Genomic DNA, 106,473 nt, shown 5'->3' on the forward strand with positions numbered 1-106,473 from the left:
ATACTAACAAACTCACTTGAAATAAAGTGAAGGATCCCTGCTGCTTCTGCTGTTTAAATGCAGCCAGACTCCGCCCCCCCAGCGAGCCCTATTGGCTGGCTGAGGGGTATGACGAGGCGGCGAGGGGGGTCTGATGCAGGGGGCCGAACTCGCCCCCCTGCAGACGCGGGAAATGGGCCCTGCCCGCAAACCCTCCCCTCTGGGAGGAAAGGTCTCGTCTCACACTCTCTTGACTCAGCTCGTTAGCTATCAATAAGACTGGCTCCACAGACAAGAGATTTGGACAAAATTTGTTTGGACTAAATTAGTAGTACAATGATGCCTCCTGTTACCAAAAACTTGGATAAAGACAATGCTTGGCAGGCCCTTTAAAATGAAATGTCCCATAATTCTTGTGCTACAACAGAAAGCGATCTCATCTCATCTTACAGAAAGACTGCACTTGGAACACGCCCTACTTCTTGATCTTCAAGTTCATGAGGGTTCAAGTGTGCGCAGTCCCATGTTGCTTTGGTTCTATAGTTCGCTTCTGCAAGGTCACCTAAAATTTCTGTAGTAACCCTGGATCTGAGGGTCACTTCCCAAGGGTGGGAAGAGACCAACAACAACTCCTATATGCCAAAAGGCTGAGGAGGAGGAGACAGATCTGGCTTCCAAGGTGCATGCAGCAGTGGCAGTGGCAGTAGCAGCGGGCAATGAAGCCTGAATTTGTTGCCCCTGTGGATCTTGCCATCTAAAGTGGTCCCCTCAACTTGCCTCATGGGTGGGCCGGCCCTGAACCCTACACAAAACAGAAGATATGATAACATGTCTAGGCATGAGCGTCAAATTTTCAGACACCCTGGATTTTCCCAGTAATTCTCCTGGCTCCATGGAAATCAATGTGGTGCACCTATCTCAGGTATCGTATTGCACAGAATGGAAAAAGCTAATTAACTTTTGCCTTCAAAATCTTTACTGCATTATGTTTACGGTTACCAAAAAGTCAGACAAGGAGAAAGGTACAGTATATATCCCTTGCTATGCAAAACTACGAGCCCACTCATCTATTCCTACCCTATGTCTTCTCAGCAAATGCATGCTATCTCAGGAAATGCATGTTTACTGCAGGGCTCAAATCTCCATTTACTAATGTTTTTCACTGGGTGACCTTGGGCCAGTCACCATATCTCAGCCTACTCTACTCCATGGAGTTGTTGTGATGATAAAATGGAGAGGGGGTGAACCATGTACGCCAACTTAAGCTACTTGGAAGAAAAGTGGGGTATAAATGTAATAATAGAAATCATTCTTTATTATTATATTCATATCCCACCTTTTCTCCAAGGAGCTCAAGGTGCCATACATAGGTCTCCCCCTGAGTCTGTTATTGGTTCTACAGGTATTTGTCTTCACACACCCACACAGGCAGTCTAAGGTTCCAGCAAAAACCCACTCACTTTTCCCAACTACAATCCAGAGGTGCACTGATTCACAATAGATTCACACACTCTGAATCATGCTTTTAGAGTCTGCACTGAATTAGTAGCACTGCCAACGCCATGTTAGACCCACACCACACTGAGTATACCATTGAACTGGCAGGAGCCATTTATGATCATGATGATAAAGCCTTCATCCTTCACTCTTGTTCTTAGTTAGTGACATGCAAAAATAGGTATGTACCACCAGATTAAAAACCACTAAGAACTTGATACTTTGGGCAAAGGATGTAGGACATAATATTATGTTGGAAGATTGGGAAAGGTTGTGGAGACAGAATATGAAATTTACTGCGTATAATCTTTTAAGAGAAAATTTAATGAAGATGATGTATAGATGGTATCTTACACCAGTAAAATTACCTAAGATTTATCATAATCATGATAATAAATGTTGGAAATGTAAGAAAGATGAAGGATCTTTTTATCATATGTGGTGGACTTGCCCACTAGTAAGGGATTTCTGGGAGAAGATTTATAACGAGTTAAAGAGTGTGTTGAAAAACACATTTATTAAGAAACCAGAATCCTTTCTACTGGGTATAGTTGGAAAAGAGATTCCCAAGAAAGATGTAACTTTCTTTTTGTATGTTACGACGGCGGCAAGAGTTTTTCTAGCTAAGAACTGGAAGACTCAAGAAGTACCAACAGTGGAAGACTGGCAAATGAAAATGGAGTACATGGAACTGGCTGAGATGACCGGGACCCTGCGTGACCGGGGAGAAGAAGTGATAGAAGAAGATTGGAAAGATTTTAAAGTTTATTTTTAAAAATATGGTAAAATTGTATATTGAGATTAGATTTAGAAGTCTATAGAAACTGCGGGTATGAGAATTATGTTAAATAATTTGGAGAAATAAGAGATTTGAAATAGAAGTTTTAAATAATGAATTGGAAATTGCTGAAGATGAATGAGAAATGAACCGCAGATGGGGGGAATTCGAGGAAGTCCCCTTTTACAATGTTAATGGAAAAGGATTCATGGTATTTTGATGTATGGTATTTTTTCTGTTTGTTTTCCTTATTTGTATTTGTTATTGTTGTTTCTTTTGTTTTTTCTTTTCTGTATGTGTATGTTATGTTTTATAATTGTAAAATGAATAAAAATTATTTCAAAAAAACAACAACAAACCACTAAGAACTGTTGTGCTTGCATTGCTCACATAAACACTCTTAGGGTAGAAATGCACCTTAGAAGCCAGTACTTTCTCAGAAAATGTGCTGAATTATCCTGCTCCCACTCTGTAAACAAAGTCCTGTTCCTGACAGAGTTATCTTGAGCACTTCCTGCATCTGCCAGTGACTTTCATTTGTGTGAAGTGAGACTGCGGAAATGGAGAGGGTAATGATGTCTGGACAGAAATTATACTACATCATAGAATCATAGAACTGTAGACTTGGAAGGGATCTGGAAAGTCATCTCGTCCAACCCCCCCTGCAATGCAGGAATCCCAACTAAAGCATCAATGACAGATGGCTATCCAACTTCTGCTTACAAACCTACAATGAATGTCCATCACCTTCCGAGGGAGTCCATTCCACTGTTGAACAGCTTTTACAATCAAAAAGTTCTTCCTGATGTTTAGTCGGAATCTCCTTTCTTTTAACTTGAAGCCATTGGTTTGGATCCTAGCCTCTGGAGCAGGAGAAAACAAGCTTGCTTCTGTCAGTGTTTGAAAAAGCAAAGGTTCTGACTTCCTTTGTCTCCTCAGCCTGGTCCTCAGACCCTTGTCAGCATGAAAGAAGAGTGTACACCAACTGTACACACATCAACACTACCAGCTTTCTCCAACCAACCAGTATACCTGAAGGAGCGTCTCCACCTCCATCATTCTGCCCGGACACTGAGGTCCAGCACCGAGGGCCTTCTGGCGGTTCCCTCGTTGCGAGAAGCCAAGTTGCAGGGATCTAGGAAGAGGGCCTTCTCAGTGGTGGCGCCTGCCCTGTGGAACGCCCTCCCAAAAGATGTCAAAGAGGAAAACAACTACCAGACTTTTAGAAGACATCTGAAGGCAGCCTTGTTCAGGGAGGCTTTTAATGTTTAATAGATTACTGTGTTTTATTTTTCTGTTGGAAGCCAACCAGAGTGGCTGGGGAAACCCAGCCAGATAGGCGGGGTATAAATAATAATAATAATAATAATAATAATATATTATTATTATTATTATTATTATTATTATTATTATTATTACCACCCACCACACAGTACACAATCAATGATCACTCTATATATACAGGCATATGTAGGTAAAAGCTTGCATGAGTCATGCAGGCTGTGCCGATTCATTGTAGGGACAGTGACTCGTGCTGACTCAGTTCCTTTTGTATTAAAGAAACAGCAGCTAATTTTAAGCCATGACAGCTTCATCTTCCATGTGACAACCCTTCAAATATTTGAAAATGGCTATCACATCTCCACAGTACATGGCTGTCATGAGCCAGTCAGGAGTAGATCAGCAATAAAAAACCACTGGTGTCAGTGAAGTTAACTCTTTATTGAAAGACACTAAAACAGTGCAGGCCTAGTGATCACAGCAACTCTTCCCAGTAGGTCTTACTAAGGTTCCTCCCCTGGTTCCTTCCCCAGCAGCCTAAGGCTCTGGCATCTTGCCTCTCTTTGCTCCACCCTCTTCATTTCTCTCTGTGTTCTGGGAGACGGGGTGGGGTGAGGGTGGGGAGCTGGTCATAGCAGGAAGGGGAGACTCCGGCTTATACAGCAGCCTGCCTACACTCAGCCTATTGACCCCTCTTTGCTTCTACCTCAGAAATCACAACTGCACTCTGCCAGAGCCTGTTCCTGCTCACTAAACCTTGTTACCTCTTCAGCTTCTGACACTCCTCATCCCAATCTTCTCCACTCATCGTTGTCCAACCACCAATCCCCTGGCTCTGAGCTTTCTTCACCTGGAGGTTCCCTTGGGGGTTCTCCAGCTAGTGCCTCCCACTACTTCTCTGCATCTAGCCAGCTCATTACAATGTCCAACTGCACTCAGCTTCCCCCTGCCCTTGTATAATGAAACCCAGGAGCACATGATCACTTCCTCCCAAGGTTCCTAGTACTTCCACTTTATCAATCAGTTCTCCCCTGTTGGCGAGAACCAGGTCCAAGATAGATTATTCCCTTGTCGCTTCTTCCACCTTTTGAGAAATGAAACTGTCAGTGAGGCAATGGAGGAATTTGTTGGACCTTACATTCTTGGCATAGTTTGTGTTCCAACAGATATGGGGTAGTTGAAGTCTCCCAAACTACTGTATCTCTCCTTTTTGAATGTTAGGTAATCTGCTCCAGGAAGGCATCTTCTAAGTCTCCAGTCTGGCTTGGAGGTTTATAGCAGACACCCACAGTAAGGCTAGTGTTGTTTCCTTCTCCTACAAATGTTACCCATACACCCACAATCTGCCTTCCATGCTCCAAGTCGTGGATCTCTTCACAAGTGTACACATCCTTTACATATAATGCTGATACTACTCCCTTCCTGTTTAGTCTGTTTGTTCTGATATACTGTATACCTTACCATTTCTACATTCTAGTAATGCCTACTAGGTCATATTTGCCATACTGTATTGAGAGCTCAAATTTGTCCTGCTTGTTTCCCATACTCTGTGCATGGGTATAGAGACAACTGAAACCATGAGTCATTCCCTCCAGCTGTTTCCTTCTTGTAGTTTCTTGCCATTTATCAGGTTTCTGTAGCACTGCCTCAGTTTCCTGTGCATCAATGAAGCTATTATCTCCAGTATCAGGTGATTCCCTGTCATCTGTAATATTGTCTCCATCCCTCTCAGGATTTAGTTTAAAGCTCTGAAGGGAATGGGAGAACTCAGTTGCTCTTTGGAAAGTAGTAATTTTTCTGCTCTGAAGCAGTTGTAACAACTACGCCTGAGTTGTAGGAATGAACACAACACATAGAACTGCATAGGTTGCATCAAGGTTATGTCTTGGACCAAAAATGGTAATACAAATGTTTTTATATCAGTTAATATTAACAGCCAATCCACATGTTCCTTTGATGCACTATGGGTGCAATCCTATACTTGTTACACTAAATGAGAGGTAATGTGATATATTGGAAGCCTCACTATGCCTACACAACACTAGATGACAGATACAGCTGCACAGAGCCTCAGATATAATGGTGGGGCACTCTGTCTGTCAATACAGATGTAGCATTGATGAATGTTGTTAAAAATGGAATAACTAAAATAGGCTAGAATCATGCTTAGAATAGTGGTGGCACAGGGAAGGAACTATTTGGAAATGGTTTGCATAAAACATTTTGCCTCCGGAAAATCTGAGGAAATTGCTAACATATCTCACCTTGGGATGAGACACAAATATCAAACAACAAACTTGGCTTCACCTTCACTTTTTTCTATTATCTTGCATATTCCATTTTCTTAACTATTCCATTCACAATATCCATTCAATCTAGCTGCTCATTTAGGTATACTGAAATGCCCAGTTATGAAAGTACTATGTTGCTGCATGCATATTTTACTCAGACTAGAAAACAGTTTCCTGAACTTTTATCTATTTCATGCGCCAAAACATCTGGGCTCCAAATGTGTCATTGAAATCCTGTTTCCGTTGTTTCCTGTGACTGAACATTGACACTGTTGTCTCTGGGATTGCTTTCAGTGACCTAATCCAAAATTATTTGTTGTAAGATAAAGTAAAATGTATTTTTGAATTTTATCATATTACAGTTTACATTTTAAAATTAAAAAAACAATGAGTAAACACAGCAGATTTTAAAGCAATGCAGCAAATTAAAAACAATTTCAGCTAACAATTTAAAAAGCTTTTTCAGTGGTGATGCCAAAATAGTGGAAAGCCTTCATAAAGACTTACTAGCTCCGTTTCATTTTCTGTTTAGATCTTTTCTTAATACCTTTTTATTTTCATAAAAGTTCCCCATGTTAAATAATTTGCTGCTTTTAAACAGGATGGGGAGCAAAACAGGGCCAAACATAAACAATTTAAACTTGGATGACATGGTACTACATTCAACTACTTTAAATAATACAGTATACAAATATTTTCACTTGCCTTTCCTTGGACAGCTGCTGCCAAATTAGGCAGTACTTGGCTAGTAGAACAATGGCATGGCTCAGTCTAATTTATAAGGAAGTTTCTCACACCCTAATTGTGGGATTAGTCAGCAAATGTGACAGTGTCCACGTGGTAGAAAGATGATGCAACATGGTATCTTTAAAAGAAAAGAAAGTTGGGTCCTGCTTCACATACAGTACTTACAACTGAATGCTAAATGTGCATAAAAAGATTCAGAGTTACACTTGCCCTTTTATTTCCCTGAAGCAGATGTAAATGCTTCTCTTCTACAAACATTTTTAGTTGGAGCATTGCATGTTGCTTTGTCAAAGGCAACATACTTTAATTTCTTACCCACAGCATGCCCTGCTTCAAACACTCCCTTCTAATGGAATAGTCAGTTTAGAATAATCCCATTTCTCCCAGTACCATTCATTCATTTATTTAGCATTATTTGTTTGGTTTGTTTGATTATTTATATTAGTTGTTAATGTATTGTTTATTTATACACACATCAATACTGAAGGCATAATGCATATATAACATTACCCATATGCATACAGGCAACACCTGTTTAATTTTATTTCTCTCTTTCCCCCCCCCCCCCCGCCCCACAACCCCAATTTCTAAAGGAATCCTTGCTAAAGGAAAGTAGCTACTCACTTATCACCTTCATGTGTTTTTGGTACCATTACATCTCATTTATATCCATCCCCTTTGATTTACCTCAGATAGGCCTATGCCCAACTGAGGAAATTTTTTATCAGTGTTGCATGCATGCCCCTCTGCTGAAGAGAAAGAGCTGCTATCTCTGCGCAGGATAATCCCTTAGAGATTAATCTTCCCCAACCTGGTTCCCTGCAGATGTGGCTGGATCAGATGAGTTTCTAGTCCAAATTATCTTGAGGGTGCGAAGGTTAAGGAAGGTTGCCTTAGATATTTATTTATTTATTTTAAAAAACCTTTCCCTCAGTTTTTACTTTGGATCTGCCTGGCCTATATTTTATTTTGTCCTTACTGTGTTTTTTTTAAAGCAATAAAAACAACACCACATGAGCCACCTTGTTTAAACATAACAAATAATAAGAAAACGTTTCACATTCACATCCCCCCCCAGCTCTTAATTTACCTCAGACTCCCCACATTGGGGCAATTTGATTTTTTTTTGGGGGGGGGCAATTCGAGAATGAGTTATTAACAGTGAATGGCCTTTTAAGCTTCCTCCACTGAATAGGCGTTCACTTTTTGAATCATAACAATTATGTGTCGGGGGGGGGGAATCAGGATTTTAGAGATGCTTAGGTGGGGCATGGCCAAAAAAGGCTTGGAACCTTTTTTGGAACTTATTTATTTACGACAGCTCTTAATTTACCTTGGACCAAATTGCCTTCCCCCCCTTCTTTTTTTTTTTTAAAAAAAACTGCACTCTCTTGCTAAACTATTCTTTCTCAGCAGCCCCGAATCCCCCTTCCTCTCTCCTCCGCTTTATGACTAGGTGAAGAAAGCGAACCCCTCCCTGCCGCCGCCGCGCACTCCCCTAAGTGTTTCGGGTACCATTTTGCGTCTATTGTGCCTCCTTCCCTCCTTCATCTCCGCCCGCCCTAAGCCCGCCTCTTTCTCCCTTTCGCGGCCTGTCCCTGTTGCGAGGGCGGGCCGAGCGGGGCCGGCAGAAGGGAGGCGGGGCCCGAGCAGAGCCGAACAGAAGAGAGCCTTTCTCTGCGAGGGAAGGAGGCGGCTCTTGTTTTCTTTCGCGGCAGACTTCGCTCAGCTGGGCTGAGGTGACCGGCTGGCCGCCTTGCCCCGCCGGGTGCCATGAGTGGGTCGGGGCTGCCCGGAGGCGGCGGTGGCGGCGGCGGGTCTGGGTTGCCTCCCCTGCCGAAGAGCCTGAGCGGCTTGTTGAATTCTTCTTCGAGCGGGGTCGGCCCGGGCGGAGCAGGCGGGCGCTGGCGGGACCTGGAGCGGCTCTACGCGCAGAAGTCCCGCATCCAGGACGAGCTGAGCCGCAGCGGAGGCGGCGGAGGGGGAAGAGGATCCCCGCGGCCGCCCAAGCCTCCCAACCTGGACGCCGCTTTGGCCTTGCTGCGGAAAGAGATGGTGAGAGCACCCGCGAGTTTTTGCTTCTCTTTTTGCGTGTTTGTGCTTGGTGCGAGTATTCCGCCCCACCCACCCCCTTTCTAAAACTGCTCCATATTTGAGTCCCGGGACCTGGCTCGAGAACATCGCCTCTGAGCGCGTGCAGAGTTCAATTCCGGCGCGTTTGCAGGCGCCGGGCGGCTGTTGGCGATTTCTGCTCCCCTTGCGTGCATGCCGGTACGATGCACACGGTGGAAAGAAAACCTTTTGTCTGTGGCAGGCAGGATTCGAGTTTTCATCCCAGCTCCATGCGCAAAAAAGGCAAATGCTCTTCTCCCCTACTGTAATAGCAAGAGGTGGCACCCCAGTTGCTGGATCTGCTTCCCAAAGGAAGTGAGATTGGCCTCGTTTAGTTGGGCAGCCGAGGGGGCAAGTCCTAAGTCCCCTTGCCTGTGAGTAAGCACATGGGTGTGGCCAGTGCTTTTTTTCCTGGGGGTACGCATACCCCCTGAACATTTTGTGAATCTAAGTTTGGCCTCATTGAGGGGCAGTATTTCAATAGGAAAATGAGAGTACCCCTAAACATTTTTTAAAGAAAAAAACACTGGGTGTGGCTGGGAGGGCAGCTGCTCCCATTCAACAACAACAACAACAAAAATAACTGAGGTTCTGCCCCCCCCCCCCAAGCCTGCCCTCCCAAAGCCTGGCTATGTCCATCAGTAAGCACCATTCAATTCTGGGGAGATACGGTTAGGATTGTGCAGTAAAACACTTTTCCACCAAACCCTTATGTTTACCTGTTGCAGACTCGTTTTTTTTGCTTTCTTCTTCTTTCTTTATTACTGTTTTTAGTTGTAGAGTTTTTAATTCTTGTAAATTCCATTTGGGGCTCCCTCTTAGGTCTGAAAGGCTGTATATACACATTTTTAAGGGATAAAGATATAAAATCTATTTTTAGATTTAAAAGCGATAAAGGTGGAAACTGGAAGCTGTTTTGCTTATTAATCACTATGGCTACCTTAGCTGTGCTGAAGACCTTGGGCGGACCATGTGGAATTTTTATATTTATTTATTTACCTTTTGAACAGTTGCGAAACTGAGGAGTTCAAATGGAGAATTGCCAGGAGGTAAAGGGGGGTAGGATGGGGGCTGCCATTCTAGAATGACAAACCAAAAGGATGCATAGAGCTAGTTGTGCATTCTTTGGGCCTCAGCCTGTGATGGTTACCCAAGTTGCAGTTAATGGATGCAAGACCTATCTAGGGATTGTGACTGAAACATTCCTCACGTGAGAGAAAGAAAAAGAAACTCAAATGAAAAGATTGGCAAACCCAAAACCAAAACCTCGATAGCATCTGAAGTATGTCACTATTATCTTCCCTTTTAAAACACTTTTCTCATTCTGTCCTTCTCTTTATTTCCTTCTAAAATAAAGTACTTAAAAGCTATTTCCTCTAAAAATGATGTTTTTCATTCTGCGCTCCTCTAGTCATAGTTGCATATTGTACAAGCACACACCTGTTCTTTATATTCACTATTTGGATAAGAAGTATTTTGTTCTGTTTCAGAACGTGGAATGTGACTTCTAGTAGGCAGGCTGCTTCTTTCCCACCTTTAACTTGTCTTCTTAAATGTAGGTTAATTGTCTTAATGGGCTTTTACTTTGCACAGGATTGGTACTTGGGCTGTGCACCAGATTGCTTACAGCAGCAGATTCACATTGGTTTTTAAATGCAACTAAAAACTGAAGTGCTTCAAATATTGTTACACTAGTAGATCATGTAAGCAAACAAAGTATGGGCTAGTTTCATTTTGAATATCAAGCATGGCTTTTTGTCTTATAAACCTATAAATCAAGTTAAGAATGAAGCCTTTCATTGTCCCAGAAAAGCTTTTGCAAAACCCACAATTTAAAAGGTTTTCCCATTTTAAGTGGTACACATATGCCTTTAATGAGACAAAAGCTTCAGGTTAAACAAGCAACATTTCCCTTAGTGAAACATGACCGAATTATTAGGTATACAATCTATATGATTGTAAATTATGGTTTTGTATGTCGTGCCTTTTTTCCTTTCCTTTTTTCTTCTTTCTTGTTCTAATTTTCTTTTTTCCCTTTTTCTTTCTTAATCTTATGTATGTATGCATATATATTTGTATTTTAACCCAATAAAGATGATATTTTTTATATAAATCAGAATTATTAGGTATGCAAAACCTTTCCTTTGAATCCGTAACATGAAACTTCCAAAGGCAGCAGAGATCTGTGCCTATCTGGCACACCCCTGATTAAGTAATCTGGAGCTATCTTTTTTCCTGCTGGAGGAAGGAAGCTGCAATGGTTGACAAGTTTTTGTAAAATTAGGATGTCAGCTCACAAATACGCACAGCATGTGATCACCCTAAATCTGGCTATTTTAAGATGTGATTAAAAGGTATTTTCTCTTTGCAGTATTTGTAGGATAGTGGTGCTGTCAATCTGCACATGGTCCTTGGAAAGAGAACATGAAAGCATCATAACATTGTCTAGCTGGGGCCACATGTGGTGTACGTATAGTGCACTGTAAGTTAGGATCCCGAAAACTCCCTTCAGAAAACAGTAAACTATCACTTTAAAATACATAGTATTAGAGTCAGACACCTTCTCTTACACATGTCCTCCTTACATTCATGACAGTGCCCACCAATCACAATGTGGCATGCTAATGACACTCTCAGCTTAGCTGCACAAGGAAGAAATCATGTGTGGTGATGGTGAAACATCAACATCACCTTGCCCAACGACAGATAAGATGCAGTGAGGCAAACACATACTAGAGTGCCCTTATCACTGTGAACCACTCTGGTGCGTCCTGTCCAAATCCCATAACTCGGATCCCTGCAGGTGCCCTTGCACCATGCACATGTGTTGGAAATCAGCCTTAGGACTGGAAAACATACAGGAAGGATGGGCATTCCCTGGCATATCACCCAGCCTCACTTTTGCATGGTGAACCTTTGGCTTCCCCTTGGCAACCGTTCAGCCCCTGATGGGGAAAGAGTGCCTTTGTGAGAAAGAAAAGAGATATTTTGCATGGTAGGCGGAATGGAGATACCAGGTGGTGGCTATGTAAACAGAGTAAGAAGAGCTGGGGCAGTGGATTTTAGCTCTCCATTAGCTTCAGTAGGAATGTTTTTAATTTACAAACAGCCAAGCTTGGGAAAGATTCGAAAACCTGTTGTTCCTCCTCCTGGCGCGCTGCCCATTTTTTATCACTGTGCTGGTGGAATTGCACCTCGTAAGCCTGGTGCCATGCCAGTGTCAATCCCCATCACCACTGTTTATCATCAGCTAATACAAAGAGACTGACTGGTATTTTGACACCCCTCTGATCTGCAGTACATGGTGCATAGCTTATTACCGTAAGTTTGGCTACTACAATTTGAAACTCTAGATATTCCTGACTAATGCCTTCCTAGTAAGAAGGTGTATTTATGGAATCTAGAGCCTGGCTGTGTGGTTTCTATTTAATGTTGAGATTATATGTCAAAGTTAAAAAACAAACAAACCCTAATTTGATGGTATCACACCCTCCAACATAAATCTTACTTGTATCTTTTGGATAGAAAATGAAATTGTATGTTCTGGTAAGAGATATAAACCCAATTGTTCAGATTGCTTTTCTGATGGTAACTAGCCTGCATATTTGTCTTGCTCATCCTTCGCCCACTTTTACTTATTATTCTTAATCTTGCCAACCCCACAAATACCTGCAGTTGTTGTTTACCTGTGATTCATTTCTTTTTTCCTTATGAATAACTAGTTGAAATGTAACACAGCTAGCCTTGCAAGTTAGTTTTGCCCATTAGTGGGATGTGAGTGTTTTGCTTTGAATGGCAAATGAGAAGTCACCACTAGATCCACCTTAAGGGAAGAAAAGCAAGCTTAATTTCTGGTAGTAATATCATTTTTTTAAAGACAGAATAAAATAATGTGCTATGATCTTGGACACTGCAATGCCTATGCTACTTTTCTTTCTCTACTTCCGGGGGATTGGGGGAGCCTGGCATCAGTTGTGTGAAAGGCAATAATGAATGTGGTGAGGTGTTTGATTATATTCATATTATTTTCCTAAATGTCCTTGTGAAAAGCTGCCCGTATAAGATGAAGGTAGTTGCATATGGCTAAAAAACAGAAGTCCTATGGACCAAAAAGTTAAATACATTAAAAAGAACATTCATGGCATAGTGTAGATAATACAAAGTACTCTTGTCTTCCACATTAATTCAATTCTCCATTACTGTGTACCGGTAGGAAGGAAGGAGGCAGGTAATATATGATGAAGCAAGCCCTGAAAGAAGTTCTGTAAAATGCTCAAAGACTCTTGTTATACCTTGGGCAGTTCCTGTATTTAATTCAAGAATTTAAGCATTCAGAACAACCTGGCTTTGTACTTAATTCCTGTCCTTTAAGCTACCCAGATTCTGATGGAGCAGAATGCTCTCTTTTAAAATGCTTGTGTGAAAAGCTGGGAGTAAATAGGATGGAATTGTTGTAGTAGTTGGGTGCCCTCCACAAGTGTTATAGCAAGCAAGCATCAAACTGAGTGTTCTGTTCTTCGAGGGGCAGACACGCCCATCCAGGATTTTCTGGGCCCATGTGGATTATGTATTTTGCCTTACTTGCAAAAGGGGGCATACATTTGCATATGCTTTGTGTCATACACAAATTTGTTTTTTTCTTTTGTGGGGTGGAGGACCATAAGATAAATCGGGGGCCATACAGGAATAACATGTCTGTCCAACAGAATGGGTGGTATCCAGCTGACTGCTTCCATTAATGCAAATATTTCTCCCTTTCTTTCTCCCCTCCCCCAATTTGCTTGAGGAACCCCCAGAACAGATATGGTGTATGGGGGGTGTAGGGAAAGGAGATGGGGAAGTTCTGGATTTCTATATAAGGAAATGCATAACCTGTTAAATAACTGCTTGCCATATAGCTGTTAAAGGCACAAAAGCTCAGTTCTCCCTCAATGCTAACCCTAAACCATGCAAAGAACTCATGTTCCATGATTTGTAAACCACTTATGTTACTGTATATCTGTCATCAATTAATCTTAGGCTAGCAATACCTCATTCAGTACAAGACCAGACATGGTGTTTCAGCTGGCTGGTGGTGGGGTCACAAGAGATTTTAAGTTTACAGTACAGTTATTTTGGTTCAGATGCCTATTCTTGGGTAAAGATTACATTGTTTCAAAGGAGGAGTGTCTTTTAAGAGCATATGTTACAGCTATTTATTTGTACCTAGTAAGCACAACAGTATTACCACCCAAGGTGAAACAGCCATCTTTTCTTCTTTTTAAGCAAAAAGGAGTAGTTGATCCTTTGACATGAATATATACTGTACACTTAAAGTGCAGCACCTTGCTCTCAAGAATCCCCCCCAGTTTCTTTCCCCCATGAGTAGAAAAGCAATCATCTTCCATGTTGCTGCTACACCTCCCCAGCTTCATTTCTGTAAAAACAGAAGAGATTAGAAAACACTGAACTACACTGCAGGGTTGTTATACTGTATTAACTTCTGCCTCCCCGCTGTCCAAGCAATAAAAAGTCAGCAACATGACTTTTTTTGCAAGGATGCTATAACCCACACTTTCCCAACCTTACCACACCCTCTCCCTGAAGCAATATGGATAATGATGGGTTGTATTTATATTTGCATTGGTAGGATTTTTTAAAGTTTGCATACTGGATGGAAAAAATAAACGAGTTCAAAAGAGAATGGGCTCCCTTCTTTGCTGGTACTTTTTGCTTTGGGGTAGACATGTTGTTGCCCAATCACAGCTATGCTAAAATCCTGGATTTCTCAGTTATTTTCTTTGTGCAACAACCACTTATTTACCAAGGAAGATGAACAGGCACCCTCAGAATGAACCAGACAGTCCCTGGGGAACAGTTGAGTCATACAAGTACTAGAGAAGAAAGACCCCAACACAGCTTCAAAATGAATGTGGAAGTCTTTCCCCATCGACCCTCAATTTCTCAAGAGCACTTGTCAGTCAGAGCTCTGTTTCATGCATTGGGTAAAAAAAAAACACACCACTGAAAGGCAGGAATAGTATCATATCTCACAAAGCGATTGTTTTGAATGGTACCTACACACTTTGCTTCATCGTTTTCATTCTACAAGGGCTAGAGACAACCCTCCCCCCAACCAATCAAATGGAAGTGTGGAGCATGGGCCTGATGCAGCAATAATCCCTGCACCAGTTTGTCAGAATTAGGTTCTGTTGATTTCATATGAAGTAGAATTCAAAGCATATCCGGGAGGGGGGGCGGCAGGAACACTGAATGTTTCCTCAATTCATGCTCTCCTTCCCATGAAGTTGCTTCTCTCCGATAGGGACACACTGACTAGAACCTTCCCCCAGGAGGGAGTTTCAGTCCCCCTTCTCCCACCAGCCCAAGGTGCACCTTAAACTACATTTATTCCCCCACTTTATAAGAAATTGGCAGTGACCCACTTCTGACACAGGTCTGTGCTAATGACACCTGGTTTCTCCTTAATGCAGCATCAGCCTATGGTTACACAGATCGTATGCTATTAAAGAGGGCATGGTAACATGACTTAAGCATCAGGAATGTTTTGCCACGCTGCCTCCTGCATACTCCAGCTTCCCCCACAGCTGTTTCTTCCTTACTTTGGCAGGGTGGAATCTCCCAAGTAATTTAATTATCCTGCTCATATTGTGTAATTGTCAGGTACAACACTGATCTTCTGGGTGAAGTCATTGTGGGGAGCAAAATGTGCAACTACCAGCATTTTAGAAGTAAAATTAAGCCATAAATACTAATATGTGTGTTCTCTTCTACAAGGTTGGTCTCCGGCAGCTAGATATGTCATTATTATGTCAACTATACTCCCTTTATGAGTCAATTCAAGAATATAAAGGTGCCTGCCAAGCTGTATCAAGTGCAGACTGTGCATATGCTCTGGAAAATGGCTTTTTTGATGAAGAGGAGGAATATTTCTAAGAACACAGCCGTTCCCTGGAGTAGAGCTGAGATCATCGGCGTCTAATTGGAACTTAAAGTGCATTCCTGCCTTGTGCTGAAGAAAAGACTCTCTGCTACTTTGCAGCCCATTTATTTCTGGAATGCTGTCAACCCGAGTTACACATTGTGTGAATCCCCCTTTAAGGAAAGCCATGTGCAACAAATTTTAAGGCGTCCTCAAGCATGTTTGACAGGCCATGTCAGTATAATTTGTGAACTGGGTGTTTCTAGTTTGCACATGTTGGAAAATAACTTTCTATTAACCGTTGCTTGGGATCATGTAAGGAAGAAATGACATCTGGAGTGTTCTGACATGTAAAACATTAGTAGTTATTATATATGTATTTTGTAAACATTTGAATAGTCTTTGAACTGATTTAAACTTTTTTTAAAAAAGTCTTGTTAAAAACTCAGAGCTTTGAGGACCAACATCTACCTTCTCCAGTACTGTACTGTATTAGATACTTTTCAAAATCTCAGATACACTTCTAAAAGCCTCTTACCATATTTTTTCTATCCCAAAGTTTACAAATGTTAGGACTCTTACCCTCTTTCCCCAGTGATCCAGTTCACTCTTTCGCTCACGTAAGTTTTAGCTATTTTAATCCAATCCATTTAAAGTTTTGTAACACTTGGTATATTTTTACACAAATACAGTGAAAGCATATGGGTCTTCCTTATTGTGAGCTTATATAAGTGTAATTAGATTGCTTATTCAGTGAATAGTAATATAAAGTAAATTTGACAAAAATTGAGACCAACAGCAGTATTTTATACTCCTTAATGCTTGGAAGAGAGCTGTGAACTTTGTATCTTTTAAATCCAAAGGATGTGTACAAATTATTTGTAGGTTATTCTATGCAGCTTTGTTTTTTTATACTATTGTAACAGAAAACTCAAGCTTGACCTGTAATTTATTAAACTTTATACCAAACATGGTGTGTGTGTAAATAAGTAAAATTATCTAAGTACAGGCAAGCCTGCCTCCTTCACAAATAAAACACAAACTGCCACCTCAATCATGTTGTCAGGTTTTGCACAGAGGGTGCTTCCATGAAGGAATTTTCAGGGAACCAGTACAGTTGTACCTTGGACCTCAAACACCTTGGCTCCTGAATTAAATTGGCTCGCAAACAATCAAAACCCAGAAGTGAATATTCTGGTTTTTGAACGATTTTCGGAAGTTGAACGTCCAGTGTGGCTTCCGATTGGCTACAGGACGCTCCCGCAGCCAATCGGAAGCCGCACATTGGTTTTCGAAAGGTTCCAGGAGTTGAACGGACTCCCAGAACGCATTCTGTTTGAGAACCAAGGTAAAACCATATCAGGATGGTCACCTGTGAGACTAGATACAGAGTAAGTCTGTTTCAATGGGACTTAAGTGTAGCTATTTTAATCTGGCTGTAACTTAGAAATTCTTACTACTATACCGGTATGTGTAAAGGTGGTGGAATTTGCTTGGCTTTGGTTTTCCACCATGTACTCAAAATATATAGCAGCATGAACACTTGAATAGCTAGTTTAACTAGTGATCCTGGAATCGCTATCAAGTAGGGCCTTTGTTGGTGACAGTGCCCACATATGGATGCAACCAATGAATTTCTAATAAAGGCACAGCCCTAGTGCAGATTCTTGTATTGCAGACACCACAGTGTCCCCAATCCATCAGTAACTTGGATAGCAACACGTTCCCAGGGCTACCTGCAGACACTGGTCTGAATCTCCTTCACGCTTCACACAAGCATTGTTCTGGAGCACAATTCACACAGCAAGGAAGTGGAGCCCAAGCAGCAATGCACTTACCATACATAGTTTCCTGGGACAAAGCCTGAAGTTCTATCCAGGGAGAGAAAGACTTGTCAAGTAACCAGAGAGGTGCAATAGCAGCTGTAGACACATACTAATGGTAACAGCCTCTAGTGGCTTTGCTGCTTGTTGGGAAGCAAGAATATGCATGCTTAGTTGAGCCAATTGGGAAGATTGCTGCATAGACCAATAGCCTATTGTCTGCTGCATTTGGCCCATTCCAACCACGTCAACCCATGTGATGAATCTCCCCACTACCCTTGCTATTTTGCCTGATAGGTGAGCCTTGCTGGATAGCAGTCCACATTTCTCCATACAGTACTTCATTCCTCCCTCCCACCCACTGCAACTGCTTCCTGAAGTCTGACAGCAGCATACACCTTATTTACACATTCTGAGATAAATGCCCCTTCACAGGGAATCTGCATGTTGTTGCAAGACTGGGTTTGGACCCAATCTAGCTAAGTTTTCTGGATAGCCAAAGGACATTGTGGGATTTAATCATAGAATTGTAGAGTTGGAAGGGGTCCCCCAAGGGTCATCTAGTCCGACCCCTACAATGCAGGAATCTCAACCAAAGCATCCATGGCAGATGTTTTACATTTACTTACAGGTATATATACCCCACTCTTCAACTCTTAAAAGGCTTCCACTTGGGAAAGAATGCTCTTTCCAGAGTTGTTGATGGGGAATTTGGTATTCTGATGCACTTTACATATGTATATTCAACCAAGCTGCAGGGGGATATAATCTTTTAACAAGATAGTCTTTTTAACTAGACTATGTGCCAAGATACACACTTGTTTACTTAGGAAAGCCTTGAACTTATGCAGGCTTTTGCAATACCAAAAAAAAGCAAGGGAACTGTTCTCTTTAACAACATATCTGTAAAATGTAAATCCTGCTGTTGAGATTCCTATGAAACTACACAAAGTTCAGATTGCTCAACTTTGTTGTTTTGGTCTGTTTCCACATATATTGAGCATTCTTTGGAGATTCACAAAAACAGCAGGATCTCAGGAAAGCAACGAAATGGCTTCCTGCTGTGGGCTTCCCTCTGTTGTCCAAAAAAAGAAATCAATATATCTTGTGTCAATATTTTGAAATGTAGTTACATTTATTTGGGGCGAGCTACAGAGAATTCATTGGGATAAGCTACATTTAATGGCCTTATTAGTGTCTTCGGCAGTTAAAAGACTTATGAAGATGTTTTCAATTTAAAAAGATGTAAACTCCAGTTTTTCTTATGAAGCAAAAATACAACAGGGAAAGTGTATCATTCAATGCCAAATTAATGTTCAATATCACCCAGCAGCCTGCCCCTCCCACCCAAAATATTGCTTTTAAGACTACAATATTATACACATTTTTCTGGCAGGCAATCCCCATTAAATACAGGCCAGGCAAACACCAAGGCTTGGAGACCAGTAAACTGCTCACTGAGCTGGCTATGCTACCATTTTAATTTTGCATGGGATTCCTGGCAAAGCCAGATGCCATGCATGTCTGTCTCTTATTCTGGCCTCCCCAGGAGCCCTGTTGAGAGAAAAGAACCTGTCTGTTTTCTCCTCCATTTCTGCAGTGCACAGATGAGTTGTCATGGAATGGCTGGATGCAGAGGAGTTGTCTGGGGAACCCCCCTAGGGAACCCCCAGGGGAAGAAGGCTCCAAGCTAGGGGATTGGTGGTGGGAAGACAATGTGTGGTCAGTGGGAGGAGAAGACTGGGAGGAGGAGTCAGTGGCAAAAGAGGTGACAAGGTTTAGTGAACCCAGGGTTTAGAAGCTGTGGCAGAGAGCAGCTCAGACTGACTCTACAGTGGAGGCTGGAGGGGAGAGTGGCCAAGAGGGATAGTAGAGACAGATTGCTGATGAATCCAGGGAGTCTGCCCCTCCTGCTGTGACCTCTCCCTCCTGGTCTCCCAGAACATGCAGATGAAAAGAGCAGAGATTGATTGCACACATACACAGTATCAGATTGCTTGGGAAATAACCTGGAGAGGAGGGAACTCAGTCCTCGCAACTTCCTCACTGGGGCAAGACTTGCTGGGAAGAGTTGCCAGGATCACTAGGCTTGCTCTGTTTTGGTTTCTTTGAATTAAGCGTTACCTTGCCTGACATTGTGTTTTTTATCGCTGACCTACATCTGACTCTGGCAATGCTCTGTATAGATTTCATAGAGTGTCGATATTTGACATTGTATTGTTGTACTTGGTCATCGTGTTGCCTTGGATATTACCTACATCTGACTCCGGCTCCTGACAGTATGTGAATTTTACCTTTATAGTAGGCTAGTTTCTATACACATCCATCTCTATCTTCAATCTAAGACAGCAAGAAACATCAGAGTTCAAGGACACATCCCAGGCAGGAAAAATACTGGAGGTACAAAGCAGGGCTGTTGAGGGATGTGGCTTGGGGAGAGTCCCAAGGACCTAACAGCCCTGGAAGGCCACATTTGCTTCTGCAGGGCCACTAGATGTTAGTGGACTACAGCTCTCTTCACTGCTGACCACTGGTCATGCTGCTTGGGGCTGATAGTTCAGCAACATCAGGAGGCCCACAGGTTCCCCACTCCTGGTTTAGTATTTCATGCAAAACAGGCCAGTGTTAACTATAGTACAAATTAATGTACTAAGGCTGAATTCCTATACTTGGGAGTAAATCCTCATAAACTCAGCAGGATTATTTCTCAGCAGTCATGCATAGTATTGCACTGCACTTCCCCTTATTTGGAAGTAAGTTTCATTGCACTCAGCAAATGTTTTGGAAGGAGAAAGTGTTTTGACACTAAATGCTATCTTGCCCCTTTTTGCAAAGTCAACTTTTCAATATTTAATTCATGTTTTATTGTGTTATGACCTCTTGCTTATATATAAAATGTCTGCTCTTAAGTCTGTGAGGTTTTATTTTGGGCAGGATCCCTCCCTCCCCTCACAAAAATGTTTGTTTATCTCATCAGTCCAGTGTCCAAGCACACAGTGCTACCCCTCAAGGGTCAAAGAGACCATTCAGTGGAGTTGAGAGGACTGGCTCATGTGCAGTAATTCAAGGGTTCATTTTAGACTTCCGGAGCTAGGCTCTGTCACAAACAATAATTATGCCTGTCTGAATTGTGCCAGCTATTGCTTAAACTGTTTTGACTGGTTAAACACAAGAGCCTTTTGAATCATTTAGAATCCGGCAGAGCCAGAATGGCTGTATCAAGATTCCAAGAGAAGGAGAAATATATATTTTAAAATCCATCTATGGCTCTTTTTGTTCAAATTCATTCAGCCTAGTCACTTCTGATTTAGAATGTACTTAATGGGAATCAAGCTGAAGATTTTAAATTAATCCAGTGGAATTTTGCTAGATTGGTAATTAAAACGACATGTTAGGATATATTAAGGAATGTAAGATTAATACACTTACACTTGGAACTTCTAGTATGGTACTAAAAGCAACCCTTTCAAGAAGCTGAAATGCAGCATAATTGATACAATGCCTTTTATTGAACCAGCTAGTCTATAAACCTGGAAGAAAGGATTAGAACTCCATACTTTGAAGTAAGTTTAGGTGTCCAAAGGGGTGGTGGTACGGAATAATATACTGTTTTATGCCAACAGCAATGATCTGTCCTTGTTGGAGGAAATTAGGTCATAAGCTCACCCACAAGTTGGCAAGCTGGGGGGAAATTCAGCAAACTGATAATTAAATATGGTTTTGCTTCCTGTGCAATTTGGTTTGAGGTGCAATCCTAGGCACACATACATGAAATAAGTTCACCTGAACTTTGGATTAAACATGGGTAGGATCAGGCTGTAGGGATCCAGGTAATTTGTAATTCACTTAACATGTAGCTTTAGATCTTTGGTAGGCAGTGGTGGGAATGGCAAATGGTGGGAAATTTGATTGAAAGCGGCGCTGCTAGCAGAGGGACTCGGGAGCAGTGGCTGTTTCACCAGTGATATATCGCTGAGTGAAACCACTATCACACTCTGCCTTCATATGATGCTGTTATAAGAATTTTGAGGTCATATATATATTGTTCATAAAACATGTACATGAATGTACAGAAACATGTCTGAAGCAGCACAGGAGGACAGGCCTGACTGACACCATCTTGACTCTCTCTCTCTGACCAGGTGTTCCTCTGCAAGGAAGAAGGGGGGTGGGGGGAACCTTCTCATTGTCTCAGGAATTAAAGTGATAATCCCTGGCATCCTGATACCTGGGTGCCAGACAAAAGGGTGTGATTAACTTGGCTGGGAAACAGGGAAATGTAAATATCTCTCTTTTTTGTTGATTAGGTTTTGGGGGCAGGGGGCAGGGTCCAGACTGCTCAGATTACTGCCACCAGACCTCCCCTTTCATGATGTACCTATGATGAATCTAGGGAGGGGGGTCTTGGGCTACACCCCTTCTGTGACATATGGATGATGCTTCTGGGGGTGGGCTGAAACCAATTTCAAATTTCTTTTTAAGGGCAAGACACCTTTGTTTGGGGTTCCTTCCTTGTTCTCCTGTGTGAGGGGAAGGACCCTGTTGCAACAGTGAAAATAAAGGCTTTGCTTCTCAAACTTCTCTGGTTGGCCTCTGTTATATTCTCCAACCGATGGAGAACCCAATAAGGGAATAAAGGCAGATTTTTGCCTAAATCAATGCAGAGGGAGAAACAAGATGTATTGGCGAGGCTTGTTCCTCCCTCTGCATCTTTTAACTACTCCACTGAGGAGTGTGCAGCTGAGCAGTTAAAGGAGCCCGCAGCCCAGCGCTGGCTCCTGTGAGCTGGCGGTGGGGTGGGGGCTTTATGAAGCGGCTCAGCTGAGGGGCGTGCAGTTGGTTCTGCCCACTCGCCCGTGAGTAGGGGGAGCACCGGGGCTGTCTTAGCAGGGAAGGGGGAACCTTCCTGATCCCCAGCTGAGCTGCGCAAACAAGCTGTGTTGCCCCAGCCTGTGAGTGCCTGGGTGAAACCAGTTCCCAAGGTGAGAGCTGGGGCCTTTTCACCAGGTGCCCTGGTGCAGGCCAATGCAGCTTGCTTTTTCAGTGTCGTGGTTTGTCGACAAACCAGTGTTTGGCTGGCGATATTGTTGAAAAGCTGGTATTGCCCAGCCCTAGTGGCTAGATTATAACCTTCTTCCTGACATCTACTTAGAAGGGGTTTTTTCAATATGGGGGCTTTGAACTCCCCCTCCCACTTAAACAGCAAACCTGCCCACCTCCATATCACTGAGAAACAGCTTTTGAAACTGAACAAAGCTTCAAAAGCAGTTTGGACAGCAAATCAGGTCAGGTTAGCATATCTGAAGGTTAAAGATTATACAGGGTCATCACAAGTCCCTTGAAGGATACCAACCATTTCTTAGATCCCAGCAAAAGCTTTTACAGTTATGTGCTGAGGAGAGATAGGACTGATTGTGATCTTTTACTGTTTGATTTTATATGGCTTTGTTGTTATCACAACTTCTTTCTTTAAAAGAAGTAGTGCTGTGTACTGTTTTATATATTCTGTTTTGTTCTTTCAAAGATGTAGGCCATGGAAAGTTTCCAGCCCAGCATGGGGCTGACCGAGTTCTGTCCTCAAAGCTGCTGAGGATGGAACAACAGATGGGAGGCTGGGAAGATGCATTTTGTTGACACAGGCTAGAAGCGGCAGTTTATCATTGGTTTAAAAATATTTGTGACATTTTCAAATAGTAGTTTTTAGCTATTTTAAAGTGACCATTTCATTATTTTATTCCTTTTGTAAACCACTCTTTTTTTTTAACAATCAAGTGGAATATACGTTATGAAATAAATAATAATAATGGCATGGACACAGATTATTGCCGTATGGGCTGTGGATATCCTATCTACAGAAAAATTCCCTTAAGTTCAGTGGTAAAAAGAGGATTCCTGTGCCACTCTAGATACAGGGACCACCAGGAACATTTAGTCTTTAGCCTAGTGGTTGCCTTTAAGCATAATAGAGAACAGCTGACATTTGTGTCTACGTGAGAAGATCATAGACTCATGAAGTGTAGAGTGGGAAGTGCTGCACTTGAGAACAACACTGCAATGGGGCAAAACTTCTGTGATGAACCTGCCTCTGACCAGGTATTGGCTTTCCATTTTTTTCTTCTGCTTTCTGATTTGGTTTTAATAATTGAATTTTATTATCTTAGCTTTTATATGTAACTACTTGATACTGGTAGTTCATCATAGAAATGACAAGTGACATATAAATTCTCAAAATAAAATATTCTTTGAAATGAAAGGCAGTACAGAAATGTTACCCCAAAAAGCAAGGGTATATAAGGATATTAAACATCAACACAAATTCCTAATACATATACCTCTAGTTCTGAGTCATCGAGTTCACTGCAAAGTTTATCAAAGATATCAGAGGGCTTCCTGTTGAACACCAAAATTCACCTAGACCATCTTCATATTTGAACCTCATAATTAAATATAAATAAAACAGATGCCTCAGCTTCTATGAACACAATTCCATGGAACAGAACTGCAAAGCTATTGGGTGGGCAGCTCCAGTCATCCTACCTAACCAACGTGGTTTGGGGTAAAAAAATTAATACCATATAACTTTCCAAGTACAAGCTATTGTTTCCCAATGTGGCAGTTAATTACAATTAATTTTGGGAGACAATTATCTATTCCAGCTACCTCCTGTTACCATTGCCCTAATTAAATACGGTATGCTATCGTTCACAGAATGAAGTTTTACTGTACATTCCAAATACTGTACACTTAAATCATACATAGGCTCCACTCATATGTACCCAGGTAGAGCTTACTTTTGAGTAAACATGTGTAATAAGGCTGTCAAGTTCATTTTCAGGGAAACATAAGAACAGTACAATTCTTTATGCACTTCCAAGTTCATTTTCAGAGAAACATAAGAACAGTATGCACTTACTCAGAATTAAGTTCCATCACATTACTCTCAGGTAAGTGGGTATAGGATCACTGCTTAAACCTTTCAATAAGAACTTTAAATATGCCTCTTACATCAACATCAAAATTAAGAGATTTAGAAATGAAGCATCTTCATCATTTGAGAATGTATCACCATCAAATTAAAAATGTGATTATCCCTCAAATAAGTAGCACAGCGGCCAGCAATATCGAAGCAATGCCCTTGCAAAGGAAGCAAGTGCTCCAGGCTTATACTTGTCTACTCAGAAGTTAGCCCCACCAAATTTAATGGGGCTTACTCGAAGGTAAGTAGAGGATTTCAGCCTTAACTTTAATGCAATCTGTGTGCCATGTCATAAGCATTGCTTTGCTATTCATTCTGATGTAATAGCTTTCAAAAGGTGGTCAGACTAGGTGTCATAGGGTATCATTTTGTCTCCATTTCCACATATGCTCCCCCTGCCCTCAATAATGAAACTACTAATCAAGCTTTTTAAAAATACAAAACACTAAACAGTGTAGTAGAAAAATGGACCACAACTGGATCCATAAATATCTGGGACAGCAGTACCACCAGTCCAATACATTTTTGACAAATGAAAAATACTGAAGTATGTTATAGAACTAACTACATTCCATCAGTGCATCATTCCACTCTTCATATTACTATCTCCTCTTCAGCATGGAACGTTTTCTTTATGTTCACTGTCTCTTTACCACTGCATTAATAACAAACAGGTAGTAAACAGTGGCAAAATAAATGACTCAAAAAACATCATTTCCTTTATATCTTCAAGTAATTCAGCCTAAAACAAACTAAATCAAGATTGCTTCAAACATTCCATCCTATCCTCTGGAACAAGTTGATGATAGCATTTTCAAAAATTAATCCACTCACAATAGCCACCAGACAAAGTTTTCGGCTTGTATTCAAGGTAACTGCAAAAGAAAGGAAAAATGGGATGGGTCAAATTCCTAGTAGTTTTCCAACTGTGGTTATGAATGAATTAGTCTGGACAAAAATCACATTTCTAGTTAATGAAATGGCTATATGAATGATTATATGAATAAAATATGCAGGACTGGGAGCAGTTGTGTTAAACATTATCACAGTTGCAAACTAATCATTTAAGCAGGAGTGAGCAACCTTTGTTCCATCAAAGGCTGAATTCTTCTGGAGCTAATCTCTCAAGGCTGCATGCAGTGGGGGTCAGGACTTATCACCCCCCCAATCTGTTAATACTATCACCACCCCAAAACCTCTCTATCCCTCCCCCTCCAATCTCTCTCCCTCTCTCTGCCACTTCACTTTTGCCTCCCAAGGGACCACAACTGCACTAAGGAAAAATGACACAATTTTGGCCCAGCATTCCTTTCTAGTAATCTAGACATTTCTATGAGATCTTTTGCAACCCAGCTCCTTCCCAGTGATCCAGCCTTCACCTTACTGCCAGGAAAATGAGAAAGAGGCAAGCCAGACTGACCCCAAAGCACAGTAGAAAGAGTGTCTTTGCAAAGGAGACTGTATTACTCTACCTACCATGCTCTGCGATTTGGCCCCTGCCTCTCTTTTGTTCTTTTTTGTGGCAATTACCGGTATATGATTATGAAAGAACTGCATTATTTTGGGGGTGGGTGAAGAAGCAACACTGTCCTTGTGCCACCAGCTAGATCACTGGGAAGGAACCCACTTTCCCTAAAATACTGGATCTGTGATACAGAACACCTCTATAGTTGCTAGAACAGACAAGGGCAAACAGACTGGTTTACCCAAGTATGGGATGTCATGCATATGAACAAACTAACATGATATTTAGTACATGTTCAAGGAAAAAGGAAAAACTGTTATTTCTTTGGATCATTGTGCAACTATTGTTGTAATGTCAGTCTTGCTAGAACAAAAGATTAAGCTTTCAGTCTTTGCTATCTTTTGCACACTGTACAGATTTCACAATTATTCAAGTCTGCTGTCAGGCACTCCAATCTCTCTTTCTAGTTTCCACTCTTTGAATGAAGTTTCCTTCTTTGATGTTTTACATCTTAAGGCTGAATGCCTGCCTCATGCAGTCAAAACCAGGAAGCTGGGGGGGGGGGCACTTCTATGTCTGGACTGAACAAATGTCCCAATCCTGACTTGCTTTACAACTTAACTATACTACAAGAGTAAAATTAGGAATACCTCTAATTGCTTGCAAGTTTGATGTCAAGACGAACACTTTAATGAGCAAGAGGCACAAATAAGTATAGTCATGTTCCCAAATAACAGCTGGAATCAATAGAAGTTTTCCATAGCTGGATAGCAGCAATGCTTTCAGAAGAAAGGTGAAATCTGCCTTGGTTGTCAGAACTACAGCTCTTGCTAGCCACAAAGCAGTGAAGATGCCAATCAAAAAGGCAGTTTGTTCTGTATGAGAGAGAGAGAGAGAGAGAGGGAGACAGACAGACGTAGGGAGATTAAGGCATTTCTTAAATAGTTGGTCATTAGAAGGTATACCAGACATCTTACCACATAAATTTGCAAGGTGCCTTTAAGTAGTTTTCTGTGGAAAAGAGTACATTTTGGATTGGATTAGATGTACTGTAGCATGATGTATGTGTGACATTTGTTAGTTACCGGTACTTTACCTTGCCCAAGGCAACTCAAAGCAACTTGCAAACAAATGAACAAAAAACCCCACATAGATACATTAAAACCAGTTGCAGAGGGGAGGGGGAAACCCCAACAACTTCAGAGAACAAGCAGAGTTATGGGGAAGGAGGCAGTCCCTAGGCATCATGCTTTGTGGAAGTTTAAGATGTGATAACCAACACTTTGCACTGTGCTTAGAAATGGGGAGCCAGGCATGACTAAAATCAGAACTGGCCAGAAACATGCGCAAATGACACACCAGCTGAAGCTGAGCAAAAGTACTCCTAGTCACACAGTCACGGAATATCCAGGAGCAAAGCTGGGTCCATGAGCACTCCAAAACTATGAATCTCATATTTCAAAGGGAGTGCAGCCCCATAGCACCTCTGTCATGTCCAAACTGAGTTTCAGCTTATTTGCCTGTATGTAGCTTATCAGTAACCTCAAGAAATGGTCCAAAGCCTCCACAGCCTCCCTGTGAAACGTTAAGCTGATGAGAGAGCTGCACATCATTCACACACGAGTGACAACCAACTTCAAACCTCTGGGTAACCTCTCCTATGAGTTCTAAGGTGGATATTAAAGAGCATAAGGCACAACCATGAACCCTATTAGGCACCACCAGTCATCCCAGTGCATGTCAACCCACCACCTAGTTCTGCTCCCAATCACAATTTTGCAACTGGCTTCAAATGGTGGATCCTGGGATTCTAGTGGGAAAAAGTAGAACTGGAAGCCTGAGACCTGCCCACCTCAATGCAGGTCGCTATTGTTCCAATTTGAAAAGAGTCTGAGAAACAAGTAATTTTCACAAGGCTAATTAATAGGGGCTTTGGGCTGAAAATGGATTTGGGCTCTGTCTCCCAGACCCAACCTCAACATTCTCTGCTGTAAAATACTTGCACTCACAAGTGCCCTGCAATACTTTTTCATACATAACTACCCATTCAGATTGATGGAATACAGTCAATTCCTGATTGTTGAGCATCCTCCAAGCAGATTATGTGAAGTCAAGTGAGACATTATGGAAAAATAAACTAACAATGCAACACATCCGTTATACACTAATAATTACAATGCATTCAAACCATTAAAAATGTTTATATAAAAAGAATCTAGAAATAATATTTGCAGCAATAACAAATTATACTGGATCTTACCCAGAGACGCTATCCCAAACATTCGATAAAAATCCCATTCCTTGGCATATCTAATTAAATCATCAGGATCAGTGCTTTGGCTTGAATCCTGTAACTGCAGCCATCTGATATAAGCCTCACAAAGCAAACAGAATATGCAAAGCTTCCCATGAATCTGAAATATGAAATAGCATTAGTTTCAGAGGCCCATGGACATCATGACTTGTAACACTATTGTTTACCGTTACAAACTATGTTGTTTTTGCAAGTTTTCTTTGGTGTTAGATGCATATGTCATCATAGAAGTCAGCTCTCTTATACTATAAGACACAGAATGGAAAAAGAGATGTGATGGTGCACACATCTTTCCCATCCAGGGACTTGCAACATACATATGGAAATGCACTGACTGCAAGAATAACTAAATGTTACTTGGCTCATAATCAGACTTCTGAATTACAGAACATCTTCCAGAGCACTGCTGCTCACTGTGCTGCCCAAGGAGCTCAATTATTATTCATTCAGTTAATATGTTATATAGGCTTTAGAGTGACTTTCAAGAGTTGTAATTATTTTTTGCCGTTGTGGGGAACAGGACAAGACAAAACTTCCAGAAAAGGATGCAAGCTGAAGTTAATATTAGTACTACGGCACATGGAAAGGAAGAAGGAAAGACCAGTTTCACACCAAATATTTTCATTATGCCTCTCATAACTTTCTAACAAGAACCACATATCTTACACTAAATTAAGATAAGACGGGAAAGCCCCAGGAACTTACATTTATCTTCGTATTGAACAGTATATGTCTATAAGCCTGTGCTTTGCATAAGATAGCATTAATTAAGATGATAACAGGATCATATTCGATATACTTGTCCACTGGTTTCTGACAGGATTTCTGAAAGTAACAGAGCAAAAGCAAGTTAAAAACATCACACAGTAATATTGCAGTGATATAGATATCATTCAAGCTTGATGTATGTAGCCTCATTTTCAGTCTAATACAACAATAAAAATATTCATCTGAAAATGTTGCCTTTATAGCAAAATATTACCTTCACAATTCATCCAACCATTAAAAAAAAAACAACACCATAGTGTTGGCTATAGTGCATGTTTTTGACTCAGCACACCAAGTTGCAGTGAATTGCCATAGAAAAATAAATAGAAGCTCATAAAATATTACCACCAAGGCTGTCTATTTTTATCCACGTGAACAGGAATTTACATTTCAATATTTCATCATACACTGTTGAAAGACAGATATTTTAGGCTTAACTCTATACTACTTATTAGATCGAAATAGAGCCATGTGGTATACAAGATGATCTGCAAGGACCATAAAAACATCTGCAAGCTTCTTTGAGTCCTTGTCAAGGAAAAAGGTGGGGCATAAATTAATGATGATGATGATGATGATGATCCAGTCCTTCAATGCTTGGCACAGATGCATTCCAGAATTTCAGTAGTCATAGCCCATGGGGTGATGGTGTGTTGTCAGCAGCAGCACTAAAGACAAGCTTAATGTTAATAATTATTAGAAAGGGACTAAAAAATAAAATAGCAAATGCCAAATTAATATTATATGCTTGTAGTATATCCACATACAGTTAATCTGTTCCTGATACCATCATCTCAAAAGTATTGCTGAGCTGGAAAAGACGAGTAAAGGCAGACTGATAGAGGCTCATAAAATTATGGACGATGAAGAGAGAATGTGTAAAAACAAATTATTTTCCCTCCCAAAACAAAAGTCTGTGTTCTTCAGTGAAACTGGCTGGGGTCCACAAACACCATTACCAAGTAGCTACAGTGAAAACTATAACCAGTGACAGATTATACTGCCATGTATACACTATGACTGAAGTATCTACCGGTACATTAAAAAAAAAAAAACCACCAGCAACAAAGCATAGCAGACAGTATTTTTCCCCCAAAAATGCCAACAGAGTGCTTTGTACTGGAATTTTTTTTATTAGTGTCATGTGCTGGAGGAGAAGGGTTGTTACAAACCCCAAATGTGTATATACTGCCCAACGTTCTAAAAACTCCTTGCCAGGCAATGATAATACAGAAACATTATATTTGCCTCCTTGCATCAGGAAGCAAGGATGCCTCACCAGTCACTAGAAATAATGGTTGGCTGCTGTATTGTTGGATAAACTTATGACCATATCACAATGTACATTGATAGGAATAATTTCTCTCTGGTGGCATTGCTACTTACTAAAATTTTATTTGATGAAGATGTTAAATTGTACCCAGCAAAACAGAGAGAGAGACACTTGTTACCTGAAAATGGAAAGTATGTGCCAACAGCAAGAACAATCAGTCATATCAAAGCATTCATGTTCATGCAAAATTTATAAAATCTGTCAACTTCTTTTATGCAAGCAAATACTGGTTTTCATATACTTTCTGTTGAAGGAATTGCTTTTGTCCAGAAGACAGTTAACATGTAGCAAAGACTATAAAATAGCACCTCCATTTTAGTTTTTATGTGAGGAAAATACATTTTTCTAGTGGTTAAATGATAATAAAATGCTGCCAAAGGACAGTTTGACATTGAAAAGATGTGACAGTAGTTAAAATGTGTTTTATTACCGTCTTTCAGTGCAGCTTCTTTTATCTAGCTTTCCCATCAACTACCTTGGCTGCCAGTTATTATTAATAAAAAAGTGAGCTTTACATCATGCTGTAAGCCTTAAGGACATCCAGTTTGCAATTTATATTATGGTATGTACTGAGCAGGACCTCAGCTAGCTAGGTTCTACCCTTCCCCCCATCCAAATAAGTGCTTATTAGCCTCAACTTGGTGTCCACACTATTCCTCATTTTCAGAATGGTGGATCACTGTTGGGGTGATGCTTAAGTGGTTTTAAACTTGTGCTCTGAACTTCTGAAAATTCTTCAGTAATTAGTTAGCAATGGCTGTTCCATCATTTTGCACATTCTGGAATTTTCTGCTATCTGAATGTTGGTCATGTTCTAGGCCAAAACCTCATTCCATGCAAAAAAATCAGACCAGGACAGCACCTATGTTTCTGCCTCCTCTGTCAATGTTTCCCTTCTCAATGTAGTCAAATAAGAAAGGATATGAGGGGAAAGCCCCTCCATATAAAAACTCCTATTTTTATGACTATTTTGCAACCTATTTTTGTGTTGTCGGAGCTTGTTTCCCTGTTACTTTTTTATTCCACACCACATACTGGAACTTAGAACACTTCATAATGGTCATCATGATAAATATATTTAAATGCCATCATAACCCTAGCCATACAATATTCTTAAATACATTCTATTTAAAATTCTATTATTGCTTGATGTTTTCAGACCATAAGCTGCACTCAAGTTGATGATGAGATGAGAGTCATTTGTTAAATGTCATACAATACAGGGAAAGCAGAGTGTTAGAATGTGAGGAAGATCCAGAAATAAAGGGAAGTACAGGAAACAGCCAGGAAAGCAGGAACACAAGAAAGAGGAAATGGAGCAGAGCAGGCGAAGGTTAAATCAATGGGAGGTCACATGAAAAGAGGCAACATCAAGAGAAAGAAACTGAGACCCCATTTGCACTATACAGCTCTATTATACCACTTTAAGTAGTCATAAAAAGGTAAAGGGACCCCTGACCATTCGGTCCAGCGGTGACTGACTCTGGGGTTGCGCGCTCATCTCGCGTTATTGGCCGAGGGAGCCGGCGTACAGCTTCCAGGTCATGTGGCCAGCATGACAAAGCCGCTTCTGGCAAACCAGAGCAGCACACGGAAACGCCGTTAACTTTCCCGCTGTAGCGTACCTATTTATCTACTTGCACTTTGACGTGCTTTCGAACTGCTAGGTTGGCAGGAGCTGGGACCGAGCAATGGGAGCTCACCCCGTCCCGGGGATTCGAACCTCCGACCTTCTGATCAGCAAGCCCTAGGCTCTGTGGCTTAACCCACAGCGCCACCAGTGTCATACCTTCCCTCAAATAATCTGAGAAGTTGAAGTTTGTTAAGTGTTTGGAGAGGCAAACCCCATTTTCCTTACAGAGCTACAATTCCCAGAGTGCTTAAACAATCCAATCATCTTCCCTGGGAACTCTGGGAACTGTAGCTCTGTGAGGGGAATAGGGTGTCCCATCCACACTCTGAACACTTAAACTGCAGTTCCCAGGATTCTTTGGGGGAAGCCATGACTGTTTAAGGATGTTTGCACTACTTTTAAATGTGCTGTTCAGTTGGGGAATAAATAAGGATACATAAAGGTAGGAATTTTAATTTCTGTCATTAATTTTCTGCGCAAATGGTTCATCAGGACAATATTTTCAGACCCTGAGAGGCAGATATTTGTTTAGACAGCTCTTAACTACAACTAGGTTCATAGAGAAAATGTGCACAAGTTACACGGGTGTCTTTTTTCTTTTATTTTTTTACAACGTTTCAATAAAGAGGCTCTCTATGTTCATGGTATGTGCCTTCAAGCTCTACAGAAGAAAAAGCCAGTGTCAACTCTACCTTAGAAACTTGGTGTTCAAAGTGCACAGTGCTGACAACAAGCAACACAACAAAATTCCTAAAGTAACATGCAGAAAATGCAGGATCAGATACCATGAGAAGTACAAGAGGCAAGTGAAAGGAAAGCACAAGGCATGGGCATCCTGAAGCCCCACAAATCTAGCTAGAAAGATGTCCATAGATGAGTACAGCAAGGGACAAGAGAGGATTTGAAGATCCTTTGCTTTGCTAGACAAAATGAGCTGCAGTTTATATTAAATTTTATTTCTAAAAATGTTTGTAGTCAACACAGATAATGAAGAATGCTTGGATAAAAATTCATTGCAACACTCAGCCTTTGGGAGATAGAAACAGGAAAGAGTTAAATGAAAGCCAATTAGCCAGGCTCTTGATGAGTCTGAAACAAGTCAGAGAGATGGACTAAGGACATCTTTAATTAAATATAGCATGAACTCTATTAAGGAACAGATTATAACTATAATTAAATGAAGTCATGCTGGTTTTTCAAAACAAGAAATCAGAAAGTGTGTTCTAAGAACAACAGATTAAAAACAGGTACAGGATGCAAAACTCAAGAAGTCCTTCATCCTTATTCAGCTTCAGATCCTTTATTTGCATTGTATGTTAAATATCTGAAACTGAATAAGCAAAAATTCAAATATATTTTGACAACCAAAGTTTAGCTGTTTAGTTATCAAAAATTATCCTATGTGAACTGCCCTGAGATGATTAATTATAATTATAATTATTTATTCAGGTGCTTTCGGAATACACTGGCATAAAGCATACTTAAGTACATACACAAAGTTACATGGTTTTTCATAAGCCTTACAAGTTGAATGAGCCCCCTCTCCCCCACCCCTTTAAACACACAATAGGGCATTCTCTAAATAACAGTGCATTAAGTACATTCTACAATTTATGGAGACATATATTACAAAGGAATCCCCGTTTTGTGTGTAAAATCAACAAAACAAAATTCATGCTGTAAGCCTGTCAGAGATATATTCTGTCTTTATATATTTGATAAAGAACTGCACTCAAATAATTGTGTAACAAGTATGTCAAGATGAACCAATACCCCAATTTCTTTTTCTGAACTGCAGTCATGAACAATAAAGGTTGTTCAGCCAGTGATTTGATTACCAAGGCAAACCACATTGAAGTTTTATTACAATCAAGTGGTATATGTATCTAGTTAGTTAGTTAGTTAGTTAGTTAGTTAGTTGAATGAATGATTTTTAGAAGATACAAAAAGGATGGGGGGGAGAGAGACCAGTTGTATCTGAGCCTTCCATCAGCAGAAAGGCTCCTCAAGCTTATGGAATTAATTTTGGGGGCACACAGAGCAGGTTGCAGGGAAGTGGAACAGGAAAAAACTGCTTCTCTCCCCATTACACTGTACAAAAGAGCCATTCATCAGCACAAAGAATGTCATTGGATACAACCCATTGTAACTGCAATACAGTGCCACTGGAGCTGTACCCTCAAGTCAGCATAATGAAGGAATTGCCCATTTTGGGGGGCCTATGGACATATCTGCAAATTGGAAAAAACTGTTGTTAGTGTCATATACACTGCTATCTATATTACTGGTTACAACACAATGTTTCCTCCAAGTCTAATTTCACACAGTGGGCAGCTGGAAAAGCCTCTGTGAGTGCATGTGTGCCTGTGGGTACCAAATTCCTGGCATAATGGAAAGCAGCGGATCTAGCTCAAGGCCAGTGGATCATCTTTTATCATTTCTACAGTGTTTCTATTTATAAAAATAAAACCAAAAATACAGCCACTGTCCACAAGGTTACAAACCAGTAAGATGAAAACATAAAACAGGATATGGCAAGAAATAGGAAAGATTTTGATTGCTTTCTACACTGCCTCCATATGCAGTGATGATTTATTTCATTTGCACAGAGGTACAAAGAAAGTAGGAGATAGTGGAAGAGCTTCTGTTGTATCTTTCCTTCACCAAACCACAGTACAAGTGAGAGAGAGTCTTCTCACCAAAGGTATGGGGCACTCCTGATAAAATGATTTTTGTATTCTTAATCCAAAATATAAAAACTAGAAAACAAAGAAGAACTAGATACAATTTCTTTAAAAATAAATTAAGGCAAAAAAGAATAGAAACACATGGATCAGAAATGGCTAAAAAAATGGAAATGAGAAGTTTCAGATATCAGAACTCATCAATGCCTCATTAAGAGATTGGGGGGGGTACTTCCTATACTCCTGAAGGAGTCAGTAGTGAGACCACTGTCTGAAAAGCCTGGTCTAGATTCCTTGGCTTTGAGGAATCCATTCAGTCCCAAACCTACAATATTTGAACAAGGTATTGGAGGACACCAATATCAGTTCTATTCCAGGCCAAACTGAGACAAAACCTGCCTCAAATGACTTAAACCCACAGAGGATGATGGAGAGCCCAATTGGACTTAAAGACACAATCTTTCCTGGGAGGACAGACCCAGAAGGTAGTACTAGGGGACTTTTTTGCTTCATTCTTTGGCCACTGAAATTTCTAGTGCCTCAAGTTCTTTCTTCTCCCTCATGCTTATCAACATTTATATGCAATACATAGGCTTGGGCTGATAGGCTATCAGAGGAAGCAGGACTACCTCTCTTCCCCACCGCCTAATATGACAGTTTCAACCCTAAACAAGTGTCTTGGGTTGATAGTAGGCTGCAAGAGAGCTAACAAGATGAAGCTTCATCCACATGGAATGATATGGATTAAGAAACATGCTAATTTTGATGGAGGCTGAGATCTGTCTTTGGCCTCAGTACTATCTATTGGGGCACTGGTGGTGCTGGTTCAGCAACTATGGCCCTACCTAGAGAAAGCTGACTTTGTGGCCTAGCTGACCTAGCCACATTGACTGCATACATGTTGGATTATTATAATGCACTGTATGTTGTTCACTCCCTTGATTACTGTTCAGAAATGACAACTGGTACAGAATGCAGCAGCTAGAATGTGAAAGCTGAGTGTGCAGATCGTATAACAACAACAACAACAACAATTTATTTGTACCCTGCCCACCTGACTGTTGGCCCAGCCACTCCAGCATATATAAAAACATAGTAAAACAGTAAACCTTAAAAATATATATACAGTGGTACCTCGGTTTATGAACTTAATCCGTTCCGGAAATCCGTTTTTAAACCAAAACTGTTCTTAAACCAGGGCACGCTTTCCCTAATGAGGCTTTCCACTGCCGGTGCCCTTCCACCATTCGAATTCCGTTCTTAGACCGAGATAAAGTTCGCAAACCGGGACACTACTTTCGGTTTTATGGAGTTCGTAAACTGAATCATTCAAAAACAGGACTGTTCTTAAACCGAGGTACCACTGTAATTACTCATCTGCTTGACATCTGATGGGATGGTATTCCACAGGGTGGGCACCACCACCGAGAAGGGCCTCTGCCATGTAAACACAGCAGCAACCATCCAAATTATACTGGGGTTTGAATGACCAAGCTGTACTAAAGGTCTAGGTGAATAAGATACATTTTTACATGGCGGGCTGAACAACCCAGAGACCACCTGTGCCTTGAAAGGGAGAGAATTCCACTGTCAGGTGACAGACAGGGAAGGCTGAGTTCCATGAACCACACTATGAACTCTGCTTGCTGGTGAGACTAAAAGACTCCCTCCACCCATCTCTATCTAAGGGCTTGCCCTTTCATACTTATACAAAGTCTAAACACCTCACTTCAGTTCCACGCACGTGGACAGCCACGTGCAACCCCCCACGTGGACCGCCATAGTACCACCCACATGTCTTTTCCTACTTGCAGAATTAGCAATCCTAATACCTACCCATAAAAGGCGGGTACAAGTACGTTATTATTGTTATTATTTGAAGTGCAGCCAATCCATATTCTAGCTACTGAAGAGTTCGGGATACTATTCGCATACTTTGTAATCTATTACTATCCCCACCCCCGTCTCCCTTCCATGGGCAAGTATCTCTACCACCCCGATACATTCCTTTTGGTCAGTCAGCCCCGCCCCCGCACCCAATTTCCTTCCTCGATCGATCTCCTCGCCCGGCTCGATACTTCTCTCTCAAAACATGACTTACGCAGATAGAAATACGCAGCACGCCACGCTGGTAATCCTTGTACAGCTCAGGAGCCTTCCTACTGCACTCAATGCACCTATAAACTCCGGGTTCTTCCATCTTCCTCGGTAGCCCTGAGCCGCAAGATCCCGTTGCCACAGAAACGGCCGTCACCTCTCCTCGGCCTCGTTCACTTCCGTGTTCCGCGAGCAGAGGCGGGGAAACAGGAGCAGCCGCAGAGGATCTTGGTCTTCGTAGTTCACGAGCAGCGCGACACTCAGCGGAGACCCGGAGACTACAAACTACAATTCCCAGAAAGCAACCCGGTCCACCCATTCCTCGCCGGATCCCAGCACAAAAGAGGGAAACGTAAAAAAGTTAAGTTACTGTGCGCAGGCGCGCTGGGAAGATGGCACCTGCCGCTGCGTTCGGGGGCTGTTGGCCAAGTGTCAGTGCGCCGTCGGGGCTGCTCTCGACGCTGCTGTGGCTGCTGGCGGCGACTCGGCCGGCGCTCGCCCTGACGGAGCAGTACCCGCCGTCGTTATCGCTTCTTAGGCAGGAGCAGCGCCATCAGCAGGGCCAAGGGAGCAGAGGCTGCCCGGAGTTCCTGGCAGCTGAGTGGGGAGGGGAACAGCACGCGGCGGCCGTAGCCGGCGACTGTGGTGAGTGACGGGAGGGAGAGAGGAAAGAGCCAGCGGCGGTTGCTCGGCTTTCTGGCGGGGAGGGGGGGGGAGCCACGCCGCCGCCCTCCTCCCTCATCGGGTCCTGCCTGAGGCGGCGGAATCCCGAGGTGGCGGAGTGGGCTGTACCATTTCAGAGCGCAGGTGGGGGGGGAGGATAAGAAGCTCTCTCAGCCCAACAGGCAGAGGGGTCTCTGCTAGACCCTTCCATGCTTTGCGTTAGCTCTTATCTACCTAGAGGACCACCCCACCTCCCAGCAATTTCATATTCCGCGCCTGCATTTTAAAGTGGTACAGCCCGGCTCTCCGCCCCCTTAGGACTTGACACTTCATTCCACTGCATGTGTGGACCGAGCCTGAGGGGAGGAAGGGCAGCAGGGCGCGCCCTTCGCTTCTCTTTCCTAAGTGTGCTCCGCTCCGCTTGCTTACCCTCGAAGGGAGAGGCGGCAAGTCTCGGCTGGCTAGAAAGCGGCTGTGTTGAGTGATGAGCTGCTGCCGCCGCCGCCGCCTCTCCCAAGAGGCCGAGCTGGCTCGTGCAAATTCGCCTGTCAAGTTCTTTTGAGTAGCGGCGGAGGAGCGAAAAGCTCTTCCTGGCTCTTCTCTTCGCTGGCTGCTCTCTGTAAAGTGTCATAAACCGAAGCCAAGTCCCTGCCCTGAGGCGCTTTCAGTGGAGCGAAATCCAAGTAGGTGCACTTTAATTTGCCCTTGCCTTCCCTTTCTGATGTTTCATGATTGCGGGGACCCAGTCTACAGTTAAACAGCAGAAGAAGAAGGGGAAGGCAAGGGCAAATTAAAGTGCACCTACGTACTTGGATTTCGTTCCATTCAAGGGCAAGGAACTAAAGTTTCTTTGCACATTTTACCTCATCTAGGTGCACACCTAAACATGTAGAGTGAATGCAGCATGAGTGTTCTTTATTTACCGTATTTTTTCATGTATAACATGCCCCCGTGTATAACACGACCTCTATTTTTTGGAACTCCAAAAATATAAATCCCCCATATGCACTACCCATGTTAAACTTGAAAAAATAGGGGAGAAATATAGTCTTATACATGAAAAATACAGTACATTTAGCAGCTGTATCCCATAACACAAGGTGCAGTATTTGAACGATTAGCCTAGAAATGTTCTTTCCATATGAACTGTGGTATAATTAGCACTGCCTTCCTTAGTGTCCAAATTCTGTAGCCGTTTTAAGCTGAGCATACCAATTAACAGTGAAAATGTTTCCATTTTAGATTCTTCTTTTTTGCACTTTCATGACTCAGACTGTGAACTACAAAGGTCTCCCTCTTGTGAATCCCTGCTTTCCCTCAATACTGAAAAACTTCTGGTATGTTTGTTCACTGTGTATTGCAAGGAGACTGCTGATGAATTTTTGCTGGTGACAAATCTAGTATTATAATGATCATAATACTTAAGAAATGTATTTATCAATCCAAAGGAAAGGAAATCAAATTTATTAGATAACATACACTGTTTGAAGACTGCAGATGTTAAGATGCTAACAGCATTTTAACTATGAATATCACTGAAACTATAAATATTTTAACTTGTTTTAAAGAATGCATGTTATTTTCCAGATCCATTAGAACCAACTGTTCTTGCATTATCTGGTGTTAAATTTTGATGTGATAAGCACTTTGGACCCAATCCAGCTAAGTATTTTCAAGTCACATGATTTCCATGGTAGAATTAAGCTTTTGCTTGACACTGTTGCAGGGAAGTCATTGAGACATAATGGTTTGTTCATGTCCTCAATTTTTATTTTGGTGGTGTTAGTTTAATTTGGTAAATGTTTTGCAGAGTCAAGCAAAGTCACTTGCAGAACAAAAAAGATTTCCATTTGCCACAGATGATGACAATACCAATGAAGAATTAGGTAAGAGGTTCTGTGTGTGGTTGGTGATCAGTAGTGGCTATATATAATTGAATTATATCACTTATGAGTGCTGCAAAATGTTCTGAAAATAATAGTACTGAGATCTAATAATCCTAATTCATTTTTAAATACTTGACCATGACTGTCTACAGAATAAAATTAAGCTGCAGATCATTAGGTTGTATACAGTCCTGTCTGTGTGTGAGTGGACCGGACTATTGTTTATGCAGTGGGACTTCATGGTCCCCTCATCCCTCTTCACCCTGCCTTCCTGGCAGCCCTCCACATACCTGAAAAATCTGCTCTAGGAGGTCGGTGTGCTTGGAGGATGGTGAAATTCCTGTCACAGGTTTGGAAGGCTGCTTGTGTAACATTGGATTCTGCCCATTGACACTTATAAAATAATTCATTTTTGCATTCTGTCCTCTTAACCTGAATTCTCCAGTGTTATACTCATGCTGAGTCTTTATATAATACCGGTAATTACTGTGGGTAGATTCACACATGCAGTTGGATGTGTTAACCATTTGACTTTTATCTTGTCTTTATACTATAAAAGTGAAGCTAGAGTCACAAACACAGGCCTGCACATGTGACTCCAGCTTCACTTTTAACCTGTCCCCAATCTTGCTTGTTCCAGCTGGTTATAGCATCCATCCTGGAGTTGGTCTTCTAGTCTAGTGGCATTCCCCTGCCATTATCCTGTGAGCATTTTTATTTACACATAACACTGGACTTCTCTGCTTTCAGTGGTACTTTAGTCAATTAGTTGTAAGTATGTCTACTTGGAAGCAAGTCCACTGACTTCAGTGGGACGTATTCCCAGGTACTGTAAATGTTTATAGACTTGCCTTCTGGAGCAGATTTACAGGGCTCACAGGGGATGTACAGGCAGGGAAGGTCCACTCCACATTGGAGTGGTTTTCCAGTCTTTCTCAGGCCTATGTGGAGAAGCCAGGTTAATAGCTGTATTGAATATTTCAATGGCTTTATCCAGTTTGCCTCTTTGCACTCTTTTTTACCCCCATAGATGCCAGAGATTGAATCTGGGACCATTTACATGGGTGGGATTGGAATGTTTTTCTTTGTTACTTATTGCTGTCAAGTGGTAATTTTAAATTACCTAAAATTGTACAGTGATGCAAAATGTGGTTTCAAGCCTTGGGCTACTCTTTACAGGAAAAAAAATATCATTGAATATATTAAATGTTGATGTTTTAATGAAACTATTTCCTGATTATTATGTTGTAGTATTTTATAAGTTATGAAACAATGTATTTTCAAAACTATGTTTTCAGAAATCACACCCCTCAATTAAACTCTTTGGCAGGTACAGGTAGGTAGCCGTGTTGGTCTGAGTCGAAGCAAAATAAAAAAATTCCTTCAGTAGCACCTTAAAGACCAACTAAGTTTATATTTTGGTATGAGCTTTCGTATCTGAAGAAGTGTGCATGCACACGAAAGCTCATACCAAAATATAAACTTAGTTGGTCTTTAAGGTGCTACTGAAGGAATTTTTTTATTTTTCTTTGGCAGGTATTCAGCAATTCTTATATGCATGGCAAATGTGGAATTCATAACACTAACCCATAACACTATTTCGACAGCTATCGCTTATGTATTGATTGGCAGTGGCCTTTACGATGAAGCTGTGCGGCACTTCTCCACAATGCTCCAGGTGATTTTTCACTCCTATTACATTGTAATTTTAGACTTGGATAATGGAACTCCCCAAAGTAGAATACCTGCCTTCCTAGAGAAGAGTGACAGAAGGCAGTAACTTGTTAGCCTATATACTGTAATATAATTGAAGATGGATGGAATGGAAACTTGAATATATAAAAGGGAAATGGGCCTGAGGCAGAACTCCATGAAGGTAACAGTGGTGCATTCTTTCCCTTGGGCATAAAGATTTATGTGATGGGAAAAGCTCATACGCAGCCAGAGAAAAGTCATTTTAAGAATAAGAACAGAACTATTCTTGCAGAGAAAAGTTGCGAAATGTTTTTATATTATGCAAATGGTAATTATTTCCTTAAATAGTGAAGCACCTTATTGCAAATATTTTCTGAGCAGTTGGCCTCATTATAATAATAATAATAATAATAATTTTTATTTATACCCCGCCCTTCCCAGTCAAGACCGGGCTCAGGGCGGCTAACAGCAAATAATATCAACACAAATATAAAAGAAACATTTCAGTTAAAACAACAGAATAATACAATGTTAAAATTCAATTTTAAAATTAAAAATCTACAAATAAGATAAAACCATTATAAATAAAACCTTAGGGGAGGGTAACCGTGGGGTCAGACTGCGTCAGTCCGAAGGCCAAACGAAACAGCTCTGTCTTGCAGGCCCTACGAAAAGATGACAAATCCCGCAGGGCCCTAGTCTCCTGGGACAGAGCGTTCCACCAGGTCGGGGCCAGTACTGAGAAGGCCCTGGTCCTGGTCGAGGCCAGCCTAGCCACCTTGTGACTCGGGATCTCCAATATGTTATTATTTGTGGACCGTAATGTCCTCTGTGGGTCATACCCACAGATGTATTCTGTGATGTATTCAGGGATTTAATATACTTCTGTATAGTTGAGGCGGGTTGCTTTGGCAGGCAAGGATTTCTTCCAGACTACTGGGCAAGGGAAACTTTTATAAAAAACTGGAAGCGTTTGTTTACTTTCTTTCAGGACTATTGATGTATCAAAAATGATTTATTCAGTTGTAATTTGCTTTGGGTTGCCTTGGGCTATTTAAACTGACTAAAAAATTTAATTAATAATAATAATACTGTAACTTAGATATGCATAGTCTGACTGGCTAGTAAAAAATAATAATATGTGGGCTAGAAACCTGTGTACAGTACATGCATTCAGGTTGAGTTTACTGAACAAATAGCAATCAAATATTAGTCATTAACCTGATACCAAACTGGAACCTATTCAGTTGTTCCATGCTATCTACAGCTTTGCAACTTAATACATATATTAGTAAACCTAGCTTACATTTGAATAATATTGATTTAACAATAACCTGATTGTCTTTAATATTGTTAAATCAGTAGCTTTCAATAAAAGAGTTAAAAATGTCAGCAAAAGGATATAGGTTGATGTGAAGAGGGATATGGATGTTATTGGAAATGTTATATGGGAAAGCAACTTAGCTTAACTTGACATGTAGCTTTTCTTGGGGTCACTATGACAAGAAAATTCCACAATCTATAATTGAGCAGGCATTTCTACTCTGAATCACAGCCCAAGATGATTACACTATTGTAAAGGTTCAGGCTGGAAGGTTTTGGTAGGAGGACAGTGTTAAATTCCTTGGACCAGAACTGCTGCAAGTCCCATACTAGATATGACATGTGTCCATGTATGATTTTGAGTGGAGGAAATGGCTGGCAGAGAAAGAGCTCAATAGTACTACTATTCTTCTACTCAAATTCACAGCCACCTAAAGCTGTTTTTGGTGGCAGTGGGAAATGTCAGCAGAACTTGGCACACACATATACAGTAAGTTGAATTCCTTCAGGCCCAAACTTTATGACTTTGAAAAGCAGCTCTGCTGCCCTAATCACCAGACCACTTTTCACTTCTCCTGCTGTATTATGGGAATTTTGTGTAGCTGTAATTTATGCATTCATGTACTAGAAAGTATTATTTAATATATGAATATGAAATGAGATTTGTAACTACAGTACATTGGTACCTCGGGTTACAGACACTTCGGGTTACAGACTCCGCTAATCCAGAAATAGTACCTTGGGTTAAGAACTTTACCTCAGGATGAGAACAGAAATCGCATGCTGGGGGCACAGCGGCAGCAGGAGGCCCCATTAGCTAAAGTGGTACCTCAGGTTAAGAACAGTTTCAGGTTAAGAATGGACCTCCGGAATGAATTAAGTTCTTAACCCGAGGAACCACTGTATAGCAAAGAAGAGGCCTGAAATGAGCAATGGTCTTTAAAGTAATAAAAATGCAGAGGTTAATAAGGAGTTTACAGAGACAGTGCAAAGACTAAAGGAGCACACACACTCCACTCCTATAGCAGTTTCCCCTCTTGAGCATCTTCTGTGTAAAACTGCCCACCAAGCTGCTCTTTAATTGTGTGCATAAACCCAAAGTAACTCCTTAGAAATGCAAATGAATGTGGGTGAAATGCATGAATTTTGGCTTTGGTTATGTATGATGGAATGTAGCATTCACTATTAGGACAAGTGAAACCTTCTAAAGATTATTTTGTTTTGCTTCAAATAGGAGCAACCAGAGCTTGTTAGTGCAATTTATGGACGAGGGATAGCATATGGAAAGAAAGGGCTGCATGTGAGTATAACATTTTTAAAGCCACACAGGATAATGAATGCCATAATATACATATATGCATTAGCCAGGGCTGGCCTAAGGCATTTTGGTGCTTGAGGTGAACAAAAAAAAAGTCACCTCACCTGGTACTCAGAGGTAGACTGCTCCTGAACCTGGGGGCTCTATTTTTTTCTTACAGTAAACAGGGTTAGAATTGCAACTTTGCCTAAGACAGAAGATTTGAAATAATGAGGCAGGGGTTGGTATTAGTTGGTTGCTTCATGTTGATCTAGGCAGCCGTGTGAAGGATTCTCTTTTCCTTCAGGATTGTTGTAATCAGACACTGCTGTCTCCCTCTGCACATTTTTAATGGACAACATCAGTTGTGTGAAGTTTTCTTCTATTCCACTCCATGACTCCATACTCTCCACTTCCAGGGAAACAGTTCCCCCAGCCGAAACAAATTTTAAAAAATCCTTCCAGTAGCACCTTAGAGACCAACTAAGTTTGCCGTTGGTATGAGCTTTTGTGTGCATGCACACTTCTTCAGATACACGTGTATCTGAAGAAGTGTGCATGCACACGTAAGTTCATACCAATGACAAACTTAGCTGGTCTCTAAGGTGCTACTGGAAGTATTTTTTTGAATTTTGTTTCGACTACAGCAGACCAACACGGCTACCTACCTGTAACTAGTTCCCCCAGCAGCAGTCATGGCACTCTAGCCAATGATTTTTGCTCAAGTGGAATGTACTTATTCCAAACCCAGAAAGTTATTTGTACAGTCCCTTCACTTCCCATTGCTTCAAGGATACATATTATTTTTGCAACGACAATCATGACAAAGTATAAATGATGAAGATTTTTACTTCCCTTCTACCATCTGAGGCAGTTGCCTCATGGTGCTTCAAGGACAGACCAGCCCTGGCAATAGCAGATTCATGGTGGTCCCATAGTAACTGGAATACTTGGCCTTGTTTGTTCTGATGTTGCATCTATGTCACTCTTAGCACACATCAAAATGATGAAACCAAGAAGTTTGATTCACTGAGTGTTGTACCATTTAAAAATTGTCACCATAACCTCCCTATGACTAAGGATACATTGTTACTTACATATTTTCCCCCACCCCCATTTTTAAGGATATAAAAAATGCAGAGCTAGCTTTGTTTGAGCTGAGCAGAGTCATTAGTCTGGTCCCAGATCAAGCTGAAGTGTTTGAACAGCGAGCAGAGGTATGCCCTTCACTTTTAAAAGACTTTCTGATGTCTATACCTTATCTAGTTGTTATTTTGTTTATCCAGTTATTTTCTGTATGTTTCTATATGTTTATTGTTGAAAGTTCTTGGTCATATTCCTAATAATATATTATATGGATTAAGATTTGATGTTCATCAATATACAGCTATCAATACATTAAAACAAAAATAAAATAGAATAAAAATACCAAAGCTACTCACAAAACCTATTCAATTATGAACATGAATACACAAATTGAAAAGCACAATTGCACTAGTGTTTGTAGCTGACAGCCTTCAGAGGGTCCGTGAATATCATCAACTCTTCATTTTCTTCGTTAATGTATATAAGGATGCTTGTAATAATAAATGCAACAATTTTTTATAAGTTATACAGATGCGCTTAGAAAAAAATTAGTAGGAAGAAATATGTCATTTCAGGAGAACTCAAACCCACTTTTTCTCCTTCAGCCCCTTAATACCTGACAAAAAGAATAGGTCTTAGCCTGCTTTTTAAAGTTAAATAGATGTAATGCAATATATGCATGTGCTCCAATCAATTTTAATGTACAACTTTTTTTACATAAATAATGCACTTGTTTAATTACTCAACACAAAATTAATTTTTTGTGCATAGTTATTACATATTGCAACCTAAAATCATTTTGAAAATGAAGGATTATTTGTACAGTCTTGCTCAAAGTATTATCTTGGTTTTACAGATACTGTCACCTCTGGGTCAAATGAGTGAAGCGCTGGCTGACCTCACTAAAGCTATTCAGCTAAAACCCTCCGCACGACTTTACCGACACAGAGGTACTCTTTACTTCATATCTGAGGTTAGTTTTCAGTTGAGCACCTGCAGAGAATGAGTTGGGACAGGTGTTTAGTCCCAAGGGTCATATTTGCAATGTATTATAACTTACAAGCTAATCTATCTATCTCCTTTAAAGAGAACTGAGTTTGGGAGTGGGGGAGATCTCCCACTCTCTTGCCTGATCTCTTGCAACCAGATAGCTTTACAGAAGCTGTCTGAGGAAACAGATTCAAGTATTTTAGACTGGGAGAAACTGCTGAAACGTATTTTTGTTCAGCACCTATTTTTGCAGGAAGGGTGTACAAAAGCAATTTTCGTGATGATTTTTTAAAAAGTATTTAATTTGTTTATTTAAGGGACGTATACACTACTTCTTTAAAGAGTTCAAGGCAGAACACAAATTTAAAAAGCACATTTTTTTCATTCTTTTAGAGCACCAACTTAGTAACAAAGATTGCTACTTTAAAAGTAGAAGAAACAGCTGATGTCTGTAGAGATTGTGGCAGCAGATTATTTCTAGGGACTTTTCTTGACTTATTATCACTCCAGTTTCTTCAGTTGCGTGTTGAGACCCCGTAACCACCCCCTCAAGGAGGAATAAAAATACTAAGACACAGATTATAAGGTTAATGTTATTGGGCAAATTTAGGCCACAACTTTATTGGTTACAGAATGTGAGCGGTATTGGCTTAGGCATTGAGTAGATCAGGCTTCTTCAGTTACCATAATTTAGGTTGCTTTTCCCCTGGAACTGTTATAAAAATAGAGGGAACATATTTCTTTTGCAACCTACTGAATTCAGTGAAGCTCCCAAGTAATAGGTCTAGGATTGTAGCCCAAGACCCCCATAAACTGTTCTTCTCATTTTAAGAGTTAATAGTTTTGTGGTATGGAAGGCTTAGTATCCTGTAACTACAACATTATTTGTGTTGCCTTTGTGTTAGATCGAGCAGTTTTCTATCTGATGGAAGTTGTTTTTCTGTCACAGGACTATTCAAGTGCCCATGAAGACTTTCAGAACTCCCTTGAACTAAACAAAAACCAGCCTATAGCTATGCTTTACAAAGGTTTAACATTTTTTCACAGAGGACTTCTAAAGGTAATTATTTTGAATAATTGTGCAATTTCTACTATATGTGTGATGCATGCATATGTTTGTTTGTTTGTTATTTATTGAATTTATATACCACCCTTTGGCTGGAGGTATGTTACCATTAGCCATTAACAAAGTCTGCTTTATGAATGTACAAAGCCAGAGTGTTTAGCCTTATCTACTCCAAGTGTCTTTCCAAAGGTCCAGGCAGGGGCCTTTACACAGCTGTTAGTTGTAACCGAGTTGTTTAATGAGAATGCAACACTTTTGACACGTCAGATTCAAAATGTTTCAGCAGTAACTACCTTAATTTGTATCTAAGAGACTTCACAGTAACATAATTGTATCAAATAATTACATGTATCTAATTTATCAGTTGGCATTCCCTCTATTTGAGTATTTGGGTTGGTGCTTAAAATATCTGATAGATAAATATAAAACAATCTAGAGAGATTTTAAAGTTGTTTAGTTCCCCCACTCCTTAGTAGATTGATTGTGTGATGCTAAGAGAGACTAAGCTTTTTGGACATTTCATATTTCAGTTTCTGAGGACATTTTTGCACATGCAGTAATAAATATATTGTCCAATGTATTGCCTTGTGTTTGCCTGTACAGATCTTCCACAAAGTATTTACATAATTATTCAAAAATCCCAATAGAAATTATTAATCTTAATAGCACAATATTTTAATTAACAAGAGTAAATGGTTGTGTTTTACCCAGGAAGCTATTGAATCATTCAAAGAAGCCCTTAAGCAGAAAGCAGATTTTATTGATGCGTATAAAAGTTTGGGGCAGGCCTATCGGTAAGCAAAAAGCTTTTCCATTTCACTCTTCGATCCTCAAATGTGAATTGTGTAAGGAACATACAGAAGGGAAGTTTTAATCCAGACTGTGTTATGCTCGTTTGTTAAAATGTTTGGATATCACTTTAGTGATATAATATGAGATTGAAACTTAACTCCAATAATTTAATGGGGGGCAAGTTATTTTAAGATTACTTTGGAGTAAAAAGACTTCCTTTGCCTAAAATAATATATACTTTCAAAGTCATTTTCCTGACTGGTCTTTTTATAACTTAAACAGATTAAATTAGATAATACAGTCAGATACATATCTACTAAGGAGTAGGAACAATTGCGGTCTAATCTTCAGTACATGCATGTAGGATTGCTGCTTGAAAAAAATCACAGATTTATTGTTGAACTTGTTTTTGATATACTGATTTTTAGAGCCTATGTTGGTTAATTGCAGTAAATAGGAACCTTATTAAATAAACATTTTAATTACTGGCTTTTGCTATTTATTTATCACTTTAGAGAGCTTGGTAACTTTGAAGCTGCTACAGAAAACTTTCAAAAGGCACTGATGCTCAATCAAAATCACGTTCAAACAATACAACTTGGGGGAATGATGTTTTATCATCATGGTAGCCTGAATGAAGCTCTGAAAAACTTTAAGGTAAGCAATTGTGACGAGTTACAGCAGTTGCATCATATATACTCATTATATCTGTCTGTGCTGTATGCGGTTATTATATAAGCAAACAAACATACATAAATCAGACACCTTTAGGCTATTAAGCTCTCAAATGCACATGCAATCACAAATACTTGCATGTTCCCTGTCATATATATATATATAAGAAAAGTTACAGCTTTTGTGAGGGCTTTCCTTAGACTGAAAGACTGTCTTGATATTTCTGTCCAGTGGATAACAGTAGAAATGGGCTGAATAAAAGCCTTTTCCCTGTGGAAGGTTTCTGCTTGTTTGTTTGTTTTAAAAACTGGCACATCGCTTCTCCTTTTATAACTTCCACATAGACTCGAGGTGGCTGGGACGAATTACTTTTCTACTGTCGCGGATGTGTGGATAAAGAGTAAATAAAGACCTGTGGTTTGTTTATCTGCAGTCTCACAAATGTATTGATTATTCTCTTTTCAATTTTCCAGAGGTGTCTGCAACTAGAACCATATAATGAAGTGTGTCAGTATATGAAAGGTCTTAGCCATGTTGCTATGGGGCAATTTTATGAAGGAATAAAAGCTCAAACTAAAGTTATGCTCAATGATCCTTTGCCTGGTCAGAAAGCTAGTACAGAGTACCTGAAAGTGAAATACCTCAGAGGTAAGTTGCTGCTAATGAAATATTAATTGTTTCATACCCAGATCCAGGACTTTTTTTCAGCCTGAACTCAGTTCCGGCACCTCTCGGGTGGGTATCATTGCCATTATAAGAGAACAAGGTTCATGGTGTGTTCCAGCACCTCTTTTTCTAGAAAAATAGTACTGCTCAAACCTATGTTAACTTAAGTATCAAATTTGTGGCCATTTTTTAAAAAAAATTGCTGTACTGTATTGTGAAATTCTTTACAGCTTTCATACCTTAAAGAAGTGCCCTATATACTTGAGTATAAGCCGACCCGAATATAAGCCAAGGAACCTAATTTTACCACAATAAAACTGGGGAAACCTATTGACTCTAGTATAAGCCTAGGGTGGGAAATGCGGCTCAACTGCTGCACAATATCTTTGTCATCAACAGGACAGGGAAATGGCAATACAGCACAGGTGCTGCTAAGATCATGAGAAGACTAACTAGAATTAAATGTTTTGGTTCTTACTAAGAGAAGCAGGGGAACTCTATCCTAGACAACATGGAGTATCATTTTATGTTTTAAGGTTTGTTTTATGATTCAATTAACACAATTTCCTGATTCATGAAAAACATTAGGGTAGATGTAACCCAAAAACATTTGAATGTAAATAACTTTGGGAAAGGCAGGAATAACGTGTATGTGTCTTATGGGATAGATTCAGAGAAGAGTGTACAGTGTCTGCTCATTCAGTGGGGGTTTCCTGGCTTCACTCTAAAAAAGATTACTATTTATTATTATTTATTTAATTTCTATACCACCCTATACCCGAAGGTCCAAAGAAACATAAGGAAAAACTTTCTGACAGTATGAGCTGTTCAGCAGTGGAATGGACTTCCTTGGAGGGTAATGGACACTCCTTCCTTGGAGATTTTTAAGCACAGAATGGATGACCATCTGTCATGGATGCTTTGGTTGGGATTCCTGCATTGCAGGGGGTTGGACTAGATGACCCCCTTGACCCTTTGAAATCCTTCAGTTCTGTGATTCCTCCAATCAAGCCCAATGGCAGGCAGCAATCTGCACTGCAGTTGGGGCAAGGAAGCCATTCTAACATCCACCCAATTGGTGCTGTGTGCATTACAGGCGAGTTTGGTAACATCATGCGAGTAGCAGAGGCGGTGGTGGAGGGATGAGTGGCAAGAAAGGAGCCCTTTCTCACTGCTGGTCCCTCTGCCGCTCGCAAGAGCAGATATAGGAGCTGCGGTTGGGAGAGGAGCAGCGCAGGGAAGTACTGGGTTGTGGGGGAGGGAGGTGAAGGTATTAATTGAAATTGTTAAAGATTGGCACTGGATTTAAGAGACTTAAAATAAGGAATTAAAATAGGGAACGATGCAATAAGGAAAGAAGAAATATAAAGTAAAGGTATCGGAGAGGAGATCAGTGTAAATGAAAACATGAGACTTATGGTTTTGCTATATATTATTTTATTTTGGATTTGTCTGTTGTAAAGAATGTACATTATGTGAATAAAACAATAAAAAAACCACAAAAAAGTACTTATTTAGGCTTGTACATTAAACCTAGCTATCCATGAAATTGGCATGCCCTTTCTGTAGATTTGTTTTTAAGTGAAAATATAAAGTTATGTATATGACTACTGTACTTACGTAACTATTGGCTCAGGATATTTTTTCCTTAATAAAAACTGAATTTGTGCAGCTGTCCATATGTACCCTGATCAATTGGATATGGTTTGCCAAAGGGGAAAGTAAGTATTTCAAGGAAAGTGAGACATATTATTTTAATTATTTAGAAATTTTACCAAAAGTTAAAAAAAATATTGAAGTGGTGTACATTGAAATGGCATTGTGAAGTTGTAAGGTTTAATGGTTGCAGTGATGAAAATACCTCACTTAAAGAATCTCTGCTAATGGAAGAAATATTAGGGAAATGATCCACAAGTTTATACTACTTTAAGGAAGTACAGTGCTTTTGTATGGAAATGTCCCCAGATACAACATGTGAACAGTGAACAGTGACATGGTTGTAGTTCGTGTGTGGATTTGGGGGAGGGCCATAGATCAGTGGTAGAGCATCTGCAGGAGGTCCCAGTTCAATCCCTGGCATCTCCAGGTCGGGCTGGGGAAAATGCCTTTCTGAAACCCTAAAGAGCCACTGCCACTTAGTGTAGACAACACCAAGCTAGATGAATCCAGCTCAGTATAAAGCAACTTCATACGAGCGCCTAGCATTTCGCCTAGAGGTCATTTAAGCTGACTTACAGGAAAAGGGGCTAAATTATATTTACTTCCTTCACAGAATATTCTCGCTATCTGCATGCCCACCTTGATACCCCACTTACAGAATACAATATAGATATGGATCTTCCTGGGAAGTTTAAAGATCACTGGGCCAAAAATCTTCCTTTTCTCATAGAAGACTATGAAGAGCAGCCAGGATTACAACCACACATAAAGTAAGTAACTAAATTTACCAATTCTTGGGCTCTGCTGGAAATGTTTGTTAGTGCGCAGTTTAAGGTTTAACTTTAATCACATGGCTTCAAATACAGTCTATGGTTTTATAGTATGTGTTTGTAGCAGGTACAAGTTGAATTCTAGCCTGCACCCACTCCAAAAATGTGTTCTGCTCAAAATGGACCTATTGAAATAAATGGACTTGTTAGTCTACTCTGAGTATGACTTAGTCATAACCCTTTATGGTTTTTGTTGCATTTTAGATCTTTAGCACCAATTTCCCAATACTAGTTTGTTGCTGCTCTATACTGTACTGGTTTTGTGCTTGTGTTGGGTTTTATGTTTTACTGAGTTAGTTTATGATATTTAATATATGTTGTTTGGTTGTATTATTGATCCATAACTTTTTAACCTGCCAAGGGGACTTAGTTGGTGGACAGCACCTTCGTGGATCACTGCCTTGTTGTGGCGAAGGGGCTTGAATAACTCAGAGAAGCTATGAGCTATGCCATGCAGGGCCACCCAAGATGGGCAGGTCATAGTGGAGAGTTTTGACTAAATGTGATCCACCTGGAGCAGGAACTGGTAAGCCACTCCAGTATCTCTGCCAAGAAAACTCCATGGACAAAGACAACAAGCATATAAAAGTTATGACACTGGAAGATGAGCCCTTCAGGTTGGAAGGTGTCCAACATGCTACTGAGGAATAGCAGAGGACAAGTACAAGTAGATTCAGAGCTGATGAAGCGGCTGGGCCAAAACCGAAAGGTTGCTCAGTTGCGGATATGCCTGGAAGCGAAAGGAAAGTCCAATGCTGTAAAGAAAAATATTGCATAAGAGCCTGGAATGTAAGAACCATGAAACTTGGTAAAGCTGGATGTGGTCAAAAATGAGATGGCAAGAATAAATATTGACATCCTGGGCATCAGGGAACTAAAATGGACGGGAATGGGCAAATTTATTTCCAAGACCATCATATCTACTATTGTGGGCAAGAATTCCGTAAAAGAAATGGAGTGGCCCTCATAGTCAACAAAAGAGTGGCGAAAGCTGTACTGGGATGCAATCTCAAACATGATAGAATGAACTCAATACGAATCCAAGGCAGACCTTTTAACATCATAGTAATCCACGTTTATGCACCAACTACTGGTGCTGGAGAAACTGAAATTGACCAATTCAATGAAGACTTACAACACCTTCTAGAAGTGACACCAAAGAAGGATGTTCTTCTCATTACAGGGGATTGGAATGCTAAAGTAGGGAATCAAGAGATAAAAGGAACAACTGGCAAGTTTGGCCTTGGAGTTCAAAACGAAGCAGGGCAAAGGCTAATAGAGTTCTGTCTGGAGAACAAGCTGGTTATCACAAACACTCTTTTCCAACAACACAAGAGATGACTCTACACATGGACATCACCAGGTGGGCAGCATCAAAATCAGATTGATTATATTCTCTGCAGCCAAAGATGGAGAAGCTGTATACAGTCAGCAAAAACAAGACCTGGAGCTGACTGTGGCTCCGATCATCAGCTTCTTATAGCAAAATTCCAGCTTAATCAGAAGAAAGTAGGAAAAACCACTGGGCCAGTAAGACACAATCTAAATCAAATCCCTTATGAATACACAGTGGAAGTGAGGAACGGGTTTAAGGATTTAGATTTGGTGGGCAGAGTGCCTGAAGAACTATGGCAGGAGGCCCATAACATTATAAAAGAGGCAGCAACAAAAACCATCCCAATGAAAAGGAAATGCAAGAAAGCAAAGTGGCTGTCCAATGAGGCCTTATAAATACCAGGGGAGAGAAGGCAAGCAAATGCGAGGGAGATAGTGAAAAATGCAGGAAATTGAATGCAATGACAAACCTAGACAGCATCTTAAATAGCAGAGACATCACCTTGCCAACAAAGGTCCATATAGTTAAAGCTATGGTTTTCCCAGTAGTGATGTATGGAAGTGAGAGCTGGACCATAAAGAAGGCTGATCACCAAAGAATTGATGCTTTTGAATTATGGTGCTGGAAGAGACTCTTGAGAGTCCCATGGACTGCAAGAAGATCAAACCTATCCATTCTGAAGGAAATCAGCCCTGAGTGCTCACTGGAAGGACAGATCCTGAAGCTGAGGCTCCAATATTTTGGCCACCTCGTGAGAAGAGAAGACTCCTTGGAAAAGACCCTGATGTTGAGAAAGATTGAGGGCACTAGGAGAAGGGGACGACAGAGGACGAGATGGTTGGACAGTGTTCTCGAAGCTACTAACATGAGTCTGACCAAACTGTGGGAGGCAGTGGAAGACAGGAGTGCCTGGCGTGCTCTGGTCCATGGGGTCACGAAGAGTCGGACATGACTAAAGGACTAAACAACAACATAATAAGTAATATTAATTTATGGTCCATTTTGTTCTTGGAACTGAGGAAAACCAAATACCTCAACAATCCTAGAGGTCCAAAATAATGAAAAGCTAGTGCAGAAAATGGCTTCATTGCTCTACAGTATGCCCTTTAGTCTGTATTATAAAGAACAGTTTCTGCAAATGTTCTGCAAATTTATTTTTCTTCTTTTTCACAACAATTCAAATTTTATGGTGTCTTGTGGCTCTGGAGCTGTCATTTCACTTAAGAAAGGCAACTCTGAATTACTCATTTTTTCCCCAGTTGTATTTCCTCAGAAGCTGAGGACTCTGTATAGTATGTGACATTCCTGCAAATGAAAGAATTCTGCAAAGCAACTCGATGATATCTGAAACAGAATTTGTTAGATTATTTGTTAGAGGCTGCTTAACTATTGGTTGTTCAGAGGGCACTTGGAAGTTGTGATCTTGGCATTCTTGCTGGCAGGATAAGCAGCAGTTAAGACTCCTTTAAATGGATGTGAACAGGCAGTCCTTGACCTTACAATATTTCTGTTGGACTCCATCAGATCCCATGACTTCTATGGTTTAAATACAACAGATAACAGGGTCACTTATATTACAGAATTAATAATTCCAGTCCAACACAGGGCCTTTATGTTACCCCGACTGAACATTTCCCCCTCAGCTTTTGTCAAGGGCAGATATTCAAACATCCTCAGAAATGATAGACATTGCAAATGTTCTTTGAATGTGCTGGACACTGTCCATTGTACAACCAGCTATGTAAATGCTTGCTATCCCCCCTCCCCTTTTTTGGGTAGTCTAACATCATGGCACAATGAAAATATCAGATTCTATCGGTCTGACATTAACTCAGAAGTAACTGCCAGGGTGGCTGTATTTTTGTCAATAGTATCTCTTAGAGTGGTGAATGCCACTATTTAGCGGGAAGAAACTCCAATGAAAATCCTCATTATTACATATTTTACATGCCTCTTTATTTGTATGTATATATATTTTAAATATATATATGGATGTTTTATGATGGCCTATATTTGCAATGCCTAATAAAGGTTTGGCGAAGTAAGTAAAACTCAATCAGAAAAGAAATAGCATAGTAGTTTTCCTGTAGGACTAATTGCAGTCGTTAACAGTTGTCAACAGGTTTACCATACCCATTGGGTCAATCACGCATCTCTTACTACCCTTCTGAGAAAAACCCCACCCCACCCTCACGTCTGGTGACGTCTGTTTCAGTGCATCTGAAGAAGTGTGCATGCACACACAAGGTTATATCCAGAACAAACTTTGTTGATCTCTAAGGTGCTAGTGGACAATTTTTTATTTATTTATGCCCAAATAGAGTTATAAAAAGGAAAGCTGCAATAAACCTTCCATTATGCTGGGCAGGGGTCGGTAATCTTAAACCATATTTCTAATGCTTGTCTGTCTCACTGGCTGCTACTAATATAGAATCTATGTAAGAAATCATCCTGATATTTTATACTGGCTCTATTTGTGATTTTAAGGGATGCGTTACTTCAGAAATTTGAAAACTATAAACCCGAAATGCAAGAGATGATATGTGTTGCTGATCAGTTGGGTTCCCTAATGCAATATGAGACCCCTGGATTTCTTCCAAACAAGAGAGTACATAGAGGTACACTGGAAAAACTTTATTGGACTATGGAATTAAAAGTACAATGGCGCTTGCTATGATTAGCATTGGATATTTTAAGTCCTGCAATAAAACATCCTCTATTCAGATTGTAGTTCAGCTTATTCAAACATAAAAGAAAACTAATAATAATTATTACAGTCCATTATGTACTATAATGTGTAAATACTTAATGAGGCAGCAACCTCCAGTGATATTAAATATTAGATCCTATGCAGTCATCCACTTGCATCTCTTAGACTGCAATTCTATGCCCACTTACTTAGAGAGTAAGCCTTACTGAACATAGTAAGGGACTTGAATGCATAGAATTGCACTATTTTGATGCTTCAGCTTCTGCCTCATGTTTAGATTTCAAGTATAAATGTGAGTGGGCTTCAAAGGTAACCTACTTTTGTTTGTTGTTCAGCAATGGGTCTAGCTGTGCTAGAAGTAATGCAAGCTGTACAGAGAACGTGGGTGAACTCGAAAGTACGAATTAATGGAAAAACCAGGCTGATGCAGTGGAGAGATATGTTTGACATTGCTGTGAAATGGCGAAGGTAATAAAGGAAGAAATCTAGTTTGTGAATTATCCTCATTATCAAGAGTACTAAATTGTAGGCTAAGCAAGTATTGACTTTATAAAGGCAGAAGCAGAATGAACTGAGGAAGTATTTATAGATTTTGGTGGTTCCTACATCATTACTTCTGCTGTTGATTGCATGATTTATAGCCCTGTCTGTGTGACTACTTCACAAAATCTATTTAATTCTTCTAATAAGGGCCATCTCTGGAGACTGGAGGTCACAGGGCAAATCATAGTGTTGGAACCTTCTCTTACTGCTTGATCCAGGCATGCTGGGTTTTTCTTTTCTCTCCTTCACAAGCTTTCCTCCCCCTACTTCACCCCTTATGCAAATTCTAACTTTACCTTTCATAGTAGTATACACATTGTGTATAATATAGGGCGATGTATAACTTAAATCTTTAATCCAACTTCTTAGATCAAGAAACAAAAGGTATTTTTCCTTGCAAACTAAAGTAAATAAAGTTAAGTCCATTATTTCATTCCTCTTAACATTTCAGATTTGGTTATAGCAATAGTTAAGTTTTGGTTATAGCAAAACATCACCAAGATTAAACTTGATTTCCTGAAGAGCTAACCAGTTTTGTAAGATGTAAAGGCTCAGTGATTCTCCATTCTCTCTGTTCTTCCCATTTCCATTCTCTTCCTTGGCAGTGTTGCCAGCGGCCTTATGAATGCAGATGTGTTGCGGTCGGGCCCAAATCCTCCCCCTATGCCTGTTTTCACAACTGTAAGAGGGCTTCCAGGTCAGCATTTGGGATGCATTCCAAGGCAGTGCTGCTGGCCATGAGTGTCATTATTGTTGCTGTGTAATGGTGAGGTGCCCCACAAAGTCCAGATTGGATGCCCAGATTCCCACCGCCGCCACCCCACATCCCTTAGGAATTAGTTTGATTCTGATCTCCAAGTTAATTTGCTCTAACTCTTGGGGTTAGCACATTATTGTAGGTGGAAGAAAGCAATAAAAAGCTCTTTAAAAATAGATGAAAAAATTAAACCTGAATTAATAAAACTACCAAATCTGTAAGCAGTGTTGATGCAGTGTCTCTTCACAGGATAGCTGACCCAGACCAGCCTGTACTATGGTTAGACCAAATGCCACCTCGAAGTCTTAGCAGAGGCTTTAATAATCACATCAATCTAATCAGGTATGATGCTTTAGTGAAATCTTGTTTGCATCAGAAATTGTGCCAGAATCGCACATTTTGCACAGAGGAGTTCTCGGTGTTGGGATTGCTGAACTTGTATTCTGACGTTTTTTTCTTAAAATGAGTATGTAATGTATTGCATGTTTTATAGTCCCCTTTAGATTTTCCTTTTCCTGAGGAGCTGGAATTGTACACTTGCACTGTTTTGGAGTCAAACAAATAATTCCCATATCTTTCAGTACTGCCTTCTATTAGTTATTTTTCCTACACAGAAACTCACAACTGCTCTTAAAATCTTGACAGCCATTTCTGAAAGGTAATATATCCAGCACAACTGATTCATTATTGCATTATGCTCCATCACAAGCCCACTTCTCTTCAAAGCATAGCTTAGCAATTGTTGTATGTTCCCTCTTCTCCTATACTACAAAACAAGATACCTCGTATTAGAGCAGCCACAAAGAAGAAAAGGCAGAGAACACAACAAAAATATTGTCAATCACAGGGGTTTAGACTAAGGAGCATATATTTAAGCTGCCAAAGTTTGTAAGTTTCCTAGTAAGAACTTGTTGCATTCTTGCTTTGACCAATTACTTCTATTTCTTTGTCCAATCTTTACCAATAGCATCAACCTTTCACAGTACAAGCTGGATATTTTACACTCAGTTTGGGTCTTTCCGATTTTTATTTCCTTGACTTCATTTATATTCCTTAACTAGATTCATATCAAACTTTTCTGAAAATCTGAAGTCAAGTTCTAAAATCTGCTGACTACATAACTACAAGGCCTACCTATAGACTCACTGCATTCTTACTAGATCCATCATAGCTTATTTTGTAGTGTGAAATGTCTTGTCGTCAGCATACAAAGTGTTTGACAGGCAGCAGTGGGTTGTGCTAGAAGTGGAAAGTTTGAATAAATCATTTGGAACTATGATTTCTCTGCTCCTTTTAGAAAAAAAAATCTTCTGCTAATATGATCCTTGCTTTTTCATATACAGTACTGCATTGGTGAATCTGCCTTAAGATGCCACTTTTTTCCAGGCTTCTTTTCATCGCTATTATTATGCAGTTCTTGTTTAGTCATAGCAGGTTTAATTAAACTAATTAAGCACAATTGGCTCAGGTAAGTGAAATTAAAGACGAGTAGCCTAATTAACCCCTGTGATTGACAAGTAGCTTTGTCTCTTGGTATTTGCGGCTATAAAGCTTGCTCTATGAAATCTTGTTTTGTAGACTTGGAAACGAGAAGGGACTTCAACAAGTGCAATAATGGTATGTAGTTTTGCCTTTGGTGTATGTGTTTGTGTGGCTAGCTGCACTCTAGACATACCTTTTTACTGTTCATGAATGTTTGGACAATTACAATTACGCAAACAACATTCTAGATGGAAAACAAAAAATCGTGTTTGCAAGCATTACTCAGAATGAAAATTTAGCTGGAGAGTTTAAATAGATATAAGCAAATATAATCCAGTGGGCATAAATCTTGAAATGAATGATCAATGCATGAGCTTACATTCATTTCCTTTTAATGGCTCTGGTTTGGGGAAAAATATCGATGAATTATGGGCAGTCTGTAACCATATCCTGAGCAGGGCTAAAAAGTTGTATTAGGTGAAATATTCCCATACCTAAAATGATTACAGCTTTCCAATGCATGCATAATGTTGAGTAGCTCAATAAGTTCAAAGGGCTCAAGTTTAAGACTTCAATATTATAAATAATTTTTATAGATGTAGGACCTAATAACTATTGCTCCCAGTTTCCTTAAGCCTGTAAAGACAACCATAGTACAGAAACAAAATAAAACTCAAATTCCTTTTATATAGTTACATCCTTTTTCTTCTAAATGCTAACAATGATACTTGTTAGTTTGATATTTTTAAAGAGAATACATAACATGTCCATAATGCTTTGCAATGCACAAAAGTTCTCTGGCAGGTAGAGTCCCTTGAACAAAGTTTGAACTCCAGTGTTTTACCACATAGAAATCATATATGGTATGTACTTTCACAAATGGTATGTAAATGGTTGCTATTTGTTTAATGTCCTGTTTTTAAAATGTTCTTCTCTGCAGGGGACAAGTTATTAACATAAGATATCTGGAATATTTTGAAAAGATGCTTCATTTTATCAAAGACAGGATCCTTGTTTATCATAGGTAAATAAATTCTTCCTTTTCCTGCATTAATATGGTAAATTTTTATATAGTGTTCAAGAATTAGGTGCTGCACAGTAATATTTAAAACATCCTGCCTGCAGGCTTACAATCTAAACAAGATGAGACCATGGGGAGGGAAAGAAGAGATTAGAAACCAAAAATTTAGGAAATGGTTTAAAACATTGCATAAACAATTGAAAAGACAGAAGGGTGCAGATTTCCGGTGTCAGTGAGGTTCAGAGAAAAGAGACAGCAAGAGAGTGAGGATAGAAATGTGAAATAGAAATGACTTGGGATTTTTCAAAGAAAGCATTGGCTTAGCAAAGATAATAATGCAGTGGGAGAGAAAGAAAAAGGGTGACAGATAAGGAGGGGCCAAAAGGTAAAAGCATAGTAACGAATAAATTTCTGATAAGGAAATGAATTTCAATAACACAGGAAAAAGATGGGCAAATTGAGATACAGTACAGAATAAACCAACGGGCAACAGAGTTAAGAACAGAGAGGAGAGGGTGAAGCTAAAAAACTCCCAAACCAAAAAAGAAGCATGAGAGAATAAAAAACAACCATGATTAGTTGAAAATAGAAGCAAATGCTTTCAATCTCCTTGCAGTCACATCAGAGAAGGGGACATGGGCTCATTATATCATTAAACTATAAAGAGTGGTGTGAAACAGGGCTGTGTTCTCGCCCAACTCTCTTTGGCATATTCTTCTCCCTGTTGCTCTCATATGCATCCAGCTTGACTGAAGGCGGTGTGTTCATCCATTCAAGAAGCAATGGGGCTCTGTTCAACCTGGCATGTCCCTGCACCAAGAAAAGTGCAGTGGGTCCTTATCCGAGAGACGTTGCTTGCAGATGACACAGCCTTGACAATGCACTCTCAGGGAGTTCTACTGAGACTCATCAACCATTTTGCCCAAGCCTGCAGGGAGTTTGGCCTTACCAGGCAAAGACCAACATCCTGGGTTAGGACGTTGCAAATACCAAGATGAAGGTCTACCAGGCTTGCGTGTTGAGCATGCTGCTTTATGGAAGTATGTTGTGGGCAACTTACAACCATCAGGAGTGATGCATCAATGCCTTCCATATCCACTGCATCAGGAAGATTTTGTATATCACATAGCAGGACAGATTTTCAAACAAAGATGTGCTTTCCTAAACCCACGTTCCGAGCATGTTTAGCACTCCTGTCTCAGCAGCGTCTACGCTGACTTGGTCATGTCCACAGAATGGAAGATGGCAGGATCTCCAAGAGGTGCTTCAGGCACTAGGCCCATTGGCAGACCAACTCTGCCAACGTCTACAAAAGTGACATGAAGACAGGCGACATCAACCCTGCCATGTGGGAATCCCTTGCAGATGACAGCAGTGCCTGGAGACAGACAGATAGGTCAGTATCCATAACGATGATTGGTGGAGGAATGAGACCATTGGGAAGAGCGCAAAGAGAAGAAATCCCATGGTGCATCTGCATCAGCACAACCAGACACCTTCATCTGCCCCAGCTGCAATGAAACATGCCTCTCCTGTATCTCTACGCTCACAGCATACTCTTCCATTCTCTCCCAAGACAAACGGATGCCAACCAGGTTTAACTTCATATATGAATAGGTTATATTGTATAGGTTATTTTCTCAGTAATATAACTTAGGTATGCTAAAAAGCTATTGTGCTATGTTGTTAGAATATTTTCACATCAATATAGAAACTAGAACAAAATATTTAATTGAAATTCTATTTAAACCCTTTTGTCTAACCATTTAGTGCTAATAACCACAAAGAACTAGTAGATGTTCGAGAAGCTCTGGAGCAAGTGCAAAAAGTAGAAGACCTTCTCCCAATAATGAAGGTAGTCTTTCTCCCCACCCCACACCCCCAAATCCCTCTCCCATCCAGCAAAACAACTGTATTTTTGGTAATATTAGAACTAAGATCATGCAAATAGCAATAGTTAGTGATGATCCTTCAAATTTCATGTGAAAGTGGAAATGGACTTAAAGCTACCAATTTATACTTGGATATTCTTATTTTTCTAGTACGCCATGAGGGTTTGCTGAGGAAGGTCATTTTGCAAGGGAAAGCACACTATACTCCAAGCTAGTTCTCTGTGTATTACAGTGTCTTGTAACAAATTGTGGGTGTGGGTGTTTATTAGTGTCTCTTGGAATGATGATGGGGTTTTTAATTGCAAAATTGTCCATAGTAAAGAAAATAAGCTCAATGGATCTTACTGCTTTTTAAGTACTCATTACAACGCAGACTTAACAAATACTGCATAAATGAAAAGATACAAATAGCATGAAATGAAAGAGGTGAATAACTTTGAGCAGGAGGCCAACACTTCATTTTGTCACAGTGGGTCATGTGTTACTTATTCATAGGGTCAAACTGGAAGAAATTCACAATTTAGCAACCATTTTAGCTAAAAATAATCCCCTCTGAGATAGAATGTATAACCTTGAGAGTGCTGTTTTCTATTAGTTTAAAGCAGTTAGCTGAATTCAATAATTCTCTAAAGACTGTTGACAAAATGGTTTTCCTGTGCAGGTCCTGACTTCCATGTCAGAAGAAGAATGCCAACATGCACCTGATATTTGAACAGGAAAATATAATAAAAAAATTCCTTCAGTAGCACCTTAAAGACCAACTAAGTTTTTATTTTGGTATGAGCTTTCGTGTGCATGCACACTTCTTCAGATACTTCTTCAGGTATCTGAAGAAGTGTGCATGCACACGAAAGCTCATACCAAAATAAAAACTTAGTTGGTCTTTAAGGTGCTACTGAAGGAATTTTTTTATTTTACTTCGATCCAGACCAACACGGCTACCTACCTGTAACCAGGAAAATATAAAATAGCCCAAGTATCAACAACTAGGGGAAACTATTATCTCTTCTATGTTTTTAGCACATCTTTGTTGTGTGGTATGCCTAAAAAGAGCTCTAACATATTTGCATATGTTTAGGGAGGCCATAGTCCACAAATAGCAAACCTTTCTTACTTTTAAGAGCCCCCCTGAGTGCGATAGGTGAAATTCTTTTAGCAGTGAGAGATAAAAATGCATGTTAGATGTAAACTTTAATGGGAAAGAAACCTTGCCATTTTTTTTATTATAGCCATGCTAGTTACGGTATGTAGTATAAAGGAAAGCTGAAATTGTCTTAATTATAATAAGGAACAAACAAACAAAATCCACTCTTTGATATGTGTTTGAAAGCAGCTCCACAGTAAAACAAGAGATGGATTCACGGTCAACACCAAAGTCCCAAGCCTCAAAGATCCAGGAAAAGAGTATGATGGATTCACTATCACCATAACAGGAGATAAGTAAGCTAAGTTTCTATTTTATATCATGTAAACTACAGGCAAAAGCTTCCTAGGCTTTATTTTAATTATGTTTTAAAAAAATACATTGAAGACAGTGGTATCGCAGTCAAAGGTTAGGCAGATTTCAAATATGCTTGGTTTTCCTTCTGTCGTAAACTTTGTCAGCAAAGCTGCATTTTATGTGCTTTAATGTGGTATTAAATTAATATATTTACACCCATATAATCCATGCAAACATGTCCTAACACTTAGACAAAATATGACTTCACTAACAGCTTGTAAGTTGTATGCACTTATTATAGTTTTATCCTTATCCATATTGGAAGTTTCTCAGGTATGCAATTTGGATGGCACATGTTACCCGCCATTGTTCTTGCTGCTTATGCCCCCCAATTTATATACTAGTATAACAACTCTTCTTCTGTGAAAAAAGTGGGGGGGGGAATCAAAGCAATATTCTGTATTTTTCCTTTTCAGGGATACTCACTAAATTTTTATATGGGCAATGTGGTAGCTAAAGGGTATGTTCCACCAGGTCCTGCTTCTGCCCATTCCTAATCATCTCTCCATATTTGTGCAAGTGTGTGTTTAAAAAAAGATTTAAAATATTACCAACTAATTAACAAAAAATCTGCTTTGTCTCTTTATGTTGCCTTTTCAGTTTTGATGTTTGGTCTCTGAAGCCAAAATAACATTGCATTCATTTCTATATTCAACTGGAAACTATTGAAATACATTTTAGAGCAATTTACTTGAAATTATTGAAATACATTTTAGAGCAACTTTAGAGCAATCGTATATAATCTGTATGCATTTGTATGTGTTTGTTTATGTATGTGCTGTTGAATGTGTGTTTATTTTAAAACACGTCTCTGATGCAGACATATATTTTCAGGATTGGGAACATACTATTTTCAGTTGAAACGCAGACAACAGAAGAAAGAACACAACTGTATCATGCAGAAATAGATGCTCTTTATAAAGACTTAACCACCAAAGGAAAACTACTTGTTTCATCTGCAGAATCTGGGGTAAGATCTTCCATTATGTAATTAGTTTTTAGTATCGTGAGCCCAAAAGGTCTAAGAGCACAGGCAGGCTGATACACAGAGAGATGTTTCTTCAGATATTTGCATCCCAAGGCATTTGTGAACCACCCTGTGATCATTGGTTGAAGGGTGGTATGCAAATTGTCATCATCATCACCATTATAGGCTTGGCAGGTCAACATCAGCACCTTGAATTTTGTCTCAGAAGCATATAGGCAGCTTTTCAAAATGTTTCAACAAACTGTGCCAGTTCACATTCTGTCAGCCACATTCTACTCCAATTATAGCTTTTGTATCCCTTCAAGGGCAACATCATGTAAGAGCAGGTTATAACCAGGAAGTTATCAAACCAGTGACCATCATGGCCAAGCTATTCTGATCTGGTAACAGCTGTGCTGGTGAATCAGATAAAGTGACCCTTTTGGCCCGTTCATCAAAAGACTCATTAGCTGCTCTAGAGAGCAGTGCATGAGGAGGAAAGGTGTCATTTGAAAGGGATTGCCATATTCTTTCTGTAAAAGCAAATTTTAAGGTTCCACGTGTCAGTGTTTTTTGGACCAACATTCTTAGGGCCAAACTGGGCACAATGGGTGGGTGGGTGGGGGGTTGTTGCTGTTATTGTTGCTATTTTTTTTTGTATCTTTATTGTAGATGTTGTTTATGTGGAAATTGTTTCAATTTGGTTGTTTACTTTTTATTTTATTTTTTGTTTATGACTACTTTTGTTATGTTCATCATTATGTGTTTTTTCATGTTGTAAGCCACATTTAGCATGGTTTTAACTCTGGAAAGACGGCATGCAAATAAAATTATTTATATATGTTAGTCCAAGCACACCACTGAAGTCACCTGAGCCTCAAGTGACAGCACTGGGTCAAGCACAACCCCAGACTATGCATCTAAAGCTGTATGTCCAGCCAATTCTCAGACCTGAGAACCAACCTACCCATAGGACCTGTGTCTTGTCAGGATTCAGTCTCAGTTTATTGGCCCTCATCCAGCCCATTACTGCTTCCAGGCACCAGTCCAACACAAAGTATTAGTTAAAACGCATGCCATCACTATAAAATATTTAAGAGATTACTCCTATTTATGGTTAAATGCATAGTATTGTTTAAACATTTTAAAATTTATTTTTGTTGGGCTGGAGCCAGAGTGTTCTTTCTGTGAACTGCCTTTTTCCATTTGTGGAACACACTGAGATACAACAGAAGCTCCCTCAGAAGGAAAGAGGGGAGGCTCTTTTCTCTCATTCCCCCCAAATGCCACCACCCACCTCCCAAGAGCAGCTATTGGTTAAAATCTGATCCCCACCCTACCTTCTTCTAGCAGGAATTCTGCTCACAGGAGCTCTGGATCCAACCCATTTTTTAAATCTCTGATCTATCCTTTCTGTTCCATTACTATTCAAGGTGACTCACAATCTGACACCCCCCAAAATTAACATGGCAGATAATTTTTTTTTAGCATGGCTTGGGAGACAACCACATTAGCTACAAATCTTAGAAAGCCTTAGCAAATGAAAACATGTCTACAGTGGTACCTCGACTTACGAACGACTCGACAACTGAATTTTTCAACTTACGAATGGGGCAAATGGCCGCATGCTTACGAATTTCTCGACATCCGAATGGAAACCACGGCAGTTTTAGATAGGGTTTTCTCGACTTATGAATTTTTAGATGGGGTTGCTTCAACTTATGAATTTTTCCGTTTCCAATCCATTCCTATGGGAAATTGCGTTTCCAATGGCGCTTTTCGACTTACGAATTTTTCGACCTACGAAGGTGCCTTCGGAATGGATTAAATTCATAAGTCGAGGCACCACTGTATATGGCTCACTGTCCTATATACACCTTTTCCTGCTTGAATGCTGCTTCTTGTCATGCTACAACTACCAACTTAATAAAGAATTATACAGATAATAAAATACTGCATAATGAAAGCACTGTATTTCCATGTATTCCATCCATTGAATTTAATTTGCCTAGTGCACGCTGTTTTCTATTGCTATTTTTATTTTTCATGTTAAATACATGGTTTTATTTTTCTTAGGAGTCGGATGCTGTGTGCAGTCTAATCCTGTCTCTTGTATATTATTTCTATAACTTAATGCCTCTGTCCAGAGGGTCCAGGTTAGTATCTTTCTTCATATGTAATAACTATCCGCAAATATTACATTGTGCACAGTGATACGAGATCTTACCTTACCAGTTCTTCTTTTACCTGTCCCAAGTCCTAAACACTTTTGCATAAATGTTGTCAGTCATATTATTCTTGTGTGCACCTTTAATGATAGAACAATTTCTCCATTTTGTAGTATATAACAGTATATTTCTCATTTTGTATTTGACATTTAAAACTTGTCTGATGCTCTGCAGTTGTTTTTTTTAAAATACACTTGGAAGTAAGTCCTGTTGCACTCAATGCATCTCACTTCTATACAGGATTGCACCGTTAAGCATGATATAGCAATATTGAAATTAATACAGCCGGGTCACAAGTACATTGCATTGATTTTAAATATTTATGAAAATGGAGAGTCTCTTAACCTTTAAAAGCAGTAAAATATGTTCTTGTGTTTCCATAAAATGCTTTGTGTGTATTTTATTTCTTCTGTTTTTGTTTGTTTCTCAGTGTGGTGGCTTATTCAATAGTCATGGGAGCCCTAATGGCAAGTGGAAAAGAAGTATCAGGAAAAATTCCAAAAGGAAAGGTACACTCTGAATAAAATGCGCTGAAATTTAGAAAAGAGCAGCTTGTGACAGCCAAGTTTTTCTCTGCAGCTCACACCTGTGTCCAAAAGGTTATTTAACGTGTAATGTGAGGCAGGGTATGAGGGAAGTAATGCAGATGTTCAGGAAGCAGCTTGTGAATATCTGCAACCTTTCAAAAGATAAAGACATGTTATTTTGAAAAAGAAGCGTGAGAGAGTATTCTTGTTTCAAAGTGAGAAGTAGCCCTACGGACTGGAAACTGTTGGTGTAGCAAAATAATTAAATAAAGCAGCAATCCTAATCTCAGAGGGTGATGTCCAGTGTTGCCTAACTGCAAATGGAATGGACACCATTTGCAGAAGTTCTCCACCCTACCCTTTAACCCTGACCTGCTCTGGAGGGTTAGGGTACCATCTAGAACTAACTGGAAATCTGCATTTGGCAGTGGGGTGGGGAATAGGAAAAGAAATTCCACTGCATTATTGAACTTTCTCTCGTGCAATGTTGGATAGATCACCCAGTGGAACTTGCTTCCTAGTAAATCTATTTCCTAGATTTAACTATCATTAGGTAATGTTCCTGTTATTGTTCTTGGCAGGTGTTAGAAGTGATGGAGTATGTTGTAAATGAGATGAAAGTTTTTATGCGATTAATAGTAACTTCTCTTTATGATCAAATGACATTTTTCACATTTTTTTGCTTCAAAATAGTCTGGGACTTTGTGTCTTGCAACAGGAATCATCAATAACAACAACAACAACAACAACATCATATTATTTATACCACACTCATCTAGTCTCTTGTGTGGTGGTTTTCTTAAAATTTTAAATCTCCCCCCACCCTGAAATCATATTAGCAACTTCAGCCTTTCATTGTTGTACCACAACTGCTAAAATAGCATATTTAAAGCAAACAAATCCAAAGCATACAGTTCAGCTCTGCTTGTCTTCCAGCTTCCATTACAAATACCTTTTTGATGGTGCTAAATGTGAGAGTATGTTCTGACAGTGCACTTATTTTTGCATTTAGTTGTTTATATTTAATGTGTGTTCCAGCTGATTGATTTTGAAGCTATGACAGCAGCTGGATCAGAGGCCTTCAGTAAAGTGGCAAAAGATTGGCTGAATTTGAAAAGGTAAAATTGTTAATGTTGGCTCAAGGTTTTGCATGTCCTAAAAAAAAAAAAAAGTCCTAGCTTTCCTCAGAAAGGCAGTCTTTGTTACATTGAAAAGTTGAGTTAACAGAAGAGTGCTTTCACAAATTCAATCTTATGGCAGCTATTGCATTTCACCCTCTGCCCATATATCTATGCCTGCTGCTTGTGATAACAATGTAGTTCTTGTTAAACTTAAACCACCACATCTAAAAGGCCTGGTTCCTATTATAATTTAAGCAGTGCTGAAGTTACATGAAGCAATAGACTCAAACGAGAAACTAACTATTTGAATTTGGCACACCATAGAGGTCTGCATGTGTGGCATTTTACTCTCTAGCAGAAGGGGAAAGTAACCTAATACATTTCTTTGTGGTTTTCTGAATTAGAACCATGGTGATAATTAGCTTCCTTCATTTATAGTTATCATTGCAATCTACTTAACAGTTCTTATACAATATATGTTGTTGAATGTCTGAAATAATGAACCATACTATTGTGAATCTTGGTATTTTAATGCTAGACCATTCTGAAGACAAAATGCATAGGTAGTCACTTGCCCAAAAACTTGAGCAATAAATTTCCAGCTGAATTAAATTAGCATTTTTAGAGCTCTTAAGCAAAAATGCAAAATATCAGGTTTATTTCAAACTTAAGTCATGGACTATATTTCTATTAATATTTGCATTTTCCTTTTCCAGCATTTCGCCTTCTTACAAGAGTCTTCCACTGGTATCAGAATACTTTCCAACATTAAGAACCATGATCGAAGCTTTAAGTACAGATTCAGCTCATTGCCTGAAAAGGCTTTAGTTGCTGTGTAACGTACCTCAATAAAGAGCACTGACCACTTTATTTGTATGTTGTTGATGGTGCAACTCCTTTGTTCCTGATTATTTTTGTGGATTCTAAATAATTGAATCACTTCCTTTTAGGAACCCAAAAGAAAACAAAAGCCTTTTCTATAACTAAGAATTATTGGATATATCCAGAAGAAATACAGCTGATTTCAGCAAAGAACCAGTTGCCAGAAGGCAAAAGGGTGCTGCTCAACTAAGATTTACTCAGAGTAGACCCCAATTACTGAACATGGCTTGTTTATTTCATTTGGTCTACTCTGAGTAAAATTTAGTTGAATACCACACATACACTTCTGCCACACATTATATGCACTGAAGTGTAATTTTAGCCTGTTCCCTGCAATGGTTTAAATTTCACAAAGTCACCCAAAAGAATGATTTAATAGGTTGGCAAAAAAGCCTGTTTTATTACTTGGATGTAAGGTCTAAATATCTATAAAAGGGAGGCATGGCTTATTAGCCCTCATTCTGTCAATTACTGCATACAGGCACTGATCCACTTCCTCTCCTGTATTTGATGAAAGTGCTGAATGTCACCTGCATATTAGTGACACCTCCTCTCCCAGTGATTTCATGTAGATGTTAAATAGCATGGAGATGAAACCCTGTGTGACGAAAGTGTAATCACCACCACTCCTTTTTGGAAGTGGCCTCTACGTAAGAAAGGAGCCACTGCAAAACAGTACCTCCAACACCCAGCTTGGACATCCTATCCAGAAGGATACTATGGCTGGTATCAAAAGGTCCAAGAGCATCATCAGGATTACACTCCCTATCTTTCTCACAGCAAAGCTGACCAATAAAATGTGTGTTCCAAAACCAGGCTTCAAACCCAACTGAGATGGAGCCAGGCAATCAGATTCAGGCTGCAGAAAGATCTTTGGCAAGTAATTAGAGTTTTCCAAGTCTTCTGACACCCTTTCATCTGTCATAATATACTCAGTTTGCTTTGTTAAACCAGTTTGGTTGGTTCTCTCTACCCATTAGTCAGCAGGTCTAGTAATAAAGGTCTAGTAATAAAGAAGTCATTGTATACTGTTATACTAAGATTTATGTACTGGAACAAAATACCTGGCACTTGCTAAGAATGAGCACAAACATTTTAATGTAATTCTGGGACTAGCTCAGGAAGAAGATGCATTTTGGATTACGACCAATTCAAACCCGGAAGTGCGCGTTCCAGTTTGCGAACTTTTTTTGGATTACAACCTGTGTTTTTTTTAATTACGAACATTTTTTGTTGGTTTACGAACAATTTATTTTTAATTACGACCGGGGTTTTGGGGGGAGGCCCCATTGGCAAAAGTGCACCTTGGGTTACGACCTGTTTTGGTTTACGAACAGACCTCTGGAATGGATTATGGTTGTAAACCAAGGTACCACTGTATGAGGGAATAAACAGTACAGTGGGAAAACAAGATATAACGGAAAATGGAGCATCTTTTTCCATCATGTCGAAATCTAGAGTCCTTGGGAAGAGTTTTAGCCACAAACACCTTCAGGGATTATATCCAGTTTCTTCAAATGCATCACTGACTGATGAATCTTTTACCTGCTGCTTTCTTGTTGAGAGTGCTCATAATAATTCTACAACAACACCCTTAACAACTCCCAGGCTGTTTAAAGTGGTATGATACTGCTTTAAATGTATAGTTCAGATGGGGTCTGACGGTTGCTTGAGTGTCACAAGAGGTCTCTCCCTCACAAACAAATAATATAGGATGAATATATTAAATTACTAAATTAGTAGACTATAGGATTACTTGGTAATTTATTCATAAAGCATCTGGTTACTCATATTGCCTGACAATACAATAATTTCAAATATGCTCTACTGTACTAAAGTTTTGGTTCAAATACCAAAAACCCGCCAGAGTTAAGTCCATTCAAGCACCACAAAATTGGGAAGCCTTAACCCCCATGCCCCACGATCAGCAATGCTGCTGTACACTATCACCAATTACCCTTGCTTCCATCCTACCCTACACACACAAACCCTCTCCCTTGGTCTTTCAGGCCCAAACGCAGAAGGGAGGATGGAGTGTTTGGGACCACCAAAGGTGCCCTATGTCTTCCTGGTCCTGCCTTGCCTTGCCTTATGGAGCATCTGGACACAAGGATGAACCCTTCCCATCTGTCACAGAGCTACCCAGACAGTAAATTACACAGTTCAAAGTTGGTGTTAACTCTTTATTAGCAAAAACACTAGTCACAGACTTGGCTGTCAGGCCTAATGAGCACAGCAGCTCATTTCCAGTGTGTCTTACCATGAAAGTTGCCAAGAGTAAAGATCCTCACCTCCCTACAGCCACCTGTGTCTCCTCCTCTCCAGGGCTTTGAGAGTGAGCCTGTATGTTTGTCTTTGCTCCTCCCATTCCATACCTCTTCTGGTTCTGGGAACAGTGACGGCGGCAGGGAGACACCCCTGCTTCTTCAGCAGTCTGACTCATCTCTGCCTCTTGGCCTCCCTCATTCCACTCTCCTGACTCTGCTTCTGGACTTTTCTCTTCCAACTTCCCACACCTCCTCTTCCCAGTCTTCTCTTTCTGACTACACACCGTCCTACCTCCACTCTCCAGACTTCATCCTTTGGTGGTTCCCCAGCCATTCCTCGGCTTCCAACCAGGTGACACCATCCCTCTTGGGCGAGGTGGATCCAGGCTAAAGCCGGCAGGGTGCTAGATGCAATCCGTCCACCACAATCGCTTAGTAAGTCTGATTTGATCACCGCCCCCCCACCCCCGTATACGTTTGTTACGCGTAATTTTGTGCTGTTAATGGCAAAGCGCGCTGCTTTGGAAAGGGCTCCTGGGTCTTTACGCGGCGCAACACCCACGCGGCCCGCGTTGGGAACAGCATCGATACCTCGTCCTGAACTCGTGTGCATGTGTGTGTGTCTGTTGTGTGTTTGTTTTTAAGGGGAGGACGCCTGGGAGGCGGTCTTAAGAGCAGGGGCGGAGCCAAAGGCTTCCGGGAGGCGGAAAGCGGGGCTGTGCGCGGAGCCGAGGAGAAGGAGGGCGCGGCGGCGGGCGAACGAGTTATTTTGTGCTCCCGGCTCGGCTGCGCTCCACGCCGGCGTCCGAGCGCGCGCCAGGGCCCCGGGGGCGGCGATGGCTTCGATGGCGGCGGCGATCGCCGCTTCCCGCACGGCGGCCCTGAACGGCAACCGGCCGCTGGACGAGCGGGAGCGCAAGCGCTTCAGTTACTTCTCGTCGCTCAACCCTATGGCGCGCAAGATCATGGCGGAGAAGGAGCGCATCCGCGAGCGCTACGGGCCCGACTGGGAGCGCCTGCCGCCCCGCCAGCAGGACGAGATCATCGACCAGACCCTGGTGGAGCCCCACATCCAGGCCCGCTACGCGGCGCACCGAGGGGTCGCCCGAGGACCCCCGCCGCCGGTCTGCTACCCGAACCTGCGCCTCAACACCGGCCAGAAGGTGGTGCACTTCGGGGACGAGGTGAGATCCCGCTCCGAGCGAAAGGACTCTCTGCACATGCTCAGGAGCACGGTTTGTTGTCGGATCCGGGCCTGCGTTGCAGGGATCTGCTTGGCCTCCAAAGTTACGCCCCCTTGCGATGGTGTCGAGGGGGGTAGCCTCTGGGGAAAAGAGATTTGCAGGGGGAAAGAATATAAAAGCAGAGGAAGGGTTTTTCCCTTTTAAAAAAGCATATTTGTTTATTCAAGGCAGGGGTTTGAAGAATTCCTCTCTAGAAGTAGTTTTCAGTGCTAGTGGAACATGTGTTGCAGGGAGAGATTTCGTTTAGACATGTACAGAGTGCAGGTTCCACTCCTTACTTAGCATAGCCAGATCCCCCAAGCCTGAGATTTGCAGTGACATGGCAGAGAATCATGTATCACTTCTTGACAGACTTGCGGGTTGAGTATCTCATGTGGTCCAAGTACTAAAGGACTTCTACCTAGGGCTGCAGAGCTTTTGGCACTCCAGATGTTTCTGGAGTCTGAACTCTCAGCATTTCAAACTATTGACTCTGCTGGTTGGTGCTGACGGGAATGGAGTTTAACAACACCTGGATGACTGTGCTGTGACCTAGGCTGTGCTCGCGCTACCATTTACTCTGCATCAAGCAAACTGCCACAAACACACAGAGAGAAATGATATAAGCCACAATTCTTTATCCTGTTGTTTCTTAGGAAATACCGTGTTTTGATGCATTTCCCCCCAGACTAGCTTCGATCTGAATTGAGAAAAACCCAGTCATGTGTACACAGTGCTAGGCATGCTTACTTGGAAGTAAATACTACCGGTACGGCGTTCAGTCAGATTGACTCTGATGAAAGGGGAATTTAGGATTCCAACATAAGACATTACAGTGGTTGCTTCTTCAGTTTAACATGGTTTAAATTTCTTCTTTTACAGCAGAAATTAAACTGCATTTTCAGTAGCTGTTGAGTGGGGTAACTGAAGTGTGTTCTTTTAACCACTTAAAACTGGTGTGGCTTTTGCTGCTAGCTTTCTGTTGTTAGCTTTCTGCTGCTGTTATTTGGAATTGTGGTTTTTTCAAAAAGAATTGCGTGTGCAAATGTATATTATTATAATATTAGCTTTATGCTTCAAAATATGCTTTAAGTTACTTGGAGACCAACTCATCTAGTATTTTTGTTACTGCTGCTGATTTTTATTGTTGGTAAGTACTTAGCAATGGAACTGTTCCTTTTATTGTCGGTGATGTAGGTGATGTGCTTTTACTTGTGGCTGTAGAGCAGGGGTCACCCAACTTACCGGGCTTTGGGCCGGTGCCTGCAGCGCCTATCGCGCGGAGGGCAGGGGAGCGTGCAGGAGCGTGTGCCCATACGTGTGCGCACACGCTATTTCCGGTGCACGTCCGGGTCGCAGGAGCACCAGAAATAGTTTGTGCGCATGCACACGGGCCTCCGACCTGGAAGTGCACCGGAAATGACTATTGTGCATGTGTGTGAACTATTTCCGGTGCTCCTGTGGCCCAGAAGTGGGCAGCCACGCCGGTAAGAGCGGGCGACAGCGGCAGGGGTCGCCGCGGGCCGGATAAATGAGTCCTTCGGGCCGTATCTGGCCTCCGGGCCGTAGTTTGGGGATCCCTGCTGCAGAGTCTCTTTTCTCATGCATCACAGCTGCAGCTGTCAAAGCTAATAGTAGTAAGACCAGCACCAGCAGCTGGAAAGTCCAGGAGGCTGGGGAGAGGACTCTTGTCTTCATTGCTCTTCCCAGCATTTCCCTTTTGCTGCTTTTGGGCTCCCCTGCAGGAGAGGTGCGGGAGCCAGCTGCAAATCACCTAACCTGGTGAGAAGACCTCTTCCCCTCTGAACTGTATTGAAACTGGACTGCTGAAGAGACCAGCACCAAGAACTTCATTCATTGTTGACTTTTTCTGCTTTGAACGTACTGTATGTTTTTGGGTCTGGATTATTTTTTTCATAATAGGGAATTCATTCCATGTGTGCTGAATTGTTTATTTTTGTCCAGTTAGAATTACAGAGTCGGAACAGACCCTGAGAGTAGGGATCCTGCCCGCAGCCGTCCCCGGGTGGGCTCAAACCATCAACCTTCTTGTTAACAGCCAGATGCACTGACCCATTGCACCACAATGCTCCCCCTAACCTGTTTTGTATTTTGGTATCAAGTGGATGCTTGTTGTAAGCCGCTTAGGGCACTGCTAACTGTGGAAAGGTAGCACATAAATAAATGAAACCAGTCAATCATTTGTGCAACATGCCATTACATCACTGTAAAAAGGCAGTTCATGAGGTCATAATGAGAACATAATGAGAACATTTCTGCTTCTGCTTCATTGACTATGCAAAAGCCTTTGACTGTGTCGACCACAGCAAACTATGGCAAGTTCTTAAAGAAATGGGAGTGCCTGATCACCTCATCTGTCTCCTGAGAAATCTCTATGTGGGACAAGAAGCTACAGTTAGAACTGGATATGGAACAACTGATTGGTTCAAAATTGGGAAAGGAGTACGACAAGGTTGTATATTGTCTCCCTGCTTATTTAACTTATATGCAGAATTCATCATGCGAAAGGCTGGACTAGATGAATCCCAAGCCGGAATTAAGATTGCTGGAAGAAATATCAACAACCTCAGATATGCAGATGACACAACCTTGATGGCAGAAAGCGAGGAGGAATTAAAGAACCTTTTAATGAGGGTGAAAGAGGAGAGCGCAAAATATGGTCTGAAGCTCAACATCAAAAAAACCAAGATCATGGCCACTGGTCCCATCACCTCCTGGCAAATAGAAGGGGAAGAAATGGAGGCAGTGAGAGATTTTACTTTCTTGGGCTCCTTGATCACTGCAGATGGTGACAGCAGTCACGAAATTAAAAGACGCCTGCTTCTTGGGAGAAAAGCAATGACAAACCTAGACAGCATCTTAAAAAGCAGAGACATCACCTTGCCGACAAAGGTCCGTATAGTTAAAGCTATGGTTTTCCCAGTAGTGATGTATGGAAGTGAGAGTTGGACCATAAAGAAGGCTGATCGCCGAAGAATTGATGCTTTTGAATTATGGTGCTGGAGGAGACTCTTGAGAGTCCCATGGACTGCAAGAAGATCAAACCTATCCATTCTTAAGGAAATCAGCCCTGAGTGCTCCCTGGAAGGACGGATCGTGAAGCTGAGGCTCCAATACTTTGGCCACCTCATGAGAAGAGAAGAATCCTTGGAAAAGACCCTGATGTTGGGAAAGATTGAGGGCACTAGGAGAAGGGGACGACAGAGGACAAGATGGTTGGACAGTGTTCTCGAAGCTACGAACATGAGTTTGACCAAACTGCGGGAGGCAGTGCAAGACAGGAGTGCCTGGCGTGCTATGGTCCATGGGGTCACGAAGAGTCGGACACGACTAAACGACTAAACAACAACAATGAGAACATTGGAAGCAGTAGTGAAACAGGGTGTCATTTGTTCTTCATGGTTGCTACCTCATCCTGAACAGGCGAAGGCAAACTTGCATATGTTCAAGCATGGACATTATTTTCTCAAAGTAGCATTGTCTAAGCTGCCACTGTTTTTAACAGTAGCTTTTTTAAAAAAATGCTGATTTGGACTAATTAAATTTGGCCTGAGATTTCAGAGGCATAGGCAAGACCAATGTAAGAGACATGAACTGGGCTGAGAAGGTGGTAGGTGTATTTACCCCATGTTTAAAATTTGCCCATTGCCTGTTTGTAGAGATGGAGGGAAAAACCAAAACGTTAGGCGGCAAACCTAACTTGTGTCAGGAGAGTCAAACACAGCTCAATAGAAGTTTCAAATAAAAATATATACATGTCTGTTGGTTCTTTAATAGTAGTCACCCCATACACTTAATTCTCTGGATGGTGTACATATTTGTTTAAAAAGGCCACATAAAATCACATACTGATTTTAAAAATTCAATTCAATAAAGCAGTGCAGTACAGAAACAATGTAAGTGATAGAAAGGAAACTTAAAACTAGAATAAAATAAAATCATACCAAGCCACACATAATACAGCCAGAGGATAAAACGACGACTGTACAACACCAAATAACTTATCCATTTAAAAAGCTTGTGGGAATAAATAGCGCTTTCCCTGATGTAGAAAATATATTAAAGTAGGCACACTTTGTCAGTTTAGTACGGTAACTCAATTCCTACAGAACCCACCCTGCCAGAAAAAAAGGGGAGTCAATTACCTCCCCAGGGGTTCTGTCTTAAGTCAGGCATCCCCAAACTGCGGCCCTCCAGATGTTTTGGCCTACAACTCCCATGATCCCTAGCTAGCAGGACCAGTGGTCAGGGAAGATGGGAATTGTAGTCCAAAACATCTGGAGGGCCAAAGTTTGGGGATGCCTGGTCTAAGTGTTGGACAGCTCATACTTTCTGGAAGTTGTTCCTTATCTTTATTTGAGATCTACCTTCTAGAGCGACGTAGAATAAATGTGCCCCATGTCACAACCCTTCAAATATTTGTAGATGCCTATCGTGTTGTCTCTTGATTATCTGTCCTCCAGGCTAAGTGTGCACAGCACCTTCAACCTTTCCTCATAGGAAAACGCTTGTTGTGGTTGCTTTCGTGAAAAACAAAGGCTCTGAGGAGCCAGCCATTTCTTTCGGGTCTTTTGGAGAATTTGACCTAGTTTCAAGATGCTGTTTTCCACCAGATGTTTGGGATTATTGAAAAGGAAGAGGGATTTGTTAAATTTGTATACTGCCCCTTATCCGTAGATCTCAGGACGGTTCATGACATGAAAATACAAGACCAAAAACACAAAATGCAGAATAAAAAACAAGAAGGAAAACGTGGTGATTGTTGAGTGGACAGCCTTGGTTTCACTTGTGCTTGTGCCACCATCTCAAGCCACTTCTGCCTTGAGTAAAAAGGCAAGATAAATAACGAAGAAGAAGAAGTAGAAGTAGAAGAAGACTTGGCCTATTGCCAGTTTTGCCACCTTTCCCTGATGTACTTCCATCCATGTGCATTTATAACCCACACTATTTAATGTTTTTGCAGGCAGAGAGAATGTACATTACTTTTCACGGTGCCACATAACTCTTTATCTTTTATTTTCCTTTTTTTTTGGCTGCAATAAGCTAACATGACTGACTGTCCACAGTAAATATATTCTGAGGTAGTCTTGAATAGTCAGGGTCAAGCTATTTTATTTATATTCATAAAAGCCCCGGCTCATTCAACAATAACAAGGCAGTGTACAGATATATATAGGTTAGAGGATAGGAAACAATATTAACTCCATCACACTTTTCCTTGGGTGGAAAGTTATTCTGACACTCTCCCCTCTTCACTGTGTTTTAATTTTTTGGAAGTCGCCCAGAGTGGCTTTATTATGGGCGCCAAATAAATAATAAAGTATTGTATTTTTTTTGTATAAAATATGTACAAGAGACGCAGGACACATATAGCCCGAACATGCGCACGCACGCACGCACGCACACACACACACACACAAGCATGGACTTCATTCAAGTATTCCTAAATCAATACTGGGGCAGCAGGGTAATCTCATAGAAATTCCTCAGTGTACCATACCCATGGTTCAAGGGTTTTTCAGATGTCAGGAAATTGTTCATTAACTTGCTCTGAAAAAGCCTTATGGTCTGCCATGTTCTCTGGTGCACTCAGTTTGTGTGGGGAATTGCTCACCTTTTGGGGTCTTGTGTGCTGCTGAATGTGACTTAAAATTCCCAATGCTCTCCTATGGCTCCGGGGGGAAGATACCTTTTCACAGAAACTTGTCCACTGGCATTGGCCTCATCACTTGAAGGAGCCCCTGAGATTCCAAGTAATCTTATGGCTTCCCAAATCACAGTTTGAAAGTAGCTGTCTTCTCATTAGGGTGTTCTTTCTGTAGATATGTTTGGATGTTGGAAAAAAAGGTCTACGAATAATGGTCCATCAAAACAGTCTCATGATTAGCTGTTAGAGAATTGGCCGTCGTCTTATGGTTGTTGAGTGGCAGATAAACTAAGCCAGCGGTTTTCAATTAAGGGAAATACTGAAGAGAAAACAAACATCATAACCAGGAAACAATGGAAGGAATGCAAAGGCACCCAAGGAAATACTTTAGTAGGCCTGTCCTAAAAGTTCATTCATAAAAATGACCTGTCTTATTTTAGAAGGCTATGTGTGTGTCTTTACTAACAGCTAATAAGTTTAGCAAAAGGCAGTAGGAAGTTACTGCTAAAATAAGAATTGGAGCTGAGGAAATGTTTACATTCAACTCACGGAATCTGGCAAGCCGTTCCACGTATCTTGAGGGAAGTCTGGTGGTATAATAACTCTGTCTATTCCAAGAGTTGATGTTTTTAAGACACCTTCTAAAAAGATTAAATCTGGTTTTCCACTGCTGCTGTTGAGCCAGGAAAAACAAGAGTGTGGAAAAATAAAATTTAATGGTCCTAATTATAACTGTTTTTAGGTTTTGCTAATCTCTTGGTGGTTGATACACGTGGCAAAGCAGCTGGAAAATGGAGCAGATGCTTAATAGTACTACAGTGGTGCCTCAGGTTACAGAATAATAAAAAAGGTAAAGGACCCCTGGACAGTTAAGTCCAGTCAAAGGCGACTCTGGGGTTGTGGCGCTCATCTTGCTTTCAGGCCGAGGGAGCCGGCATTTGTCCACAGACAGCTTTCTGGGTCATGTGGCCAGCAGGACTAAACCGCTTCTGGCGTTACGGGACACCATGACGGAAGCCAGAGCACAGGGAAATGCCGTTTACCTTTAGTAGTAGTAGTAGTAGTAGTAGTAGTGTAAATAAAAAGGACACATTCTACTCATGCAAAAACATGCTGATTCCCGGACCGTCCGCAGGCCGGATTTAGAAGGCGACTGGGCCGGCTCCCCCCCCCCCGGGGCCTTAGTTTGCCTGCCCATGGTATACATGTTGGCAGTTCTTTCCTAATAGCAAATGGTTTCATGGGGGATTTTATCAGTTTGGAAATAGCATACAAATTAAACAACAAAAAGGATGCAAATTTGTCCATCTGGCATAGCTTTTTTTTTAAGTGTTACCACTAAAATGCAGAGCATGAATTTGAATACAGTATGCCCTTACTGCGTTCCCTCCACCTTACAAACACACCTTCCTGGTTCTCCAAAGGCTTAGAAAGATTAATAAGCTTCCTCTCTGCATTCTGTATACTGGATGCCCCAAGCCAGCTGCTTGGCAAAGAGCTTTTTTTTTTTTTTGCACCTTTATAGGACATAACACATGTATTTATGATGTTCATTTTTGACGTCTTATCTCATTGAAAGTTCTGAAATTATCACATGAATTGTGTAAAGTTGGCATTATTGTACTGTGCAACTTAATATCAAAATCAGTTTAGTGTGTTTCCTGCTTTATTTGTTGAATTTACATACAGTACTACCCTTTCTCCCCAAGGAGCCTAGGGCACACACAAAAAATTACATGTCCCTGAAAGAACAGGTTTTTTTTTTACAAAAACTTCTAATCAAAATTATAGTAAAAAACAAACAAACTACTGTGCCCGGAAAAGTTTTTTTTAAAAAAAACTGTTGTTTTGAGTCCTAGTTCACTTGTGCCCCCCATCCTGGCCAAATGCCGTGGAAAGAAATAATAAATCTTTCCTCCTTGCATTTACAATTTTATGTCTATATAGTCAATAATTAGACAAAAGTTTGGATTAATGGTACCTTGTTTCACAAACTTAATCTGTTCCGGAAGTCCATTCAAAAACCAAAGCGTTGCAAAACCAAGGGACGCTTTCCCATAGAAAGTAATGCAAAATGGATTAATCCATTCCAGACTTTTAAAAACATCCCCTAAAACAGCAATTTAACATGAATTTTACTATCTAACGAGACCATTGATCCATAAAACAAAAGCAACAATCAATTTACTGTACTATAAAATAAGACAGTATTGTAGATGATAAAAATTAAAAAAAAATTCCCTTGCCTGCACTGATGATAGTCATTGTTTGGATGGGGGGCTTTTATCCATTTACCCAGTCACACGATCAGTCAATCAATCAATAGCTGAACTGGGTTCCACACAGTCACAAAAACAAATGAACCGAAAAGTCTCAAAAGCAAAAACGCAAAATAAATAGCAAAAACAAAGGCTCCAAACTTAATCCGTTCCGGAAGTCCGTTTGACTTCTAAAATGTTCAAAAACCAAGGCACAGCTCCTGATTGGTGCAGGCACACCGGAAACAATAGCCGACAGCTGCATCGAATGTTCGGCTTCTGGAAAACGTTCGAAAACCGGAACACACACTTTTGGGTTTTCGGTGTTACGGAACCAAGGCATTTGAGAACCAAGGTACATCTGTACTTGGGAGCAAGCTGATAAATTTCTCCTCCCTTAAAATGCTGGCATATAATCCAACTAGGAATTGGTAGTGGTGGTGGGGAGACACATAGGGCTGGGAGAGACCACTGTCCGTAACCCCAAAGAGCTCCTGCCAGTCAGTGTAGGCAGTACTGAGATAGGTGCACCAGTGTCCTGACTAGTATAAAGCAGCTCTCTGTGTCCTTTATAGAGAGAGAGTCACAGCACCATTGTGGAAGATCTCTGGTTCAATCTCCAGCTTGGACTGGGAGATGCTCTTGTCTGTAGCCATTGGGAGCCACTGCCAGGCAGCGCAGTCGATGATTCTGAGCAAGATGGGCCAATGGTCCCTGTACAGGGCAGCTTTCTGCACTCCAGAGGGCCCAGGCCATTCTCTTCCAGCTTAGAGCTTGTGAAGCATGCTTAAAGTGTGCTGGCTTTCTCTGCGTCCACACAGTGGTTGAAGTTCTAGCAGGTACAGAAAGAAGCCAGTGAACCTTAGCCAACCCTCTCTAGCTTGGAGCCAGTGAGATGCAGAAGAGACTGGCCTTTGTTGGGGAGCAACAGGGTGGGGAGGCAGAGGTTGGGTTTGGTACTCTGCTTGCATCCAGGGAGCTAGCACAGATTACAGGATTCCACCCTTATTTGGAGCTGCGGAGGAGATTATTTACTCCTCCAACGCTGGGAGGAATGACTCGAGCGCCTCTTGCTTGCAAGATAGCAGGGCTGTTGTCCAGCCCCTGCTTAGAAGTATATTTTGAATACATCACATGCATACACATTTAATCCATTGGGCTTCTTGATTATCTGCATGCTGCACAGCATCATGATGACTTTGTTTTCGTAACTCTTAATTCCGCTAGGCAACCACTGTCAAAACTATTTTTCCAATTCTCCAGTCGCATGGCAAACTAATCTGCATCTTGTAGCCACATGTGATTTAAAGTGAGTGGAGCTTGAATTAACTCCAAATTGGTCTCCCCTTTAAAGTGCTGCTTTAAGTATTTAGATCAAAATTGAAGGTCTCTAAAAAATGAAGCTTTAAAAAAAAATCTGGAATATTTTCTTACTTAGCTGAAAGTCAAAACCAATATGGAACAAGTACTTCCCTCGCCTTCCATGATATGAAGAACTGAGGAGAATTTGTTTTTTTCCATTTTAAATAATTCATGTTTAAGGCTAAGTCTCTGACAGATGGGCTGGTTGTTGTTTTTTAGAAGAGATTGTAGAACAGGAGGACAACAGAAATGATCATCTGGTTGGACTCTTCAGTGGGGAAAAGATACATTTTTTTCGAAACTAAGAAGCCTTAAATGTTGTAAGGTGGGAGAACATGATAGCACATCTCAAGCTTGTACAGCTAAGGTGCACAAACACCTTATTTGACCATATGTGGCAAATCCATTTGTGGTACTCTTAAATGTTCAATGAGCTCTTTGTGATCCTCAGTTGGAACGCAGTGTAGAAAAATATATTTGGGTTGCCCTGGGGATTTATGTGGAGGCAGAAAACCAGCAATTCTTGCTTTTCTGTTTCCACAGAGCTTATTATTACAAATTTAATATATTCTTACTTTTGAGTTTCCAAGTAGGGGTAACTGGATTGAAATAAGATTACTTTGGAAGCCGTCCTCTGAAAAAAAATGAATGAGGATATTCCATTGCGTGATGGCCTTAGTTCATGCTGTGAGTTCTGCTAGATTAGGTGGGTATAGGTCAGAAACTCTCTGTGGTGAAGGTTTCAATCTACACCAGCTTGAAGATTTTTGTGTGTTCGTATATTGTTCTAGGATGGTTATGTTGTTTTGGTATTTTGCCCAGATGTTTTATATCAGACTGGGGCTGATGGGAGTTATAGTCCGCCACTCTGTGAACGGTGCAACATTGGCTATGCCTGTTCTTAACTATCAGTCAGTAGAAATGCCCCACCTTCCACATACAGTATCATATTGCTAACTCGTCTCTTCTGGGTCTGTTACTGTTAACTATTTGTTTTCATAAGATGGAGAAGGCTTTCATATTCTAGATGCAGTGGTACCTCTGATTATGAACTTAATTCGTTCCGGAGGTCCATCCTTAAGCTGAAACTGTTCTTATCCTGAGGTGCACTTTTGCCAATGGGGACTCTCGCTGCCACCGCTCCACCAGCGCACGATTTCCGTTCGCATCCTGGAGCAAAGTTCGCAACCAGGAGCAGCTACTTCTGGCTTCGCGGAGTTCGTAACCCGAAGCGTTTGTAACCAGAGGTGCCACTGTACTGCTTTCAAACAGGTAGCAAGTACAGTTACTTAAAATGCATTTAGCAGTCTGTGGTCTGCACAGAGCATCACAGGGGCCAACAGTCGTGCCCATGTGGTCAACAGGGGAGTACTTGCTCAAAAAGAGCAGTGAAGGCTAGGTAATGGAGTGTTAAGGCTTATACTCTGGGATAGCTCAGTTGGTAGAGCATGGGACACTTAATCTCAGGGCTGTGGGTTCAAGCCCCACATTGGGCAAAAGATTCCTGCATTGCAGGAGATTGGACTAGATGATCCTCGTGGTCCCTTCCAACTCTACAAGTCAATGCGTCTAGGCTCATGCATGTGGCAAAACGAGCTCATGTGCTGAGAAGTTGTAATAATGCTACACTTACTGCAGTTTCCCATTCAAGGGACTCCTGGCAAGCAGGGACTTTCATAATCGCACATGATGATAGACACAGCCTCCCGCTCCCTCCAGGGTTTGTAGTGAAACCTGTGTATGTAACAACCAATTGAGTACCAGGAAAGTAAGTTTTGGAATAAATTGCCTTTTTTTGAAAAAGAGGAGACAGAAGAACCCTTGGCTTCTGCTCTCTAGACTCCTTTGTGGTATTTTCTTTTACATTTTCTCAATATTATTTTTAAAAATACTACTTCTCATTTATAAAATTGGTCCTTTATTCTGTTATGAACTGCTGCTGTAAGGCATTTATAGGCCGTGAGCACATTGCTGGCTTAAAGCACAGCTTAGTCATTCTTTTTCTTAATTCAGATTGAAGCTGGTTTGGGGGGGATGTTTCAAAATGCACAATTTCGTAAGAAACAACAGGATGGATACGGATTGTGGCTAAAGTAATGCGTAGGCTCCTTCCGAAACCAGTGGCAGGGGTACACTGGATGCCGGGTAAACTGGCGTGTGTGCACAGCCTCATTTGCCAACAGAGTAATCTTTTGTGCTGACTTGGATAACAGAGCAGTCATTTGGTTCTTCAGCGCTGATAAATGGTCAGATCCCTGCTTATGTCATTCGCCATCAGGAACGAACGATACCAGTGTCTCTCGCATCTTAGAATTCCAATGTCTTTTTCAAAACAAGCTGCTTGGAATAAGTCTCTGTTAGTTGCATACTTTTCTGCATTTGATGCTTTGCAGCTGGCGGCTGAGGTTAGCTCTGTGACCGAATTCTTGTTTGTGGATGGCATTTTTGTCCTGAATTCAGATGAGCAGAGGCCAACAAAGTCTCCCGCTCCTTAAATGCGCTGCCGGGTGAACAAAAGCCTAAATCCTTGGCATCTCTTTAGAGAAAGTGCTCCATTTCTTGAGCACAGTGGGGGAGGTGGGGAAAGGGATTCAATTTTGATGGCTTATACTCCTCCCAAGAGACTTATTCTAAGCTGGGCTGGAACATGAATCAAAACATTTATATATTCCCCTTTCTCTTACTCTGCTAATCATCTGTGTGCTGTGTTGGATCTCAACGCATTTCCAACAAATAAATAAATAGCATGGAGCTAGCACACCCAACCCAAGAGACTACCATACATCTGTGTCTAAGCATGACCTCTAAAATAGCCAGGAATACAATTTTTAAGATTATCGTCAGTGTACAAAGTTGGGATTGTTAAAGTGCAGAGAGGTGTTCCCAGTGGCTGCCCCATAACGTTGGCATTCCTTTTCCCTGGAGACATGCCAAAACCTGAATAATCTTTCGAAGGCTATGTTCTGTCAGGGGATAGGGTCTGAGCCCACGATGGTGAAGTCAGCACAAGAGTGTTTTCATCCAGAATAAAGATCACCTGTGATTAGAATCCCCAAATGTGAGCAGGTCTATGCAGAGGTTTGGTTAATCTCAAACATAAATATTATTTTTTTCAGTATGAAAGTCCAATACAAAACACACACACACACACCCCTGGCAGAAGCCTACCCATTTGCTAGTGTAAAGAAAAATTACTTTTGCCCAACCCATACAACTAGGGGGGTGGGGGTGGGAAACACAATTTTTTAAAAATCAAACATAATTGCCCCATCCTGTTTTGAAACGTTATGCACTACAGTGCAAAAATGGGGCTCCAATTCAGCAATTGTACACATTCTCACAGACATACACTGTAGCGCTGTGTGTAACAGTCAAAATACTTCAATAAGCTAATGCAACAGGGACAGTATGCTAGATCCAGGCCAAAATAACATTTCCTGTCAGTGAAGCTAAGCTAGAGAAGAATTCTGTTCTGTTTTGTAGATCAGCAGCAGAAGTTCTAACTGGCTTCCAGCTTTTTATTTTGAGTTCACATGAAGGGTGACATGTGAGCCAGAAATAATCCAGATGGGCTCTGCATAGAGAGGCTAAAAGCAAGGGGAATAATATTTGCTGCTTATTAATTGAGTCATTTTTGAAGGGAGCATCTGAGGCAGTAAACATGGAATGCCGGCTGCATCAACATCCTTCCACAGTTTCAAATCCCACAATTCTTTGAGTGTATAAAGTTTTGTGGTTTTTTTTTTAATGTAAGATGAATCAGCAAGTGTCTCTTTAGATCTCCACTTTAGAGCAAAGGGAATATTCTGTCATAAAAGCACATTCAGATATTTGTGCATGTGATGTTGTGGATTTATTCTACAAATCAGCATACGAAGTGAGAGCCTGTGCCTTTCAGAATTTTCATCAAGAGAGTGCTTCTTCTTATCTTACTTCTTGTCTTTCTCCATCTGTTAGCTGATTAAAGCAGACATTTTGTTAAAAAAAAACCTTCAACTGTATTACATATTATTAAGGTCTACTATAAAATGCCATCTCTTTGGCGTTTAAAAGTCTACATGCTTACTTGTGCATAATCATTCTTCCATTGTGTTCCAGGATATCACATGGCAAGATGAACACTCTGCTCCTTTCTCATGGGAAACCAAGGTAATTTTGCTAATTTATGTTATTCTCATAACTCATCTCTCATTGGAAGTTTAACCAAGGCTAATTGACACTCCTGAGTTTTGCACATGGTTAGGGTTATACCATGCTAATGGTAGTTTAAAAGAAGAGTAGGGGTTTTTATTTCTTGCAGTTAGGGTGCAGGGCATTTAATATTGTGTGAGCTCACTGGATATCACTTCTTGCAACGCTATACAAAAATGGCTATTGATTTCTTAATAATGCTGCATTGCAGCCAACCAAGTCAGAGTTAGACCCGCTAAAGTAAACATAATCCCCTGCTTTATCCTCGCAAGAACCCTGCAGGGTAGATTAGGTGTGGGGCTAACTAGCCCAAGGCCAGGGAATTTCAAGGTCGGGCAAAAATTTGAACCCAGATCTCAAAGTCTAACGCTATCTAAAGCTGTTATCTACGGTGTCTAGCTCTCAAAACTGAATGCTGTTGAGTTCAGTGTGAACAGTTATAGCTCTTAGAATGTGCTCTTTGAAATGTAAGTAGTTCAGCTGTGGTTTAGAAAAATGTGTTTGGCATAACGGGCAACCTGCTCGCAACTTAAACTGGTGCAGCATGGTGGTTAAAATGGCAAGCTGTGAACAAGCAGGGTCCCTGGTTCGAATTGTACCTTGGGCAAGCTTCTCCTTCCCTCTGCTCGGTGATCGCAGTAATGCCTGCTGCGCTTTAACAGGCTGTAAGGATCACTGAGAGAATAAATGTGGAGAGTTTTGGGCATTCAGGAAGCAGCATCTAAATGGCAAGTATATTACTATTCAGTGGAAACATTGACCTGGAAAATGACTGCATAATGTTAAGGATGTGGGAGGATAGAATGAATCTTGTTTAAAGGTCCCTTTAATGGGATTCTTTAAAATGGAAAAATAATATAGCTCTAGTTGTAGACTCCTTTTTGCCGTCCTTCCTATGAAGCTTCCCCCACTAACCAAATGGAAGAAAGTTCTGGTGTCACTTTATAAATACCATGTTGACAGCAGGTAGCTGGAATGCCAGGGAATAAATAAGCTGACTTCAGCGAAGGTGGCATTCAACTGAGTTTTATGCAGAGTAGACCCACTGAAATTCATTAACACAACTACAGTAGATCTATTAATTTCTGAGCAATATTTAATTGAATGCCACCCTGGGTTTGGTTCTCAAAGCAACTTACACCTCGAGTGAAAAGATCAAATTATTATTATTATTATTATTATTATTATTATTATTATTATTAATACTCTGTCCATCGGGCTGGGTTTTCCCAGCCACTCCGGGTGACTCCCAACAATAAAAGCACAATAAAACATCAGACATTAAAAACTTCCCTAAACAGGGCTGCCTACATATGTCTTCTAAAAGTCAGTTTAGCCTCTTGGCATCTGATGGGAGGGCGTTCCACAGGGTGGGTGCCACAACTGAGAAGGCCCTCTGCCTGGTTCCCTGTAACCTTGCTTCTCGCAGTGAGGGAACCACCAGAAGGCCCTCAGCGCTGGACCTCAGTGTCTGGGCTGAATGATGGGGATGGAGACGCTCCTTCAGGTATACTGGGCCGAGGCCAGTTTGAGCTGTTTCAGCTGCCATGTGTTGTTTCCAGGTTGCCATCAGCAGAATGTAATTGCTTAAAATTGCCTGATATAGCTGGAAAGAGGTGGCCACAATTCTCCCCAGTTCGCCTGTTAGTCCTGTTCTGCACTTTGCGAGAGCAGATCACCACCGGAAGGGTGTGGGTGGGTGGTCACAAGGCTAGGGGAAGCAAAGGGTGGAAAGGGCCATGCCTGACTTGTCTTGCGCCATCATATCGGGCCATATGATGAACCCAGAAGGCGTATTCTCCAGGTTGCAATCTGCCAGCCCACCTTTGAACATTTGTTACATACCATTGTTGTAGTTGTAGTGGTTGGGACAGGTGGAGGACCCCAAAAAGCCACTGGGTGTGAAAAGTTCTGCTCTACCTTTCTTACCTTTTTAGGTGGTACTTTCCATTTATACACCAAGAGTTCTTTTTTTGACGTTTCTACAGAACGCATGTAAGAGCAGGCATAAGGAGCGCCAGTATGTCCTATTCCATGTTTGTTTCGTTCCCTCCCTTTGCCTTTTATAAGCAGTGCTATATATGTAGCTCTGCGGCTGGTGCAGTTACTGTTTTTATTTTTATAGAATTGTAGAGTTGGAAGGGACCATGAGGAATCTCAACTAAAGCATCCATGACAGATGGCTATCCAACTTCTGCCTAAAAACCTCCAAAGAAGAGCGTCCCTGGGAGTCTGTTCCACTGCTGGAACAGCTTTTACTGTCAGAAAGTTCCTCCTGGTGTTTAGTCAGAATCTTCTTTCTTGTAACTTGATTCCATTGGTTTGGGTCCTACCCTCCAGAGCAGGAGAAAACAAGCTTGCTCCATCATCCATGTGGAAGCCCTTTAGATAATTGAAACTAAACATAAACATACACAGGCTAAACATACACAGCTCCTTCAGGCGTTCCTCATAAGGCTTGGTTTGCAGTCCCTTGATCATCTTGGTCACCCTCTTCTGCACCCGTTCCAGCTTATCGGTATTATTACTTAGATTTCTTACCAGCCCTTCCCAGTTAAACCAAATCACAATCAAGAGAATAGGGTAGATCCTAAACTATATATCTTTCAGGGGCCAAAGACCAGAGTGAAGGGGTATATTTTCTATATACAGTGAAGACTACATAATGAAGGTACCAGACACACATCTGTGGGGAGGAAATTCCACAGAGAATTTCCTCCCCCCCCCCATCCCACAATTTCTGCTTGAATTGAATCCATTTTGCTTGGGGGGAGGACGATGGCACAAAAGACCTCCAGTTTTGGAGCCAAGCTTAGGGTTGCCAGACTCAATAGAGGACAGGACTTCTGTGCCTTTAATTGCCCTGCTCTAATTTTTAGAGTCTGGAAACCTTAAAGAGAAACCAGCAGACCCTTTGTTTAATTTCCAAGCAAAGGGTCTGCTGGTTTCTCTTTAAGGTTTCCAGACTCAAAAGAGAGCAGGGCAATTAAAGGCACAGAAGTCCTGTCCACTATTGAGTCTGGCAACCCTAGCCAAGCTTCACATTATAAGCAGTTGCATACTCCCCCCCCCTCCCCCAAGAAGCAGCCTTGGAGAGTACAGCCAGGAGCAGAAAAGCAGCAAGCGGGGAAGGTCTCCTGAACCCCTTTCCCCTTTGTGCCATTTGTCCTCCAGAGCAGTGTTCCCCAACCAGTGTGCCTCCAGATGTTTTGGGACTACAACTCCCATCATCCCTAGCTAGCAAGACCAGTGGTCAGGAATGATGGGAGTTGTAGTCCCAAAACATCTGGAGGCACACTGGTTGGGAAACACTGCTCCAGAGCATGTAGTTCTAACACAGCAGGGCTTGGGCTGCAGCAAGTCACGACCCCAAAGCCATAATTTCCTACAGCTGTCCATATTTTGGGAGCTTGATCATGTTACTAAACCAGCACGTTCAAAAGAGAGCTGGCCCAAAGATAGAGCCGTTTCTTTGTTTTGAGAAATGTTGGAATTTTCTTAAAATGCATTTCTTTGCTCCTTTTACTGCAAATATGTTTTTGTCACCCCTGCTTTCAAAACATAATGCTTGGCCTACCTGGTTGTTAGCTGTGGTTATACGTGTCCAAAAATACGAGCAGCAACGTCCTACAGTTTGGGGAGGCTGGTGTAGACTGGAGGTTTCTAAAAAAAGAAGATGAATGACACTTTGGGGGGGTGAAATGGAAACATTGGTTTTGGCTGTAATTTGGGCCCATAGCTCAGTGGTAGAGCATGAGCTTGGAATGAGGCTTCAGGATTCAGTTGCTGCCACTTCCAGTTAAGTAGCAGGGCCGGGAAATCGACTTAAAACTGTGCCAGAGAGCTGCTGCCAGTCAGAGCGCACTCTCCTGGGTTAGATGGATGAATTATTTGATTTGGTAAAAAGCACCAGGGTATTTAAATCTTTTCCTTCTTTCAAGTTCCTATTTCTCTGTGGCATGCAAGCTTTTCTCTGATTTTTGGAATCTGTTTGAATTCCCACATGTGCAAGGCGACTTAGCATCCCCAATACTATTGCCCATTTTTCCTGGCAGCAGCTTGCCTCAATATGGCCACAAGCCACGCAGGCAGTGGTATCCGGTCTGCGTGGTGAACATTAGACCAGTTCACATCATAGGGAGGCAGTCTCAGCCTGGCAGAAACGACTCCTAGATTCACATGAATAAGCATCGATAGCTGCACGTCTCCATCCTGGTATCACCTCAGTGCTTATCCCCTGTGCTCACATTCATACAAGGAGACAGCATTTGGTTGGGGAGGGGGGTTTGAGACTCCCAATGCCCAGTTAAATTTCTGGATCTGAAAGGCAAACAGCCTAAGGAGCTGCAATATCATCTGGTTTGTAGTCTGAGTCTGTGGCTCAAACTGTCTGATGGCCTGCATATAACTGCCTGAAGTGATTGACGAAGGGGTTCTTCATTCTTGCAGCAACTGTTTGAGAGCCATTGTGGTGTAGTGGTTAAATTGCTGTACTAAGAACTGGGAGAACAGAGGTCAAGTCCCCACTCGATCATTAAGCTCAGTGAGTGATCTTGAGCCAGTCATAGTCTTTCAGGTTAACCTAGCTCACAGAATTGTTATATAAGGATAACAGGCAGGGGAGGGGACCATGTCTGTCCGTTTGAGCTCCTGGGGAAAAGGCGACATAAAATTATAATAAAAAATGTAATGAAATACAGTCGTACCTTGGTTTTCGGACAGCTCAGTTCTCAAACATTTCGGCTCCCAAGCGCGGCAAACCCAGAGGTGACTGTTCTGGTTTGCGAACTATTTTTGGAAGCCGAATGTCCGGCGGGGCTTCCGATTGGCTGCAGGAGCTTCCTGCAGCCAATCAGAAGCCGCTCTTTGGTTTCCAAACATTTTGGAAGTCAAACGGACTTCTGGAACGGATTCCATTTGACTTCCAAGGTACAACTGTATGGAGCTAGAAGCAAGTCAGAGGCTATTTTGTGTACCCTTTTGGTGATGCATTGCAATCTTGGTTTTGTTGAAGTTCTAAGGTGCTGGGTGTTGGTGTTCTTTGCAGGAAATCCTGATACTTTAGTGGTTGTCCAATCAGCTGAGACTTAGGCTGCAATCCTAGACACATCTACTTGGAGTAAGTCCCACTGAACTCTGTGGGGTTACTTCGGAGTAGACACATATATGATTGCACTGCAGGCGTACTCTTGTCAGTTAGCCAACTTTAGGTTCTTCTCTTCCGTCTCAGCAATTTTGTTTCTTGAAATACTACAGGTTATGCTTAAAGGAGTTTTTAGTGGGTGTGGTAAGCTCTTGTCCTACAGGCCTTGTTTCAGTATTTGCCGGTGGGTTTTTTACTTGTTCTATTTTGAGGTTGCCAAGCCAAACAGCTTGTTTTGGCTGTGCACGCTATCTGCTTAACGAAATACTGCACATTCCCAACCAGTGAATAAGCTATAAAAATAACTCTGTGAATTCTTGTGGCCTTCTCTGCTTTTAGTGCTTGGTTGAGAGCTGGTTAGCAGAGTTCCAGTTTTCATTCAGTTTGATGGGGAAGCCAGCCTTATAATTTAACACTCACCTGATCGCTTGGGGCATTTGCCACCATTTCGCAGTGAGGGCGAAAGAAGCTGGCCACAGAAACCTCTCTAAGAACCCGGGCACAGCTTCCACAGTCTCCTTTCTAGCCATTAGAACAAAGGAAGCAGACTCTGTGGCACTCCACGTTGCTGGACTACAACTCCCATCATTCCTGGCCAGTGGCTGTGCTGGCTGGATCCAGTGGGAGTTGGTGCCCAACAACTTCTGGCATGCCACAGGTTCCCCAATCCCACGTTAGAGTTAGAGGGTGTAAACTACCCTGAGAGTTTTATTAAAAGGTGGTATAAAAATAATTATAAAATCAGTAAATAATGATTAAGTGGTACATAAATGCCTTAACTAAATGAATACAATAATAAATGGTTGTAGATGGCCAATATTGGAATAAGCCTTTATCTGAATAATCATTAATGTACAATGAAGTGCAAGATCATTTAGTCAGATCCTGCTGTTCTCCCCTCTGCCCACAGAACCTGAATTGCCTTGGGGACAGAGCTTTCAAAATACAGTGGTACCTCTGGTTAAGTACTTAATTGGTTCCGGAAGTCCGTACTGAACCTGAAGCGTACTTAACCTGAAGCGAGCTTTCCCATTGAAAGTAATGGAAAGTGGATTAATCCGTTCCAGACGATGAAAAACACCCCCTAAAACAGCAATTTAACACGAATTTTACTGTCCAATGAGACCATTGATCCATAAAATGAAGGCAATAATCAATGTACAGTGGTACCTCAGGCTAAGTACTTAATTGGTTCTGGAAGTCCGTACTTAACCTGAAGCGTACTTTTCCATTGAAAGAAATGGAAAGTGGATTAATCCATTCCAGACGGGTCCTCGGAGTACTTAACTTGAAAGTACTCAACCTGAACCCGAGGTATGACTGTATTGGCAATTCTTCATTGCCAGCAGTGGCAACTGAAGCCCGTTGTGCCTTTCCATTTGCACTGGGTCACCCATTGCCAACTTGATGCCCTCTGGCTGTTTTGGACTGCAGATCTAAATCAGCGGCCTTGGGAATAGGCCAGAAATATGAGAGGGAAACATGAGAGGAAGGGATAAAGTTGTGGATGAAATCAGTGTTTAGGCAGATTATTTTGAAGAAGACCAGAACCGTGACCTTGAATTTTGTAATTTCAGAACTCAGCAATACCTATAAAGCTTTTGGTCTGCCAGAGCTTCCCTACCCCATAGTGCGCAGAATCCCAGACTGCCACTGCATGGAAGTGTTCCTGCTGGCCAGTTAGTCAAGTGGAAATAATCTTGCCAGGCCGGAAACTTCATCATCCAAGCCATACATTACCTCCTGCTGCTTGAACAAATGGCCAGAAACAGGACATGTGGTTTGTGTGCTTTCAGTTCAGAATATCTGGAAGCTGTTGAAACTCATTCTGCCAGGGAACTAACTCATCCACTCCTTCCCCCTCTCTATGCTTTGTTTCACTTTTTAATTTTATTTGTTTCTTTCTTTGGTCTCTGTTTATGAATCGCTTCCCATAAAATATCTCTAAAGTGATTTCAGATATTTCTAATATGGTATGAGATAAAGATACCCACTTAAGAGGCTTCCTGAAGAAGGAAGGTCATAATAATAATAATAATAATAATAATAATAATAATAATAATACCCCACCCATCTGGCCAGGTCTCCCCAGCCACTCTGGGTGGCTCCCATGGCTCCCAACAGAATATTAAAAACACGATAAAACATTGAACATTAAAAACTTCCCTAAACAGGGCTGCCTTCAGGTGTCTTCTAAAAGTCAGATAGTTTTTAGTTCCTTGACATCTGATGGGAAGGCATTCCACAGGGCGGGTGCCACTACTGAGAAAGCCCTCTGCCTGGTTCCCTATTCTGTGTTGTGAGCCGCCCTGAGATCTACGTTAGTATACAAAAGGTGGTATACAAATTCAATAAATGAAATAAAAATAATTCAGTAGGGGTAAGAAAGACAATAGAGATGGAACTCTGGGAGGAAGTTCCAAAGGGTCGGTGCCACAACACTAAAGACCCAACTCCTATATCTTACATTAAAGACCTCCTGAAAACTGAAACATAATAATGCTGGTGGGATAGGAAGCAGGCTTTGCAAGGGAAAAGATGATGGGCAGCAAAAAGGTCCAGCATTCTCCATCGTGTAAACCTAGACTCCAGAAGCAGAAGTGAGCCTGGTTAGAGTTGGAATGGGTGTGAGTCTCCTCTCCTGCCTCCTCTCATTCTTCCTTGAAGGCCATCTTAGAATTTCTCCATTACTGAGCAAAAGCTGGGCTTGAATTGCCTCTTTGTTAAGAAAACACCTCATTTGGCCTCTAACGTTACAGGCCTCTGGCACAAGTTTTCTCAAGTTACTTTATACTGGGGATGACTATCCCGTGGTCCTCCAGATGTTGTTGGGCTCCAACTCGCATCAGTCTCAGCCAGCATGGCAAGTGGCCAGGGATGGTGGGAGTTGTAGCTCAACAGCATCTCGAGAATCACATGTCAGGCACCCTATGCTTTAAGCTTTGGCCCTCCAGATATTTTGGACTTCAATTCCCATCTTCCCCGACCACTGGTCCTGTTAGCTAGGGATCATGGGAGTTGTAGGCCAAAACATCTGGAGGGCCGTAGTTTGGGGATGACTGCTTTAAGCTACTGTATATCTGTTTGTTCCTGCATGTTCTCAACTAGGGTTTGAGCAGTGCTCCTACAGTTGTGAAGCCAGTCAATTCAAGCACGAGGGAGAGTGTCTTGATGACTAGATTTGAAACCTGAATCGTGCAGTAGTGCACATGGCCAACCTTGCGTAGGAGTAAAATGTTTTCTCTGTTATGTGTGGTGTGTTTTTGTTTGTTTGTTTGTTTCATGCCCCTTTATTATAGTTCCTTTTACGCTGTGTACTTTTTAGATACTTTGGGCCATTCGTCAGAGCAAGCTAAATCTGTAGTATCTGGTATCCCATCTCTAACTAGCTGCTTGGCTCTTTGTTTGGCACAATGGATTTCATCCTATAAGCAAGTGCATTGCAAATCTTTCTTATTTGCACAGTTTCTACGGGTTGCAGAATCCCCCTTTACTTGGCACAAAACCTAGACTGTGTTTGTGCTCACCGTCAAAATTGTGTGCCCATACCAGATTCTCCCCACAGCTTACCTGCAGCAGGCAGGAAGTGCCAGGTAGCTGTGGCACAGTCTGCCAAATCCTCACCCATAACCTCTAAACCAGCCACCACCACCCCTCTATAAACTTCTCCACTACGTGCGTTTTCTCATGCAAAGAGAGTTGACATTAATTCTTTCTAATCCCCAACAGAGTCAGATGGAGTTCAGCATTGCTTCTCTGTCCATACAAGAGCCAAGCGCAGTGGCATTGCAGAGCGAACCAAAGCAGACCACCAAAACCGCTCCAGGGCCCCCAGCCCCCAAGCCCACACAAGGTGCTAAAACACCTAACTCAGAGGGGCTTCTGCCGGCTAGGAAAGAGGAGGAGTCGTCATTCTGGAAGATCAATGCTGAGCGCTCGAAGTGTGACGGAGAACAGTCTGAATTCTGTTCTCTGACTCCAAGCCAGATCAAGTCCATGGAGAAAGGAGAGAAGACCCTCCAGCCTTACTACAGGCAAGAATCTGGTCCAAAAGAGGCAACCAAAGCAGAGAAGCCTAGTGCCAGCAAACCTGAAAAATTGACCGCCCCAGTTCTTGCTGCAACTTCAATAGAATGGGAAAAACCTCAGCCTGGCCAGCCAAGTCCTCCTGATGTTTGTCCTGAGCCAGTGGAAAAACTCTCATCAACTGGGACCAAAAGTGAGGAGTCTGATAGTGGTTTCCTTTCAGAATTGCAGGTAAAAGCTGTTCTTTAATCCCTTGCGTTGTCTATTAGAGTGCTTTGCAAAACAAAAAAGTCCACCCTTCTGGAAATGTTGCTCAAGAAGATGAGCGGTTCATACAATTCTAAACACTAAACTTGTTTCTTTTTCTTCTGCCAATTGAATCCAGCTCCTACGTAAATGCTAATGCATTTTCATTATGTTTTTAATATACCGTGGTACCTTGGTTGTCGAACGCCCTGGAAGTCGGACATTTTGGCTCCCAAACGATCGAAATCCGGAAGTGACTGTTCTGGTTTTTGAACGTTCTTTCAGAAGCTGAACGTCCAACGTGGCTTCCGCAGCTTCTGATTGGCTGCAGGAGCCGCGATTTGGTTTTTGAACATTTTGGAAGTCAGACAGACTTCCAGAATGAATTCCGTTTGACTTCCAAGGTACAACTGTATATATAGTAGCGACATTTGCCATTTGAATCACCTGAAATCCTGTATGAGTCCCTGCATGACTTGGTTTAGAACAGGGGAGCGGAACCTTTGGCCCTTCAGATGGCTAAACTATAACTCCCAGGAGACCCAGCAAGCATAGCCAGTGGCCAAGGATGATGGGAGTTGTAGTTCAGCAGCATCTGGTAAGCCTAATGTTCCCAGCACCCGGTTTTGAGGTTAGTTTTTTCTGCTAGCACACACACACACAACCAGAAATTTAAATCTTCCTTCCCCAAATCCAGCCCTGTAAGATTTTTGATGCGAATTTCAAATTCCATAGCACTACATGCGGTGATGGGGGCCTCTGATGCTCACATGTAATTTTGGGTGCTTTTATGGGTTTTGGGTTTTTTGTTTTTGTTTTACAGTGTCCATATAATGCTATTAAAATGCCAGCTACCCCAATTTAATCTAAATTTATGCTTTCTGGGGGAAATAAAAAAATGGGGGGGGAATCTGTTTGCCAGGAAACAACCTGCTTGCCAGGAAGCACCTTTTATTGTATATATGTGTATGTTGCTGATTAGGGTTAATTTAGTTTCAATGATTTAACTATTCACCTTGTCTAATTTTTGTGTCTCTGCAGAGCAATGCAAATAACGTTATCTTGAAGACAGGATTTGATTTTCTAGACAACTGGTAAAGGACCAAAATAGCTTCAGCTCAGTTTTGGAGGAAGAGAAAAGGAACATCTCTCTTCCAGGCTACTTTATTTTATTTTATTGGTATTGGCTTCTATTTGATCTTTAAAACTAATATTTTTTCCAACTGTTTTAAATGTTGCCTTTGTATTTACACTTTTTTTGTAAAACCATATGGATATTTGTATTTTGGAATTGTCCAGTGTTAGAAGTATGGTTTTTTTCCCCCCTTTATGATTCTATAGGGTGAATTGTTATATTGGAGATGGGACAGGATACATTTCCTAATTAGTGTTATGTGTTTTAAGGACAAGGTGGAGGGATCTGATCTAGAGAGAGAGAGAGAGAAGTTGAAGGCACCCGACAGAGGCACCTATTTTCATTTCCTATACAAATAAAACCACACCTTATGGGCTGCAACATAACTTAAAGAAAGCAATTTACGTGGAGATGGTGCAGCGGCAAAACACCGTAGGCCTAGGTTCTGCTGAAGCACAAAGCTCGAAAACCCAAATTAATCTTGTCTGTTTCAAATAAACTACACAGAAATTAAGGCTACAGATTTTTACACTTTTATTTTTGTATAGGTATGTTTAGTTTGACCAACTTATTTCTAATGGTGGTATTGGTAATGTGGTCTGAAATGTTTTTGAAATGGAAAAGCTTTGACAAAGGAGGCTGTTCAAACCAGCACCATAGCTATACTTGGGAGAATAATTTGCCTAAATGCAAAGCCAATGTGGAGAGGGACATGGCAAAAGAGAAGACAAAACCCCACAAATACATTGCAGCGAAGCTTCTCTTTTATTTTATCTTTGAAAAATAACTCAGTAAGAATATTTTGGGTGAATACAACCTTGCAAAACAAACGGTTCTCGTGAGACCTCTTAGCATTCCTCGTAACAGTGGCATTGCAGTAAGGCACACCAATCTGTAGGATTGTAAATTGCCTCTTCCCTGCCCCTCCTGCAAAAGAAAACTCTACAGTAATCCACCATGTTTGAAACTTGTAGGGTGACTAGGCTGTTAAAGGTACAGTGGTGCCTCGCTTAACGAATGCCCTGCTTAACGAAATTTCCGCTTAACGAAAGGATTTTTCGAGCGGAGGTTGCCTCGCTAGACGAATTCATTTTATGAAAAATTCGTCTAGCGAATCGCGGTTTCCCATAGGAATGCATTGAAATTCAATTAATGCATTCCTATGGGCAAAAAAATATTCAATGCATTCCTATGGGATTCGCTAGACGAATTTTTAGTTATAAGAAAAGACCCGTGGAACGAATTAAATTCGTCTAGCGAGGCACCACTGTATTGGCATTCTGTCCTCTTGAATCCAGCCACTTTATCCGAGAGGTTGTTTTTTAAAAAAACTGTTTCAATAATAATATTAATGGTAGTAGTAGTAGTAGTAGTACTGTAATAAGTTTCTCTTGAAGGTATCTTGACTAATTTCTGGTGCTGCATCCCTTAGTGAGGCTAGAATTCCCAACATGTCTCTCTCTCACACACAAACCTTGATGTGCTAAGTTTTGTTAGTTGCTTTTTTAAAAAACTTGCAGAGAGCTATTTATATGATGGGTTGGTCATTCCAAAAATGGCACCCCTCCGCTATAGCTTGAAATTATACAGTCCAATCCACCACCTCAGGATTCTAGCACCTCCTTCTTTCTGCTGCACGTGTAGACCAGGCCTCATTGTTGTCAACTGTTTAAAATGTACGTGTGTGAGTAGAACTGCCACCTGACAATGCGTCATGGTTTTCCATTTTGCCTCAATGCTATACCTATCACCTTCAAGCCTTAATTTCCCTCTACGCACAACTAGTGATCCGTCCAATCCAAAGCCAAAGGTGACTGACCTTCTGATTTTAAACCCCAATAACTGAATTTCTGGAGTATTGACCCAAGGCAGTGGTTCTTTGTGCCAACTCTTGGCTGCCTCATGGAGATCCTACAAAGTTTGCATCAGACTACTTCTACAGGACAAAAAAAAACACAAACCCAAATCTTACACCCTCTCTTTTTTCCAGTGCTTTTTTTGTAACAGCATGTGCTAGTAGCCTCCTCCGGGTAGCTTATCGCAACCTCTGTTTGCTCGACCTCACACTAGTGTATAAACTAAAACCTGAAAATTCCTCTTCATCTACATAAGCTCTACTTCAGTCCACTTTCTGTACATCCAACCTCCTGTTCTCTCAATGTACTCTGCAGGAAAAATAGATTGCTACACTTAAACCAAATTAAGAGACTTCTTCTCTGTCTTTGTTCCAAAGACACGTTCATCTGTGTTGCAGTGGAAGATAAGAAAATATGGGGGAACACCAAAGGAAATGCTGCTTCTGTGTCCCCATCTCTCTCACACATGGGCGTTTGGGGTAAAACAGCGATGTAGGCAGGATAAATATGTGCATCTCTAAACACTCAAGATGCACACTCCAGAGCTCGGGATAACTTGTTCCCTGTGGCATCTTTGGGGATGCATCTCTCCATCACACTGTGTTTACTGTAGCAGTACCTGTCATGCCGCGTCGCTGTGCTGCCATGTTCAGTGTGAATTGGCTCTTGAGTAACAAGCAGCTTCCTGACACTGCTAGTTATTCAACTTGGGTTACTTACTGACAGTTCAAAATGGCAAGAGGCTGAAGAGATTTTCGCAACAGAAAGCCTCTTGCCGTTCTGGTAGCAGTTTGTGAGCAATCTGTTTATGGCTACGTTTACAGGTTTTCTGAGTCACTTTAATATTTGTAAAATAAATTCAGGACGGTTTTTTTAAAATTAAAAAAACATTTGGTATTTAAAAAGCAACAAAACACTATGATTGAGCACAAGTTCTACATGCATGAAGGCATTTCTGATTCACATTTTGGCATTTGAAAGGGAATATTTGCAATCTTATAAAAGCTGAATAATGTGAAGTGTGACTTTCTTTTTTTAGTTCAGGTCCTCTTCTCTGTGCTGACAACTTCAAGAAGCAGATGTTTTCAGTTTAACAGACAAGTAATGTCACTTTCCATATTTTTTGGCCCATGAAAGAAAATGCCCTAAGGCATAGCTGTCAAGTTCTCCCCTTTTTTTAAAGGGAAATTCCCTTATGCTGAATAGGCTTCCTCGCGAGAAAAGGGAAAACTTGACAGCTATGCCCTAAGGCCTAGAGAAGCATCTTTTTAAAATCACTGCTTTCATGCACTGACAATGGATAAACGGATAGAATCTGTGTTATTTTCTTCTTCTGTTCTCTTGTTTCGGAGTCTTTCATCTTATACACTTATGGTTTACTTCCTCTAAAGTGTTTGTACACAGCCAATTCACTACAGTGAGGCTTACTCAGAAGATGTTGATGGATTGTACTCAGTGCAACCAGAAACCTTTACTCTCCCTTTCCCTTTACTGTGCTTTGATGGCTAAATCGGATGCTTCTCCGTTTCTTAGATACGTTTTTATTGAAGTTCGTATTCAAGATACTTGGTCACATTTTGTATAAAATTACTTCTTAATTAAAGGCACCTGACATAAACCAGTTTCATTGCCTCAATTGTTTTGATGTCCTTGCCTATTCCTCCTTGCCTGTCATGGTTCTGACATTTTGATATGGGCTTCATCTGCATTATACATTTATTTTTTATTATTTCATAAAAATTATTCACATCTGATTATTTTTTTAAAAAAGACAACAACCTCAAAGCAGTTCCCAAAAAAGAATTTAAAGCAGTATCATACCACTTGGAGTCCCCCAGAGAATCCTGAGAACTGTAGTTTGTTAAGGTTGCTGAGAAAACGAAACATTACTATATTAGTTATTTGTTGCAAATCTTTGCACAAAATTGGCTCTCATGGGGGTGAAAGCTGGTTTTTACCATGTCAGACAAAAATTTTAGATTTAGAATTGTTTCTACATCTTGAGCTTAGAGTGCTAAAGACTATTCCAAACTCCCAAAACTAGAATCAAAACTAGAATCAAACTCAAAGTCTAAGCATAAGGGAGCTCAACATTTGTAGAGGGGTGTGTGTTTTATAATATACTACTGTATTTTTCCATGTATAAGATGCCCCCTATTTTTTTAAACCCAAAATTGAGAAATGAAGTTGCTTAGCTTGGGGGGGGGGGAGGTCACTTCTGTCAATCGCTCACCCGCCTGCCCTCCACTGCCGATCGCACACCTTGCCGCAGCTGCCTTGTCTGCCTGCTTATCGCCACCAACAGCCCACCCGCCCACTTGTCACAGCCGCCAATCACCTGCCCACCTTACCACAGCTGCCAATCGCCTGCTCAATTGCCACAGCCAATCGCCAGCAGGGCTTGCCACAGCCACCAACCACCTGCCCAATTGCCTCTGCCAATCTCCAGCTTGCTGCTGCCATTAATCGCACGTCCCCCCTCTGCATTCACTATCCGTGTATCAGACGACACCCAAATTTTGCCTTTTTTAAAAAAAGAAAAAAGCATCATCTTATACACGGAAAAATACAGTAATTATCCATTTGTAGCTTGCTTGTCTTTCGTGGAGCTCATAGGAGATTCTCTCCTGACCTCCCTTTTGAGTTAGCAGCTGGATCTCTTAGCTCAGGCATCCCCAAACTGCGGCCCTGCAGATGTTTTGGCCTACAACTCCCATGAACCCTAGCTAACAGGACCAGTGGTCGGGGAAGATGGGAATTGTAGTCCAAAACATGTGGAGGGCCGAAGTTTGGGGATGCCTGTCTTAGCTGCAGAATGGAATAACATCTGCCTCCAGACTACTATCCCATAATTCCAACTTAATTCATGGTTGGTAAAATTAAGAGGGTAATCTTGTTGCTTTTTAAGATCTCGAGAAAGGAAACAGGCTTGTCTTCACTTACTTTTCCTCTGCTCATTCCAAGCCCGGCCCGCTCTTTGAAGCTCAATCGAAGCAAACAGCGATCCACAGAAAACCCTAATTGACATTTGCTCCGATTGAGCACTAAAGACAGAGATTTTGCAGGGGAAACCTCCAGAGCAAAATTCCCACACAAAAATGCTCTGACACAGACCTGTGCCTGGAAAGAACAGGGCAAAAGGTAAGTATGGATGAGCCCAAAGCTGTGCAAAGCAATTCAGGTTGAAAGTGTTCAATGACCTTGAACAGTGCCAAAATAATAATAGCCAGGCACTGAGTAATTTGATGCAATCTTACAGCATTTTCAGATGATCACTATTTTGTGAGTGGGATTCAATCACATACTGGCAGATTTAAGTTGCTCGATGGATTAAAGCTGATTTGGAACTGGTTCCCCCCCAAAATATTGAATTTTTGGGATAAGGAAAATGATGGAGAAATGCGCTGGGAAAGTGATAACACTTGCTATGAGATGTCATCTAGCCTCCCCACAGACAAATCAGAATGAATGCTATTTAAGCAGGCAAGTTGCCTAATCTCCCTGCAAGCAAATCAGAATGGAAACCTAGTAAGTCTTCTGGAAGCACCCTTGATGACAAAATCCCTTTAGATCATATGATCCCCCTGAAGGTTCTACATGGCATTCTATAACATGTTTTAATCCACACTAGTTCCACTAGCATACCATGCTATGTTTGTCATATTGGTCCATCCATCTGAGCTTATAAGAAATAAGAAAAAATAAGGTAAAAAAAAGTTTATAAGAGAGGCCTGCTGCATGTAGGATTCTCTTCTATTGCCTATAAATAGAACTGGCTAATTCTTTACCTGAATTATTTTACATCAATACCCATCCATGAATCCGTATCTCTGGAATCTAATGAAAATAACTTCCTTGGTCAAACTGATCAAATCACTCCATAAATTTCCATGATGAAACCCAGACAGTGCACTGCTTACATCAGGAGGAGACACAGAGCTGAGTTTTATCTGTCAGCTTAAATTTGTTGGGACTTTATAGTGCAGTGATTTTAAGGACAGGTTCTCCAAAGCCCTCAGATATGAGTCAGTTGCATTATGAGACTACAAAGCAGTCGGGTTCCATGTTTGTAGATAGGGCTGGTGTGGGCTTGAGAAGGGAGATGAGCCAGAAGATGAGAAGAGAAGGGGGGTTGAGAAGGGAGATTGTGGAGCCACTGTTCTCCAATCGCTGGAATCCCCAGTTTAAAGGATCAGTAGGCAACGGATGGAAAATACTTCTGCCCATCAGAATGGACAATACTGGACAAGCATTCTGAACTGGTATAAGACAGGTTCTAAAGTCTGGCTCATTTCTACTCAAGGTTTATCAAGTCTTTGACAACTCCTAAGAGACACATAGCAGTTTTTGCTTCGGATGCAGAGAATCAAGGCCGTAGCAAGATTAGGCGCGAGAAGGTGTCAGCCAGGAATGAGGGAGAACTTTGATTCATATAAAGGCGAATCTATCTGATTTGCACTTTCTGAAGCAGTATATGAACTCAAGAACAGCTGCCCTTCAAAATTTGCACATAACAAATTTTGTGATGTCTACCAATGTGCACATATTAGGCAAAAGTGCACTAAAATGAATATATTAGTGAAAACAGCATGCAAAAATGTAGTCCTCCAGATATTGGAGGACTTCCATTGGCCCAAGCCACCAAGGTCAACTATGATGGAAGTTGTAATCTAGCAGTGTAAGGAGGGCCCTGGGTCCTCCACCCCTAGATGTGTGACCGTTTGGGTGGGTAGCTTTGTTTACAATTTATCTCAGTGTTGTCTGAGAGTTAATTCAGAAGCATCTTCACTCTTAAACTGAAGATACCTTGGTCTATATTTCAAGCCTGTGATGAGCACCTGGGGGTGGGAGGAGGATTGTTTCCCAAAACATTGCCTTCTCCATTTTTATTTATTTATTTGCCTTTCTTAAAAACAGTACCAGTGGTTGAATTAAAAAAGAGTGCCACACATTTCTACTATCCAATAAGGCTGAAATTACATATTATTAACAACATAATACAATGGAGAAGAGATTTGAATAATCTCAGTGCTTCTGAATAGCCAACTGAGAACAAAACCACTTTTCTTCCAAGCTATTAAATGGATTGTGGTCATACCGGTAGGATCGAAATAATATTTTATAGGTTTATTTAATTTCCACTTTTCTTCCTGCTCAGCAATTTTAGAAAGCCGCCCCCCCCCATTTTTGGATCATTTTGTAAATCAAACAAAAACACATTTACAACAGGGGCGCCAAGTGTCAGCCAGATGCGAACTGGAACTTCTTACAAAAGATGGGGCATGGGGTCAAGAGAATCCAGGAAAGCTGTTTTTAGAATGGGGGAAAAGCCATCTTATTTTACATAATACAATGAAATCCCCTAATACAATGTCAATCTGCTGTTGCTTCCACTTTTAGAAAGGCTTGAAAATATGTGTAACTGCCCATCTGGCAACCACTTATCCAAAAAAATAGCTTTGCACGTTATTTGGGTGTGTGTGAAAGAGATGTACTTCTGCAATGTCTCTTATAGCACCAAACATCGTAGCCTTCCTCATATGTAGCCATATTTAGCTGTTCGAAGCAAAGACAGTTTTCTACGGGGCTTAAAGACAATTCCACCCAAGCGGAATCCTGGTCACAACAAATTAGTTTAGTTGGGAAGCCTTCTTTCTGTAGGTTTGTTTATATTCACTGGCAAAAGTTCAAATAACAATGCCAAGAAAACTTAAGTTTCCCCAATAAGCCTCAGTAGCGAAAAGGTACTATTAGCATCTGTAATAAAATAAAATAAAATTGTATAACTGTGCTGATTTTGCATAAGCAGGCTGACTTGAATATTTTATTCAGCGACCCTGACATTTAATGAAGTTTGTTATCAGCTTTTTTAAAAAAGAACAATTAACATGACTGTTCACTTGGAGTCGAATGGATATTGACTCCCACTTTACCACTTAAAGAAACAGCAAAGAGATATTGAGAGGTTGCTAGAACATGAGAAAACAACAACAACAACAACAAGCCAATTTAAATTTAATAGCACTCACTTGCAGTGCTTCCAAAATGTATTAGGCTCCTTTAATGTTTTCAGCTGTGGCACCCAAGATTTGGAAGTCTGCCTGGCTTTGTCACTGTCCATTTTGATTCTCTCCATTTCTCATTTTGCCCACCTTAAATTCAGTTCTCTGCATTTCTGCAGCAATTTATGTTTGTTTGTTTTTTTTAAAAAACAATCCTCTTGAAAATTAATCAGCATTCCTGTTCCTAATAAACACTTTCCCCTAATATATGTATATTTTTTTTTGTTAAGCATTGTTTGTTTGGAGAGCTACATGGCAACATTATTGTGCTTTAATGTTTCGTGCTAACTGGCTTTCCCCAGATAACAACAGATACTTCACAGTTGTGTGTTCAGACCTTTTAACCTCCCCCTTAAATACTGTAAATTCAGACAAGACTCAAATTGTGGTTTGGTTTTTGGCAGAATTTAGGCCACAACTTTATTGATTACATCAGGTGAGTGGTTGCATAGGCTCTGGTTTGACTAGCTCCCTGCACCGTGGCAGGTAGCGCTGACCCAGGGCACCAGCATAGGTCAGCCAAGGGTGAACATCTGGATAGACGGAAACCCAGGGACTTGTTATGCCCACCACCCAGATGTCCCCCTGGACTCAGGCATGGGCACAACCCCCTCTCAGGGGTTGACCAAACCATTTGAGTCCCTGGATTCCTTTAACGGAATACCCTTCACATAGGGATGGCGAGAGCATTCTCCCATCCCTATCACCAGTGCCTCTCCGCAACCTTACAAGTTGTGACAATTTGCTACATGGCAGGCGAAACCCAAATGGCAACAGCCAATCAGCCAAGTGGGGAAAATTCCTGCCATGCCCTTGTCCCAACGACAGACGACACACACGACGGCATAGCAAGGTCAAGCGCAACAAGCGCTAAAAGTAGGGAGAGGTGGGCGGGTGTTCCGATGCACTATGCCAAAAGAGGAAGCTCTGGGTCACGTGCATAGGTATTTATAGGTCCCTTGATCTGTTTAGGCTGCATCCCATTGGCCTGATTACACCCTGCATCAAAGGACCTACCAACTGGGTGTTGTGGCTGTCAATCATACCCACCCCGATGTACATTGTTTTGTGTTGATATCTTGATATGGGCCTATGGCCGTAATAAAAGTACTGAAAGGACTGAAATCATACCCACCCAAAACACAGGGTTTGGTTGCCAGGTCTCACCGCAACACACGCCCTCTTTGAGGAAGGACCCAATTTGTGTTAGATGAGCACAAACAAAAATAGAATAATAAGGTCTATCGATTATTGGATTCTTCAGAGCTGCTATGAATCCAGACATTAAAAGCCCGTTTAAAAAACAAAAACAAGGAAGAAGATGATTCTGTACTCTAATATTACAAAGAATATGCAAATTGGTGTTTTTCAGCATAGGATTGGACCTGGTGAAAGCTCTCTCTGTTAGGGTGAAAACAGTTTGCATCTTGCCCAAAGGATCCCCTGTGCTCCCTTTCAGTGATGTTTTTATTTCTTCCAGATACTGGAAATTTTAAGCACATAAAAGCTTCTTTTCTGAGCCAAGGGAAGCACAGTTTCAAATGCTTGATCAAAAACAGGTGCAAGCCTGCTTGCCTTAAACAAAAGGCTTTCAGTCCACTATGGATAAAACCCTTGGCGGGGGTGAGGTGAGTGGAAGTAAAGTGCAAAAAAGAAAGAAAGAAAGAAAGAAAGAGGAATACAATGTTAAATTTTGCATGTCAAAAGAGAGAATCAGGATTTCAGCAGCTAATTTGAGTAGTGCTTGACATTACTGTTTTTTAAAAAAGTGTTTTAACGTAGGAGCAGCGTGTATTTTGGAACACATAAATCCTCTTGTTTCTTGCAGACTCAGCCAGGCGCTCACAACTGTCCTTTTTGCAGCAGCAGCAGCAGGTTGGTTTATGTATCCCTCATTGTGGCAAATAGATAATCCAACTCATTCCCCATGAGCAGCAGAACCGGCAACTTTTCAGAATGGAGCCCCAAGCCTCCCCAATGTAGCACACATCCACCACGTACAACATTGGTTTATAAGATGTACTGGTGGTGACCCCAGAACCCCTGGGCATTGCGATGGAGCCAGGGGGTTGAGGTGCACCTCTGAATTTCATCTTGATGTAGCCATGTTAGAAGTAGAGCCCAGATTTCCACACTATTTGTGGCATGGAAGATTCGCGGTGCAACAACTGGAATCTGGTGGCGGTGCCCATTAAACAGTCACACAAATCCCACGTCTGATGCTATGCCAAGTAAATCAGGAATGAAGAATCCATGACCCAGATCTTATTTGACTCCAGTTTCCATCTGCCACAGCTGTCGTGGCCAATGGTCAGGGCTGATAGGTTTTGTAATCCAATGGCAGGTGGAGGGCCAAAGGTTCCCCATCCCTGAAGCAAATTGCACATTACAATTTTGCTTCCAAATTAAGTTTGTGCTACGTTTCAAGTCTGGTTTGTTTTTTCATTTTTCCCTGCATAACCTACTGCCAAATGTTCATTTGTTCTGTATAAGCTTTTGAAATTTGCCCACCAGTACTTTTCATTTATTTTTACCCTAAGATAAGCACAGGGTTCTTCCGTACAGCAATAGCAACATATAGAGGATATTATTCTGACAGGTCACTGTTAATCTGACCTCCTTTCTATTTCAGTTACACTTGTCCTCTAGGAAATGAATCAGATCAGGGTTACGAAATGGAAATTCACTTCTTTCTGGCACCAGGCAATCTGTTTTCAAGCTAAAATGGTCTCAGGCAAGAC

The 106,473-nt window shown here is 41.1% G+C and overlaps 5 protein-coding genes and 1 long non-coding RNA gene across 15 annotated transcripts in view; 3 read left to right on the forward strand and 3 right to left on the reverse strand.

The window, feature by feature from the left end:
* Positions 1 to 327, reverse strand: part of LOC118081910 (rab proteins geranylgeranyltransferase component A 2-like) — a 2,910-nt gene extending 2,583 nt beyond the window's left edge. Inside the window, exon 1 of the mRNA XM_035108492.3 lies at positions 1 to 327. This exon is cut by the window's left edge and continues 2,583 nt beyond it. The gene's annotated coding sequence lies outside the window, so the exon portion shown is untranslated.
* A 7,922-nt stretch (positions 328 to 8,249) lies between these two features.
* Positions 8,250 to 16,576, forward strand: FAM89A (family with sequence similarity 89 member A). The gene is made up of 2 exons (XM_035108487.3): positions 8,250 to 8,628; positions 15,463 to 16,576. Exons 1-2 carry the CDS (start codon positions 8,347 to 8,349, stop codon positions 15,619 to 15,621), a joined length of 441 nt encoding a protein of 146 aa, XP_034964378.1. The 5' UTR covers positions 8,250 to 8,346; the 3' UTR covers positions 15,622 to 16,576.
* Positions 16,577 to 23,648: 7,072 nt separating this feature from the next.
* On the reverse strand, positions 23,649 to 36,881 carry ARV1 (ARV1 fatty acid homeostasis modulator). Its single transcript, XM_035108486.3, has 5 exons — positions 36,705 to 36,881; positions 28,891 to 29,010; positions 28,132 to 28,285; positions 26,522 to 26,746; positions 23,649 to 25,281 (listed from the first exon to the last, which is right to left on the reverse strand). Exons 1-5 carry the CDS (start codon positions 36,801 to 36,803, stop codon positions 25,175 to 25,177), a joined length of 705 nt encoding a protein of 234 aa, XP_034964377.2. The 5' UTR covers positions 36,804 to 36,881; the 3' UTR covers positions 23,649 to 25,174.
* A 187-nt stretch (positions 36,882 to 37,068) lies between these two features.
* TTC13 (tetratricopeptide repeat domain 13) lies at positions 37,069 to 68,283 on the forward strand. 10 transcript variants are annotated; one of them, XM_035108483.3, is made up of 23 exons: positions 37,069 to 37,345; positions 38,606 to 38,700; positions 39,174 to 39,249; positions 40,857 to 40,927; positions 43,502 to 43,567; positions 44,689 to 44,781; positions 45,507 to 45,623; positions 46,590 to 46,700; positions 47,418 to 47,500; positions 48,014 to 48,155; positions 48,647 to 48,821; positions 51,112 to 51,268; positions 55,152 to 55,282; positions 55,710 to 55,842; positions 56,924 to 57,016; positions 59,097 to 59,180; positions 60,948 to 61,032; positions 62,400 to 62,509; positions 63,405 to 63,540; positions 65,614 to 65,693; positions 66,196 to 66,274; positions 67,331 to 67,410; positions 68,130 to 68,283. In XM_035108483.3, exons 1-23 carry the CDS (start codon positions 37,093 to 37,095, stop codon positions 68,239 to 68,241), a joined length of 2,562 nt encoding a protein of 853 aa, XP_034964374.3. In that variant the 5' UTR covers positions 37,069 to 37,092; the 3' UTR covers positions 68,242 to 68,283. The 10 variants fall into 10 exon arrangements, with proteins under 10 accessions (XP_034964374.3, XP_034964375.3, XP_034964376.3 ...); XM_035108484.3 differs by having other exon boundaries at positions 62,403 to 62,509; XM_088666424.1 differs by lacking the exon at positions 37,069 to 37,345 and adding an exon at positions 37,372 to 38,046.
* Positions 59,203 to 71,173, reverse strand: LOC148686298 (uncharacterized). The gene is made up of 2 exons (XR_015949066.1): positions 70,587 to 71,173; positions 59,203 to 60,555 (listed from the first exon to the last, which is right to left on the reverse strand). It is a non-coding gene; the product is annotated as an uncharacterized LOC148686298 (long non-coding RNA).
* A 65-nt stretch (positions 71,174 to 71,238) lies between these two features.
* On the forward strand, positions 71,239 to 99,291 carry C3H1orf198 (chromosome 3 C1orf198 homolog). Its single transcript, XM_035108482.3, has 4 exons — positions 71,239 to 71,746; positions 85,172 to 85,222; positions 94,137 to 94,664; positions 95,721 to 99,291. The coding sequence occupies exons 1-4, from the start codon at positions 71,399 to 71,401 to the stop codon at positions 95,775 to 95,777; spliced, it is 984 nt and encodes a 327-aa protein (XP_034964373.1). The 5' UTR covers positions 71,239 to 71,398; the 3' UTR covers positions 95,778 to 99,291.
* The last annotated feature ends 7,182 nt before the right edge of the window (positions 99,292 to 106,473 follow it).

The sequence above is a fragment of the Zootoca vivipara genome, chromosome 3, assembly GCF_965207765.1.
Source record: "Zootoca vivipara chromosome 3, rZooViv2.hap1.1, whole genome shotgun sequence".
Classification (NCBI taxonomy): Eukaryota; Metazoa; Chordata; class Lepidosauria; order Squamata; family Lacertidae; genus Zootoca; species Zootoca vivipara.

Coding starts and splice junctions, on each gene's coding strand:
- FAM89A (XM_035108487.3), top strand. CDS start 8,347: ATGAGTGGGTCGGGGCTGCCCGGAGGCGGCGGTGGCGGCGGCGGGTCT. Junction 8,629..15,462: donor CCTTGCTGCGGAAAGAGATG/GTGAGAGCACCC, acceptor CTCTTCTACAAG/GTTGGTCTCCGGCAGCTAGA.
- TTC13 (XM_035108483.3), top strand. CDS start 37,093: ATGGCACCTGCCGCTGCGTTCGGGGGCTGTTGGCCAAGTGTCAGTGCG. Junction 46,701..47,417: donor TTCACAGAGGACTTCTAAAG/GTAATTATTTTG, acceptor TGTTTTACCCAG/GAAGCTATTGAATCATTCAA. Junction 59,181..60,947: donor AGGATCCTTGTTTATCATAG/GTAAATAAATTC, acceptor CTAACCATTTAG/TGCTAATAACCACAAAGAAC.
- ARV1 (XM_035108486.3), bottom strand. CDS start 36,803: ATGGAAGAACCCGGAGTTTATAGGTGCATTGAGTGCAGTAGGAAGGCT. Junction 29,011..36,704: donor TGCTGCGTATTTCTATCTGC/GTAAGTCATGTT, acceptor TGTTACTTTCAG/AAATCCTGTCAGAAACCAGT. Junction 28,286..28,890: donor TGTTCAATACGAAGATAAAT/GTAAGTTCCTGG, acceptor TTCATATTTCAG/ATTCATGGGAAGCTTTGCAT.
- C3H1orf198 (XM_035108482.3), top strand. CDS start 71,399: ATGGCTTCGATGGCGGCGGCGATCGCCGCTTCCCGCACGGCGGCCCTG. Junction 71,747..85,171: donor TGGTGCACTTCGGGGACGAG/GTGAGATCCCGC, acceptor ATTGTGTTCCAG/GATATCACATGGCAAGATGA. Junction 85,223..94,136: donor CTTTCTCATGGGAAACCAAG/GTAATTTTGCTA, acceptor AATCCCCAACAG/AGTCAGATGGAGTTCAGCAT.